At 37.5% G+C, this 131,281-nt stretch overlaps 1 protein-coding gene, 1 long non-coding RNA gene and 1 pseudogene across 3 annotated transcripts; all 3 read right to left on the bottom strand.

The window, feature by feature from the left end:
- Positions 1-34,310: 34,310 nt before the first annotated feature.
- LOC308615461 lies at positions 34,311-36,536 on the bottom strand. Its single transcript, XR_014015510.1, has 3 exons — positions 36,309-36,536; positions 35,187-35,345; positions 34,311-34,453 (listed from the first exon to the last, which is right to left on the bottom strand). It is a non-coding gene; the product is annotated as an uncharacterized lncRNA (long non-coding RNA).
- Positions 36,537-48,940: 12,404 nt separating this feature from the next.
- On the bottom strand, positions 48,941-51,242 carry LOC308616350 (17S U2 SnRNP complex component HTATSF1-like; annotated as a pseudogene). The gene has a single exon. The product of its transcript is annotated as a 17S U2 SnRNP complex component HTATSF1-like (transcript).
- A 744-nt stretch (positions 51,243-51,986) lies between these two features.
- SLC27A6 (solute carrier family 27 member 6) lies at positions 51,987-110,853 on the bottom strand. Its single transcript, XM_081232441.1, has 10 exons — positions 109,543-110,853; positions 98,990-99,193; positions 90,566-90,724; positions 89,144-89,268; positions 69,824-70,018; positions 61,563-61,653; positions 58,609-58,807; positions 57,225-57,322; positions 55,925-56,055; positions 51,987-52,570 (listed from the first exon to the last, which is right to left on the bottom strand). The coding sequence occupies exons 1-10, from the start codon at positions 110,066-110,068 to the stop codon at positions 52,394-52,396; spliced, it is 1,905 nt and encodes a 634-aa protein (XP_081088567.1). The 5' UTR covers positions 110,069-110,853; the 3' UTR covers positions 51,987-52,393.
- Between the last annotated feature and the right edge of the window lie 20,428 nt (positions 110,854-131,281).

Below are 131,281 nucleotides of genomic sequence, written 5' to 3'. Positions count from 1 at the left end.
CTGTAAGGCACTATAATTAGCTGGAATTAGAAAAGTATACATTATGAACAAAGTTTCCTTAAACAGAAGGTCCTGGGAAGATAGGCTTATGACTCTAAACAGACAATTAGATTTTAGATATTAGGGGTTTCGTCTTTTAGAAAGAAAGAAATGTCAGAGTTTTTCAATTGGCATTGCTGACATTTAGAATGGATACTATTTCATTCTAAATGAGGGGGGTGGCTATCTTGTGTATTTGTAGGATGTTTAGCAGCATCCCTGGCCTCTACCCACTAGATGCCAGTATCACCATGCACCTCCCTAATTTTGACAATCAAAAATGTTTCCAGGGCTTCCCTGGTGGCACAGTGGTTGAGAGTCCGCCTGCCGATGCGGGGGACGCAGGTTCGTGCCCCGGTCCGGGAGGATCCCATGTGCCGTGGAGCGGCTGGGCCCGTGAGCCATGGCCGCTGGGCCTGCGCATCCGGAGCCTGTGCTCCACAACGGTTGAGCCCACAACAGTGAGAGGCCCGCGTACAACAACAACAACAACAACAAAAATGTTTCCAGACATTGCCAAATACCCCCAGGGGGCACTTACTGGCAATTTGCCCCCAGTTGAGAACCACTGCTTTAAAATAATGCCAATACCATCCTTTGGCCTCTACTGCTCACTTGTACCCAACCTACTGAAAATAGTCTCTTTTCTGTCTTCTCATCAAACTTTGGGATTCCATTTAAAACTGTTGTCTGAACCCATCAAACCAAAATGATATTTTTGCAGATATCATTCCACTGAAAGTCTTCTGTATGCAGATGTGCAAATCTGTGCTAAGAGAAAGGTACTTTCTCTAGACGAACTTATTACAAAAAGGTACCTATTCTAGGGGGACTAATTATAAAAGTGTTCCTTCTACTCACTAATGCCTTCTGGGACAGAGCAGATTGGAGATTGGAAATTGGTCTGGACCTCAGTCCCCCTCAACAAGCACCTCTGCATCTGCACGGTCTCTTCTGATAGCCCCGAGTCAACATACTTATTCCACTCTCAGATTTTATAAATGGTTTCTTTACTGAAAGTCAGAAACCTAATTTCCATATCCATTGTACTACCTGAGATTGGCCTTTGGCCATTTAATAGTACAGTCTCTGTGGTAAAAACACATCAAATAACATTAATAAAACAGGTATTTGATGGATATATTCACATTTATTGAGTACCAACTGTGTCAAGCAGTGCATTACTATGCTAGAAAAGTGCCATGAGTGCACCTTTCACTGATAATTTACTATTCTCAGGAAACTAATTATTAGAGTATTAAGTTTTATAAATGTTGTTGGAAAGAGTCAATGAATAAGAATCTATAAGCAGATATTCTAATGACAAGAAGAAAATAACTATCCTAATTGACAAATCGTTACAGGTAAAATGCCCAAAATGATCTCATATAGGACTCTGAGGACATTTATTAGTTGAATTTAAGCACTTACTTTCAGAATTTAAATTCAAAGCAATTCAAGAAGTTAGTTTATACAGTATTGATTAATATGCTAATGCACTGCAGAAACAAACTTCAGAATCTCAGTGGTTTAATATAACAAAGGCTTATTTCTTACTCCCCCTAATTAGCAGTAACATTTGACAAGCTGATTACTCCTTCCATTTTAAATCATATTCTTTACTTCATCTCCTGGATACCATTCTCTTTTATTTCTCCTTCTACTTCATTTTTAAGTTCTTTTCCCACATTCTCCTCATTTCCCAGACCTCTAAACATTTGAGTACACCAGGGCTTAGTCCTCACACCCCTTCTTTAAGACCCATGGCTTTAAATAGCACCCACAGACTTTTGACTGCCAAATTTATGTCATGTAAGACCTCACTCCTGAATGCCAGACTCATATACAAGTGCCTATTCGATATCCCCACTTGGATCTGTAACAGATTTCTCACATTTAATTTGGTTTTGCACCCTCTCCAAACATTCTCCTGCCTGTGTTAGCATGTAAGCAAATGTCAACCTCATTTTAGTCACTAAGTACAATAACCATGAGCTTATCCTTTATTCCTCTTTCTCTCTCCCCCCAACCTATCAACAAGACCTGATCATCAAAATCCAAAACTTCCCACCCAAGGCCAAACCACCATCATCCCTCATCTGACTAAAACACTATCCTCTTGAACTGTGCCTATTTGTTGATTTTTGTACCCCGAAAGGCCACTTACCACATGGCAATCAGAGTAGTACTTTAAAATCGTGATTTCACAGTACATCACTCCTCTGTTCAAAATCCTCCAGTACATAGAAACAGAACTCAAGAAAATCCAGATGTTGGAATTAAGAGAAAAGAGCTTTAAGGTAGTTATTGTATAACTATATTTAAGAATGTAAAGGATGTTTATAAGAATGAACAGAGAATATCAGCAGATATTGCTGCATATCAGCTGAGAAATGAAAATGACAAAAAATAAACAAATGTATGTTTTAACACTAAAAAGTACAATATTTGGGAAAAAATTCACTGGATAGTCTAAACATCAGATTATAAGTTACAGAAGAAATGATTAGTGAAATTGCAAAAAAGATTTATAGAGTTTATCCAAGGTGAAGAACACAAGGAGATTTTAAAAATATGAAATAGCCTTAGAGATCTGTAGGACACTATCAAGTGGTCTAATGTATGTGTAATCGGAGTCCAAGAAGGAGAATCAAGACATAGTGGGACAGAAAGAATATCTGATGAAATATTGGCTCAAAATAGCACTTCTTATTAAGTCCTCAGCATCCTAACATTTATCTAAGAGCTTAGTATCAAGGAAACCCACATGTGACATTTGGTGTGAGGAATGATCCAAGAAGGTCACGGTGAATGGGATTTGAAAGCTGTCAAGCTAGTAATGAATACCTTACCATTTCCAGAGAGTGGAACACAGATAGTTCCTGGCAACTGTCCTGGCAACTGTTAAAACTTCACGAAGAGTGAACTTGGATCATATTCCAGTGGAAAGAAGTGCCTTAGCTTTATCAACCATTTGAAAAATATGGAGGAAATAATAATTATAGAGATAAAGGAATAATAATTATAGAGATAAAGAAAACTTGTGACAGTTACAAGTCTTTATTGATGCTCTAGAAAAAGATAGAAAGATAATTGCCAATTAAAAGATAAGTGTGAAATCCAGAATGCCTTTTTTGGTAGCGTTGAAAGAGGCTCTCAGTTCCTACAGTGAGAAGATAGAGAATGCTGAGGACAAGGACTAGGACTTAATATCAAGAATAGCAGAGCTCCAAAGAACATTAAACTCTTAAACAATACATATTTTCTATGCCAAGGTCAGGGCCCTGGTTGAGAAATGGAACCATGACACACGGGATGGGACTGATAACACCAAAAATCATGAGTCCTCAGATTCCTTAATGACTAGCATTCCCCAATATTTTGAAGACAGTGCAGAGGCTTTTCCTCAGCAAGACATGAACTCTCCCAGGATTTTCCCTCCACCTTCCCTCCCGGTACCTAGGCCCATACATAGGCTTAAGCAACAGCAAAACCAGGCCATAGATATACTGGGCCTGATAAGGAAAGAAAGGAATGGTATCTCAAAGGAACTGCAGAATCTAACCAGCAGGAGCTGAGACCATGCATGGCACTGGAGTGTGAGGGTGCATGATCAAGGAGGTGGAGCATAAGTTTATCAATCAAGGAACTTCCAGCATACAGAACTTAACACCCTCGTAAAGCTTTTGGGAGATAGACCAGACACAGTGCTTCTAGGGCAGCTCCTACGTGGACCACACATTTACATTTCTCAGTCCAAAACTATGGTAGCTGTCTTTCCCTCTGAAGAGATACAAAGTGGCTGGACATCCTGCAGAACATCACATTCATCCACTATATTGATAACATCACACTAATTGGAGAAGATAAGGAAAAAGTAATTATTCGTGGCAGGGTTTGGTAAGACCAAAGAGCTCCAGAGGGGAGAGAGAAACTCTCAGAAGTTTCAAGGACCGATCACATTCGTAAAATTTTAGGGTCCAGTATCTAGGGCATTCTAAGACACCCCCGTCAAAGTACAGGACAAATTAATGCTTCTTGCACTTGCTATTCCCACCGTGAAGAAGGAAGCACACCGCCTAGGAGACCTCTTTAGTATATCATAGAGACACCATATTCCACAACTGAGCATAAGCCAAGACTCATGCTGCACAACATGAAATGCTGCCAGCTTTGAGTGGGGCCGAGAGTAGTAGAAATGGCTTTGCAGTAGGTCCCAGCAGTGGTGCAAGCAGCCCTGCCTCTCAGACCATACAACCTGACAAATCCTATGTTACTGGACATATTAATGGTACAAAAGGATGCTGTTAGATTTATGGTAAACCTCAGTGCAAGAATCACAATGCAGACACCATAAGTTCTGGAACAAAGCCATGCCACCTGCAGCAGAAATTTATATTCTGATAGGACATAAAGTAACCATGCAGATGGAACCGCCCATCCTGAGCTGATTTCTGTCAGATCCACCAAAACCTAAGGTTAAGAAAGCCAAGAGGAAACCCATAGAAAGCTGGAAGTGATTTTTATGGGATCAATAATAAGCAAGAATGGACAGAACAACTGAACTACATGAGCAGCTAGTCTAAACACCCACGTCATCCACCAGTGTTTCACCAGTGCCTGTCCCTCAGGTCAGACAGGGAATTCATTATCACTAGCTGATGGGGTATAAAAAGTTTGAGCTTGGTTCACAAATGGATTGGCTTAGTATGTTGGTATAAGCCTTGGAAGTCAGGAATGAGGGGAAATCCTCCCAGTGGGCAAGACTTTGAGCAGCAAGCTGGTCATCTATTTTGCATGGAAAGAGAAGTTGCCTGAGCTGAGCTTAGAAAAAAACAGAGAATCATGAGCAGTGCAAATGGCTTGGCAAGCTAGTCAGGAACCTGGAAGAAGAAAGATTGGAAAATCAGGAACAAAGAGATCTGGGATAGACACATGAATGTGTTCATATGGGAATAAGCACCAAGTGTGACAATTTTCATATTGTATGGTAATGCTCACTAAAAGGAGCCTCTAGAAGAGAGATACTATCCCACCAGGTAGACAACCAGAATATATAAAGGATTCCTATCAATCAATGATAAAAAGACAGCCCAATTAAAATGGGAGAAAAAGACTGGAACAGAACCCTCATAAAAAAAGATAAATATCCAAAAAGTACATGAAAAAGTGCTTAATGTCACAAGTTGTAAGGCAAGTAAACATTAAATCAACAACAACAAAAAATACTACTTCACCCCACTAAAATAGCTAAAATTAAAAAGACAATGATAACAATATAGAGCTAAAATTTTTATACACTGTAGTGGGTATGTAAATGGCACAGCCATTTTGGAAAAATTGATGAGGAAGCTTTTTACACAGGTAAATATGTACCTGGCCTTTAATCACAAAATCTCAATCCTCACTATTTATGCAAGAGACATGACAACATATATCCACAAAAGGGCTTATACATCAACATTCATGGAAGCTCCATTCACAATTTCCCCAAACTGGAAATAACCCAGATATCAATGAGATCTGAGAAACAGATGGTGATATATTTATACAATGGAATACTACACAGAAATAAAAAAGAATGAATATTTGATACCCTAAGAATGTGGTTGAATCTAAAAGCAAAAACAAAAAACAAAACCAGGAAGCCAGACACCAAAAAGTGTGTACTGTGTGATTCCATTCAAATGAGGTTCAAAAAGAGATAAAATTAATCTCTGGTGATAGAAGTCAGAACAACGATTTCCTGTGGGAAGAAGTGGAATGATTGGAAGGGGGGACAGTATTTTCTGGGATAATGGAAATATTCTGTATTTTATCTGTGTAAAGATCTGTGCATTTTACTGTATGGGAATTTTTATCTTAAAATAATTAAAAATTAAAAGTACAATTCAATGTCTTATTTCTCTGATCCTAATTTCTGTCACTCATGCTCTTCTCCAGCCCCATTGACCCCCTGTCGGTCTCAATCTTTGTACTTGCTGCTCTTTCTGCCTGAAAACTATTCTCCCAGACAGCCACACTCGCTGAGCTTTATATGAGTCTATGAGTTTTTGCTCCCTCATTTAATTTAGATCTGTGTTCAAATAAGGACCTCAAATCAAAGCCATCTACCCCTGCTATCTTATATAAAATAGATCACTTACTGTGATCACAATCTATACCCATTTCCTACTTCATTTTTTTCTTCTCCTTCTTAATACTTATCACCATTTGCACAGATTGTGAGAGCAGAGACTTGCTTGTGTTGTTCCATGCTGTATCACAACCCAGCACACAGTAGGCTCTCTACAAATATTTGGTGAAGGGTTGTTACACTGAATTTGTCTTCAAGCTTACCATATTTCAAATCCAAGGTATATTTAGTCAAAGGGGATTTGTTTCTAGGTGACTGCTCTGTCTGCATTGTAAATGAATCCTGAGACAACTATTAGTGGATTATTGGATTTCTCAGCAGGCTCCAAACAAGATTATCTGACTCCATTTGTGTTTTCTGGAAAGTGTGTGGTAAGGAAAGCAAAAAAAGTCAAGTATCAAAACAGCTTTTATACTCTCCTCTCTGGAGAATTCTGACAATTTTCTGCAAAGGAATGGGAAGTGTGTCAAGATGTCATTTTATACATAGATAGATTATGGTGCAGTCAAATGATTTGAAGAGCTACCAGATAAATTTTAGGACCAGAGGAGACCTTAGAGATCACTTAGTAGAGACATCTAGCAGAACCTTATTGCTAGAATTTATTATTATTATTTGATTACAACATCACCAAAGATCTTACAGTTAATTGCTGGTGCATCCAGCTGTGAGTGTCACTCATAATCTTATTCAAACTCACATTAATATAAAATTGAATTGTTTGAATTTTTCATCAATTCATCAATTTATTCAATCAGTGAATAAGATTGAAGGGAGTTCGGGCTTCTTGTAGGATCAAAGACAGTTGTTCTATTGAGAATGAAATTTTGTTAAACATACAGGCAGGTTAATAATTTTGGAATAAGAAAATGAGGGAGTTGCCTAATTATATTTTCTTTTGTATTATTTACAACAAGGTCTTAAATGTCTATTATCCTTATTTCTTCGTATAATTTAGATATATATTACTATATTAAAGATATATATATATAGTAATATATATATATATATATATATTTCTATATTAAAGGCAGTCATAATTTTGGCCTGGTCAGGTATTCCTAACTCTGTCTTTCCTTATTTTCTTTTCAAAGAACATACTTTCAGAGTCACATTTCTATTTTAAAACATTCACCTTACCATGGTCATATTTTGAAGACAGAAAGGTGTTTCAAATTTATTCTATTTTGTATTTTAGAATGTCCACATATCTCATCAGGAAGTTTCTGTGCATTGCTGAGTCTGGCTCATTTTTCAATAAAGGGGTTCCTAGAGTAGAAAGGAAAAAGCAGAATTATAAACACTTTCCTAAATCCAGAACTCCTATTGTGTCCAAAATTTATCTTAAGATCTTGAAATCATCAACCTAAGACAGTTTAGCAACATCTCACTAATCCCAATTAATTTTAATCACAATTTGCATGGTTTTAATTTCCTCAAGTTCGGTTATGGCTGGTTTGGAATCCTTAATCACATTGTTGCTTGTCTTCACTGCTCTGCTGCAGATGGCTGTGTCATGCTTGGCAAATGCAATTTTGTGATTTGCCATTCTTTGACAGAAGTTAGTACAGTTGTTCCTTGGTATCCATGGGGGAATAGTTCCAAGACACCCCCCACCTCAGATACCAAAATCTGTGGATGCTGAAGTCCCTTATGTAAGACGGCATAGTACGCAGAGCTTTTCAGGTCAGCACAGCGTTTACCATCCACATCTTCCCTCCTCACAAGCTGAAGGAAGCACCCTTGCTCCTACCAAGGGCTCCACTTGGGCTCTGGATCTTCCATCTCTCAGAGACTTCTGTTCTTCAATTATCCCCACTGCTGTTCTACATGAAAAATTTCTCCCTCTCTACTGATCTCTCTCATTAGACATGAAGTGAGGTGATAATGAATTAACTCTTTTCCTCTTCTCCTATAAATATGAGCTCATTTCTCTGCTCTCCACAGAAAAACTTCTTGGAAGAGGTAATTCCGATTCTCTTTCCATTTACTCCTTAACTCACCCTGCTATGGCTTCTGCCTTCCTCAGTCCACTGCTCTTGTCAAGGTCACCAGTGATCTTTTTGCCAAATCCCGTGACCATGCCTATGGCTAAGGACTGTATCTGTGCCCTAAACTTACCAGACTTTTCAAGTATATTCAACACATCTCTGATCACTCTCTGCTTTTTGAAACCTTTTTAGGTTGTAGCTGCCATTACTTTATATTCCCCTAATTTTCCTTCTTGCTGACTGCTTTCATCAGCCTTTTTTTTTTTTAATGTTGTTCTTTCATTATCTGACTTTTAAATGTCAGCACACAGCAGGCCTCAGTCCTGGATCCTCTTTTCTTCTCTGCATACTTTCCTCAAATGATTATGATCTATTCCCATCATTTTCACGCCATCCAGATGTTACAAAAACCAAATTTATTTCTCCAGTGCCAACTCCTCCTTGACCTTCAGAGTCATGTGTCAAACTGCCAGCTTGACCTCTCCACCCATGTCTCCAGGACTTCTCAAACATACCATGGTCAAAGCAGAACTTTTAATTTTCATTCTGTAAATAGTTTTTTTCAAAGTCTTCCCCATCTTAGAAAGTAGCACTATCTCAGAAAGTGAGACTGCCTCACAGTGAGCAAGCTAGAAACATGTGAGTCCTTCTTGACTTATCCCCCTCCAGCATGACAACATTCATTTCACGAGCAAAGTCCATTGCTTCTACCAACTATTGACTCTCAGGTTGCAACACTCCTAGTTGAAGCACATCAGCTGTTATTGGATTACTGCCAAGTGGTTTCCCTGATTTGACTCTTGCCCCCTAGCCCATGCTCCAGACAAGGTGAACAGTTGAAAACATAAATGAGAACATCCTACTTCTCTCCTTAAAAACCCTCATTAGCTTCCAATTTAAAGTGAGATAAAATCCACTTCCTCACCTTGGTCTGCTAGGACTCACAAAGTCTGACTTAGGCGCTGCCTCTCTGTGCTCACCTCATGTCTGTGCTTATATCACACTGCCCCAGCCACATTGAATTCTCTAGGAATTTTCCTGCTTCAAAATTTTGTACTTACTCTGCTTGCAAGGTTGTTTCCCAAGATTTTACCATGCTGGGCTCCTTCTCATCCTTCAATTCTATCTAGAGGAGATTCCGGCAGTGGAACCCCCTTGCTCATCATATTATTATCTTTGTTTTTCTTTTAAGCACTTGCCATCCAGTATTCATCTTTTCCATAAGTCTATTTATGAAGTGTACACACTACACAAAGGCAGATACTTTGTTCACCTCTTTCATCAAATTATTCTCAGTAGCACAGTACCAGTCAAATACAACTCAATAAATACTCGAACAAACCAATGAATAACTAAATTTAATTGATTAGTCTTTCTCCTTAACACTCTTTTCTATTCTCCTTAACATTCTTTTCTATTCTCTGGTTGAGCAATTCAAAGTCATTTCCCATTCTCTCCCCAAAGATGTTGTAATATAGTTACATCATAGTATGCGCCAAGGTCTCTGAACCTAAATTATTGACAATCTGAATTTATTTATATGTATTGTATACATTAGAAATACTTTTACTTGCAAGAAATAGAATTCCTGAAAGAGTTTACATTTTGCATGTAACTAGAAGTCCAGAGGAGGCTTGTGGCTGCAGTGATGTCTAGTTTAAGATTGGCTTCTAATTCTCTCACCTTTCCTCTCCTGGTCCCATGGTAGGAGCTGCAGTTCCAAGCATCACACAATTATATTCAGTGCCTGGAAGCAAGCGCAACTCAAGGGAGAGACAGTTTTCTGTCACTCCCTTGCCACTATTAAAGGAAAAAATCTTTTCCAGAAACCCCTGAGCAAACTTCTGCTGGCATGCCATTGGCCAGAAATGGGGCACATACCCACCTGTAGAAATAAAAGTAGGTATTTTCATACTAAGGAGGAAGGAGGGAATAGCTTCTGGTGGACAATAAAGAATAAGGTCTATAAACTATCACAACTTTAGCCAAATTTCAGCCTTCCCTTTTTGGCTTTGCTTAGCAAAGTCGGCAGATGGCAACTGCCCCAGATTCCACTCCATTACTCTACTTGCAAACCTGCAATGTTTTCAACACATGAGCACTGTGATTGAAGCAGACAGGGAGGCCTTGTGCTTTCTTCACTGTGGTAATACATGTGGGCTCTGTGGCCACTTTAAATTGTCGATTCTGACATCTCCTTAAATTTTAAAATCAAGCTATGAAGACTTAAAGTGATTTCTCATAACTGCCTTTCTGGAGCTAAAACTTGGCAAAACTAGAATTTCTATAATTAATATTGCTTTGAAGCCAACATCTACTTTCCTAGGCAGGATTTTCCCCCAATTTTTTAAAAAAATTATATATTTATTTATTTTTTAGCTGCATTGGGTCTTCGTTGCTGCGCGTGGGGTTTCTCTAGTTGCTGCGAACAGGGGCTACTTTTCGTTGTGGTGCGTGGGCTTCTCATTGTGGTGGCTTCCCTTGTTGCAGAGCATGGGTTCTAGGCACACCGGCTCAGTAGCTGTGGTACACGGGCTTAGTTGCTCCGCGGCACGTGGGCTCTTCTTCCCGGACCAGGGCTCCAACCTGTGTCCCCTGGCAGGTGGATTCTTAACCACTGCGCAACCAGGGAAGTACATTTCCCCCAATTTAAGCTTACTAAAAGATTGGACTATCTCCTATAACTTTCCTTTTCAGGAACAACCTCTCCAATCCTATTCTGATACCCCCAGAGATTGTGCTACTGGATTTGTAAGGAGTGAAGAAAACAATATATGGGGCTAGTGTGGAGAACAGGTTCTTGGTGCTCTAGCCAGGCATCATGGCTGTGCCACTGAGGTGGGAGAGCCAGGTTCAGGACACTGGTCCACAAGACACCTACCAGCTCCACGTAATATCAAACGGCAAAAATCTCCCAGAGATCTCCATCTCAATACCAAGACCCAGCTCCACTAAACGACCAGCAAGCTACAGTGCAGGACACCCTATGCCAAACAACTAGCAAGACACGAACACACCCCATCCATTAGCACAGAGACTGCCTAAAATCATAGTAAGGCCACAGACACCCCAAAACACACCACCAGAAATGGACCTGCCCACAAAAAAGACAAGATCCAGCCTCATCCACCAGAACACAGGCACTAGTACCCTCCACCAGGGAGCCTCCACAGCCCACTGAACCAACCTTAGCCACTGGGAGCAGACACCAAAAACAACAGAAACTACAAATCTGCAACCTGCAAAAAGGAAACCCCAAACACAGTAAGTTAAGCAAGATGAGAAGACAGAGGAACACCCACAGATGAAGGAGCAAGGCGAAAACCCACCAGACCTAACAAATGAAGAGTAAATAGGCAGTTTACCTGAAAAAGAATTCAGAATAATGATAGTAAAGATGATCCAAAATCTTGGAAATAGAATGGAGAAAATACAAGAAACATTTAACAAGGACCTAGAAGAACTAAAGAGCAAACAAACAGAGATGAACAACACAATAAATGAAATTAAAAGTTCTCTAGAAGGCATCAATAGCAGAATAACTGAGGCAGAGGAACGGATAAGTGACCTGGAGGATAAAATAGTGGAAATAACTACTGCAGAGCAGAATAAAGAAAAAAGAATGAAAAGAATTGAGGACAGTCTCAGAGACCTCTGGGACAACATTAAACACACCAACATTTGAATTATAGGGGTCGCAGAAGAAGAAGAGAAAAAGAAAGGGACTGAGAAAATATTTGAAGAGATTATAGTTGAAAATTTCCCTAATATGGGAAAGGAAATAGTTATTCAAGTCCAGGAAGCAAAGAGAGTCCCATACAGGATAAATCCAAGGAGAAACATGCCAAGACACATATTAATCAAACTATCAAAAATTAAATACAAAGAAAAAATATTAAAAGCAGCAAGGGAAAAACAACAAGTAAAACATAAGGGAATCCCCATAAGGTTAACAGCTGATCTTTCAGCAGAAACCCTGCAAACCAGAAGGGACTGGCAGGACATATTTAAAGTGATGAAAGAGAAAAACCTACAACCAAGATTACTCTACCCAGTAAGAATCTCATTCAGATTTGACGGAGAAATTAAAAGCTTTACAGACAAGCAAAAGCTAAAAGAATTCAGCACCTCCAAACCAGCTTTACAACAAAAGCTAAAGGAATGTCTCTAGGCAGGAAACACAAGAGAAGGAAAAGACCTATAATAATAAACCCAAAACAATTAAGAAAATGGTCATAGGAACATACATATTGATAATTACCTTAAATGTAAATGGATTAAATGCTCCAACCAAAAGACATAGACTGGCTGAATGGATACAAAAACAAGACCAGTATTTTTGCTGTCTACAAGAGACCCACTTCAGACCTAGGGGCACATACAGACTGAAAGTGAGGGGATAGAAAAAGATATTCCATGCAAATGGAAATCAAAAGAAAACTGGAGTAGCAATATTCATATCAGATAAAATAGACTTTAAAATAAAGAATGTTACAAGAGACAAGGAAGGACACTACACAATGATTAAAGGATCAATCCAACAAGAAGATATAACAATTATAAATATATATGCACCCAACATAGGAGCACTTCAATACATAAGGCAACTGCTAAGAGCTATAAAAGAGGAAATCGACAGTAACACAATAATGGTGGTGGAGTTTAACACCTCACTTTCACCAATGGACAGATCATCCAAAATGAAAATAAATAAGGAAACACAAGCTTTTAATGATACATTAAACAAGATGGACTTAATTGATATTTATAGGACATTCCATCCAAAAACAACAAATACACATTCTTCTCAAGTGCTCATGGAACATTCTCCAGGATAGATCATATCTTGGGTCACAAATCAAGCCTTGGTAAATTTAAGAAAATTGAAATCGTATCAGTTATCTTTTCCAACCACAATGCTATAAGACTAGATATCATTACAGGAAAAAAATCTGTAAGGAATAGAAACACATGGAGGCTAAACAACACACTACTTAATAACCAAGAGATCACTGAAGAAATCAAAGAGGAAATCAAAAATAGCTAGAAACAAATGACAATGAAAACACAATGACCCAAAACCTATGGGATGCAGCAAAAGCAGTTCTAAGAGGGAAATTTATAGCTATACAAGCCTACCTTAAGAAACAAGAAACATCTCAAATAAACAACCTAACCTTACACCTAAAGCAATTAAAAAAGCCCCAAAGTTAGCAGAAGGATAAAAATCATAAAGATCAGATCAGAAATAAATGAAAAGAAACGAAAGAAATGATAGCAAAGATCAATAAAACTAAAAGCTGGTTCTTTGAGAAGATAAACAAAATTGATAAACCATTAGCCAGACTCATCAAGAAAAAAAGGGAGAAGACTCAAATCAATAGAATTAGAAATGAAAAGGAGAAGTAACAACTGACACTGCAGAAATACAAAAGATCATGAGAGATTACTATGAGCAACTCTATGCCAATAAAATGGACAACCTGGAAGAAATGGACAAATTCTTAGAAATGCACAACCTGCCAAGACTGAATCAGGAAGAAATAGAAAATATGAACAGACCAATCACAAGCACTGAAATTGAAACTGTGATTAAAAATCTTCCAACAAACAAAAGCCCAGGACCAGATGGCTTCACAGGCCAATTCTATCAAACATTTAGAGAAGAGCTAACACCTAACCTTCTCAAACTCTTCCAAAATATAGCAGAGGGAGGAACACTCCCAAACTCATTCTCCAAGGCCACCATCACCCTGATACCAAAACCAGACAAGGATGTCACACAGAAAGAACACTATAGGCCAATATCACTGATGAACATAGATGCAAAAATCCTCAACAAAATACTAGCAAACAGAATCCAACAGCACATTAAGAGCATCATACACCATGATCAAGGGGGGTTTATTCCAGGAATGCAAGGCTTCTTCAATATACGCAAATCAATCAATGTGATATACCATATTAAAAAATTGAAGGAGAAAAACCATATGGTCATCTCAATAGATGCAGAGAAAGCCTTCGACAAAATTCAACACCCATTTATGATAAACAGCCTCCAGAAAGTAGGCATAGAGGGAACTTTCCTCAACATAATAAAGGCCATATATGACAAACCCACAGCCAACATCACCCTTAATGGTGAAAAACTGAAACCAGTTCCACTAAGATCAGGAACAAGACAAGGATGTCCACTCTTGCCACTATTATTCAACACAGTTTTGGAAGTCCTAGCCCCGGCAATCAGAGAAGAACAAGAAATAAAAGGAATCCAAATTGGAAAAGAAGTAAAGTTGTCATTGTTTGCAGATGACATGATACTATACATAGAGAATCCTAAAGATGCTACCAGAAAACTACTAGAGCTAATCAATGAATTTCGTAAAGTAGCAGGATACAAAATTAATGCACAGAAATCTCTTGCATTCCTATACACTAATGATGAAAAATCTGAAAGTGAAATTAAGAAAACACTCCGATTTACCACTGCAACAAAAAGAATAAAATATCTAGGAATAAACCTACCTAAGGAGACAAAAGACCTGTATGCAGAAAATCATAAGACACTGATGAAAGAAATTAAAGATGATACAAATAGATGGAGAGATATACCATGTTCTTGGATTGGAAGAATCAACATTGTGAAAATGAGTATACTACCCAAAGCAATCTACAGATTCAGTGCAATCCCTATCAAACTACCACTGGCGTTTTTCACAGAACTAAAACAAAAAATTTCACAATTTGTATGGAAACACAAAAGACCCCAAATAGCCAAAGCAATCTCAAGAAAGAAAAACGGAGGTGGAGGAATCAGGCTCCCTGACTTCAGACTCTACTACAAAGCAACAGTAATCAAGACAGTATGGGACTGGCACAAAAACAGAAAGATAGATCAATGGAACAGGATAGAAAGCCCAGAGATAAACCCACGCACATATGGTCAACTTATCTTTGATAAAGGAGGCAAGAATATACAGTGGAGAAAAGACCGCCTCTTCAATAAGTGGTGCTGGGAAAACTGGACAGCTACATGTAAAAGAATGAAATTAGAACACTCCCTAACACCATACACAAAAATAAACTCAAAATGGATTAAAGACCTAAATGTAAGGTGAGACACCATCAAACTGTTAGAGGAAAACATACGCAGAACACTCTAACATAAATCACAAAAAGATCCTTTTTGACCCACCTCCTAGAGAAATGGAAATAGAAACAAAAATAAACAAATGGGACCTAATGAAACTTCAAAGCTTTTGCACAGCAAAGGAAACCATAAACAAGACGAAAAGACAACCCTCAGAATGGGAGAAAATATTTGCAAATGAAGCAACTGACAAAGGATTAATCTCCAAATCATACAAACAATTCATGCAGCTGAATATCATAAAAACAAACAACCCAATCCAAAAAATGGGCAGAAGACCTAAATAGACGTTTCTCCAAAAAAGATATACAGATTGCCAACAAACACATGAAAGAATGCTCAACATCATTAATCATTAAAGAAATGGAAATCAAAACTACAATGAGGTATCACCTCACACCAGGCCGAATGGCCATCATCAAAAAATCTACAAACAGTAAATGCTGCTGAAGAGGGCCTGGAGAAAAGGGAACCCTCTTGCACTGTTGGTGGGAATGTAAATTGATACAGCCACTATGGAGAACAGTATGGAGGTTCCTTAAAAAACTAAAAAGAGAACTACCATATGACCCAGCAATCTCACTACTGGGCATATACCCTGAGAAAACCATAATTCAAAAAGAGTCAGGTACCAAAATGTTCATAGCAGCTCTATTTACAATAGCCAGGACATGGAAGCAACCTAAGTGTCCATCAACAGATGAATGCGTAAAGAAGATGTGGCACCTATATACAATGGAATATTACTCAGCCATAAAAGGGAACGAAACTGAGTTATTTGTAGTGAGGTGGATGGACCTAGAGACTGTCATACAGAGTGAAGTAAGTCAAAAAGAGAAAAACAAATACCGTATGCTAATACATACATATGGAATCTAAAAAAAAGAAAGAAAAGAAAATGGTCAGAAGAATCTAGGGGAAAGACAGGAATAAAGATGCAGACCTACTAGAGAATGGACTTGAGGATATGGGGAGGTGGAAGGGTAAGCTGGGACAAAGTGAGAGAGTGGCATGGACATATATACACTACCAAAGGTAAAATAGATAGCTAGTGGGAAGCAGCTGCATAGCAAAGGGAGATCAGCTCGGTGCTTTGTGACCGTCTAGAGGGGTGAGATTGGGAGGGTGGAAGGGAGGGTGATGCAACAGGGAAGAGATTTGGGGACATATGCATATGTATAACTGATTCACTTTGTTATAAAGCAGAAACTGCCACACCATGTAAAGCAATTATACTCTGATTAACATGTTAAAAAAAACAATATATGGGGCTAAAACAAATAAAGAAAAACCTATTGGGACTTTTTGTGCACAGATTTTTTACAGTCCCTTAGCCTTATTGAACTTAGTTGTCTACTTAATCCTCCATGTTTCTGAATCAATTACTGCTTTGGCCTCACCTTTTCTGGAGACTATTTACTGAATATTTACTGCTACCAATCCAAGAATAAGCACTTTACATGCATTATTTAATTTGATTCCTATAATAATCCAATGAGGCAATGTTGTCTTCCTCTCCCTTAGTTCCCCACCCCAACCCCAAGTTTACAGAGAAAATGGAGGTTCAGAGAGGAGAGACAGCTGTATGGGGTCATGTCATTTGTAAGTACAGATTAGGGGTTCATTAAGAGGTCAGTTTCACTCTAAAGGCTCTTAATCACTGCAGTAGACCACCTTCTTTTGAATGGGTTTCTCATTGTTATTTGGGAAGCAAATTTTAGCTCAAGATACTATTCAGGGCCACTGTTTTCAAGGCTTTGGAAAATACTTCACATACCTCCCAGGTGATTTTGCTGCCTGGAATACAAATGGGATATCTTCTTAGTTGAGCAGAAGGAGAGGGCATTGCAGTATGGTCACTGTCTCCCTCTAAGGCTCCACAGGTCCCTCCTCCTTGCTGCACCTGATTGAAAGGTCTTCTGGTGGAGGGAGCCACATGTGTTCTATTCACTTCCCACAACAGAATTTGCTTCTTTCTTGAATTCACTTCTGTACCCAAACAGACACAAATAAGTTCCTTGAAAATACACAGTTAATGGTCTTTGAGCTGTCCAGTTCTGTACTTCAGAGTGTGACCTTATGGCCATTTTCTTAGAATACTAATAGCATATACTTTTATAATCCTTAGTATGTTATAAGCATGGGTCTAAGCATTCATATTAGTTTCCTGTGGACTTTATCAAATTACCATAAACTAGGTGACTTAAAACAACAAAAATATATTGTGTCACAGTCCTAGAGGCTAAATATCCAAACTCAGTATCATTGAGCTGAAATTAAAGTGTCACCATGGCCATGCTCTCTCTGGAGACTCTGGAGGAGGATCTACTTCTTTCTTCTTCCAGATTCTGGTGGGTACTGGCATCCCTTGGTGTGTGGTCACATCATTCCAATCTCCACCTCCATCTTCACATCACCTTCTTCTATGTCTGTCTGTGGTCAAATCTTCCTCCCTGTTATATATACCCGTGATATATTTATATACATGTGATCACTTCTAGTGTCCACCTGGATAATCTCGGCATATCAAGATCCTTTACTTAATCACATCTACAGAGTCACTTTTTACCATATAAAGAGACATTTACAGGTTCCAGGGATTAGGACCAGATATCTTTGGGAGCCATGATTCAGACCGCTACAGCACATTACACATATAATTCACGTAATCACACAGCCATTGAGAGAAATATAGTTACTATCTCCATTTACTGGTGAGGAAATTGAGACAGAGAGAGATTATACAACTCATCCAAGCTCAAATAGTCATTAAATGGCAGTATCTGGATTTGAACCCAGGTTCCATCATTCCTATAGAAGAATTCTCCAGACTGATGTGCCAAGATAGAAATCAAATGAAAAGAAGTTTCTCCTTTAAAGGCAGTAATCCTAGGTTATGGAATTTCCCCACTTTTTCATCTTTGGCAGGACTCTTTGTTCCATTGTGTACTTTATCATCTTATATACACAAAACCACTTTAAGTGCAGGGTTTTTTAGAATAATGTGAGAAAAGTATGCTATATAAACTGTATCCAGTTGAAGTATTTGCTGAATGAATGGACTTCCAACCAATCTATCAAAGGAAGACCATTGTTGGCAATAAGCAGTAAATAAGCTAGATACTCCTTATCATTTTTAATTTTTAAGATAGACCCTTCTGGAAAAGCTTTCTAGACCCCTGTACTTCCAATATTTCAGCCCTAAATCTTCTTTGGTAACCCATAGATTCCAGGAAAGGGTTTTCTAGACTAAACATTCCATGGCATCAAATCTGTCACACTTCTAGTAGACAATCCTGTAACCTTTGGGCTATGGAGACCTATAGCCTTTGCCCTTTGAAGTCTTTGACCTACCTATCTCTGTTTTTCTTGCTCAGGTGAGGCTATTTTAATGAATCAGCTTTTCTCTTCCAGGAAGCTCTGTATTTATATCCTTTCCCAAGTCTACATTCTTTATAGCACCATTCAAACCAAATCATTTTCTATTTCTCTCCCCCATACACCCAGTTTCTCCAAAGCAAATTTCATAGTTCTTCACATCACCATGCTCTTAGGGTCAGGTCACTTGGCCCAAAGGCCACATCTTCCTTCCACAGAATCTCATTCTCCTTTGACCAAACTAGCACAAGAGCTCACATGCACTTCAGTGTATAGCCTTAAGCTGTCCCACCAGTTCTGAGACACCACAGGTATTGCTATTCTACAAAATACTGGAAAAATGTATTCAAAGAATAATACCACATCATATAAAAATATTTTTTTAAATATTATATGTTGGTAGGTGGAATAAGACAATCCTTCATATATTTCCGGTCAGCATGTAAATTAATATAATCCTTTTAAAAAACAACTTGACATCATGTATCAAAAACCTTGAACATATTAATGATCTTTGATCTAAGAATTCTATTTTGTAAATTGCTGTAGGTTAAGGTGCTGTAACTGCTTCCAAACATGTAAACTGGTTTAAACACAAAAGAGGTTTATTTCTCACTCATGTGACAGCCCTGGTAGGGTGACTTTCCTAGACATCCTGATTTAAAGATGAGGAGGCTTGTTTCTAAAGCACTGCCATTCCCTGTGTCATCATCTGCACCTGGAAAACAGAAGAGACAAGAGAGCACGGGGAAGCTATATTCAATTAAAGCCTTAATCCAGAAGTGACAGACATCACTTTCCCCCACCTTCCACTGGTAAAAGTGATGCAAAGTCTATACAATACAATATGAAAACATATTTAAAATATAAAAATTTAAAAGCAAGAGACATTTGTAAAGAGTATAAATTTAATTAGGTTAAAATACTCTTATCTATAGAAAAATTTTTAATGCAACAAAATTTTAACTGATATTATCTATGATTTTTCACTTTGTTTTGACTTTTTATATTTTACATTTTTAGTGATTATTTTACTGCTTTTCCCTTGGTTTTTTTGTCTGCTTATCATAAAAGTTCCTTTAAGTAATAAAATATGACAGATGTAGTTGAAATCCCTTTACAATGTCTCCTGAGAACCCTCTCCTCACCCCAGAGAAAATCTTTTCTGGAGTTTGTGCATATTTTTCCTGATCAAGTATTTTACTCTAGGTATGCAAGTATGTTTGAATAAAAATCTACGATTACTGGAATATTTTAAATTACTTGAATGGTATCTATTTTTATTTTCCATGTAACATTATCTATTCAATATATATCCACATTTATTCTACAGCTGTAGTTCATTTATTGCAACACTTCCATAGTGTTTCATTGAGTGAATATAATACAATCCCTTCATTCATTCACTATATTTGGATATTTAGGGGTCTTCAATTTTTTGCTATTCCAAAGAAATATTGCAATGAACATTCTTTTATATGCTCCTTGTGAACTTGTGATAGATTTTCTAGAATATATTCTCAGAAATGAAATTTGTCGGTCACAGGTTAGGATCATATGGAGGTTTATTAAATATGGCCAAATTGGTTTCTCATTGAGTTCATATTCTACTAGGAAAATATGAGGTTCAATTTTCCATACCTTTTGGCCAATTCTTTGACTCTTTCTCTATTTTTGCCAGTCTTACAGCACTTAATGATATTTCTGTGATTTTAATTTTCCTTTCACTGATTAATTATAAGGTTAAACATTCTTATATTTTTGTTAGACATTTAGATTTCATCTAATAACTGCCTATTTTAATTCTTTGCCATTTGTGTTTATTTTTTACTAATTGATTTCCAGCATTCTATATGTGTTTGTATATATATATATATATATATATATATATATATATATATTCTCAAAACTCAACTCATTTTAAAATATAAGCATCCCAAATGTCATTGCTGATTTTGTGGTCTGATATATTGCTTGACAAATTAACCTAAAAGTCAAACTGATATTTGCTAACTCTAGTGGGAAATTATATTTTCAAGTTGTTTTTATTTTCATTAATACATGTAGTTCACTAAAGGGATTTCTTGGGACAAACATAGATTCCACACAGATTAAACAAAGACAAGCACTGAACTTCTTATAGTTCACCTTCCCTGTAGCTAAACACAACAGAATCTAAACATGCTGCCAACTGTCGAGGATTTTCGTACTGCTCATCCAGGCTTAAATATCTGCTAATTGAGATAATGGCTACAGTCCATCAGTTAATAGTATTTACAACAAAAACATATGGCCAGTACTTGGAAGGCCAGACATTAGCTAATGTGTGTCATTTCCAGATGACAAAGAGATCATTTATATTGTCCCTATGAATTCCACTTGAGTACTGTGGCATCTCCCAGGCTTGACCTTAAAAGTAGATATTGGTGGCTCCTTATGTGTTGACTATTGGGAGACTCTGAAAAAGCCTACTCGTTCATCACAGATTATGAGGTACAGACTGAAAGAAACTCTAGAGTTTGAGAGAGGTAGGGGAGAGATGAGAGCAAGAAGAGACAGAAAAGATTAGAACAGAGATTGAGCAAATTAAGTCTACTTTAGTCAAAATAGGTGGTAGTTTATGCTAAAATAACAAACCCTAATATAATGACTTAACCCAATAAATAATTTTTCCTTAAGTACATTACATATTCAGCATGGGTTAGAGAAGGCTCTGACCAATGTAATTATCTGGGAGGTAAAAGCTTCTGTGATCATCAGAGCTTTCTCTCCAAATTGATATATATCGTTTCTGACCACACTTGGTTGTCCCTAGCAAATCTCATGGCCATCTATAACTTCAATGGGAACTGATAGACTTTCCATGATACGCCTGGAAAGAAATTGGAAATATTTGATAAACAGCATAGTGACTATATAAAACCATCATTCTGTTTATCAAATGTGGTTCAACTGCTTCACTCTCTGTCCCCTACTCCAAGAAAGACAGTCCAAAAATCCCACTCATGGGACTTCCCTGGCAGTCCAGTGGTTAACACTGTGAGCTTTCACTGCAGGGGGCATGGGTTTGATACCTGGTCAGGTTCTAAAGATTCCCCATGCCACATGGCACAGCCAAAAAAAAAATTCCCACTCTGTCATGGCATTAAGCTCAATACCTTGGCTCTCTGCATTGCATTCATCAGTCTCTACCTCAAATTTGGATGTGGCTACTCTAGAAATGGAGACCTGCCAACTAAAACAAGTTAAATTCCAACACACACACACACACACACACACACACACACACACACCCATACATTAGGGTATACATAGGCTAATGCTGGAAGCAATAGGAGGCCAATTCAGGAAGTTAAGAACTGCTGAAAAATACTAGTTTAGTGATTTTTCTGTGACTTTTATCAATAAGCAGGATCAGGAAGTAGTCTGGCATTTTATTCATGCTAAACTAGGCCTAGGGTGATACCTGGAAAAGATAGACACAAGGAGCTTCCAATGTTTTGCCAATTAATATGATGAAGTTAAAACCCTGTGTAGCCTGTATAAAGATAGATAGGCAGCAGGATATGACACAATTTACTTTTATCCCAGGGATGTCTGTCAGTTTCTAGGTCTGCAAAATTAAATTCCCTTGTGGGCTAACTAAATTTAAACTCCAGGACTCCTTTAGCAAATGCATTTCTCATCTATTTCCACCTCATTTTCTTCCCATCTGTCCTGCCTGTGCCGTCTACAGCCCCTGAGCTCATTTGGACTGAAGTCTCATATCTGTGCTTCTGGCATCTAGTTTGTTTGGTCCCAACTGAGTTTTCCCCTACAGAAGATAGATCTATAAAAAGAGAGGGAATATTTTTCACAAGGATGGGGAACTTTCACAGAGCAACTGTTTTCATTAACTGATGGCATAGTTGGCTGAAAAATAAATGATAAATGAGAAAGTATGGGGTATCTTTTAATATGTAGATTATACTTCAAGAGGAGTAACACCAGGAAGTAAGGAAATAACCTTGTAACAAGTACAGAATGCCAAACACCAAGGGGAATAAACAATTGAAAAGAAAAAAACCTGGGGAACTTTTAAACAGAAGTCAGTGAAGGAGGCTTGCCCTTGCTGTCAAAGTATGATCTTTGCACTAGCAACATGGGGATAATCTGGGAATTTGTTAGAAATGCAGAATCTTGGGTTCTGAAACTTACAGAATCAGAATCTGCATTTTAAGCTCATCATCTGGTGATTCATGTGTGGGTCAATGTTGGCACTCATCTAGATTATAATTATTAAAAGTTATTAAAATGAAAAAATATAATTGTTCATATGTTCTTGTTTTCAGAAAGCAGCATCGAACACAATGCCTGACAACTAGTCGGTTATCAGTGACTATTTATTATTAAGATCAAACTATCCCTTTTGGACTAGAAGTATTTCTTTTCCTGTGTAGAATATAATTGCTGAGATAAAGTATATGTGGACGGCTAAGCAATAACATAAAAACTGAAAAACAATTTTAACTAGAGGAATTTCTTACCATTTGTATATTTACATATTCCTGTCCAGGTACACATACATAAATCATGTATACAAATATGTTAAATTGTTATATAAATTTAAAAGTATATCCAGGGTGGTGGGGTGGTGGTGTGATGAATCAGACAATTGGGATTGACGTGTATACACTGATGTGTATAAAATGGGTGACTAATAAGAACCTGCTGTATAAAAAAATAAATAAAATAAAATGCAAAAATTAAAAAAATAATAATAAAATAAAAGTATAACTTTTGTCACTAAGTATTTTTATATAATAAAGGATACTTGGGACTTCCCTGGTGGCACAGTGATTAAGAATCTGCCTGCCAATGCAGGGGACACGGGTTTGAGCCCTGGTCCAGGAAGATCTCACATGCTGCAGAGCAACTAAGCCCGTGCACCACAACTACTGAGCCTGTGCTCTAGAGCCTGTGATCCACAACTACTGAAGCCTGCGTGCCTAAAGCCCACACTCCGCAACAAGAGAAGCCACTGCAATGAGAAGCCCGCGCACCACAACGAAGAGTAGCCCCAGCTCACCGTAACTAGAGAAAACCCGTGAGCAGCAACGAAGACCCAACGCGGCCAAATAAATAAATAAATATTAAAAAACAATAAAGGATACTTGGACACAGAGATGGATAAGTGTATACATCACATATAAGTGGCAGAATATGGAATAGGATCTGATCATAATCTGATCATAATCTTACATTATATCTAATAATTTTAGATATAAAATTATATTACATTATATCTAATAATTTTGAGGCTTAAATATTTTAATTAAGGTTAATTACAGTAGTATTCCATGATGAATTTCAAACAAGAATCAAGTTACAGCTTGAATGGTTTGGTTTTATGGTCATGTTCTTCTGGAATTTTAAACTAATAAATAAAAAATTCATCTTCAGTTTAAAATATTTGTCATTATTTATAATCATATATTTCTAATATTTGTTATTTTATGACTATGGGCTACTCTTCTGCTTTCTAAATAAGATGGGTTAAATTTAATTTGAATGTTAAGGCTTTATCTCAGGGAAATTTAAATTTTACTAAATGTTATCACAAAGTTTTAAATCTGAAAGCTTTCTTATACTTGATTTATTTTAATCTATTTAATTTTTATAACGAAAGCCATAAAACATAAAGTGATAAAACTAATTTATTTAATATTTTCCATGTGTTATCCACTTATGCCATACTATTTTTCATGAGTAAAGTTCCTTTGCTTTAAAACGTAAATATACATTAGCATCAGCTTTTATTATGCATAATGCCTTATTATTTACATCTATGAAGGCTTTAAAAATAGGGAATATAGAAAATTAAAACATATTTATTCTAAAGTAATCCAAAATTTTATGCATTCCATGATTACAATATAAGAATATTTGTGCACATAGTGGGTAAAATGCAAAATGCAAAAATAAGTTTATTTTAATATAGGATTATAGATTTTTGCTATTCTAGCCATTTACCTAATGTTATATATTCTTTTCAATAAAAAGTGGGTTTTCTCTGTGTGTGTACATGTTCTCTTATAATCTGTGGCTGGAATTTTCATCTTCTTAATGATAGATTTAGAAAATCATAAAGTCTTAATTTGAATTGAATTAGAGATATTAGCCTTCTTCATAGCTACTGTTTTGGTTCTGTTTAAAATTTTTCACCTCCCGAGTTCATATTCTCTCATCATCTAAAAACTTTATTGTTTTTGCTTTCACATTGAGATTTGCAATCAATTTGTATTGATTTTTGCTTGTGGCATAATGCTGAAACAGGCTTCATTATTATCCCACATGGATATCTAATTTTCACAGCGTAATATTTTGAAATCAATGTAATTTTCCCACCACTCTCTAGTGCTACTTTTTTCATAAGTCAAATGTCTATATGTACACAGGTATGTTAATAGTTTCTGTACTTTCTTTTTTCTTTTAATTTTCTGTTTGTGATGCTATGATAATATATTAAGTATTTTAACTGTATGATAGATCTTTAATTAAAGATTGAATTTACTTAATAGAATATTCAGATTTACTATCTTCTTTTGTATCAGTTTAAGTAAGTTGTATTTTTCTGAATGTCTAACATACATTTAGCTAAAGTTACAGAAAGAAAAAAGAAAGAATGGGACAGAAGGAGTATTTGAAGAGATAACAACTAAGAATTTCCTAAAACTAATGGAAGACTTCAATCGTTAGATTCAAGAAACTCAAATTCTAATCAAGATAAAATTTAAGTTAGTGACAGATAAATAGGAAGATGGTTAAAGAAGTCACAAAAGTAGAGAAAGGAAAAGCAAAGAGATAGACTATGTAGAAAGCAAGTAGCAAGATTGTAAATTTTAACTCAAATACTGTTGATACTGGTTATAATTTCAAGTACTAGTTACATTAAATGTAAATTACTAAGTGCTAGGGTTGGGATTTTTCAGAACGTCTCAGATTCCTTAAAGCTGTTCTATAGTCTCTGCAAGAGCTGATTCATTCCCAGTTTACGCTAACTCCTAGAATGCAATTTTTTGAGTCTTAATCTATGGCATTGGGTGTTTATAAGGGTCCCCACAATTGGTGGGCTCTGGAGGATAACTTTTGCTCCAATATCCCCTAATTTCTTCAATAGCATTGCTCAGCTTCTCTACCACTAATTCAGGGTTGACCAAAGACCTCTGGGCCAAAGCAGCCCCAGAGGGATGCTGCAATTCTCTGCATTTGTGTCAAGATTTAATTCTCTGCATTTCTGTCTTCTCATCCACTAATTTTTTACTGTCTTGTTAGGACAGTGATCACTTCAAGTAAATGTTTTACAACAAATTTTGTGCAAGTTTTCTAGTTGTTCTCAGTGAGAAGAGTGGTTTTAATTACCTAGTTTGCTACTATCAGTAAAGATAATTCCCCTTTTGTTTTTTTACATGTCATTTCATCTCTTTCTAATCTAGTTAAAATGTTTTCTTCATTTATTAAGCTTATTAAAAATAAGAGTTTTAATAGAATAGCATAAGATCCATTGAAAGTCAGAATCTCAGAATTCAATCATTAATATTATATTTAATATTTATAAGCCAAGGGTTTAACAGATTCATGGTATGCAATGCCCCATACCCAATTCTATCAATATTAAAATGGGCATAAGATTCATGCAAGCACATTTAACATCAATTTCCTTTACCTTAGCTAACTCTAAGGAAAAACATAGTGAACATAGATATAATATTAGGGATATGGGGAAAGTAGACTCCAAATATTTATAGCTTAGAAGACACACAAGAGATAGGAATACCATGAAGCTGAAAGAAAGGATAGAAATAAAGGTAGATATGTGCAGAAGACAAATTCCACTTTCTCTCAGTTTTCCTAGGATTTACTATGGCTCTTTGAAGCTGTTCTAGAATAGCTGGCAGTTCTCCTAGTATGCAAATAATGTTGAACTGTGGGTTCATATGAATCCTTCTCCCATCTCAGTTTCACAGCTTTATGATTGGTTATTCTTGATAATGAAAACAAGGCCAGATTGTATGGCCAGTTAACAGGCTGGATGAGACAGCTACCAGAACTTAAATAAATAGAAGTTAGTCTTAAATAACTCAAAGGCTTTCAGTTGCTTTTCTTAGTGTGAATGAGCAATGTGTAGTCAGTTGGCAAGAGACAGACTCAGTTACTTTAATACTTCAAGTTTTGCTTAATGCAGATTTGTTCAGAAACTGCTTATGGAGTAGGGAAGATTTCCTGGTTAAGACAAAGTCTCTGATGACTGTTGAATAATGAGTATGAATTAGAAAGGTTGAAAAGGGCATGGGGGAAGGGCAATCGATGCGGGGAGACATTTAAGAGATATATTTTAAGATCTCATTATGTGAGAACCAAAGGAGCAATTTCTGACTCTAAAAAGACAAAAGTTTCTGACTTGAGTAATTGGGTGGGTGGATAATGGTGCCGTTTACTGTTATCAGAAATGCAGTTAGGTTGAAATCCTGAGATGCATCCATATTTAAGAACTGAGTTGAGAAAGAGGAGCAAAGTGCTTTGAGATAACATAGAAAACCCAGAGAGGGCTTCCCTGGTGGCGCAGTGATTGAGAGTCCGCCTACCGATGCAGGGGACACGGGTTCGTGCCCTGGTCCGGGAAGATCCCACATGCCGTGGAGCGGCTGGGCCCGTGAGCCATGGCTGCTGAGCCTGCGCGTCCAGAGCCTGTGCTCCACAACGGGAGAGGCCACGACAGTGAGAGGCCCATGTACCGCAAAAAAAAAAAAAAAAAAAAAAAAAAAAAACCCAGAGAAAGTAGTGTATTAGAAGCCAAGAGATTCGAGAGTTTCAAGAAATTAAGTACTCAAAGATGTCAAAAAAACCCTACATTTCTAAAGAAAAAATTTAACAAATTTTGTTTACTGTTATCCAATAAATAATAAATAAATATTGGACTTAACAATAAGTTGATGATTAAGTACTTTTATAGAGCAATTTTGGCATCAAAAATAAGATATCATTGAGTTAAGATGCAAAGGAAGTAAGTAACTGGAAATAACAAGGTCAGAGTAGACTTTCAAGACTTTATCTTAGTTATAGTGAGACGGGATGGTAACTGTAAAGAGGTGCAAGATTGATGGAGGGTTTGTTTGTTTTTTTTCCTCCAGAAGGAATAAACTTATAGACTGAGAAAGACCCAAGGGAGTGATAGGATAAATATAAGAGAAAAAGTTCATAACTGATGGAGAAAATACCAAGTGAGAAAGAGGAGTCTTGATAGGAAGTACTAGAAAGTGGTTGGCCATAAAAAGGAGAGGACATTTTTAACAAATGAGGATAGGCGAAACTGCTTAATGAAGATGAAGATGTGAACATGTTTGTAGAAGATTCGTTGTGTAGATGATGCATGATCAGATGCTAAACCAAGCAAGATACATTGATTAAGCTGCACTCTGAAAACTCAGTTGAAGTTGATTTTAATATAAATGTTATAATTATGAGGAATGACAATTTGTAATAGTCATCCACATAATGAAGTCTCTAAATAAGATAAATTATACAGCAAACAAATCCAATAATAGATTTTCATAAAACTCTTGCATGCAAGACTGAAGTTGAATGACCATTATGGGATATAAGGGAGTTGATAATGTTCCACAAAGGTTATATTCTCATCAGTTAGGCTACCCTGAGACTTCGAGGACATCCAGTCCGTCAACTAAAGAAAATGCCAGTTGTCAGGATACAGAGAATATATGAGACGGCAGAAATCAAAGAAGAGGACATACCTAAAGATATGATACAACATAAGAACTCAGAAAAGGGGTTTTGAAGATTTCACTACAACTCACTGCACCTAGTACTCTTTTATTTATATTAGCCTTTGCTATTTAGATAGAGATCACACATCCTTGTTTGCCTGGTCTACAAGTGTTGTCCCAGCCTCCTTTTCTATTCAGCATTTGTTATATGGAAAGCCTAGATTTAGGCACACCTAGCTGAATGTTAAAACTAAGAAAGGTCACGCTGGAGTTGAGTGAATATGCTAAGTTAGGAGAGCCAAGAAATTTAAATCAGATGGCCATGGCTGTTGGAGTTTGTCCTAAGCCACTCCTAGCCAATGCAGTTTGCTTTAATCTAATCTGACCTTGTTATGCTTGGTATTATAAGTTTAGCTGCTCAGACTATAGGAAATTAGCTAAGGCTGAACTACTGACCTGATGATAAAAATCTAATCTCAGGGAAAATGCCTAAGAGGCTCATAAACCCCTGGAACCTTTTTCAGGGTCTCCTAGGCTAAGAGCCAGTGCCCTAGAAAGAAGTAATTATTTGCCACCACAAGTGATCAGGAAAGGATTGTATTAACATTTTTTTTTAAGGAGAGAAAAGGGGGGAAAAAAGAAAAATCAAATTAACTTCTCCTCTTCTCCTGTTAACTTGCATTGCCTTCCTTCTTTTCCTTCCTCATCTCCCTCCCCATCCTGGAAAACTAACATAATTTGAATATGGTTTCTTGAATACAAAAATCAATGCAAAATATTCAATAAGCAGGTAAGGGATTTTATGCTTTAGCTCAATGATTTGCCAACTTTCACACTGTAAACACCTGGAGGGTTGTTAAAACACAATGCTGGGCCTGTCTTCAGAGTTTGATTCAATAGGTTTGGAGAAGAGTCAGATAATTGCATTTCTAAAGTTCCCAGGTGCTGCTGCTGCTGCCCCAGAACCACACCTGAGAACCACTGCCTAGTTCTACGTAGCTGCACAAAATACCCTCTTCCTTGTGTGGTACTTGAGAAATCCCCATTCATTTTCCCCCCACCACATGGCTTCTTAGAGTCAATGAAAATTCAGGTGTGCATTGAAATCCCAGATCACTCCCGATTAGCCATGTGCTTCAGGAGACTCTTTGTGACCCTCAGGATGCTCTTGTAAGAATAAAATTAGAACATGTTAAGATAAATGGCTACCAAGCTGCCTGATCACAAATCCGAAAGTCCATTGTTACCAACACAATGCCTGTAGGAGACAAATAGCATAAACGAGAGCATCCTGTGTTAAGCGTGCACAGCTTGGACATCTCAGCAGGCCAGAAAGAACTTGTGGGCAGTCACTGAAGCGACAGTTAGTTCACATCCTCGTACGACTGCAATTTTAATGATAATTGGCGATTTTAAAGACTACTTAATAAAATTAAACAGTAAACCACCGTTCTAATTTAGTGCTTCTTAAATTTTGGGGGGGTTCTAGACTTACTTTGAGAAACTCAGGAAAGCTATGGCCCCTTTTCCCAGGTTGGTGCATCCAATTCGTTGGGGAAACAGATCTCCTGCGGGATCTATGTTTTCCAAATTCAGAACCTCTGGCTCTCAGTGCTTCAGGTTGATCCCTTCCTGATGAACGAGCAGTCTCGCAATCCTATGGGCTACATCTGAGAAGATTTCAAAATCAGAAGGCAGGCGCCTACTGACCAGACAGTCTCTGTTTTTAACTTAATCCTCTTTTGTCCTAGATCTCAGCATCTAGATTAGTTTCAGCTGTTGGGACAAAATACCATGAACTATGTGGCCTAAAACAACACAGATTTATCTTATACCTCTGGAAGTCCAAAGTCCTAAAATCAGAGTGTGGGCAGGACTTCCTTCCTTCTGGAGGTTCTCGGAGAACCTGTTTTCTTGCCTTTTCCAGATTCTTGGTAGAGACCACTAGCATTCTTTGGTCTATGGCATGGGCTTCCATCCTCAAAGACAACAGTTTAGCATCTTCAAATCTTTTTGCTTTCATCTTCCTGCCTCTGACTTTGATTCTGATTCCTCTGCTTTCCTCTCTTCCTTTATAAGGCCTCCTGTGATTACACTAGGCCCACCTGGATAAGCTAGGCTTCACTTCTCATCTCAATATCTTTAACTCAATTGTATCTGTAAAGTCCCTTTTGTATTTAAGGTAGCATATTCACAGGTTCTGGAAATTAGGACATAGAAATCTTAGGGTGTATGTGGGAGAGACATTATTCTCTCCACCACAGCATTAATTTCATTTACATCTTTCTAACATGCACTAGCTCTTGTTTGATTACCTTTACTTTCAAGACCAGTCAAATAAAATGAATAATAACTGTGGATTTCAGTTAATATCTTAAACTTACTTCTAACATTTGGTAGAAGTTAAAAGTTCTAACAGTACTTAGTAGAAGTTATTACTTCTAACAACAGCCTCTCCAATGAATTGTGAAAAACTTCTAAAATTAGATGCTGGTAGCCACAAGTTAATAATTTTGCTTCCAATTCTCTAATGTAAAACCTGTACACTATGGAAACATGGTCTAATGATCCTATATTTTGAGATCAATTGAGAAACTATAGAAAAAGAACAAAGTAGGGGCTTCCCTGGTGGCACAGTGGTTAAGAATCTGCCTGCCAATGCAGGAGACATGGGTTCAATCCCTGGTCTGGGAAGATACCACATGCTGCAGAGTAACTAACCCTGTGTGCCACAACTACTGAGCCTGTGCTCTAGAGCCCATGAACCACAACTACTGAGCCCATGTGCCATAACTACTGAAGCCCACACACCTAGAGCCCATGCTCCCAACAAGAGAAGCCACCACAATGAGAAGCCTGAACACTGCAACGAAGAGTAGCCCCTGCTCACCGCAACCAGAGAAAAGCCCACGTGCAGCAACGAAGACCCAATGCAGCCAAAAATAAAATAAAAATTTATTTTAATAAATAAATTTATTAAAAAAAGGAAAAAGAACATAGTGGGCAGCTTATCTTAAAAGTACAATGTAATCAATCAAAGCTCTTGCACTTAAAGTGTAAAAAACACCATGGACATGCAATGAGAAAGACATGACTTCACAGAAATATTGTCAAAAATAAACTGTTACAGTTTTTTTTAGCTGACTCCATGATCAATACGAGTTTTTTAAGATAATGCAATTTTAAGCTGCATTAATAGTACTATATTTAGAAAAGGGGATAACATTCATTCATTCATAAAAGATCGTTTTGAAAGCATCTATGTGCCAAGTACTATGCTAGACAATGGAGATACTCTCCACTTTGTACTGCTACTCTGTCCTCATTAAAAAAAAAAAAAAAGAAAAAGTTAGGTTCATATAACCTGGATAAAAAAATGACATTACCGTTACAGGAAAACGCTTAAACTTTAAACTCAATAAAATCTTTGTGCAACAATTTTTTCTAAATTATTACATCTGATCATGCAGATTTATTAGCAAAAATGCACTTTAAAATGTTTATTGTCATCTACATAATGCATCTGTTTTTCAAAATGTTCAAACATCATCAACAGTTTGAAAATTTTTTCTTTTCTGTTTTAATTTTGCTTATATTCCTCCTAAATATCTCTCACCATGAACTGTAATCATTTATAGAATTTTAATTCTATTATTTTTAACTAAACTTTTAATATATTGCAATTTTATGCTGCAATAAGACTAGTAAAAGAGATATTTTAAAATAAAAGATAATTTTTAAGCAAATGATTATGTAGGTGACACTCTAAATTGTCTCAACCTTTTCCACAGACTCAAATCTCTGTTTTATTATTATATTTCAGATATATACATATTCTTAAAATTCCAAATTGATATGTAAGTGAGCAGATGCTATTTGTGTTAAAAGTTTTATGCCAAAGAAGTAATTAATTCCTCTCCTTCAGTAAAGTAAACACAGAAGAAGATGGGAAAACATGAGCAGTGACTGGTGAATGTATCAGGTCACAAACTCAGGTGCACAGGAAGTGAATCTAGTTCTGGTTAACTTTTGATCACTTCACTTCACTTCACCTGCTGAGTTGTCCATCATTCCAATAGCCCATCTGGTCTGCAGATCAGACCAGTAGCACATCAATGGCAGCTGAGTCATCCTTCTCCCCAACTTTATAGCTTTTTATTCCAATTCTTTCATTACTATCATGCCCCTCTTAAAAGCTTGGGAAAATACTTTGCTGTGCTCCCAAGCCATGCTGGCACAAGAAGAAATTCTCCCATGCTATCTCAGACCATTTTTGCCTAAACAAAATTTGTTTAAAAAAAGTTTGTTCTCTAAGTCTATGAGTCTGTTTCTGTTTTGTAAATAAGTTTATTTGTATCATGTTTTTAGATTCTGCATACAAGCGATATCATACAATATTTCTGTTTCTCTGTCTGACTTACCTCACTCAGTATGACAATCTCTAGGCCCATCCATGTTGCTGCAAATGGCATTATTTCATTCTTTTTAATGGCTGAGGAATATTCCATTGTATATCTTCTTCATCATACCATATCTTCTTTATCCATTCTTCTGTTGATGGACATTTAGGATGCTTCCATGTCTTAGCTATTGTAAACAGCCCTGCAATGAACATTGGGGTGCATGTATCCTTTCGGACTATATTTTTCTCCAGGTACATGCCCAGGAGTGGGATTACAGGATCATATGGTAGCTCTATTTTTAGTTTCTTAAGGAACCTCCATACTGTTCTCCATAGTGGCTACACCAATTTACATTCCCACCAACAGTGTAGAAGGGTTCTCAGGATGCCTTTATTTTTTTTTTAATAAATTTATTTTATTTTTTTATTTTTGGTTGCATTGGGTCTTCATTGCTGTGTGTGGGCTTTCTCATTGCAGTGGCTTCTCTTGCCACGGAGCACAGGCTCTAGGCACATGGGCTCAGTAGTTGTGGCTCATGGGCTTAGTTGCTCCGTGGCATGCAGGATCCTCCCAGACCAGGGCTCGAACCCGTGTCCCCTGCATTAGCAGGCGGATTCTTAACCACTGCACCACCAGGGAAGCCCTTCTCAGGATATTTTCAATGACAGCTAACTAAAGGGACTTTATTGCCTCCCATAAATAAAAGTCCAGATGAAGAACAAATTGTAGAGTGGTCCAATTAGGGCCTTTGCTCCATTTCTCTGCAGTTGTCAACTCTGCGCTTCCATATGTATGTGTCAGGTTTTTTTTGTTTTGTTTTTTTGGGTTTTTTTTTTTTAGCTTGATTCCCCTTATCATTGTAACAGAACTGCCATCAACAATTATGGCAACCTGCGCCCTTATTCACATCTGGCTGGAAAGTCTGGCTTTCCATTGCAAGTAAGGAAGGACCTCCTCAGAAAACTTGCCCTGGTGTCTCATTAATTAGAATATGAGGCTCATTTCTATTCTTAACAAGTCACTGGTAAAGGCAATAGCAAGACCAACCACTTCTAGCCCATGAAATCATTACACAAATCTTATAAATAGAAGGAGAAAATCATCATCATCATTATCATTACCATCACTATAATCAACATTCCAAGTAGGTTTAGGAAATTAAACATATTGGTCATTTATGGACTTATTTTTTCTACTAGAGACCCCCACTCCTGCATCTTGACAGTTACACTCCAGGGACCTATTCCCTAAGCATGGAGCTTCAAGCAGGCTTTTTCTAAATTTCTTATATCCAAATCTTTCCTTCTCATGCCCCCTCCTGCAAGCCTTCCCCATCAAGCACATTCTCTCTCCTTGGGGGTCTGCTAAATAAAAGTAAATACATATATTATATACTATTCATTCATTTAATTGCCATTTAATTAAACTCCTTGTTTTTACTGACCTTGATAGCTTTAAAGAATAAGAGACAAGTATTTTGTAGAATGTTCTTAACTGGGATTTGTCTGATTTCTTTTTCATGATAAGACGGGTTGTCTATAGGTTATTGCCTACATATTGTCTTTTTTTAGTCCAGTGTCAATAACTAACATCTAAGGAAAGCATATGAGAAACCTGTATTATTGCTTTGCTCTTCTCATATATAGAACTTTCCCACATGTCCTGTAAAAAATTGATTCATTTTACTACAAAACTCCATTTGATCTAAACGTCTTTCATGTTTTCATACAGCACAAAATTAGATCATAATAGCTTCAAATAACGTTCTCTTTTTGGATTTAAATAGTTTATGAAGGTAATTAAATAGTTAACTCAGGTGTTTTGATGCAGATCAAAGACAATTGACCATTCATAGACTTCCTCTTTAAGCTTAATAGTTTGGCTTGCTTACCAATCACCAAAATATTTGACTGACACAGGATTTACAGGCATAGGTTTGATCATTAGCTTTGATATAAACCAATTAGTTCATATTTCTCCCTTACTGGTTTTCTCGGCACCATCAAAAAATAATTGCCTTTTTGTTTACTTACCTCAGTCTGACAGAAATTTGTTCATTATGTTATTGCCTTTTTGGCATAAGCTTTCATGTATCATCTTCAATATTTTTAGCTTGTCTTCATGAGAATATAATATCTGGTCTGAATACTGCAGCTCTTAATATATGGAGAATTGCTTTAATTTTCCATTAAGTTACTGACAATTTATAAAACATATATCTATAGAAAATGGTATTTTTTGGTCTCAGATGTCCAGTTAGAGATAATAGTACATTCAAGAAATAGCACAAAGAGCCACAATATAAAAAGATAGCAAATGCGTTACCTATTTCCATTCCCACATCTGGCAGCTTGGGGTCAGCACAAGTTTATCTTTGACCCACCCATTACTGATAACGCATTCCTTGTTCTCATTCATCGTGCACAATGAAGCCATAGTAATTGCTTGGCTGCTCTTCCTATTTCAGATGTAATTCACAAACAACTAGAAAGAAGTAACATAGCTGTCAATTGTGAATCATCCTAGAAGACCCCCAAGAAGCACAGTCAATGAACAGTCCTCTGAGTATCTATCGGTAGAGAGGCTTCTTTGTAATTCTATGTCAAGATTAAAAGTTAGGGAATTGAACTTTAAGTTCAAGCCAGAATTAATCTAATTTCCATTTGAAAAGGCAAGATTTCAGCACTTAATTTCAGGCAATTTTGGCTTCTCTTCCATCTATCATTTCTCTTGACATTGGGTCTTAAGTTTTTGAGAGTGTGCTAAGGATACTTGGGGAGGAGGGGGGCATTGGGGCTGCTTAAATAAAGTATGATATAGGCATCAAAAACTACTATAAAAAGTGAGAAAGCTCTTTGTATACTAATTTGGAAAGATCTCCCGTATACATTATTAAATGGAGAACTTGAGGTACAGAATAGTATTTTATATGCTTGAAATGGGCAAAGAAATAAGAATATGTATTTATACTTATTATATCTTCATAAAGACACACTGAAAGTTTTCACAAGAAATGAATAAAAATGGTTCTCTACTAAGGGCAGGAGACAAGTCAGGATGGAACCAAGACTCATCAATGTATCTTTTCATCTTGCTTTATGTATTGTTTTATTTAAAACCAGATGGTCTATTTAAAAGAAAATACAAATAAAATATTTAAATTCTCTCTTGACTCCACATACACTTCAAGCTCTTTCTCTGTCCCCATTTAATGCAAAATTTCATAGAATTATCTCCACTTTCTCACTTACCATTCACTCTTCAACGTATCTGAACCTGTCTTATTGCCTCCCCACCAGTACTCTTGCTGAAGTCATTAATGATACGTATTTTGCCAAACCCATGTAACAGTTTTCTTTCTAGCCCTGTCTTTCTAGATCAATCTGTATCATTCTACACTATTGACTATTACCTTGTTAGGTCTGTGACACAGTAGCACTCACTTACCTCTTATTTCTCTGATCACTCCGGTGTTTCCACTTCCATCTGAGCTCTAACTGTTGGTTCTCCTTATACGTTGGTCCTAGGCTCTCTGGGCTTGGTCTTGGGTCATCTTTCATTCTGCTACTAGAAGGTGTCCTTGAGCTCCTTAACATTTACATTTATGTGGCAACTCCAAAATTTTATCTGTAACTCAGACCACCCACTGAGCTCTAGACTGGTGGGGACATGCACTCTTGGATTGTTCCCAGTACCGTGTTACCACAGACAATGCCCAAGTCAATGACCTTGTAAATATTTCTTTCTGCGTACAGCCAGGTGCATCTGTTTGAATAAATTCCCAGAAATGAGATCACCAGACCAAAGACACATGTTTTAAAATGTTAATAGATTTTGCTAAACTGATTTCTATGGGGTTATATAACTTTACACTTGCATTAGCAATATATGAGGGCCTGTTTCCTTATTCCCTGGCCAACTGTTGTGAAACTTTTGAATTTTGCCAATGTGATAAGTGAAAAATAGAAGCAAAGTGTATTTCCAGTACGTTTCCCTTATTATGAATAAGGTTGAACATTTTTTACACACTTAATTATTTTCTCTGAACTGCTTATGTTCATAACCTTTGTTTTTTTGTTGTTGTTGTTTTTGTTTGTTTTTTTTACTGTGTTACTTATCTTTTCTAAGAGATCTTTATTTAAGAGATTATCTCTTATCTGTGATACAAGTTGCAGATATTCCCCCGGTTTTTCATTTGTCATTTGATTTTGTGGTGTTTTTTTCCCCAAGCAGAAATTTCTCGTTTTCTTTTCTTTTTTTTCTTTCTCCTCCTCCACTTTCTCCTCCTTCTCCTTTCTCCTCCTTCTCTTCTTTTCTCTCTTTCATGTTTCCTCCCCACTCTCTCCTGCCCCTTTCCGTCTCCTCTCTTTCCTGTCCTTCCTTTTATATACTCAAATATCTTTATCTTTCCATTTTGATTTGCAAATTTTGAGTTATAGTTGGAAAGCCTTTTGCCTCTCCAGTGTTATAAAGGAATTGGTCCATATTTTCTTTCAGTGTTTCACATTTAAATATTTCAAGTGCTTAGAGGTTATCCTTATATACAGTGTGTGGTATGAATTTATCTTTTCCAGATGACAATCTTGTTGTTTCAAGAAGATTTATTTAAAATTTCATCTTTGTCCTATTGCTGTCATACTGTGTACTAAATTCTTGTCTTTGTTTCAAACTTTTGATCATTTTCCATTGGCCTACCTGTCTATTCATGAACCAGGGACACACTGCTTTAATTGCTGAGAGTTTATAATATGTTTTATTTATTTATTTTTAAAATTTATTTATTTATTTTTGGCTGCATTGGGTCTTTGTTGCTGCACGTGGGCTTCTCATTGTGGTGGCTTCTCTCATTGTGGAGCACAGGCTCTAGGTGCGTGGGCTTCAGTAGTTGTGGCTCGCTGGCTTCAGTAGTTGTGGCTTGCTGGCCTCAGTAGCTGTGGCTCACGGGCTCTAGAGCACAGGCTCAGTAATTGTGGCACATGGGCTTAGTTGCTCCACAGCATGTGGGATCTTCCTGGACAAGGGACTGAACCCATGTGCCCTGCGTTGGTAGGCGGATTCTTAACCACTGCGCCACCAGGGAAGCCCTTATAATATGTTTTAATATGAGATATGACTCATTAGCCCTCATGGCTCTTCTTTTTTCAAAATTATCTTAGATATTTTTCCACACATACTTTAAAATCACCTTGTCTAGTTCTAAAATAGGGAAGTCTTTTTAAATATGGAAAATAACAGAACATACTTATATACTGAGGAAAATAATCAAATAGAGAGGAGAGGTTAAATTCAGAGAAAGGGAGATAATCAGGAAAAATTCTTAAGTGGGACAGAGAAGATGAGTTTCAGAACACATATAATAAGAATGGCTTTTGATAGTAAAAGGAACATTAATTTCATGGCAAGAAAAATGAAAGTAATTGGCATATAGACTTAAATTTTTTGAATGCTATGAAAATGATGGTGTTCCCATATGGTGACTTATGTATTCTCAATTAAGTGTGAGGGGAGCTATCAGCTGAATGGAGTGGGGTGGATGAGGAATGGAAGATTGGGAAAGCATGAGGAAGTATTATATAGTGAAGAAAACATGAGAAACCAATTGGTTTAATGAAGATTGGGATTGACTGATGACATAAATTAGAGAGAGAAGAAGGCTGTGAGCCCTTTGATGAAGTTTTCAGAGGATGTGGTGGCAGAACCAAGACATGAGGATGTTATAGCAAGATTGCAGGGTCCTCACAGGACCAGGAATCATAATAGTCCAGAAGGGACCATGAGGTACACAGAGCATAACCTCTGGACCACAACATTTGGGGTATATGAGTATTTACCAACTCCACTTTAGTGGACCAAAGGGAAAATGGTACCCTCCAGGGACAGCCACATTTCCAATAAGGCAAATAGTTGGAAGGATGGGTTTGATAAGACATTGAGGGTTTATAGGGGATTTGGTATGCATAGATCTGGGTTCCAAGAGGGCCTAGAGGAAACTCTGGGAAGCAGGGAGAGTTAGAGAATGAGAATAAAGAAATGGGACACAATACATAGCCAGAGCTCAGAATCTTAGGGGAGTTGTTAAAATGCAAGTTCCCAGGACCTATATTCAACAGAGTTTCTGATTCAGGAGAGTTGGGTAGCACCTGAGAATCTGCATATTAAAAGATGCAAAAATGATTGTTACTCACTCTGGCCTTGAGAACCATGTCTCTTGTTGGAGGCTGGGGACTGTGGCAATAAGAGCTTCCTGCAGTAGTTTGATGAAGAGGAGGAAGCATCACTCTTCACAAGATCAGGTTGTGTTGACTGAGAAACGCAATCATACTTTCACTCTCTCACTTCACTGTTGAAATGTGACAGAGTACACAGCTGTATGGTAATCATACAGCTATGCTCCTGTCTCCAGAAGGATGTGAGTCAAATAGTTTACATAGACTAAATGTCAGATTAAATCAAGAGACCCAAATTCTGACTAAGGAAAAGACAATGAAAACACTGCAAGAGTTTAGTAAACTCCATAGACAGTTTTAGTACTGCATTTTAACTTTGACTTTTAATTTGGTGAAGACATTGCCCAGAGCTTTCTGGTCCGAAAACCACAGTCTCAATAATAAATCCTTTCACTAGTAAAAAAGCAGATGTAACAAACAATGAAAGATCATCAAGAATGTGGTTCAAACTTGATTTTTGTTACACATTTTAAAATTTACTTACAAATTTACTGATATGTAGGCAGAATTAACAGCCAGTGTTCTTCCTCAAGAAGATAACACTCATGTATGAAGTTTATAAAAAATATCAGATGCTTTTTCCTCTTCTCTTGAACTGTCTTAATTCATCTTAAATATGTCAACAAGTGGTAGAATCTACAGGGAAGTGAATTTTATTGAGAGAGAAAATGACAACCTAAAAATTACTTCTACTGAGAAAGGCTGAGTATCTTAAATTCCCCCCTGTAATAACACTTAATTCAATTCTCTGCTATCTGTCTTATGCTTTCCTTAAAGATGCCAAGATATTTAACTTTAAAATTGTCTTAAAGGCATACATAAGCAGTGTATGGCAGTTTTTCAATTCAAATGACACAGAGGGTAAAGAGTAAAAAGTAAAAACCCTCCCATTCCCCATCCAATTCTATACTTAATTAATTAGACTATCTGAAACTGTCCTTGTAAATATTTATACATCTCAATGTATTCTTAACAATTTATAAATACCCTTTGTAACCTCCATTCTTACTGATATAACATGGAAATTATTCCATGTCAGCACATGCTGACTTTTCAGTCACTCTTTGTAATCATTGCAGAGCAACACAAAATATGGATTCTACCAATATTTATTTTACTTTTCTATATTTTAAGTTGTCTTCAATTTTTCAATTAATAATGTTGCCCTGAACTGAATATAATCTGACATAAATACTGGCCCACTATCAATAACTTTTTATTCCTAGAAGTAGAATTGTTGGGTCAAATATACATGCATTTTATATTCTGATAGGTACTATCCTCCAGAAAGTTGAACCCATTTATAGGCCCACCAACAATGCCTATGAGTTCTATTTTTAGTATGTTGCCAGCTCTAGACAGATCCAATCTTTTTAATTGTTCAAATCTCATTGGTAAAAAGTATCTCATCCTTATTTTAAGTTACAGTTTCCTAATTTGTAATGAATCTTAAGATTTCTTTCCCCAGTGCTTCATAGACATCTATAATTTTTCCATTGAATTTCACATTCTCTATGCTATAATTATTATTTGCATTATATCTACACAGAGTATAAGCCCCCAAAACAGTATTACAAATTATGCTTTAAACAATGAAATAATATTTTTTAAACAAAGAAATAACATAATCTTTTATATTTACCCACATATCAACCATTTTCAATACTCTTCATTCCTTCCTGAAGATAGGAGTTTCTACTTGCTCTTATTTTTCCTTGGCCTATAGAAGCTACCATCTTATTTCTTCTAATACATGATTCCTGGCTATACATTTTTTTTATCTGAAACTTCTTTTATTTCATTTTCATCCTTATAGAATACATTTCTGGCATATAGAATTCTGGCTTCAGTTATTTATCATTTTAAAAATATTATTCCATTTTCTTCTGTCTTTCATAGTTTCAATGAGGAGTCAGCCATAATTCAAACTGGCGGTTTATTGTATTATTATTTTTTTAAATTTTTATTTCTTTATTTTTGGCTGTGTTGAGTCTTCGCTGTTGCACATGGGCCTTCTCTAGTTGCAGAGAGCGGGGGCTACTCTTCATTGTGGTGCACGAGCTTCTCACTGTGGTGACTGCTCATTGCGATGGCTTCTCTTGTTGTGGAGCACGGGCTTTAGGTGCATGGGCTTTAGTAGTTGTGGCACGTGGGCTCAGTAGTTGTGGCTCACAGGCTCTAGAGTGCAGGCTCAGTAGCTGTGGTGCATGGGTTTCATTGCTCCATGGCATGTGGGATCTTCCCAGACTAGGGATCAAACCCATGTCCCCTGCATTGGCAGGAGAATTCTTAACCACTGTGCCACCAGGGAAGTCCTTTATTATTATTTTTAATGTAACATGCTGTTTTATTCTCTAACTACTGTCAAGAATTTCTCTTTATCTGTAGTTTCCAGCAGTGTGATCATAATGTGCCTAGGTATGGTTTTCTTTGTATTTTTCCAGTTTGAGGTTTGCTGAGCTTCTGGTCTACTGAAAAAATTTTATGTCTATTGCCAAGATTGCTTTCAAAAATAACCCTCAAACCCTCAAACCTGTGCTGTACAGTAGCTCCCTGTTGGTTATCTATTTTAAATATAGCAGTGTGTACATGTCAACCCAAAACGCCCAATCTCCCCTCCCATAACCATAAATTTGTTGTCTAAATTTGTGAGTCTGTTTCTGTTTTGTAAATAAGTTCAATTTGTATCATTTTTTAGGTTCTGCATATAAATGATATCATATGATATTTGTCTTTCTCTGTCTGATATACTTATCTTAGTATGATAATCTCCAGGTTCATCCATGTTGCTGCAAATGGCACTATTTCATTCTTCTTAATGGCTAATATTCCGTTGTATATAAGTACCGCATCTTCTTTATTGATTCATCTGTTGATGGACATTTAGGTTGCTTCCATGTGTTAGCTATTGTAAACAATGCTGCAATGAACATTGGGGTGCGTGTATACTTTTGAACAATGGTTTTCTCTGGATATATACCCAGGAGTAGGATTGCTGGATCATATGGTAGCTCTATTTTGGTTTCTTAAGGAACCCCCATACTGTTCTCCATAGTGGCTGTATCACTTTACATTTCCACCAACAGTGTGGGAGGGGTCCCTTTCTCCACACCCTCTCCAGCATTTATTGTTTGCAGACTTTTTTTTTTTTTTTTTATGGTACACAGGCCTCTCACTGCTGTGGCCTCTCCCGTCGCGGAGCACAGCCTCCGGACGCGCAGGTTCAGCGGCCATGGCTCACGGGCCCAGCCGCTCCACAGCATGCGGGATCCTCCCGAACTGGGGCACGAACCCGTGTCCCCAGCATCGGCAGGCAGACTCCCAACCACTGTGCCACAAGGGAAGCCCTTTTTGAAGACTTTTTAATGATGGCCATTCTGACTGGTGTGAGGTGATATCTCATTGTCTTATTTTTTTTTTAAAACATCTTTATTGTAGTATCTCATTGTCATTTTGGTTTGCATTTCTCTAACAATCAGTGATGTTGAGCATCTTTTCATGTGCCTCTTGGCCATCTGTATGTCATCTTTGGAGAAAAGTCTATTTAGATCTGCAAATTTTTTGATTCGGTTTTTTTTTGTGATATTGAGCCACATGAGTTATTTGTAAATTTTGGAGATTAATCCCTTGTCGGTTGGATTGTATGCAAATATTTCCTCCCATTCTGTGGGTTGTCTTTTTGTTTTGTTTATGGTTTCCTTTGCTGTGCAAAAGCTTTTGAGTTTAATTAGGTTCCATTTGTATATTTTTGTTTTTATTTCCATTACTCTAGGAGGTAGGTCAAAAAAGACCTTGCTGTGATTTATGTCAAAGAGTGTTCTTCCTATGTTTTCCTCTAAGAGTTTTATAGTGTTCAATCTTACATTTAGGTCTTTAATCCATTTTGTGTTTATTTTTTGTGTATGGTGTTAAAGAATGTTCTAATTTTTTAATATGCAGCTGTCCAGTTTTTCCAGCACCATTTATTGAAGAGACTATCTTTTCTCCATTTTAGGGTCTTGCCTCCTTTGTTGTATATTAATTGACCATAGGTGCGTGGGTTTATTTCTGGGCTTTCTATCCTGTTCCATTGATCTATATTTCTGTTTTTGTGCCAGTACCATACTGTTTTGATGATGGTAGCTTTGTAGTATAGTCTGAAGCCAGGGAGCCTGATTCCTCCAGCTCTGTTTTTCTTTCTCAAGATTGCTTTGGCTATTTGGGGTCTTTTGGGTTGCCATACAGGTTTTAAGATTCTATTGTTGTTTTTTCTAGTTCTGTGAAAAATGCCATTGGTAATTTGATAGGGATTGCATTGAATCTGTAGATTGCTTTGGGTAGTATAGTCATTTTGACAATATTGATTCTTCCAATTCAAGAACATGGTATATCTTTCCATCTGTTTGTGTCATCTTCTATTTCTTTCATCAGCATCTTACAGTTTTCAGAGTACAGGTCTTTTGCCTCTTTAGGTAGGTTTATTCCTAGGTATTTTATTTTTTTGATGTGATAATAAATGGTATTGTTTCTTTAATTTCTCTTTCTGATCTTTCATTGTTAGTGTATAGAAATGCAACAGGTTTTTGTGTATTTATTTTGTATCCTGCAACTTTACTGAATTCATTGATGAGCTCTATTACTTTTCTGGTAGCATCTTTAGGATTTTCTATGTATAACGTCAGGTCATCTGCGAACAGTGACAGTTTTACTTCTTCTTTTCTGATTTGGATTCCTTTTATTTCTTTTCCTTCTCTGATTGCCGTGGCTAGGACTTCCAAAACTATGTTGAATAAGAGTGGCGAGAGTGGACATCCTTGTTTTCTTCCTGATCTTAGTGGAAATGCTTTCAAGTTTTCACCATTGAGTATGATGTTTGCTGTGGGTTTGTCATATATGGCCTTTATGTTGAGGTAGGTTCCCTCTATGCCCACTTTCAGGAGAGTTTTTACCATAAGTGGGTGCTGAATTTTGTCAAAAGCTTTTTCTGCATCTATTGAGATGATCATATGGTTTTTATTCTTCAATTTGTTAATATGGTGTATTACATTGATTGATTTGTGTATATTAAAGAATCCTTGCATTCCTGGGATACATCCCACTTGATCATGGTGTATGATCCTTTTAATATGTTGTTGGATTCTGTTTGCTAGTATTTTGTTCAGGGTTTTTGTATCTATGTTCAGTGATATTGGTCTATAATTTTATTTTTTTGTGATATCTTTTTCTGGTTTTAGTATCAGGGTGATGGTGGCCTCATATAACGAGTTTGAGAGTGCTCCTCTGCAATTTTTTGGAATAGTTTCAGAAGTCTATGTGTTAACTCTTCTCTGATTGTTTGATAGAATTTGCCTGTGAAGCCATCTGGTCCTGGACTTTTTTTTGTTGAAAGTTTTTTAATCACAGTTTCAATTTCAGTACTTGTGATTGGCCTGTTCACATTTTCTATTTCTACATGGTTCAATCTTGGAAGATTGTACCTTTCTAAGAATTTGTCCATTTCTTCTAGGTTGTCCATTTTATTGGCATATAGTTGCTTGTAGTAGTCTCTTATGATCCTCTTGATGAGTCTGGCTAGAGGTTTATCAATTTTGTTTATCTTTTCAAAGAACCAGCTTTTAGTTTCATTTTTCTTTTTTATTATTTTCTTCATCTCTATTTCATTTATTTCTGCTCTGATCTTTATGATTTCTTTCCTTTTACTAGCTATGGGTTTTGTTTGTTCTTCTTTCTCTATTTGCTTTAGGTGTAAGGTTAGGATATTTGAGATTTTTCTTGTTTCCTGAGGTAAGACTATATTGCTATAAACTTCCCTCTTAAAACTGATTTGCTGCATCCCATAGGTTTTGGATCATTGTGCCTTCATTTTCATCTGTCTCTAGGTATTTTTTGATGTCCTCTTTGACTTCTTCAGTGATCCATTGGTTGTTTAGTAGTATATTGTTTAGCCTCCACGTGTTTGTGTTTTTTACAGTTTTTTTTTCTTGTAGTTGATTTCTAATCTCATAGCTTTATGGTAGGAAAAGATGCTTGATATGATTTCAATTTTCTTAAATTTACTGAGGCTTGCTTTGTGGACCAGCATTTGATCAATCCTGGAGAATGTTCCATATGCACTTGAGCAGAATATGTATTCTGCTTTTAGAATGGAATGCTCTTTAAATATCAATTAATTCCATTTGGTCTGAAGTTTCATTTAAGGCCTGTGTTTCCTTATTGATTTTCTGTCTGGATGAGATGTCCACTGATTTAACTGGGGTGTTAAAACTCCCCCACTATTATTGTGTTACTGTCACTTTGTCCTTTTATGGCTGTTAGTATCTGCCTTATGTATTGAGGCACTCTTATGTTGGGTGCCTATATATTAACAATTGTTATATCTTCTTCTTGGATTGATCCCTTGATCATTATGTAATTTCCTTCTTTGTCCCTTGTAACAGTCTTTATTTTAAAATCTATTTTGTCTGATATGAGTATTGCTATTCCAGCTTTATTTTGGTTTCCATTTGCACGGAAGAACTTTCTCCATCCCCTCACTTTCAGTTTGTATGTGTCCCTAGATCTAAAGTGGGTCTCTTGTAGACAGTGTACAAAATAAGACAGGTCTTATATTTTGTATCCATTCAGCCAGTCTACGTCTCTTGGTTGAAGCATTTAATCCATGTATATTTAAGGTAATTATCAATATGTATGTTCTTATTGCCATTTTGTTAATTGTTTTGGATGTGTTTTTGTAGGTCTTTTTTCTTACCTTCCTCTTTTGTTCTCTTCTCTTGTGATTTGATGACTAACTTTAGTGTGGTATTTGGATGCCCTTTTATTTTTTTGTGTGTGCATCTATTATAGATTTTCAGTTTGCAGTTACCATGAGGTTTTGATGTGGCCGTCTATATATAAACAAGATTGTTTTCAGTTGCTGGTCTTTTAATTTCAGATGCATTTCCAATATCCTACGTTGTGCTTTCCTCATCTCACAATTGCTTGTTTTGATATCATATTTGTGTGTGAATGATTTCCTTCCTTTATTGTATGGTTGGCTTTATCAGTGAGCTTTTCTATTCATTATTTTCTTGTTTCTAGTTGTGGCCTTTTCTTTTTCACCTAGAGAATTTCCTTTAGTATTTGTTGCAAAACTGGTCTGGTGGTGCTGAATTCAGTTAGCTTTTGCTTGTCTGTAAAGCTTCTGATTTCTCTGTCAAATCTGAATGAGAGCCTTGCTGGGTAGAGTATTCTTGGTTGTAGATTCTACCCCTTCATCACTTTATATTGTGCCATTCCCTTCTGGCCTGCAGAGTTTCTGCTGAGAAATTGGCCAATAACCTTATGGGAGTTCCCTTGTATGTTATTTTTGCTTTTCCCTTGTTGCTTTTAATATTTTTTCGTTGTCTTTATTTTTTGTCAGTTCGATTACTATGTGTCTCAGTGTGTTCCTCCTTGGGTATATCCTGCTTGGGACTCTCTCTGGACTTGGGTGACTGTTTCCTTTCCCATGTTAGGGAAGTTTTCAGCTATTATCTCTTCAAATACTTTCTCAGGTCCTTTCTCCCACTCTTTTCCTTCTGGGACCCCTATCATGCAATTGTTGGTGTGTTTAATTTTGTCCCAGATATCTCTTAGACTGTCTCCATTCCTTTTCATTCTTTTTGCTTTATTCTGTTCTGTAGCAGTGAATTCCACCATTCTGTCTTCCAGCTCACTTCTCCGTTCTTCTGCCTCAGTTACTCTGCTTTTGATTCCTTCTAGTGCATTTTTCATTTCAGTTATTGTATTGTTCATCTGTTTGTTTGTTCTTTAGTTGTTTTAGGTCTTTGTTAAACATTTCTTGTATTTTCTCTATCTGTGCCTCTATCTTTTTCTGAGATCTTGGATCATAGTCAGTATCATTACTTTGTATTCTTTTTCCAGTAGATTGCCTATCTCCACTTCACTTAGTTGTTCTTCTGGAGTTTTATCTTGTTCCTTCATCTAGGATATATTCCTCTGCGGTCTCATTTTGTCTGGCTTTCTGTGATTGTGGTTTCCATTCTTCAGGCTGCAAGGTTGTAGTTTGTCTTACTTCTGCTGTCTTCCCCTGGTGGATGAGGCTGTCTAAGAGGCTTGTGCAGGCTTCCATTCGGGAGGGACTGGTTTCTGCCCACTGGTAGGTGGAGTTGGGTCTTATCCCTCTGGTGGGCAGGGCTGAGTCATGGAGTGTGTCAATCAGGCAGCTGTGTGCTCAGAAACACTTTAAGCAGCCTGTCTGCTGATGGGTGGGGCTGTGTTCTTGCCCTGTTGGTTGTTTAACCTGAGGTGTCCCAACACTGGAGCCTACAGGCTACTGTGTTGGGCTAGGTCTTGTTGAGAAAATGGTGGCCTCCAAGAGGGCTCACACCAATGAGTATTCCCCAGAATTACTGCTGCCAGTGTCCTTGTCCCTGCAGCTAACCACAGCCACCCCCCCCACCTCCACAGGAGACCCTCCAGTACTACCAGGTAGGTCTTGCCCTGTCTCTTATGAGTTCACTGCTTTTTTCCCTGGGTTTTGGTGCATATGAGACCCTGTGTGGACCCTCCAAGAGTGGAGTTTCTGTTTCCCCCAGTCCTGTGGAATTCCTGTGATCTAACCCTGATGGACTTCAAAGCTAGATTCTTTGGGGGCTCCTCCTCCAATTGCCAGACCCCCAGGCTGGGGAGCCTGACATGTGGCTCAGAACTTTTACTCCTGTGGGAGAACTTCTGTGGTATAATTATTTTCCAGTTTGTGGGTCATCCACCTGGCATGTATGGAATTGGATTTTATCGTGATTGCACCCCTCTTACAGTCTCATTGTAGCTTCTTCTTTGTCTTTGGATGTAGGGTATCTTTTTTTGGTAGGTTCCAGTGTTTTTTGTTGATGGTTTTCAGCATTTAATTTTGATTTTGGTGTTTCTTCAAGAAGAGGTGGGCTCATGTCCTTCTGCTCCACAATCTTGTCTCCCAATCTAGTCTCCAAAGATTTTAAAGAGCTATGAATTAGTAAAAAAAGTTCATTCAGATTTATAGCATTTTAATCTAAATTAAAAATATAAAGTCAAAACAGTTTTTTAATGGGAAAGGTAAAGAACAGCCAGATCATCAATATAAAAATTAAATGCCAATTTCTTCATTTACTTAATACTTTTTTAATAAAGACAATTAATCCATTCTCATTTATATAGTGGTAACATGGATATCCTTAGATTTATTTAACTTTTTCTATTTCTATTCATTAAAAAAATTTCTTTCTCTTAAAATTATGGATTTTTGCAAAACTGATATTCTCTTTCATTTTTTTTTCATTTGAAAGTGTGACCTTTTATTTCTATGCCACTTATGGTTAACCTTTACATTTAAAAAATGTTTTAACTTTATAACACATGTTTTCCTAACAATGACAAAAAGGAACTATCTGCAACTTCTTTTCCCACCAAAATAAACTTTTTAGCATGTGGAGGCAACATGAGGCAAAGTCAACTTTACTTCTGGTTGTACAGAGAATTAGGTTTATGGGCAAAGGAGTTTGCTGCTGGGTCCTACTCTACTTCCTTTATTTTTTTCATATTAACAACTTATTTTTTATTTTTGAATATCACAAACTTCAATCAGAATACTTTAAAAAATATTATTCTGTATGCGCTTAACAAATTTGACAAAGGGCAAGGATCCAGTTGACTTGTATTATGCTATGAAGTTTGAACTGAATAGCCAATTCACATATATTTAAAATTGTTAAGTACAGGTAACCATGAATACTTCACTGCATTAATCTGATGGCATCCTACCTCTATGCACACGTTCATGTAACACTACTAGTAATTACCCTGGAGCAGAGGCAAAATGGAGATGGAGGAATTGCCCTACAAAGCAAGTTTAAGGGATTAAACAGCGTCGTCATCATCGTCATCACTACTGAGGACAAAGCTGCTGCCTGTGGACCGGGGCGCCCTTCCTCCTTAGCATTCCCCAAACCACCTGCAGTCCCTCTCTCATCGGAATCTTCAAACAACTTGTCACTGGAATTGTCATCAAACAACTTCTCGGTGGAATCGTCATCTTTGAACATCTTTTCATCTATGTCTTCATCTTCCTTTACATCTACATCTTCCTCATCTTCTTTTCCATCTGAATCTTCAAACACCTTTTCATCTGCATCGTCTTCTTCATCTTTTTCATTTGCATCTCCCAGCCCCTTTTCTTCTGAATCTTCTTCATCCTCCTTTTCATCCGACTCATCGTCAAATACTTTTTCATGTTTCTTCCTTCTCATCTGACTCTTCATCAAATTCCTTCTCAGAGCCTTCTTCATCAAACACTTTCCTGGAGCTGTCATCTTTGAATTCTGATTTTTCAGAGTCATTTTCTTCTAACTCTTCTTCAGAAACATTTTCATTACATTCCTTTTCAGAGCCCTCTTCCTCAAAACCTTTCTCAAGGCCGTTTTCTTTTAACTCTTTTTTCAGAGTCATCTTCAAACTGCTTTTCTGAGCACTCTTCAGACCCTTGTTCTGAGCTGTTGTCTTCAGCTGCCTTTTGGGGGCTGGCCTCCTCCTCAGACTCCTGCTCAAGGCCATTCTCATCAGGATCCGTTTTGGGTCTCTTCTTTTTGGACTCTCATTCAGGGCCATTCTTTTTTGACTATTTTTTAGTACTACCCTCTTCATGCTATATCTCAGGGCTGCCTTCTCTGGACTCTCCATTGGAGAAGTCTTCTTCATGCTCTCTTTTGGGACAGCCTTCCTCAAAGTCTCTTTCGAGGCAGCTCTCTTCAGATTCTTTTTGGGGAAAACCTTCTTCAGCCTCTTTTTCAGGGCCACTTCTTTTAGCGTCTTTTTCAGAAGCAACTTCTTCATCCTCTTCCCTATCTTCTGTTTTCTCAAACTTCTTTTCATCTATAAGTTCTTCAAATGCCATTTCAGTTGCGGCTTCTTGAACATTCATTTGAGATGTGCCAGGATGCTCTGAAAAATGCCTAACTCTAGAAGGCCCCACCCTTCTGGAGCACAGATGGAATCTGAAAGCCGAAGGCCTCTGTTGGCCTCGGGAGTGTTGAGGAAAGCCTCCCATCCTCTCAGCCTTTCCTCCCTTTCTCTTGTGGTCTCCTCCACCTGATAATCTGTAGTCCCATCCCACACTTGGGCAGTGATTTGATGGCCACCAAACCACATTCCATTGAGGGTTTGAATACAATAACCAGCTTCCTCCGGATCCCTAAAGGACACAGAGGCCAGACCATGAGGGTGCCTATCAAAGAGAAGGAGCTTCCTAATTTGTCCAAACTTTGAACACTTTACTTGAAGGTCTTCTCTGATCTCGTTTGGCACCAGTGGATCATCCTCAAAATCCATATGATGAAACATTTTTGATGATGACAACTTGCTCATGGTGTATTCAGGATTGGCCAGCTCTTCTCTAAGGTCTCCAATCCAACTGCTTTTGTTGCATAGACAACTTTTTCTTGAAGTCTTTGTACTTCTTCTTCTGCTTTGAGGTGTCATATTCCCCTTTCAGTTGAAACTTTGCCACATCCATGTGTAATTTGTAGTCTCTAATTTCATCTTCATCCAAAAGTTTTAATGCGAGATCCACAGATTCTCTCTTCATATAACAGCAAAGTCCATCTCCTTTAAGATTTCCTTGATTATCTTTGTAAAGCTTGACCTTAAACTCTTCTGTTTGAAGATCTCTCATAATAATGCAAAACTTGGACATGAGCTGTATAAATTCATCCACTGTAATGTCTGGAGGCAAATCAGACACATATACATTTGTGTTTCTGTCTTCTTCAACATGAAACCATCCTGATTCAGCCTTTCTCTTTTCTCCCCTCTTTTTGGGATAACTGGGTTCGGGAGTTTTTCTTTGTGGAGGTTCTTCTGTAGTCCTAGCACTGACATCTTGGACACTCGCAGTAGAACTAGATGCACCATCATTAGAAAATCCATAATTGGCCTGATATGTAGCAATAAAATCTTCAGTGATCTTGGGGAACCAAGCCTTCTTGTCCAGGTCCCATTCATATGGGGTGTCAGTCAGCTGCTGCCCGCAAGAATCAGTTTCTCCACTGGGATCTTTCTGGGTATCACAGTCCTTGGTGTCTCCATACAATTCTTGCATTCGCAACTGCTCATCAAACTCGTCATTCGCATCCAAGTTGTTGCCACTCATGTTGCCAACTCAGCCTAGGGGCAGGGTCCAGGTGAGCGAAGAGGCCAAGCTGATGCTGGTTCACCCTGCCAGGTCTTGCTGCTGCTGCTCAATCCAGAACACGGCAGGAGCGCAAACACGAGCTGCTGCCACCGATTGGGTCTGAGACGACTGCGGCTCCCGTGGCAACGTCCAGAAACCACTTGAAAATGGAGGCCCACTTAGGCTGATGCAGTCGCCATTGTCCCCTACCCTGCTTCTTAGTCCAGCTCCACCACCCCCTCCCATGGAAGTTAGCTCACTTTGGTAAGAGAGTCTCTTAAATGTTTTTGGCTTGAGGCAAACACTGGAGGCTCGTGCTTCCACACGGAGATAAGTACCATTGTGCTTATTACACTATCCTTATGATACATTTCCCAGTTAACTACTCAAAAACCTGTTCACACTCAAAGCCTTTATGCCTCTGATCTTAGTGTTCACACATGGGTCCTAGTCTAGTCTATTCTTTCCCTGTACTATTAGTGGTTCCTACAGCTCTGTAGCATCAATTTAGCATCAATTTGATCCCATTTATATATCTTCCCAAGATTCCTAAATGCTTTGGGCTTACCAGTTTTCGTGCTTTGTTGTTTCATATTTTTACATTTCTTCTAGCATCTTAATGTGAGTTTAGGATAAGGGAGACAGGAGCGCATACCTTCCTTTGAATGAATATTTACCATTTTTAATTTACAAATTTTTAAATTTATAATTCAAAACACCAAAACAAAACTTCAAAACTCATATTAATAAAGATGGTTTTATTGAGTTATAGGACAGGGCACATAAAAATCAAATATTTGATTAAAATTTAACCCTTTACTCAAAACTAGAAATTTTAAATATTAATAAGTAAATTTTTTAGCAGATGTCTAAATTGTTAACCACTTATTAATTATTTAAAAACTTTAAGGCAGATATTTACTTATGCACTGAATCCCAAATAGGTAAAAAGAATAATCACCCAAAGTTTGTTATCAATTAAAACAAATTAAAGTTAGTACTTAATTAAAGAAAAATTGTTGCAAGTTAAGGAAATATAGCACATGCTTAATGTCAGTTCCCTCTCCCCATTTCATATTAAAGAATCACATACTCTCCTTTCACTTCTCCTAAGCAGCATAGGAAAATCCCATATATAAAAAAGCTTAAAGTTTAATCTTCCCTAATATTATCTGATCATAAATTTCTTTGGTCAATGGAATGTATGATTTTTTCAACTTATCCATGAAGTAAAGTGGATCAGAAATTTTCAATGGACTAAATCCTTCTTCCACCAACCGAAACTTCTGTAGTTTGAATGTTCCTGTTGTTTCCATCTTTTCCTATAAAACAGTGACCAGGATTAGTGGAGTCAGTCAATATTATGTATAATATACAAATAAAATATTCAACAATATAGACTGTAATATTTAATTATAACATTTTTATATCCAGTGACCATCTCTATTTTCACTACTAATAATTTAACATTAGAAATTTTAAAATGCTCTTTGGAACATTTAAATCTTTACCTTGATTTTCCTGTGAGCTTCATTCAACATATAAGAATTATCAATATAGTTAATAACTGATTACAAATATGTCTAAAACGTATAGGTTTATTTCTTCAATCCAATGTCAAGGCAATATTATGTACAAAGAATGCTACTAGACGGCAAGAAGATAAAAGCGATAAAAGACAGCAATCTATTCCATAAGGCAGAATACTGCAAAAACCAGAGGGGGTAAGGAATGATCTAAAACTTGGGTTCCCAAACTATGCACTGAGGTGCTTCATAGTACCTCAGTGAATTGCCAGAGTCCCCATAGGATATTTAAAAATTTCAAGGTAAACCCAGTGACATCTGTTGTCACACTACCAACTACTTGGTCAAGGTAGTTCAGTTTCAATATTAGTTTCTGATACATTCTTTTCAATGACGTCATGTCTTTGAGAAACAGGGTTTTTTGTGGTTGCTATGACAAAAAGCAAGTATAACCAAAAATGAAGGTGGAATATGGAATTAGTCTGGCCCTGTTCAGCACAATCTAATTCCAACATTTGAGGAGCTGTGCAATGCCCAACTTACATCTCCTTAATACATGTGGTTATTTAAATATGAAATAAAAGCATTTTTCTTTCCATTTATATGCATTATTTTTTCAAACAGCAACTAATTTATTAGACCTAAATAGTTATTTTGCATTGCCCTAAGTACTGAATAAATGAATGTTTAGGTATTTGTTTTGGCCCAAGAGTGCCATGAAATAATTACTAAGACACTAAAGATGTTATGAATCGAGAAAGTTTAAGAATCTTTGCTTTAAGGAATTTAAAGGAGACAAGGATATTATCTCTGTGGTAGTTTCAGGCATAGGGAAGCAACCTTGCTTTAAGTCAGATGACAGACAGGGTCCATACAAGGTTCTATGAGTAGTTTGAGCATTTTTATGCATCCTTCTGAATGAATGCAACTAAGTCAACTTTTCTTTGAACCTTCTTCCTTGATCTCATCCTCTACCCAACACTGTCATCACAGAATGAGTTGTAACTGTGGAAAAACACATATTCTTTTCTCTTTTTAAAAAAATTAGTTCCCATTATACAATTTGACAGTCTGCCTTCTTTAAAAAATAATTATTCCCGGTATGTTTCTCCAGGTTAGGTAATTTTCATCAAAATGGCAATTTTTAATGGTCTCATAAGATCTCATCTAATTATAATATGTTAATTAACCTTACTCTTATTCTTGAACCTATATAGAGAATATTTAAAACTTTTACTACATAAATAATAACATTTTATATATAACATTTGTGCATCTTTAATTATGTCCTAAGGGTAAATTTCTGGAAATGAAATTACTAAATCAAAATATATGCAAATTCTAAGAGCGTGATCACATATTTACCAAATTATTTTTGAGAGAGATGATAACAATTTGTGTTCCCAGAAGCAAAATGAAAGGACCAGTTTAATTTCATCTCAGCCATACTGAGTAATATCACATTTAAAAATTTTTTGTAAATTTATTGTCAAAAAGAATCCTTTTTAAATTTGTGCTAAACAGATTTTTAATAAGATAGTTGTCTTATTCATTTTGTCAGAAGTAACTTATGTTTGCATTTTTTATATCAGATCATTATAATTTATTTATTAAATAATTTTAGTGCCAACTAAGTGTCATTCATTGTGCTAACTATAGCAAATACTGTAATAAACGTAACACTCATGGGCCAAGTTTTTTTAGGTGTTTAATGATCCTAAAATATTTTCTAAATTTGTACAAGACTGATTTAATCTTACAGAGGGGTCCTATGACAAAATATTTCTTTTACTTAATGACAGTGAATTTTAAGTTGCCCTTGGAGGAAAATGTTTAAAATATTATTTGATCCATCAACTTTCTACTCTACTAAGAATTAAAATCCATTCTTTCTGGGGCAAGATGGGAGGGGCAGGAGGGAGCTGGGGGTGGTTATAAAAGGGTAACGTGTGGGAGCCTTGTGGTGGTGGAATTGTCCATATCTTGACTATGGTCATTGATACATGAAGCTACACAGGTAATAAAAATGTAAGAGCTTAATACACACATACACACAAATGAGTACAAGTAAAACAGAGGAAATTTTAATAAAATGAGTGGATTGTATCAATGTCAATATCCTGGTTGTAATCATTTACACAGGATCTCTCTGTATTGTTTCTTACAAATGCATGTGAATCTACAATTATTTCAAAAATTTCAATTAAAACCGTGTTACTTCTTTTTCATATTTAGCTACCTTTATTATTTCAGAGGACTGCTATGAAAATAATCTGACACAATATATGTAAAAGCTCTTAAAATATTATGTAAATGGAATATGTATTCATGACAGTTTAGATGATGTGTCTCATTGGCCAAGCAGTGACTTGGCCACAAGGATTACCCAGCAAATGCTTTAAAAAAGAATATTAAGTCAGCTATTGCTCTATCAGGGATGTAACAGTGATATGACAAACATATCCAGAAAAGTTCTATGTGATTGGATGTTAAGAGATGATGAGGACTAGCTTTGGGAAATTATATTTGAGGCACAATATTAAATGAATAAATGGCTGGATAAATGAGCAGGCAAAGTTACCCAGGAGCTGAGAAAATTTGTTTTCTTTTTATTGGACTTTACTCCAGCAGCCTAACAAGAGAAAGCCCACCTCTCAAAACCAATGAATTCAGAATTCCCCCAAAATATAAGGTCCCCGAAAGAGACTGGACAGAATGAAGATAAAAAATTAAAGGCAAAATTGCTTAAAGCCAATTGCCTTGAGGGTCTACACACATCCTGCAGACACTTTGATGTCAGCTTGGTAGAACCTAATTTTAGGTACACAGCACCAAATGTCTTCACAAAGCATTAAGGCATGTGTAAGATTTGGGTTTGGCTTGCCACCATCACTGGGACCCTCATTTATCTGATTGAAGAGGAGGAGAGCAACAAATAGGACAACGACAAAGACTTCCTAGCATTTTATTGTCCTCCCTTCTATAATTAGGCTTCAAATATGGCATAAATTAGCATCCCAATGCTTTTCATTGTTCTTGAAATTTTCTAATAAAAATAAAATGCACCTATTATCTAAGCGGTAAATATTATTTTATAACTAAACCATCTCCAGATTTCTGGTCTTAAGTTTTATGGGTTGGTAAGATTACCTGAATTCTTAAAAATTGTGGGCAGGCATAAGCCGGTAAAAATGTTACAACTTGTTCATAAACTTTTTCCAAGTCTAAAGACGTATTTGGTTTTAAAGTTATAGAAGCCATTCCTGCTTTTCCTTCACAATCTGAAAAAAAAAAAGTTTGTAATAGCATCAGTTTTACAAGTGGTAGGTGAACTTTTAAAAAAATCCAGTTAATTACACACTAATTGTTACAAATATAGACATTACATCTATTGCAGCAATAACAGTGCAACAGTATCATAATAAGTGGGTCTTTCCCTGAGCATATGATTTACTCCCTAGAAATGATTTAGGAGAAAGGAAGTGCAGAGTCTATGTTTAATTGTTTACACTACAAAAGTGAACTAGATGGAATAGAAAACACCATAAGTGACCCATAATATGCATCCTGTCACTATTATTATAAAATATTAAGAGGAAACATTTTTTAAAGGCAACTATATTTGAGAGAAATGTCCATGTTAAGCATCAATGCAAAAAATAAAGGGTATTATTCAATATCTTCAAGTTAAGAAACTAGAGGCAGGTATTTCCACAACTAATTCCACAGATCGCTTACTGCTTATCATGCCACCTTTTTTCCAGGGCTATGGAATCTCTTGTAGCATTTTCCCAGCACCCAGTGCCTGTCTATTAGAGTTAACGTCCTCTTTCTTTGCCCCCCATCCAAACATTCCCACACTCAGTGTCCCCTGCACCTACAAACATTAATTGGAAATTACTGTTATTTGCTTAAAAAAAAAAAAAAGGCAGTAAAGGGGAATAGCTGTCCTGTGATTTCAAGTTGGTCACTTTTCTTTGCCATTGTCTCACCAATGTGAGACAATCCTCATAGGCATACTTATAATGATAAATGAGGCCAACCACATTTTAAAATAATTTCTGAAAAAGATTCAACTTAACTACAAGTCAGTGTTATTAAACATTTAAATTAGAACAAGTTCCTATTTAGTGGTATGTATAAACTCTAGTCATCAAGAGAAAAATAATAGACCATTGAAAAGCTCTAAATATTCTAGCAGTGAGTCACTGATCAGAGTTTTCAAGATCTGCTTAGAAATACACACATACATTAAAATGCAGTTGGTACCTTTCCCCTGGTGTGACCACGAAGTTTGCAAGCTTGGTCTAGGGCATTACTTGCCAAGCCAAAACTAAGATATTTATTTTAATATGTGAAAAATGAAATGCTGAATTAATAAAATTGTTGCAAAGTGAAAGGAAAGTGGCACATTCTGAGAACCATTTCCAAACCTGAAATATATTCATACCTGGTACAGCTACACCATAGACATTTGTGTCCTGTATGAAATCCAACATTCCAATAATATCAGCAACCTCTGTGGTTGCAATATTTTCCCCTTTCCATCTAAACAAAAAACAAGTTCCAGTTAGTTACCTATACTTGAAGAATGAGGTGCCCAGCTTTAAGTTTTAGTGCCTTGCATTTGGCTCTATGCAAGCACCTAATAATAAAAAATAATGGCAGTTTTCAAAATGAAAAACATTTCTAAGGAAGAACATTTTTGAGAAGTCAACAAAGTTAGTATCTGTTTTTTATTTAAAATTACATCAGTATCTGTTTTTTGTTTGTTTGTTTGTTTTTGAAGTACGCGGGCCTCTCACTGTCGTGGCCTCTCCCGTTGTGGAGCACAGGCTCCGGACGCACAGGCTCAGTGGCCATGGCTCATGGGCCTAGCCGCTCCGTGGCATGTGGGATCTTCCCAGACCGGGGCACGAACCCGTGTCCCCTGCATCGGCAGGCGGACTCTCAACCACTGCGCCACCAGGGAAGCCCAGTATCTGTTTTTTAATTTAAAATTACATTATCTGTGTCTCATTGGTATCAACTGCTACTGTAAAAGGGTTTTTTTAATATGTCATAAAAAATAAAATAACAACAAATCCCTCTTTGTTTTGTAATATAATAACAGTGAAGTACAAAGCATTCTCTATCTCTAATGATAGAGAAAACTGAAAGGAAAGCTATAGTTGTCTTTTGGTGTACTGGCCCCCTTGAATTTCTAGGAATTAACCCCTTTGGCTCTTTTAATGCATATGAATGTTTTAATTAAAATGATTTTACATAAGGTGACCTCCTAACATGTCACAAAGAAGGTGAGGAAATAGGAGGTATAATTCATTTATTCATTCAAACGTTTTTGGACTGTCTACTGTCTGTCCTCTACTGTTCTATAGTCATTGATTAGTAAAGCAAAATAAATTCATAAGCCTAAAATAACCCTAAGGAATTAAAAAAGCACATATAAGAAAGGGAAATTTTGCTGTTTCACTATTTTTGCCATTAGGTCAAGAATTAGACCATATTTGACTAAATTGGTTTTCTGTTTTAACCCTACCAATTAGACTTCACATCAGCCTGCCTGTATCATATGCTAAAAAAAAAAAGGAGCTCACTGATTTGGACCCAAATGATTCATTAAGATAATTACAAAAATGACATCAAAATGTAACTTATGTTTCAATCTAGAAACAGATGCGCAGTGAATTTTTAAACTGGGAGACATTATTGAGATAAAAACTCTCCGTTCCCTGAAGGTAGACAGCAGGTGGTGTATAATGTTTCCACAGAGCCTCACTCAGAGCAGGGTTCACAATCACGGAGCAAGCTTTGCAACCGACGCTATTTCATACCTGAAAGTGTCTCCAATACGGTCCCAAAAATAAAGGAAATTCTCCTGGTCTTGGACCATTAAATCTCCGGTGTTAAAGTAAACATCTCCCTTCTTAAAAACGTCACAAAGCAATTTCTTTTCTGTGTGCTTCCTATTTCCAGCATAGCCAAAGAAGGGATTCTTTGCATTCACTGGAGAAATGAGAAGTCCAGGTTCCCCTGGGAGAGACGTATTTTCAGTGATTTGATTAAAACTATTATTACACACACCATGCATGTACCTAAGTTACATATGACCAACACATCCAGTGTAGCTTATCTTACTTTCCTCTGAACTTATTTTTATTATATTTGACATCAATTACTCTGGGTGCCTAAATCTAACACCATTTCACAGACTGCCGAAGCACAAATCACTTTGGAAAAACTAACAAAAAGGAAATTGAATGTAAAGAAAGGAATATTAAATTTATTTTACATCCTGGGTGGATACAGCAATGGCTACTTTTTTTGATTATGTAGATTCTAACACTGATAATAATGACAATTATATAAATAACAACTACAATAATAATTTTAAATAAGATTATGATGGTAGCAATATTTATTTATTGGGCACTTACTATGGAGCAAGCCCCATGAGAAATGCAACTGTCACCTTATTAATTTTTCAAAGAAATCCTTTGAAATTGATCATTATAATACCTATTTCACAGGGAAGGCACTACGGTCCAGAAGAAGGAAGTATGTTAGCAAAGCCCAACAGATAAAAAGGAATGGACCTAGAACTCAAATTCAAGTCCCTATGATTTTTCTGTACAATATTATCTCTGATTTAATAAATATGTTATAAGAAGCTTAAGAATATGTTTTATTCCTCTGGAATGTTAGTCTGGAAATCCTAAATGGACAGGAGATAAGCCACGAAATTCATTAGTTTTACTTACATTTAGACACATTATTTAAAATAATTTTTAATCAGACTTATTCAAGTTAATCAAGATACTGCCCAGCAATCAACAAGGTAACTACTTCTAAGAGTAGAAGACAAAGGGGAGCAGCAATCACTTCCCCAGAAGTGATTTCAAGGCCATTGTTGGCTTGTTTTGGCCACTGTGAAGACAACTAACATCTATGTGATGGGTTAGATGAGGCTGTATTCCAGCAAACTCTAAAGCAATTTATGTCATTTTAACACTCTCTTTTCAATTCTTATTGCTCCCACTCCTCTGGACATTATGGGTTCCAAGGGCACACATGCCACTGGCCAAGACTAGCCTGCCCTGACTCAGCAGGGACCCCTCACTGTCACTGTCCTCACCGACACCATCATTATCATCGTTAGCATAATCACTGCCATTGTTACACTTATTGAGCACTTTCTGGGTACCGGTCACTATTCTGAGCACTTTACATATGTATCCCATCTCATCCTCATCACAAACCTGTAAGACAAGGCCTCATATTGTATTCATTTTACAAGTGAAATTGAGGAAGAAAAAGTAATTTGCCCAATCTTACACAGCTGCCAAATGTTGAAGTTGGAATGTTTTTAACGAGGTCCATCTGAATCCAAAGGCTCTCCTCCCTCACGTATCCCATCCATCTACATCCCCTATATACATTTCAGAATTCTCTAAGTCTCCTATACTTCCCTTAAAATTTATGCTTTATTTTTCTTCTTCAGGACACAGGTGATAGTTTCTTCACTGACAGATTGGTTATTGCGAATGCTTAAAAAGGTCAGAGTGTATACTTATCTTTCCCTCCCAGGCATACTTTATGAAAGACACAATGCTTTAATGTAAAATAAAATTGAGCAATCCATAATGAGAATTACAAAATTGTAAAGCAGATATTTGGGGACAATCTGTTTTTGAAAAACCCTGAGGTTGCATAAGTAGTTCTGGGATTCAAGTTCCAATATCAGATATTACTGTAATTGTAATAAATAAAACACACTAGAAAAGAGTGCTTAAATAAAGTTCTTTGCAATCTCCTTAGAAGTGACTTTTTTCTTAGATGCTGTCTATAGAGTTGAATTAGAGAAAGATATTTGATAAACGCTCTTGAAATTCAGAGGATTGGGAAATTTGTTTTTTAAAAGACAAGGCTTATATTTTTTGTCCAATCTTTCAGCTACCAGGAAAACAACCAAAACCCTAAAACTAAAACAAAGAAACCCGGGTCTGTGACCTTTATCTCCATATTTGAAGTCATCTCTGAAATGTAGTTTAAACATATTCTGAGGCAGTAAAAAGTAACTTTGGCCTGATTCTTTCAGACTGGATCTCAAACCAATTCTAAGGGCACATCTCTACATTTAATTTACTAGATTGATTATATGCAGCCGCATGTTAACTGGGGCACTTGCTTTCATTAAAATTTCTAACCCAAAACTATGAGAAAGACTAGCCTGGTGGAGGAGGAGTGGGAGGAAGAAGAGAAAGGGGGGTAGGTAACTGGCCACATCACAGGCCCTCCAGAGGGCTCTGCATACATCATCTCATTAAACTATCAACAATCACCTCCCGAAAGAAATACTGCCACCTCCACTCTGCATATGAAGAAAATGAGACTCAGACAGGTTGAGTGACCTACCCAAAGCTGGACAGTTTCTAAGTGTGAGAGCCCAGATTTAAATCCAAGTCTGTCTCACTTTCCACTATACATAGAATCATAAATTGCCATTAATTTTTATATTATATCTTGGTGGTACAGGACATCAGACATATGCCACTGTAAGAGTGGTGGATTAAGAAAACTATAAGCCCACAGTAATCACTTTTAAATTTTCGTAATTACCATCTGAGTGACCCACGTGGGGCCTCTAACTTCTAATAATTAAATCATTCTACCTGTATTAAAATTCCATTAAATTAGAAATAACCATTCTTTCTCTTCTAAATTCAGTAATTAAAGAGAAATTCAGGAACTTTGCCTGAGGAGACATCTTCAAATACAAGAATCTTACCTTTTTTCACATGACTACACCAGCCGTGTTCATTTCTAATGGGTTCATCTTTCTGAAAATCATACTTTATCAAGTCAAAAGTGAAAAAAAGCTGCAAAAACAAAATGAAACAAAAACAAGATTTAGTTATTTACTTGTGCAATGACATCTCCTGGTAGTAGATTTAAATCTCAGTCAACTGAAATACAGAATTAGAATGTGGATTTATTAAAACAAGTAAGCTTTCCTGGTAAAAAGTTAAATAAATATTTAAAAATCAAAACTGAAGGTGTTGGTAACCAGCGCTCATGTACTGGCATTTACTTTCACTTCTTTTATGCTGCACCCTACCTTAGAAAAGCCTTACTAATTTTAATCTTTTTTTTAAGTTTTTTTTTTGATGTGGACCATTTTTAAAGTCTTTATTGAACCTGTTACAGTATTGCTTCTGTTTTATGTTTTGGTTTTTTGGCCCCGAGGCATGTGGGATCTTAGCTCCCCGACCAGGGATCGAAATCTTAACCACTGGACAGCCAAGGAACTCCCCTAATTTGAGTACCAGGAAGCAATCCTTGCACAAAATCACATACTCTGCTAACTATAGTTAAGAGGACACTTTCTTGCCTTCTCTTTTTTGCAATCTTTCAAACATCCCTTGAAATGGAAAGTTTTAATAGAACTAAAATGTCAACTATGTGAATGCAAGGATTGTGTTGTGTATTTTAACTTACGATCCCCTGAAAAGGGATTAGATGCCTCAAAAGTACTTGTTTTTGTCACTTACTTAGACCTTTTCCCCAGGCCTTTCAACTTAATGTCCTTAAACTAACCCTCAGTACTTCTGTACACAGTTGTGGTGTAAGATGGAAATTTGTTGGAACATCCTCATCACATCAGGAAACAAGCTCCTTGGACATCTCTCCTTGACCCCCAATATTTCCAGCTCCTCTGCTCTTGTAACATTCATATTACCATGTCATGCAGATTCACAGATCCTCAAAATCTGACCCTGGGAGAGAACTGCACATTGGTTCAATCCAACTCCCTCATTTCATGCATAAGAAAATTGAGGTTTTCCCAATCAATCAAACAAGCAATCTTATTAAGCTGAACCAGCATGTAGTAAACTAAAATGGAGGTGATAAAATGAAGTGAGAAAAGATAATAATTAGGAAGGACAAACAAAAGAGAGCAAGAGAGAAGAAGGAGGAGCATGAGGAGGAGGAGAGAAATGAACAAATAAAGAATGGGAAAATATGAATAAAATTAATGAGATAAATGTAATAGTATTTTTTATTTTTATTTTTATTTTTTTGCAGTACGCGGGCCTCCCACCATTACGGCCTCTCCCACTGCGGACCACAGGCTCCGGACGCGCAGGCCCAGCGGCCATGGCTCACGGGCCCAGTCGCTCTGCGACATGTGGGATCCTCCCAGACCAGGACACGAACCCGCGTCCCCTGCATCGGCAGGCGGACTCTCAACCACTGCGCCACCAGGGAAGCCCTGTAATAGTATTATTTATTATCAAAGACTAAACACAAACATCTCAGGAAAGTCAGCATGTAACTACAACCACGATTCATTGTTTGAATTAAAATACAAATGAGAGCAACTAATATATATATATTTTATAAATTTATTTATTTATTTATTATTTTTGGCTGTGTTGGGTCTTCGTTGCTGCGTGTACGCTTTCTCTACTTGGGGCAATGGGGGCTACTCTTCATTGCAGTGCACAGGCTTCTCATTGAGATGGCTTCTCTTGTTGTGGAGCACAGGCTCTAGGCACTCAGGCTTAAGTAGTTGTGGCTCGTGAGCTCTAGAGCACAGGCTCAGTAGTTGTGGCACGTGGGCTTAGTTGCTCCGCAGCACGTGGGATCTTCCCGGATCAGGGATTGAACCCGTATCCCCTGCATTCACGGGCAGATTCTTAACCACTGAGCAACTAATATTGATTGAGTACTTACTGTGTCTGAGAGCAACTAATATTGATTGAGTACTTACTGTGTCTCAGTCACTGTGCTAAGAGCTTTTAATTTAATCATCAAAAACCCTATAAGGTAGAAATTAATATTACCCTATTTTAAGATGAGGGCCAATGAAAGAGACAGCAAAGCAAAAAAAATTGTTACTCTTGACATAAAGATTCCTATTAAAATGCAAGTTTGCATCTTGTTGGTCTTTGTAATTGGGCTAATAGGATATTGGCAACTTGCCTAATGACTGGTCAAAAGAAAGATTCCAGAGGTTCCAGAACTGCATTTATCATTTTGGCCAAACTAGAACAGAGTCCTTTTTATTACTCTCTCCTGTTTTAACATGCTTTATATTTTGAAAAATTTGCCCAGCAACTGGTAATATCATCTTTAACATTATTTCTTTTAGATTAATTTGGCAACCACACGCATGGGTAAGATTCATTCCACACCAAATCACTGTTCAGTGCACCTGTTATCAGATACAGGGGACTTTATGGTCAGAAATTGAGTAATTTTATAATACAAATGAAATTTAAATATATCACAGCACCTTCTAGAAGTAGCCTGGATCAGAGCATTAAGTCTCAGCTAGAAGGATTTCTATTTTTTTTCCTGCCTTCAAGAGGACCCATGAGGTTACAAAAATGGTTATGTTATAATAACACAAATAAAGAAATAGATGCCACACTTCAGTATCTCTTAAATGTATAGTATACATACATGTACAGGTATAGGTATAGGAAGAGGTATACATGGCCAGAACACAGCTGCAGGGGGTCTCATTTGTAATAGTCTAGACAAATGGGTCCCCAGAACTGTACAGCATACATCTATGTGACTGTGCACACTGGCCCTTGGAGTTCCCACACATACCTGTATGCTTTTGCATATTCAGATTTGTAAATTTAGAAGTTAGAAAGGGAACACAAAAATTATTTCCTCTTTAAATAAATGAGTAGACTTTGAATCCAGAAGAAAGTGACTTGTCAAAGTCAAAAAGTCAGGTAGTGGCAGGGCTGGAACTAGAGCCCTAGGTACAGTGATTCCAATTCAGGATTTTTTGCCTCAGCGTTATACTACATTGCTTTGACCTATACAGTACAGGCTCATTTATCCCACACCATAGGTAAAGGGTGGTTTCTCTGTTTCCTTAAACAGAAGACCCTTAAAAGATACAAACACACACACACACACTCATAAACTTATCATCTATCTCTCTATCATAAATATACATTTATAAACCTATAGTAACATGTAATATTATATAGAGTTGGGACATTATGAATACTCATTTCCAGGATGCACTGTTATGCAACAGCATAGTTTTCTGAATGGTTCGCAGACTTGTATTTAAAAAACAATCATTTGAAAAAAATCAAGTAAAACAGAAAAATAAGAAGAAAAAGTTAAATTTCCCCCAATTTTAACCAAAAGTAAACCATTCTTAACATGGTGTAATATATTCTCAATACAAAGTGATCCGTGGCCATTCTACCTAAAATTTCAAAAACGCCTCCCAATACACATGCACACACACACAATCTCCTTTCCCTGTTTAATTTTCCTCTTTTGCACTTATGAGTATGTGCTATAGACTGTATTTTATTTATTGATCTTGTCTGTTTTCTGTCTTCCTCAATAGAACATGACCTGCACATGGGCAGGAATTTATGTGCATTTTGTTCACTGTGCTCACTTGTGTCAGGCATACTGGAAACTTATTATAAATATATATAAAGAAAGGCATTTGATGAACATCATTACAAATGCATTTAAATCAATAGAGGGAAAGGTATGAAACTGATTAGTAAAATAATTTATGAAAAATGAAATCACACCATTCTAGTAAATGCAATCAATTTAAATTTTCTTGAATTTAACAAAAGAAAATGGAACCAAAGTTAAACTAAAATGTGTCTTTAGCATAAGAGATACCAGTCCCTATGGGATAAAAGAATTTAAGTTTAACCACAAATTTAATTAGAGGCGTGGCCTTTGCTCTCAGCTTCTGGGAGATAATCTCAAAGCCCTCACAATGTCATGAGGGACAGGACTTTTTATTTGCCTAAGGACCTTGGGCAACCAGATAGTAACTCTATGATTGAGAGTGGGTCTCTGAGCCATGCCAATAATGTTATGTAGGGTTGGGCTTTGGGTCACCCAGCTTGACCTCCTGAGGGACTGGAGGTGGAGGTTGACCACAGAGGCAGCCAACTAGATTTAAAAGATTGAGCACCTGCAAAAGACTCTGGACATCAAGGCTGGATGAGCTTCCTGAGTTGGCAATACTCCATCTATTGTCACACATCAATTCCAGGAGAGTAATACCCTCCTGACTTCACAAGAGAGGATAACTGGAAGCCTTGCATTTGTTACCCTCCTGGATTCTACCCTACTGTTCCTTCCCTTGACTGATGTTAATCTATATCCTTTAGGTGTAATAAACTGTAACTATTATATGGTTTTTGGTGAGTTTTGTGTTCCTTCCAGTGAATTATCAAACTTAAAGGTGGTCTTAGGGACTCCCAAACCACAACTGATGTTAGATGTGAAGGTGGTCCCACGTGAACTGCTTTCTAACTTCACAGTTGGCTAAATTTCTTAGTCTCTAAAAGATGCCTACTTTAAGACAATAAAAAAAGTTTATACAAATGTGAGCAAAAGGAGCCTTTTTATTAAGTCTCATACTTTACTTTGTATCTATGGATTTACCACCATAAAAGATGAGATAATCAATACTTATACCTTCTTCTCTCCTCCCACACAATTACCATTTTTGTTAGTTATAAGTATTCTTATATTGTCAGGATTTATACTTCCATTTGATCTATAAACATAATTCAGAGCTTTTCAATCCTCTATATTTAAGTGGATTCAATCAAACCTTTCAAGTGAAGGTGGTTCCTTCCATTTCTAAACTGCTTTATCCTCAGGTTCACTAGAATTTTTCATTCAGTGAATATAAAGTAGTATATTTCTGTAAGTACATGGGAATTATATTCTCTGATTTCTTAAAAGTGTGAGAACACTACTTTGTTGCCTTTGGACTTGTAGGACAAGTTTGCTAGAACTAAAATTCTTAGGTGAAAACATTACTTTCTTTTTTGGGGGGCACTGAGTGTAATGTTTTTGTTTCAAAAGATGCCTGAGACATTTCCCATCTTCACCGTATACTTTGTACATCTTTTGCTTTTTCTGCCTTAGCATCTTCTTATGGTTCTTCAATTTACATTCAGTAATTTCACCAGAATATATATATTTTCTGATGGTCATTCTGTACCATATTTTTCCCCCTGGAACATAATGTGCTCTTTTGCTAAAGATTCAAATCTTTATTTTCAGGAATTTTTCATCTATTAGGTTTCAAATAGTTTTTTTCACTTTGACTTGTTTTCTTCTGCCAGAACATGAACGAAGCACATGTCAGATCATTGTCTATGTTTTCAAATTTTACCTTTTTAATTTATTTTATATTATTATTTGCTTATTCCTTACGTCTGCGTGACTCCTTAATCACATCCATCTTGCTAACAATCTTTTCAGTCTTGTTTATTTTTAAGTCCTTCAGTGTGGTGTTCAGCTCTGTAATATTTTCATTTTTCCCTTTTATTCTTTTTCCTTTGGGTTGAGCATGTCTACTTTCCAACTCCCTTTGTTGATCTATGATTTCCTTGCATTTTCCTTTGAGCTCTTATGTGTTTTTGTTTTGTTTTGTTTTGTTTTTTTGTGGTATGTGGGCCTCGCACCGTTGTGGCCTCTCCCGTTGCGGAGCACAGGCTCCGGACGTGCAGGCTCAATGGCCATGGCTCACGGGCCCAGCCGCTCCGCGGCATGTGGGATCCTCCCGGACCGGGGCACGAACCCGTGTCCCCTGCATCGGCAGGCGGACTCTCAACCACTGCGCCACCAGGGAAGCCCGAGCTCTTATGTTTAAAGAGAATATTATTACAATTTTTTGAACCTATGGGAAATTGTTTTCCTAAACATTTTCTGGCCATTTGGGGGGACTTATTATTTTGATATTCATACATATATTTTTAGTTGCTTTTATTTAGATTCATTTTCTCCCTTTCTTTCAAGTTTTATTTCCTCTATGGATTTCATGTTTGTTCCTTCCCAATTATTACTACTGGGCATAGAAAAGGAGAAGGCGGTCCCCAATTTTTACTTGGATTTATCTCTCAAATGCACTGTCACTAAATTTTTTATATTATTTGCTTTGGGGGCATATATGGGACACACCTCCCTTCAGTTTCATGCATTTAAATAGTAAGCACAGAAATAATAGCACAGAAGAAGGACATTTGGGTCAGAGGAACTCTGTTGCTGCTTCATCTTTTTCTTTCAGTTTTAACATCCTATTTCCATTTAGAGGCTGATTCATCTCTGAGACGTTAAGTGTAAGCCTCCAATAAGTTTAAATTTTTTAGAGACACACTTAAATCTCCTCACATAGTTATGAAAGAGTTATTGGTTCAATTTTTTTCTGATTATCTGCTCCATGAAACAACATGCAAATGAAATGATAAAAGACTAGAATTCATATGACATTGAGTACTTTTTTTTCATTTTCAAACTGAAGAAAAAAAACAGAAAAAAAAATCAGAAGTTGCCCAAATAAATTGGAGACAATAATAACTTCCTGCATTATGGACATTATAACAGTCTGACAGGGACTTTAAGATATTAGAAAATTATAATGAGGTCAAGCCAGTAATACAAAATACAAATCTTCATTGTGTTCCTATTACATGATTACCTAGGAATGACTCAGCTTCACCAAAAGGCTTTAATTATGAATACCAAATTTTTAACGGAACCAGAGCAATCCATTGAGAAAATTAACTGTAAAGAATGTAATAATACTCGGTAATATCAGCACTTACTTTCCCCCAATTATTTTTGTTCGCAATGCACATGTATTTCTGAAATGTCAACAAGACCCTCACAGTCCCACAAAACGCATTATAAAAATAGTATGTACCTTCTTTAAGTTTCAAACATTAGGTCAATTTATACCAGCTTTGAATCTATTTCTTTACTCTTTAAAAATTATACTTTTATCTCGTTTGATAATCCTCACTAAATGTTTTTTTACTTTTTAAAATTATGCTTTTTATTACTTCCTTTTATACTCTTTGAGTTTATTTTAGTTGTTTTTTAAAATTAACTTACAGAAATGGATATTTAGCTCACTAATTTTCAGCTATTCTTATCTGAGTTTTGAAATGTAACATTTTCATTATGATTCAGCTTAAATTATTTTCTATTTCTATTTCTCTATTATGATTTTTTTCTTTGACTCATAGAAATTTAGAGATGTTTCATTTCCAAATATATAGGAGATGATCTAGCTGTTATTTTAAACATTTCTATCTTAATTAAACTGTGGTCAGAGAACATAATCCATATATACTCAAGTCTATGAAATTTGCTGGAATTCCCTATGTGGTCCTGTAATCTTTGTGAATGTGTGATAAACACTTAAAAATAATGGATATTCTGCAGTTTTTAAATGCAGTGCCCTATATATGTTCATTAGTTCAAATAGTTTAGTTATTGTATTATTCTAATACACCATGTCATTGAAAAAACTTTTTGCATGTTCTATCAAATAGTAAAGAGCTAAAATAAAATATTCTACTATGATTCTGGATTTGTTTGTTTCCCCTTGAGGTTATATAAATTTTGACACTTTAAAAAATTTTTCATTTTTATTATTTAAAAATAATATTGTTGAATATAAATTCTATTTTGATAATTATTTCTTCCAAACAAGTTGAAGATATCTGTCCACTATATTTTGTCTTCCATGGTTGCTATTGAGAAATTAGCTGTCTTTTACTCCTAAGAAGGTAATTTTTTGGCTACTTTAAAAATTTTAGTGATATCTTGACATAGTTTTTAAGGAAACCATATATTAGAAGCCTACATATAATTTTTGAGTGATATAAAAATGAATGGAAAGTTGAAATAGTGGATTGAAAACACAGAAAATGGAGTCAAATTAATATATGTCGGGACCTATGCTTGTTTATACATTATATCATTAAATTTGAAAACTGAACAAAAGAACTAACTATCATTATCCCCATATTACAGGGGGAAAAGATGGGAGATAATTGAGGTTTTCACAGTCTATGGCACCACAGTTCATCTAGAGGCCACTATGTTATTTATAGAAGTTCTCAAATTAAAAAAAAAGGCGATAATATTTAGCATAATTTACAAGCACAAAGTCTAGAGGAGAGGTTAGCAGATCTCAATATATTTCTTTTGTAAAGAAAATATTGTACTTACTTTGTGAAGGAAATTTGCTCTCCCAACTGATCCAATTTTCCCAGTGTGATTCATGAAACAAATGTTTCCTTCAGTAGCTCCATAAAGCTCACACATCTTAATATTTCCAAATCTGTCTAAAAATTCTCTCCATACATCACTCCGTATGCCATTTCCAACTGCCAAACGTACCCGATGATCCTTTTCTCCTTCTCTCTGTTAGAAGAAAAGATTTTACTTATAATTTATTATTTCCAGTTCCCAATTTTTTCTTTCGTTGCTATTACTTAAATAGCAACCATCCAGAAGTAAGTTGCATGTGTGCAATAATGCAAAGGAGTAAAAAAAATATCATGTAAGTCCATGGCAGAACTAAGTCCAATAGCTAATGAAACTAACACTGGCCCAGAGTAATATAGCTTTATTTCCCTATATCTGGCAAAATCGCTTCCTAAATTTGAGATGCTGAAGTCTTATTTTTCCTGAAATATGCTTTCTTCCTTACCAGAATGGAGGTTCCTCAAAAAACTAAAAGTAGAACTACCATATGATCCAACAATTCCACTCCTGGGTATTTATGTGAAGAAAACAAAAACTCTAATTCAAAAAGATACTGCACCCCATGTTCATTGCAGCATTATTTACAATAGCCAAGACATGGAAGCAACCTAAATGCCCATCAATATATGAATGAAGAAAATGTGGTATATATACACAATGGAATATTATTCAGTCATAAAGAAGAATGAAATCTTACCATTTGTGACAACATGGATGGACCTTGAGGGCATTATGCTAAGTGAAATAAGTCAGACAAAGAAAGACAAATTCTGTATGATCTCACATATATGTGGCATCTAAAAAAAACAAACAACAGCAAAAGCAAAAACCCAAAACCCTGAGCAGAGAACAGATTGGTGGTTGCCAGGGGAAGGGTGAGGAGCGGGCAAAAATGGGTAAAGGGGGTCAAAAGGTACAAATTTCTAGTTATAAAATAAATAAGTCCTGGGGATGTACTGTACAGCGTGGTGACTATAATTAACAATACTGAATTGCATATCTGAAAGTTGCTAAGAGAGTAGAGTTGACCCTTGAACAACCAGGGATTAGGGACAAGGACCCTCCATGCAGTAGAAAATCCAAATGTAATTTCTAGTCAGTTCTCAGTATCACCAGTTCCACATCCACAGATTCAACCAACTGCAGATCATGTAGTACTGTGATATTTACTACTGAAAAAATCTGCATATAAGTGGACATGTCCAGCTCAAACCCATGCTATTCAAGGGTCAACTGTAAATCTTAAAGTTCTCATCACAAGGAAACGAAAATTTGCAACTATGTATGGTGTTGAATGTTAATTAGACTTATACTGGTGATCAATTTGCAATATATACAGTATATTGAATCATTACATTGTACACCTGAAACTATATGTTTTACGTCAGTTATACCTCAATTAAAAAATTAGAGTAAGAATATAGTATCAGCTTAGTAATGGTAAATCCATGATTCCTTCTGAAGTACCTCCAACCTTACAAAAGTAACACAAAATAACAAGAAATAACAATAAATAGACAACAATAATAGAGAAATCAATGTCCCTGACACAATTAAAAATTATCCAATGAACACATTCTTTACCTTAGTTCCTTCTCCGTCTTAAAGGAGATTTTAATCTATTAACTCTCAAGAACAAAGAGAATGTGAAAGAAAGGTAATTTCAAAAACTGAAAGGTGAATAGATAAAAGGCATGTGACTAAGCAGAGTAGTTAATTCTGAAATCTAAGCCCACAGTTGGGAATGCAAGACATGCAAGGAAACAACAAAAAAATGAGGAAGGCAGAAGACTTGGTTGGAAATTTGTTTAAGAAGCATCTGCACCCTTAGACACCCTGATTCGGATAATACATCTGGGAGTCTGACCTCTGCACACTGGTCAAACACTGGAGACACTCTCTGGAGAAGCCCAACCAGATACCATTTCAGGTGCAGGAATCTACTGAAAACAGTAAGTTCAATGCAAGCTTGAATACTAAATGGTGAGAACTCAGAGCCAAACTAATCTACAGAGGTAGAAATCAGAATATTGTTCACATTTGGTAGGACAATGACTGATTTTTTGATGACAACCAGGGGGAATATCTTCAAGAAGAAAATAAATAAAATTGATTAAAAATACTTGAAGTGTTGTTAAATCATATTCAGAAATTTGGGCTATGATGGAGAGATGAATTAGTAACAGGCATTTAGAAAGCAAAATTTAAAAAGTCAATTATTTTCAGTAATAAAAAGTTAAAAATTGTTATTTTATTTTAAATACATTATGTGTCAGCTATGAATAAAAAATATGTAATTTTTATAATGAAAAAACTTATATCAAAGTATTTTAAAATGATCATAATTAGATTGGTGCCATAAAGGGATAAGAAACATATGTGTGTGAATATGTGAGTAGGAAGCCAGGTAGATGATAGTTAAGACTGAAAAATCAAGAAATAGTAACATACATGTTTTATTAAGAAATATGGAAGTAAATAAAACCCAAAATATCTTAAAATAATTAAATATGTTTACCTCTAGAGGTCAAGTATTGATAGGAGGGGGTATTGTTTTCTTGAGAGTACTATTTGATTTTTCAGAATTGTAAAAGAACTAATTTAATAAAATAAAAATTAAATTAAAAAATAAAATAAGAGCCGAGGTTGTGGATACATCAGAATCTGACTTGCTGATTTCCTTAGGCCCTTAAACCCTTAAGGGTTTAAGGTAAATATTCCACTGATAGAAACAAACAAACAAACAAAACAAACAAGCAAAAAACCTCAATCAAAGTAGCTACTTCCAAGACAGAGGATTCTTTTCTACCACTAAATACTACCAGAAGCAATTCTGTCCTGGTTCCACCTCCCATGGGCATGTCCAGTATTGCCGAGCTGGCATGGAACTAGCTCTTGGATTTTTCACTGCCATTTTCATATATAAAACAGTAGTGTTGCAAATCTTAGGATTTATTCTGCTTTAACAGAGAACAATCTTTTATTTTTATTTATTTATTTTTAATTAATTAATTAATTAAAATTTTTTTTTTTGGCTGCGTTGGGTCTTCAATGCTGCGCGCGGGCTTTCTCTAGTTGTGGCAAGCGGGGGCTACTCTTTGTTGCGGCTTCTCATTTCTCATTGCAGTGGCTTCTCTTGTTGCTGAGCACAGGCTCTAGGTGCGTGGGCTTCAGTAGTTGCGGCGCATGGGCTCAGTAGTTGTGGCTTGCGGGCTCTAGAGCACAGGCTAAGTAGTTGTGGCGCACGGGCTTAGTTGCTCCGCAGCGTGTGGGATCTTCCTGGACCAGGGATCAAACCCATGTCCCCTGCATTGGCAGGCAGATTCTTAACCACTGCACCACAAGGGAAGTCCAGAGAACAATCATGATTCTTGGATGCTTTTCAGGTTAGAGATGAGTTTTAGCAAGTATTATTTATAAAATGAATTGGCACACTCTGGAAAACCAGTAAGAAGGTGGTTTACAAACCAAATTCCAGACTTTAACCTGTGTGGGCTATATAGCTATACAAGCTTACTAAATAATAATATTCATCCAAAGTCATTCAACTGATATAGAAAATAAAATCAACAAAACTAGGATAAGCCTTTTGTCTAGAAATTTCAAAGTCATGTATTTAACTCTCAAGATATGTATTTATTTAAAGTATTTAAATATTTATTCTATTTTCCTTTCATTTAAAAGAAAGCCCAGAAGATCATGCTTTGAGGAGTATGAAGAAAGATCAACAGATTCATTATTTAGAGTTGTGGGAAAAAAGAGAATGAATATTTCTTCTGTTGTTGATATGCATGCACTCCTAAAACAGGAAAATACAAATGACAATTGATATAAGGGATATAAATTAGTTATTTTCAGTTTATTGAGATACAATCTAGTTTCAGTGACATTATTCAGATTTTTGTTTACCTGATTAAAATCATGAGCATGGAAATATATATGTACATATATATATGAAAATAATATGATTGCTTTATCTATAATAATGATATAAAAATTATATGAAGCTCTGTAGCAAGATCAAAATATATAGATATATAGTTATTTTTGGCACACACACAATCACACGTATATACATAATGGAGACAGAGAGAGAGATAAACAGAAGTTTTAAAAAAACTAGGTTGCCCAGGAATGGAAACTTTACCTAAAAGATATATAATACACAATAAGGTGTTATCATAAATGTTATCAAGATGTTATCAAGGGTTAGCAGGGGCTAAATCCAGCCTACTTCCTGTTTTTGTAAATAAAGTTTTATTAGGACACAGTCACACCCATTTATATGGATTGTCTACCCTGTTTTTGCAATACAGAGGTAGAATTAAGTAGTTGTGAGAGACAGCATGATCCACAAAGCCTAAAATATTTACTAATCTGGTGCTTTACAGAAAAAGCTTGCTGACCTCTGCCCTAAATTATAAAAAAAAAAGTAAAAAAAAATCAACTTAATATTTGCACACATTAAGCACCACCAGGTAAACTGGACAACACACTGGTGCTACAAATTGGTGAAGCTTCCTCATCCAGATTCCCATTTAAGTTCATTCTATGTTTTCTTAAGAAACACTTTATCTCATTGGAAATAACTGGGAGTTGGTTTTATTTGTAAAGCAGGTGTAGAGTTTCTTATATACACTGAACATACTGGTAAGTGGGCAAAATACTGTTCACATGAGCCTTTTAAAAAATCCTACCCAGGTAGTGATGTTGTGAAGCTCTCTTGGTAACCCTGGAAGATGACTGGAAGCCAAGGGAAGGTATCAAGCAGAGCCTGAAGTAATAGCAACATTAACCCAGCGTCAACTGGCACGATGGACTGGGAGGTTGGCAGGAGTCAGAGATAGAAGCTAAAGTGGTCCAGATAAAAGATGATTAGAGGAGGAACCCAGATTATGGTCAGGGAAATGGAAAAGGAGGGTCAGCAGAAAGACAAATGTATGGAAGAAAAAATCATCAAGGTTGGCAAAGGGAGCCTTTAAACGTCGCCCTGGAGTATATGGAAATTGAGAGGAGGGTCTGAGGTTGCTAATTATATTTGGTTTTATATGCGTCCATTTTGAAGGTGATTTGTGAAATTAGTGGTAAATCATCTAAAATACAACCAAATCTTCCTAATGCTCATCTATAATTTAAAGAATCTCCTCTCTGTCCATAAGTCTCCTGAAGGCTTCTTTAATTTTATTTTTTATTTTTTAATAAATTTATTTATTTATTTATTTTGGGCTGTGTTGGGTCTTCATTACTGCATGGGGGCTTTCTCTAGTTGCAGCGACCGGGGGCTATCCTTTGTTGCAGTGTGTAGGTTTCTCACTGCGGTGTCTCCTCTTGTTGCGGAGCATGGGCTCTAGGCATACAGGCTTCAGTAGTTGTGGTGCGTGGGCTCAGTAGTTGTGGCGCATGGGCTTAGTTGCTCCGCAGCATGTGGGATCTTCCCGGACCAGGGCTCGAACCCATGTCTCCTGCATTGGCAGGCAGATTCTTAACCACTGCGTCACCAGGAGAGTCCCTGAAGGCTTCTTTAGAACAAATTCCTATTCCTTTCACTTCTTCCTGAGTTATGAAGTTACTACCTGTCACTGGATATCTAAGCTGTGTTGGGAACAGAATGAGAAGAGCATGCATAAATACAAGTACAATTAAATGAACTAATGAACACATAGCACCTTCATATGTACATATACAAGAGAAAGACACAGAGTGGCAGAGACTAAGACACAGAGAGACAGGGATGGAGAGTCTGAGAGTGCATGAGAGACAAAAAGACAGACAGAAAGCAGGAAAGGCAGAGAGTGAAAGTGAAAGAGAGAGAGAGTGAGAGAATATGAACAAAACAGAGAAAGGGACAGAGTGAAATAGGGAATCACAGAAACACAGAAACAGAGTGACATATGCAGAGGCAGAGAGAGACCCACTGCATGTGAGAGAAACACAGAGACACTCAGAGAGCTGGACACACACACACACACATGCAAAGTGAGACACATTCACACAGCACAGAGATCCACAACACACACAGAGTGAAAGACAGTGACAAAGAAGCATGCACACAGAGGGATATTCTCTGTCACTCTCTCACACACACACAAACACACACATACACACACACAACAACAACAACAACAAAAAGATATAAACTAGACACATATACCGGAAGACAGAGAGGCACACACATAGAGACACACAGCTGCTCACAGAGACATCAGTATTGAGACACACGGAAAGAGATACATGCAAATAAAGAGACCTACAAACAGAAATCAAGGCAAACAGAGTCCAAGAAGGGGGGAAAAGTAGAAATCCAGAGAGAGTGGGACAGGAACAGAAGACACGTCTGCAGCCGTATCAGAAGAAGCAAGGGAGTGAAATATGTCTGTGCCTCCATGACCAGGTTATTATATTATCTCATTTTAATCACCATGACAACCCCATGAAATAAGAAGCATTATCCCCATTTTGCACATGGGGATAATGAAGTTCAGGTCCAAAGTCATACACCAAATAAACAGAGACAGAATTTGAGCTCATCAAAGTGTAAGTGCTCTGTGGGCAGAGAGGGAGGGAAGGAACGAGGGGTGAGAGGAAAGAAGGAAAGAAGGTAAAAGAGGCGGAGGGAGAAAACCAGCTCAAAAACCCTTAACAGCCCCTGCTCTGTTTTTCCAAGCCTTCCCCCATGATTTCAGTAATAGGAAGCAATTGAAACCTGGGTTTCTAATTCAGCAGTAAGTGCTTAAATGTTTATACACTGGCACACACATAGAGTAAGCCATTTTACAGTACACAGAAAGGACTTATTTTATTGTCAGCCCTTTAAAATCCCATTTGAAATTTAAGAGAGTATTTGCTGAATGGGTCAGAGCTTTTAATGTAGAGACCCCAGGGTTATGGATTTCAGTAGACAGTCCCTCTGGCTTTCAGTACCACGCGTCACAGTGACGTGCGGATAGCAGTGAAGGAGTCACGTTACTTTGTACCAAGGCTCTTGTTTCTTCAAAACATCCTTTGAGAGCTGTTTTCCAGGAGTGTCTGTTGAGCTGCTATATTTGAGGCAGTGGTTGAACTACAGTTACCTCCTACCCAGTCACAGATTTATTCACTTGCCAAAATACGCAGGTCTCTAACAACGCCTCTTAGAAACAAAAACTCTTTCTTCCAGACCATGTGCTTAATCCTACTCAGTGAATCTATAACACACCCAGGCTGAAGAGCTTCTTTGTATGCTGAAAAGTGAAACTCTGGAGGCTCTGTTTCAATACAAGTAGTTTTGTGTATCAACCCTGATTTCTCAGGAAACAAAGATGGTTGATAGATGGAGAGACAGAAGAGAAACATAAACTCAAATTGGAAACATAGGGACAAATCATTTCTGCCTTCAGCCCTGGATAACTAGTGGCTTAATGCACAAAACAAAAGTATGGTCTAATTCCTAAAGGATCATCTAAAACATATTAACAACATGTGTTAGGGATTATGATTCTTCCATCATGATTCTATTTAACAGAAGACCTCTTTTTCCTAACACCCACTGATAATCACATACGCACATGTATCACACCCACACATCCCTGTAATAAGAAGAATAACTATACATTCCAACAGTTTGCTTCTTTCATGGACACTCTACTACTACTGGAAAAATATAGGCAGCAAGCCCAGTGGGTATCACAGAACAGGGACAAAGAAACCTTAAATGCAAACGGGATATGAGAGAATCCTGTTAACAAGAAAATAGGAACAAAACAGCAGTTTCTTATACTGAAGCAGGATAGGCATGGTGGAGGGGAGAGGGCAGGGGACTCTTTTGAGAAAGGACATAAGAGGATTTAAAAGGAGAGGCCCCCAAGGCTAAGATAGCGTGGGCTCAGCTGCCCGAGCCTTGGTGTAGCTGTCTTTCCAGTCTGGTTACGGGCAGGCCACGGTTTCAGAGATGACAGTCATCAGTTCAATGAACCATTTTAAGTCACAAATAATAGCTAGAAAAGACCTCTGTGATTGCAAATGTTACAGCAGAAAGACGTACCACATAGTGGGCTTATTTCCACTTCATTTTCTACACATAATAAGTAATTGAGATTACCATTTGCAGACCACTCACTCTGCACATGTGCTTTCTATCCTGGCAGCACTGGTGAGAACTGAAAATGGGAGGAAATCAATGCTTCAGACCAGAGGCATTGCACAGTTGCCTTGTAGAGAAAGACCAGCTCCAGGAGTCTGCAGGACTCACCTCTGACCCAAATGACTGTTTTCACTCACCTAAAAAAAGGCTGTGCAGATGTAAAGGGAGGATGATCTTCCCTGGAAACCCAGAAAGAGGTCACCTGAGCCACAACTACCACAAGTCACTAATGAACGGTCTGAAAAGTTCAGGGGCCCATTAAAAGTGCAGGGTAATTTCTGCTGTGAGCTGGAAGCAGCAATGGCCTGACACCCTTCATGCAATGATGCTGACTTTGATTTTTCCAAAGTGTCTCACTGGGCTCTGTCCTCCCCAGGCACTCTGACTTTCTCATTACAATTGAGTTTTCCTTTCAGGTCTGGACTAGGTAAAGATTGTGCTGGTCATGAACACATAGGTGTCCCAGTAACTGGTCTCATTACATTTCCTTCCCTCCTTCCTTCCTTCCTTCCTTCCTTTCTTCCTTCCTTCCTCCCTCCCTCCCTTTCTCTTTCTTTCTTTCTTTTTCTTTCTTTCTTTCCTTCCTTCCTTCCTTCCTTCCTTCCTTCCTTCCTTCCTTCCTTCCTTCCTTCCTTCCTTCCTTCCTTTCTTCCTTTCTTTCTTTCTTATTTTGCAGTACGCGGGCCTCTCACTGTTGTGGCCTCTCCCATTGCGGACACGCAGGCTCTGCGGACATGGCTCACGGGCCCAGACGCTCTGCGGCATGTGGGATCTTCCTGGATCGGGTCACGAACCCGTGTCCCCTGCATCGGCAGGTGGACTCTCAACCACTGCTCCACCAGGGAAGCCCTGTTGCTTTATTTTTTTTAATTATTCAACAAATTTTTATTGAGCACTACTATGGCAGGCACCATTCTGAGTACTGAAGATATAACTAGAGATAAAAATGATAAACTCCCTGCTTTCCTGGAACTTATATATAGGGTGGGGAGATTAAGTGACAACAAATAAAAATTATCTATAAAATATGTAATGGGGTAATAAGTTCTATGAGGAAAATAGAGCAGGGAAAGAGGACTGAGAGACAAACACTGTAAGAAAGAGCTGACTCCATTCTTGATGTTTGACTGCTGCGAGCTTTCAAACCACCCCCAAACCCCTTTCCTCTTCTGCCCTGTATCTGGGCAAGCTCTTGAGAAAGCCCAGGGTTCCTTCCTTTGGCAGCAACAGGAAATTCAAAGCTCGTGAGCAATCCTGCATGCACAAGGCCCCTCACCCTAGTGCTAGCCTCTTATCACAATAAAAGCTGAACCTGTCTCTTTCCCCTGCTTTCTCAAGCCAGTTTTTGACCTGCTTGGGCCCCTGCCCTACTCTCCCCAGAAAGCCCCATTATAGGAGTGATAAACCTGTTCATATTCTCTTACTGCATGTGTGGCATCGTCAGCAGTCTCAACATTTGAACCAGATTTTGGGTACGGGGTCCACGGGAGTTGGGAAGGTGACTATACCAGACGTTTATAGGGGTTGTCGCCAGAGAAACATCTCCAAAACAGGAGGAGGAGGCAAGCAAATATACGGGGGAACACTCAGTGGGAGGAAACTGAGAGTCCTGGTGCATTGAAGAAAAAGCGAGGAGGCCAGTGAGGCTGGGGTGGAGTAAACAAGTAGTCTGGTGGAGTGAGGGAGCGGATAGGGGAGGAGGTTCCAGCAGGGGAAGCAGATCACATAGAGCTATGTGGCCCGTGCCAAGGGGATCTGGATTTTCCTCCAAGTAAACTATCAGAAGGATTTGAGGAGTGAAGTAACATAATCTGACTTACATTTTAACAGAATCATTCCAATTGCTACGTAAGAATTGAAGCTAGGGGGGCAAAATGGAGTTAAGAGGAGGCATTGCTGGAATTTCAGGGGAGAAGTAGTGCTGATGGAGATGACAGCAGCAGGTCAGGTGGTAAGAGGAGGTTTGAGTCTGGATCTATTTAAAGGTTGAAACTGCAGGATGTGCTCATGGACTGGACAGGAGGTGTGAGAAAAAGAGAAGTTGCGAGGGACATTCTAGAGTGTTTGTGACTGAGTACCTGGAAGAATGGAGTTGTCATTAACTGAGACAGTCAAGATGGAAGCAAGGAGTACATGCTGAGGCAGGAGGTGCTGACAAAGTTCGCCACTTTTGAGAAGAGATGTCAATCAGATTTCTAAGTGGAGATGCCAAGTAGGAATCTAGACACACAAAAAGTTGACATCAAGGGAGAAGACAGGGCTACAGATATAAATTTGAGAGTTAAGTTGTAGATGGTATTTGCAGCTGGGAACATGTCCAGAGACAAAAGGGAAAAGCTTGATTGAGAGTCCTGGACACACTAACAATTAGAGGTCAGGAAGATTGAGGAAGATCCAGCAATGGAGACAATTTAAAGCTATAAACTGGCATTCCTGAACCTGGCTTATATGAGTCTAATGTAAAGACAGGTACTGATAAATGCAGTTCTGAACCTGTCAGGCTGGAGGCTAGAACAATTTTGGCACATCTGCTATGATAACAAGACTGTCTTGTGAGGCCTCTTGGGAGAAGGCTGTCTCCTCTTCCAGAGAGCCCCCAGCATTACGGTCAATCTGTTTTCATTTGTATTTCAGTACTTAACTCATTAATCCTTATGTCAGCTCTGGATGTAATTGTTATTACTCTCATTTTATAGATGAGAAAACTGGGGTGGAGGCTGCTCAGAAAAGCAAAAATTTGTCCAAGATCACAGAGCTTGTAAGACAGGGGAGACAGGCTTGAACTTCAAGCTCCCCAACTCCAGGGGGCAAAGAAATTAAATGCGTTGCCTGATGTCACATGATGAATTAATGGAAAAGATGGAATTAAAACCCTTATCTTGGGCTTCCCTGGTGGTGCAGTGGTTGAGAGTCCGCCTGCCAGTGCAGGGGACACGGGTTCGTGCCCTGGTCCGGGAAGATCCCACATGCCGCAGAACGGCTGGGCCCGTGAGCCATGGCCACTGAACCTGCGCGTCCGGAGCCTGTGCTCCGCAACGGGAGAGGCCGCAACAGTGATAGGCCCGCGTACCGCAAAAAAAAAAAAAACCAAAAAAAGCCCCCTCATCTTTAAATTCATTGTTACTTTTTTTCATTGGGAATAAAATCATCTATTGGAAAATTCTAGTTGGTAATAATTTGCTAAAGATTCTTGTATTTGCTGGTAAGCCTTACCAGAAGGGCAAAGATCAACCATTTCTGACCTTGACTTCGTATGTCCGTAGCATGAGTATCAGGAACAGACAATTAAAGGAATAGGCAACGTGAAAAACAGCAAATAAATAGTAAAATAAATAATCTTGAAGGTAAATTTTAAAATGTTAAATCAGTCTGGAATGTAGGCAAACCTTACTAACGTACCACATTTACAGTAACAGCAGGATATATCCCAAGAGGAAACAGGTATAATATTTTCAGGGTTTCTTATTTTATTTTTATTTCTAATGTTTTTGTATGACAAGTGTAATATAAAATTGTTAATATTTGAACATTATTAAAAAGTTTTATTTTAAAATAATCATGATCTAAATTGACTTTTACAATCAATGCAGTATGATTTTTGTTAGTCAAAGGCCAATTATTTTTTAACACCACAAAAATTACTCTAACTTTATAATGACATTCATGGAAAACATTACCATGTTCTGCATAAAAATAAAATCCTTCCATTTGAATTGGCTTCCCAGTTTACATTTTTTCACATATATCTCAAAACCGGATGGTGAGAATCAAAGGCTGAATTAGGAGAGGTAGGTATTTTATATAAAGACGGGAACTATGGCTCAAAGAGAAGAGACCAGCAGAGTCATACAACAAGAACTTGAAACTGAGCCTGTCTTTTGATTCCACAGCCAACACACTATCTGATGGCTTTCCACATAAAGCTAAATTTGTAGAGAAATTTAATAAATAAAGGATATATGTATTCTTAATGGAAATGACAGCAGGAAAGGTATAAGCAGATAGACAGAAAAAGATATGTATACTTTATATGTACCACTACCCATGAACTACGAATCATTAAGTATTAAATTAGCACTTATAAAAAGTATTTAATATATACACAGTTCTAAAACTTTCCAAAACATTAATTCCCTCCTAATTCTACTAACATTTAGGTTGCTAATAGCTATTTTTTTTTATCTTACCCCCTCATATTTCCTTTTGTTTTTTCCTTCTGCCTTTATTTATTTATTTATTTATTTGGCTGCATTGGGTCTTTGTTGCTGCGCTCAGGCTTCCTCTAGCTGCAGCGTGCGGGGGCTGCTCTTTGTTGCGGTGCGCGGGCTTCTCGTTGCAGTGGATTCTCTTGTGGCATAGGAACACGGGCTCTAGGCGCGCAGGCTTCAGTAGTTGCAGCACGCAGGCTCAGTAGTTGTGGCACACGGGCCCTAGAGCGCACGGGCTTCAGGAGCTGTGGTGCACAGGCTCAGTAGTTGTGGCTCACTGGCTCTAGAGCACAGGCTCACTAGTTTGGGCACACAGGCTTAGCTGTTCCATGGCACGTGGGATCTTACTGGACCAGGGAATGAACCTGTGTCCCCTGCATTGTCAGGCTGATCCTTAACCACTGCACCACCAGGGACGTCCCCTTCATCATTTATTAGTTGGAATTCTTCTGGTTCCTGTCCTGGGCATTTGTGTACCTGATCTTCTGAATGAAGTAGAATATAAGCCATGCTGAAGAAATAATCATCAAAATAATAAAGGATATTGACATGAAGACTAGAGAGCCATGGCTGAAGTTCTTTGGCAGCATTCGAGTTCCAACCGCTATTGTCATCTGTACAGAGATGTTTTTCTCCAGGTAACTCAAAATATCCTTACCTCTCAATTCTGTAATCATGACAGCAATAATATGTCAAGTGCCTGGATGAGTCATGGTGACTGGCTCCTCTTTGGATTTATTATTGTAGATAACCACAGCAACTGCATTGTGGAAAGCAGCCTGTGATATTTTCTCTTTAAAGGTGCAATTTCCCCTCTGCAGCAAGGCAATCCACTGTTTGGTGTTAGGAGGGACAAAGAACCATGTTTGAGGATCACAGCTCAGATGATCAGCAAAGTTCTGAAGGCCAGAAGTCTTAAATCAAGGTTGTTGGCAGGGCCATCTTCCCTCTGAACATCCTAGTGGAGAATCCTTGCTTGCCTCTTCCAGCTTCTGGTAGCTCCAGGTGACCCTGACTTGTGGTTGCATCACTCCAACCTCTGCCTCTGTCTTCACATGGCCTTCTCCTTTGTCATCCCTCATATTTCTATATTTGTAGTTTCTAAGCAGAAAAGAAAGTTCTGGTTCCTTGCCGACTTTTCTAAATGCTTTCATATTTAGTGTGAGAATAGTAAACACATCTTTGATTTATTTAAGAAAAACTGGGTTTTAAAAGAGAGTTGATTTTCTCAACCATGTGATAATATGCTTCAAATATTTGGGGAAAAGGAAAAATTTAAAAATATCTTTAAACGACTAGGTCTTGGAGGTAAAATCAATTGTTGTGAGTGTTGTCGAGAAAACAATGGTAATGAAACTAAATCAGAACATCTTAATAACAACTAAAATTCACAATAGTTTTAAAACGGCATTCCTTAGAGGTTACTATGTGTGATGAAAATGTTTCCACAGCTTAATGCTTTGAGAAACGACATCTTTCACAAGACGTGAAATGGGGAAAACATAATGGTAAAACACTTGAAGTTATATAGAAACTAAGAAAATGAAAACACGATAAAAAGAACAAATGCTTTAAAAATATCTATTTTCAATTAGAAAAGAAAAGAATAAGTGGTAATGCCCTGAATCAGGGACAAGGTAATGCCAATGCACTTAGCCTGTAACTGTCTTCAGACCCATTCAAAACATAACTGGTAAAACAAATAAACAAACAAGTTCAAGAGATTTAGGTTAAGTCAGCATCATTTAGTCTCCCCTATTGGAATTTTATTCTCTGGTACTGTTGCATTGTCTTTATCCTTACATCTTATCTAAATATAACAAGGACACCTCTTAAAGTTTGAAAGACATGATAGACTTTCTTTGGAGAAAATAAAGTAGGTGTCCTTTCATGTTGAAGTCTGAAAAAATCTCACATCATTAATTTCAACATTTTCATTTTTTTACCTTCAAAAAACACTTAGGGGTTCACTGCAGGACTGTCTAAACATTACTGGTGACAAATTTAGTACAATCCATATGGAAGTTAATGAACAATATTTAATATATAATTTAAAATATTTAATAAATATTTATCAAACATTCAGGTGTTTAAAAATTTCTCTCTTTTCATGATGGGGGTTGAGCATAATCCATTTTGTCGAAGTTTTAATATACTTTCACTACAGTATCCAGAATCATAAGTATACTTTCTGGCTCCCAATAAATATCTTAGATTTTAAGAAAATAGAATAAAGAAACAGGATTTAATTAATAGAAAACATATATACAAATATATACTAAAGAATATAAGCTATGCCTTGAGAATGTCAAAACGTGGGTGTTCCACATTGAGAGCTATAGACAAACTATATAGTGTAAATGATAAACTATAATGTTAACTTGAAAAATAGGCATCATACTTATGCGTTATAACATAGGTCTTTGCTAACTAGGTCCCATCCCTTGCACTCTTTGGGCTCCATATTCTTGCATCCAACTGCCTATTTTACTTCTTACCCTGGATGTCTAATTAACACACTAAACTTAACGGGTCCAAAAGAAATTTAATTTTCATTCCCCAAATCTCAGTTTTCCTTATCTCAGCAAATGGTTTGCAATTTGCCTAGACATTTGAACCAGAAACCTGGGACTCATCCTTGATTCTATCCATTTCTTCACTCTTCACTCCCTATTCTTGAACTAACAAGTCTTGTTACCTTTCCTTCAAAATAGATCCCAAATTGGTATAGTATTTTCCAGTTTGCCTTCATCTTTTTCCAAATACTCTGATGGGAACAAAATGAAATTTCTCCTCCAGGGTCTACTGAGCCCCATAAGATCTGGTCTATGGATGACCCAGCTCCTTCTCTTTAAACACTCAGGCTATGTCCTCTGTGGGCTGCTTCGTTTTCAGTTTATTCCATCCAGACTGCAGTCCCCCAGCTTTTCCATGGCTGGATCCCACCTGTCATAATGATTCCTCAGCTCACAGGTCAACATGTCAATGAAGTCTTCCCTGACCATTCAATCTATTATAATTAGCAATGCCCCACTCTCGCCACTCATTGGTCTCCATCACCTCAACCGGTTTTGTTTCTTCATAATATTTATCATTATATGTAATCACTCTTCTTCATGTGTGTGCTGGCTTATTTTCTCTCTCCTCAAACCAGAGTGTAAGTTACGTGAGAAAAGGGGTCTTGTTTGTCTTCTGTGCCCCTGTCGAGTCAAACCTACAACATTACTTGCATGAACAAATGAGTGACATGATCCTATTCCTAGGTAACCTAGGTATGGCAGAGTTATTTAAAAAAGATAAACTGTGCAGCAAGAGTCCCCCAGAGGATCACTGATGCCTAGAGTTCCACCACATTCCTCACCTATCAATATTAAATGCAGCATTAATATTAAGAAAATTTAAAGCTAGACCCAATCATAAAATGTATGATGGTCTCCAGTAATGTAGAAAATATGGAAGATTGGAAAGTGGGGAAAGAGCTGCCTTCCTAGTCTCAGGGGAAGAGGCTAATTACCCCAACACTCCATGACTAAGAGAAGCCAGTACCTCAGCTTTTTTTTTTTTTAAGGACAGTGCTGCTGCCAGCAGTTTGAGGCACATCCAGTGTTTATGCGAAAGGAAATATTGTAACTGGAGTTTTTAAAAAGAGAAAAAAGATGGGGTTGGGTGGGGGGTGCTAAGTGCTTCCAGCCAGGGAAAACCAACCCTAGGATGTTTTTATACAACTATATACAAACACTCAACACAGACTGTGGCTTCTGCCTGCAGGTAAATGTCCTTTGGAATATATTACTTACCTGAGATTGACAACAACTCTGGATATACTTAGGGAATATGTGGTTTTGCTTTCTTTTAATGATTTATATTAAATATCTATGGGGCTTCAAACCACGACTCATGAGACATGCAATTTAATGTCTTTGAGGGTGTGGACCATGTCACTTGTTCACTCTGTGGCCCTACTTGAACCCACTGCTATGTTGGCTGCACAGCAGACACTGACACTTCCTTTCAGGGGAAGTTCACTGAAAGGAATGAACACTGGACAGCAAGAAAGCAAGATCTCCTTGAAGGGATAAGATGTCATAACAAAATGATTTTCTCCCTTTCCCAATCTTTAATGCCAAGAACTGTTTGTACTCTTTCTGTGAGAAATCAACAAAGAGGATTAGGTAATACAATGCATCTCTGCTAAAAAAAATCATTCACTTTTCCTTTGGCAAATCTATATTTATTTCCCTCTCTCGTCCTCAACTTGTCTTCAGGTAAGTGGTTAGAGATTATTACACAAACACTAGTCTTTCCTCAAAGAACTTTAATTAATTAATTAATTAAGAATTAGAATACTTAATAACTAAAAGCAACCAGGAGTTCTGCTTTCAATTCTCAGTTCTCTCAAATTCTCTGCAGCTACAGTATTTCCCCCAAATCAGTGCATTACAAATTCAGAGACGTGAAAAGACTATTTCATTTCATTTAAAAAAGTCAAAGGAAAACACCTTGAAAAAAGACTTGTAGCAAATATGACAAACTGTTAATTCCTTTATTATATGAAACGAGAGCTCAAATGAATAAGCTAAAACATTATGTGCCAAAGAGATAAATGAGTAAAAGACTCAGAAGAGGTATTTTAAAAGGGAAATACAGCTAGAAAACTATCCCACCTTGCCAGTAATCTTAACAAAGAAATTAAAAATGTTTGTTTATAGTCTATAAAATTATAAATAAAATTAGAAATCTTTTCCTCATTTTTTTTAAAAAAAATAGGACATTCTTTGTTCAAACAGAATATCACTACGAAGCCCAAGCAAGTTGGGTTTCATCTACCATATTTGACAGGGTGGGCCATGGAAACTGGCCTTTCTCCCTGTTCTCCATCCTACAGGGACTTCTGAGGAAGCTTAAAAAGCATAACGTGTTTTAGGTGTTACCCACATAAGTAAAATGTAAGTGTTATTGACTGACAACAACAACAACAAAAACAACTAGTGTTGGGCTTCCCTGGTGGTGCAGTGGTTGAGAGTCCGCCTGCCAATGCAGGGGACACGGGTTCGTGCCCTGGTCCGGGAAGATGCCACATGCCACGGAGCGGCTGGGCCCGTGAGCCATGGCCGCTGAGCCTGCGCGTCCGGAGCCTGTGCTCCACAGCAGGAGAGGCCACAACAGTGAGAGGCCTGTGTACCGCAAAACAACAACAACAACAACAACAACAACAACTAGTGTCTAGTTTTCCATGAAGGACACTGGAAGACCACTATTTTTAATACCACTCAGTATCAAAAAGAGACTGTGCAGTGGGCATACTCCCACATTGTCGATGAGATTCTAAATCACATCCACCACTCTGAACAGTAGTCTGGAAATATGCCATAAAAAAATCACCAAAATACCCATGCCCTTTGACTACCTTCACTTCTGAGGCCCTACACTGACTATATTCCATGAAGATACTAAGTACAGCATCGTTTAAGGTGGTAAAACTTTAGAAAAAAATTAGTGCATGAATCCAACCATTCAATAGATACTTATAGAGCAAATGATCTTGCAAAAGTTAATGGTACTAATAAAGGATGAGAGGAAATAGAATGACTGGGGGCACGGTCTAGAAAAGCCATGAAGAAGTTCATTAGGTAGTGCTTACTATGTCCTATACTGAAGGAGGGTTTCATTTTACTGGAGGGCATTAATTCCTTAAATTACATAGTCCAGATATCATATCATCAAAGAATACAATGAAAACTATAAGAGAAAATATGAAGCTTGTGGCATTATAATTATTCTACTGGGAATCCTCAGGTAAGACCACAACTCTGATATTGGCAAAATCTCCTGGAGGAAAATAAAGGTCAAAAAGCTAAAACACTTTTCTGGGACTCCTTGTCTTAGCTATGGATGTGGGGAATCTTCAGCTATTTGAAGTACTCCTGACCAAAAAAAGAAGAAGGATGGCTTCTCCCACAAGGAGGCAGGTCAGGAGTTAGATGGAAGGTCTCTCCATGGCAAACTCCAAGCTTAAATTTACAGGCATTTTGTAAATAAGATTATCCAGTTTCAGATTCTTCTCTGTGTTATCTCTCCTGTGTAATTCCATATCTTTAATAAAGTCTTATTTAAATGCCTCCAGTCTCGTCTCAGTTGTGCTGTGGGTAAAGAAAGGCAACCTCTGTCACCATCCTTCAAGGGGGCTGGTTTTGATTTGATTACAGGCTGAGAACCTTCCTTGTAGTCTCAAGAATGCTTGGACAATCAGACAGTGAAAAAATAAGCACCTCAAAATACAAATGAGACCAGGAAAAGGACAACAACTTCTGAGGGCAAAAAAGCAAACGAACTAATAAAGACAAGCTTTAGGCTAATGCAACTGTCTCTGCGGGTCTATTTTCAGAAGGGGGTAATTGATCAAAAGTTCATGGAAATGATTGCTTGAGGTGGTGGGGAGACAAGTGCAAATCAAAGCAAAGTTTCTTTTTAAGCTTACAGCAAAACCAAACAAAAAGATATTCTGATGTAATCACTTATTCAAAAGAAAATAAATAGAAAAACAAGTATAATCATTGTTATTAGTTTTTGTGTGTTATTTAAAGACCAGCATTTTAAAAATGATCTAATTCAACCCTTGGAATAACTGCTTTCTATAACCAGAAAATAATTTCATAATCAGATGCATGCTATGTTTACAGAAATTTTAATCCGTCTAAACATGAAGTGGACTGGATTGCAAGTCTGTCTTCTCCTGCCTCAATATAAAACACATTAGTACATTCCTGATATCCTCCTTCTATTTTCTCTGACTTGTTTTATACTTATTTTATCTTGGGGTTTTGCATACATCTTTGTAAGTCAGTTAAACTATGTTCTGGAAGAAAATGGAGTGTAAGCAAACAAAAATTATTTTCTCTCAATTATTTTTTCTTTCTGAAATTACTTTTTCTCTCTGACAACGATTAGTCTTACCTTAGGTTGTTTGCAAAGGTAGCGACAAAGTTCTCCAATGTACTGAAACACAGTCACATTATACTTTTTGCAGTCATTCCAAAATTGGCTTGCTGAAAATTTCTTCTTTAACACACAAGTAGCACCTACAAGAAAAGGTATAAAAAGGCAAAAGGGAAAAAAATTCAAGGGCAGAATTAACATAAAACACAAATGATTTTGCTCTGTCTAGAACACTTTTGCTCACTTTCAAGGCTTTTATAATCCATCAGTGGCCATTTATATCAAGCTCATTTGAAAACATTAATCTTACAGTCCAGTAAGTCTTCTAAAAATATTCATGTTGTAATTTTATATTTTGACTGTAGATATACTTTTTGCAATATATGGGATGAAAGAAGCAATCAAAATATGTAGGAGAATTACAAGTATTAGAGCATGAATATAGATAAGGTCATCCTTCTTCACAGAAACCAAGAATATTCACTTAGTTTCAACGTTGAATATATACATAGTATTCATTTAAAAAAAATTTTAAGCAGTCTCAATATAGTTTGAGATTGAGAGCTGGTAAGGTAGAGTTAGTATGAAAGCACCAACAAAAAGGTTCATTGATGACTGCTAATTTTAATAACCTAATTTTAATAATAATGTAAGTCATATGAATATGTTCCAAGGAAAATGCTAATGTCTTGACCCTCATCTTTATTTATTGTGGACATTGATCATATTTTAAATATACTATTCTATAAGATTACTTTATAGTATTTTAGACAAACATAAATAATGGTGAATTATCTCTGTATATTATTTCTGGGCTAACTAGTAACAGACACATAATCTCAGCATTGTTATGAATGGAATCTACTGAGTCGCCAGCTCTACCAACTGACTTCTTGGGTATCTGGGGTACACTGTTTGCAAAGATAGCCTCAACAATTTCTCCTACGCCCTTACCTTTGCAGTGTGAATTTGCCACCCTTCCCTTCAAGAAGTGGGATCTCTTTCCCCACTCTTCAAATCTTGAATTTAAACTGGCTTGTGACTTGCTTTGATCAACAAAATGCAGGTGAAATGATCCATGTTACTTCTGAGGAGGCTAAGACTTAAGAGCTACACAGCTTCTGAGTTCACCCTCTGGGAAGGCTCCTACCACCATTTAAGGACAGGGGCAGCAACCACTCAAGGGTAAGCGACCACATGGAGAGGGAAGCCCTGTCAACAGCCAGATCCAACCACAAGGCCAAATTACTGCTCTTTCCACTTCAGGCATACACTGAAGTATGTGATGAAATTGTGTCCTTTTAATAAATATTTTTTTATAATTGTATAACATGCACACGATCACTCTGAATTCTACTGATAGAATTTTGAACTTTAATGAAGGCAAGTTCCAATTATTAGGCATTTTGAGAACTTATGAAACAGAAAATAAAAGCTTACCTAACTCAATACATCCACCAATTCCCAGGAGAGATCCTGCACTATGATACAGAGGAAGGGTTATATAAATGATGTCATTGGAAGTACAACCAAAAGCCCATAATCCAGCAGAACCCTTCAGAGCCTGCAGCTGACAAATTACAGCTGCTTTTGGGAGACCTAGAAAAGAAAGAAAGAAAGAAAGAATAGAATAGATACTATGCTGGTATCAACTACAACAGCAGTTGAGACAAAAATACATCAAAATAGTCTATATCCTTGGTAAAAGGGGCCATACAAATGTCAGCTACAACTGTAATTAATCTCTAGAATCTTAGATCTACCCAGAAGGATTAAAACTATAAAATTACATAGAGTTTGAGATCTTGTAAGGTTCAAAGAGCCATATCTGTTATAAAGATGCCAAAAATATGTCATTCTTTCTCTGGTTCAACATATTTACCGAATAAAGCCCAAGTTGTCATGGGTTTTTGGTGACAGCAGCACATGTAGCTATGAACCCCAGTCCACAGTGACTTCCAGACACTCACCAGGGTGAGCCTCAAGTCCACCTTGCTGCTGCACCTGCTTTGATATTTTCTGACAGGCTTTGTGCTCCATTTCCATTAACTGGAAGATCTCATACACAAAATTGGCATGATCTTGCCTACCATCCTAACCAAAATTCATTTACTACATTTTTTCAAAAGAAGTTTCTGTGGCTTTTCCTGATAGGTTGGCATCTCACACCCTAAAAGAGTTTATGGTCATCCACATGCACAGGGAATCCCTCCAAAATTTCTTCTCAAAGCCATGTATAAAGATTTTGAGTGAGACTAGCATCCTTGATTCTTGATAATGCAATGCCTTTCTCTTCTTCGTTGAGAGAATCAAATATTTATGCATTTTCTGCTTCCGAGAAGTTCCCACCTACTGTTCTTCAGTCAGCATATTTCCTACTTTCCATATTGTTCCTGACCTCATGGCAACCCAGCCTTAAAAATAACTTTTCAGTTGGAGGTATGTCGAAAAAAGAAGGATGCTTTATCTAGTTATTTTCCACCTGTGTGCTTATGTCACTCCTGTAAAGCACTTTAGTGAGCGAATTAGTCATGTTTTCGTTCCTAATTTGGTTAGCTTTAAGTGAATAATGATCTCATTAATTTATTATTAAATTATTCAAGGTACTCAGACTTTTTGATAAAGGAGACAACAGATAGGAGCTTATGCAACAAATGAAAGTGATCAAAGGTTCATAGAGTTTAAAGTTTTAAAGAAGGAAAGAAGAACCAACAGAATAAATGAAGCTTGTTAAAACTGCAATTTAGAGTCCCTTCTTGGAAGAGCTAGAAAGCACATTAACATATTAACGCTTTCGACAAGCCCAACAGTACAGAAATGTTACTATGTTTTCAATGATGTTTCTCAAGCTCATGTGGTCATAAAGCCCCTTTACAACTTTTATTTCCCTTCTTTGTAGACATGAAGGGACATGCTGTGCCACATGCTTGGAGAAATGCTACCTTAGATGGTTTCTGAAGTCCTTTGTTCTTCCAACCTTCTATGAATCCCTAGCATTGAAACTCTCCACATGTCCGCAGATGTGAGGAGACCACTGGGATAAGGTCCAGGCGTAAAGGTGGGAGTGAGGCTGTGTCCAGTAAATTGGGGATTAGCAGGAAGAAGGAGGAACAGATGGTATCAAGAGGAAAACCAATTTAGGGGCAGGGATGAAAAAATCTGGGGGATTCGGGGATAATTATGGAAAAAGGAAAGAATCCATAAGATTAAGGAGAAGGAGAGACAAAAGTAAATAGAGACGTAGATGGTGATAGCAACTGGCCCCAGGCGCAGCGTGGAAGGCAGTTCTGTCTTTTTCCCCCTCCCACTACTTACCGGAGTGGTTGAAGGCAAGGCTGCTCTGTCCAGGCTTAAGTAGCCTTTCCTAGAGATCTTCAGGCACCTAACCAATTTCAGTGAGCAACAACAGAACTAGAAGTTGGCAGACTGAACACATACATAGGCCAAAAGAATGGGACTGGAGATGACAGCAACACAATTTTAGAAAGGCAGATGGGGACTTCCCTGGTGGTCCAGTGGGTAAGACTCTGCACTCCCAACGCAGGGGGCCCAGGTTCATCGGGGAACTAGATCCCACATGCATACCGCAACTAAGAATTCACATGCCACAACTAAGACCCGGCGCAGGGAGGGAGGGAGGGAGGGAGGGAGGGAAGGAAGGAAGGAAGGAAGGAAGGAAGGAAGGAAGGAAGGAAGGAAAAAACAGAAAGGCAGATGGACAACTGGTGACTGACACAGCAGACCCAAGAAGATGAAACCGAAGCTGAAGCCTTGAAGAAAGTTGCTTTGCTCCCACAGAACCCCAGCGAGGCTCAGAAACTTGATGACCAGGTACCCCCCAGAGTGGAGTATCAATATGGAACTATAAAGAGGGAGCTAATTGGGAGTTCTGTTTAAGAAGCAATTCCATCACAGTCATAGATAAGGGAATCATCCCTTGTTCATCAAGATCTCACAGAATCTCCCAGGTCAAAGACACGTGAATGGTATAAAAACTGACCTCAATCCTTTCCTTACTCAGAGACATTCTAAGTCTGTTCCTGGGTCCATGGATATAGTATTTTGGTGAGCTTGGGCAAACAGGACTTCATAGTAGTAAAATGATTAGGAAAGATTCAATATAATCCAAAATGCTCCTTTATAACCTGCCTGAAAGGGCCTATGAGCAAACTCTACTGCCATCATTTAACTTTTCCAAGTCTCATTTCTTTACATCACTTCGTAACTTGCACCAACACCTTCATCGTTATCAACATTATAAGACTTTTATGTGAGAATCAAGTGATTTTTATGATAATAGGTGACATACTAATATTAATTCTCATGTTCATTACAATTATCATCACTTAATTCAGCTCTGGGTTTTGAGTTGCAAAACATCAGCTTATATTAGAGAGAGAGAACAAGAGAGATGCTTTTAATAAAAAATGTCAATTAAGTCTCTAACAAGGCTCAACGTGAGACAGGCTGGGAGCTGGCGCCTGGGATCCTTTATTGTAGTTGCTTCACCTTGAGCAACAGAATACAAAGAAACTATAAGGGACTAAAAATAACTGCATGCATGCACAGTTGAGGCAATTATGAACAATAAAATACAAAAAGGCTACAAATCAACTGCCATTTCTGAGGTGCCTGGAGCAAAAGCAGGGTACTGCACGTGATCCCTGCACAAAGTACCACCAAGGGTGTGGGCAGAACCTAAGCCACCCTCCAGCCCAACCCACCAATCCACCCCTACCCTCACCCCATTTAAGGAACCAGTCCCTCCTCAGGGAGTATGGGCACCTGTTACTTGTTTTCACTTCCTCATGCTGCAGCATGAGTCCCAATAAAGCCTAGCATTAATCCCTCATCTGACGTCTTATCAATATCTATTGAGTAGAACTTAATCACTTTCTATTGATTAAAGAGTCCAAGGGCCCTAGTCAGTAAAAAATGTGATTTTGTTACATTCTTTGATAGCTTTGCATTTATAAAGCATGACATCTACTATATGCCTAATTCTGTATGTTGCTGTGCTCTGATCTCTACAAGACCCCATGTTGCTCAGAACTTTAAGCTAACAGGAGATTCTATCTGTAAAACTTTCCCTGTATAAGATCATTCACAATCCAAATTTGGAAGAATGTCAATAAATGCTTTTGATATTTTAAAATGCAAAAAATAAAATAAAATTACAGCCCCAGATTGCTTCCTCCACACTGGTATAAGATCTGATGTGTATTCTCTGGAAAAAGATGAGCCTCTGGAAACACCAGGAAGAAGAGAGGCTGAACAAGTAGGGAGAATAAGAGAAAGTCTGCATTCTTCTCCAGCTCCCTTTTTACACTTGACTAGTTTTCCCTTCAAGATTCTTATCTGAGGAATCTGAAGCACCCAGGAGTAAAAACTGACAGTCAAGAATCTCCCAACAAAATGTTGTGAACAATGAAACTAACCAGCCCACAATCCCACTCAATCACACAGAGCTTCTAGTTAGGATTTGGTTTGTTTTTGTGTATGTGTGTTTTGGTGGCTGCATTTTAAATATGCACAGCCAAAGGTCACCAGATATTTGAGGAAATCCTCTAGGGTAAAGAACAGAGACCAACATAAAACAAAAGATAAAAGGATGTCAGAGAAAATAGAGACAAGGTAGAGAGGAGAAATTTTCAAAAAATATTAACATTCTGAGAGGTATGAGACAATGAAGTATCAATAATACAAAAATAACATGCTACAAAATTAGAAATATTAAGAGAACACAAGGGCTAAAAGATAAATCTCTCAAAAAGTAAATCAAGGGGTCCCATCAGTGAAAAACAGGCTTTTTTTTTTTTTTGGCTGACTGTTAAAAGCTAAATTTTAGAAAGTCATCTCTTGTCAAAAGGTTTACACCTTCCCATCTTGATTTTAAAAGCATGTCAAACAATCCACATCAGATGCCATAAACGTGAACTGCAAGAGGAAATGGTACAATCTTAGTGAATGGGAATTGGAATCAAAAGGGTTTGCTGAAACAATCTAACCGGTGCCAGCAGAAAGGATCCAGGGACATCAAGTCCCCGTGTGTTTAAAGGTTCTATGAACTCGTGGTGACCTTGTTCCAGTTGCTTGGCACACTGCCTTAAAAGACATGAGACCCATTTTACGCCAGGCACTTTGCCCGGATGAGAGGTCTAAAAGAGCCCAGTCCTACAGGAATAAAGACACAGATGTAGAGAATGGACTTGAGGACACAGGGAGGGGGAAGGGTAAGCTGGGACGAAGTGAGAGAGTGGCATGGACATATATACACTACCAAATGTAAAATAGATAGCTAGTGGGAAGCAGCTGCATATAGCACAGGGAGATCAGCTGGGTGCTTTGTGACCACATAGAGGGGTGGGGTAGGGAGGGTGGGAGGGAGACGCAAGAGGGAGGGGATATGGGGATATATGTGTATGTATAGCTGATTCACTTTGTTATAAAGCAGAAACTAACACATCATTGTAAAGCAATTATACTCCAATAAAGATGTTAAATAAATAAATAAATAAATATTTTTTAAAAAGGGTTTGCTGTCCTTCCTAGAATGCTCTAAAATGTCAAAGCAGTTGCTTGTGTTTAACTGTGAACAAATAAAAATTTATTATTTTGCACTTAAAAAAAAGTAAATCAAAAGGTAAGAGAAGGAAAATAGGATATAAAAGATTAGAAAATTAATAACTCAGTGCAAGGAGGCCAATCTTTAAAAAGTTACAGTTCCAAAGATAAAAGATCAAAAAAGCAAACAAATATAATAGAAGGAGGGAATGGGCAGAAAGAATAGAAATAAAGAAGGAAAAAGAAGAATATGTAGACACCTTTAAAAAAAATTTTCAAGTACCTAGACTTGCAATACATGGGTTTCTAGATTTAAAAGGCTTACAAATTTACCAGCAAAATTAATAAGTAAGACTGGTTCCAGTACAAATAATCATGATATCATAGACTACTGAAGGCTAATAAAAGATTCTAAAAATCCCAAAAAAGAAAGAAAGAAAAACAATACCAGTTTGCAAGTAAAGGATTAGAAATCAGAAAGAAAATTTCTCAATATGTGTACTGGAAGACAGAAGATAAAAAAGCAATGCCTTCAAACCCCTGCATCAATATCATTTTCTAATCTATACAAACAAGTGTAAGGGTAGAAAAAGACACTCTCAGGCATATAAGGACTTAAAACGTACCTGCTAAATACTCTTTATCAAGCAGCTAATTAAAGCAGTGCAGTGATAAAATGAAAAGCAAACTAAGGAAATGAATTTAGAATCTAAGAATCAGGGGATCAGAAAAAAAGAAAAGAGTTGAAGGGAATTCTCAGGGTGATGGTGAGGAATGAACCCAGGACAGTAAGAGAGCAACAGGTCAAGACTGGAATCATAGGGAGGAAAGCTCTGGGAAAGATGCAGCCAAGAACATGGGCTTGACAAAATTCAGACTAGCTTTTCAATATCTAAAGGTGAGTTACTTTTTGATAAAGGGATGGGTACAAACCATTTATAGGTGTATAGAAAACTAAGCAAGCAAACAAACAAAAACAGATGATTAATCCAAGGTTGGGGAGAGTTTTACATGAAAGGAAATAAATATAATTTTGTTATACTATAGAGCTCAGCAAGAAATAGTATTTACTAAGTTATGATACTGATACCAATCAAACAAAAATTTATGATGAAACAATATTAGGGTGATATTAGAGAGAGAAAGTATCTGCACCAGAGAGAAAGAAATGAGTGGAGGGAGAGAGTGGTAAAGAAAGAAGATAAAATCCTCATCTTCCATTGTGGAAAAGCAGTACATACTTTTTAGTAGGTACCTATTAAGTATCCAGTAAAATACTATTAATAAATCTATTTAGATAAATGGAGGTGATTACAGAAGGAAAGATCTAAAAATACTGAATGTAATTGGTTTCGGGATGGAGAAATAGAGGGGTAAGCAGGGTACTTTTCTCTAAAATTTTTAAAACTATTAGAATTTTTCATCTCTGTGCTGTGTAACTTTAATACAAATAAATATCAAATAGAAAAAATAGCGCTTTTGCTTTCAGCCTGTTGTGCAAATGTATCAAACACTCTGGTTTTAATCTTCAAGGACAAAAGATGTTAACAGTCTGCTCCACACTGTTCTCTTTTGGGGTGGGGAGGGGGGTTGGAGGGAGCGGAGAGTGGTAAAGATTGTTTTGAAGACCAAAGTCACTTTCTAGTTTTACAAGAAAACACCATAAAGACAAATTGGTCAAGTAACTTCCGTTGGAAGTTTTCAAAGCATATAATTTCCAAAATTTTATTGTCTCTTTCAAAGTCCAAAGTCAGTCTGAATTTATGCTGGCGACTTGATACATATTAGCATTTCCTAGTTCATTTATCAAAGCTGTTGCAAACAAAGTCAAAAAGAAAACCATAGTCTACTCTCCAGTATAGAGGAGATCATTGTTAGCCTCCAAATAGGAAAAAGAAAAAGAAAAAAATAAGAAAATTTTACCAATGCAATAGTAGTTTTGCTTACAATACTACCTGTGCATAAGAAATTAGTACCAATATTTTTAATATGCCTCTAATTCAAACTCCCAGTCATCTTCAAATTAATTACAAAAGCTTACTTAGACTACCAAAGATATCATTCAATTTTTCTTAAGAACCAATTAAGTTTAACATTTCTTTTGAATTCTCAGGTAGTTTCATATTCTTTGTGTGTGTTGTTGTTTACCTAAAAAAAGGAAAGTTTAGTTACTTGATTCTATTTTGTATCCTTCCTCAAACCCGCAATGCCTTCAAGATTTCCTGTTTCTCACATGTTCCAGTCAACTTACGCAAAAGGAGGAGAGCCGGCTACAGGTGGTTAAATTGCAGCTACACTTGGATTGTGCTTAGGATTTAACATTTTATACAAGAATAAAGAAAATTATTTTAAAGTAGACTAATGTATTTTTTTAACCCAGCAGGATAATTAGAAACTATTTAAACTAATCTTTTTATTTTATACATTATGCATCTAAGGAAAGCTAGCAAAGATCCTGCCAAAGAAGCTGGCCAAATTCCACACTCTGAGCAACCGGGTTGGGTCAAGTCTTCACACATTCCTGTGCCATTTGTGCTACCAAACTTGAGGAAAATCTTTCCACATGAGACAATGGCCAAGTGAACATGGTGACTTGTCAAGTTAAAGTTAAAGCAATTACCTTTTTCATCCAAGTTTGGGAGTTCCAAGATCTAAGAACCCCAGGTCTTCTTGGATGCATGCTTTCTGAGATGTCCGGTGACTATGAAACCGAGTGCCCCTAAAACCAAGTCCTCTTACCAACTTTATGATTAATCTCTCTATATCCAAAGGTTTGTTCCCTTTTTTGTTCCCTCTGACCTCAATTCTGGGCTAACTGAACAATAATCAACCAGAGTCAGATGACTAAAATTGCTCTTGCGGATAACATTGTTAATGTACTAAAGTAGCTATTACAGATATCATTAATGTGTAAACCCAGTTTGTTCCTCTGGGGTGAGATGAGCTCACAGACCCTCAAGCTGTGGACCACCTGGTCAGAGAGTTGTAAACCAGAGACAGCCTGACTCCCCGAAACTATCACAGAAATGTCACAAGCTGATGATTAACCCTAGCTTCTTTCTTCTTCCCCTTTAAGAAACCCTTAACTCAAAGATCAAGTTGGAGTGGATCTGAGGCTGGGCACCCTGCAATAAATCCTTACTGGGCTGCAGACTCCCACTGTCAGAGCTTGGCTTTCTGTGTCAAGGGCACATGAGTTCTTTGCTCAGTTACAACTACACATGGCAGAGATTTGCCTGAAACTGCTGCTTTGCAAATACGCTGCATTCTTCTTAAGTTTCAAGAACAAATGGATCTTACCTGTTGTTCCAGAAGTGAAAATATAAAGATAAGGAGTCTTGAGGTTTGAGGCAACATGGTGGCTGTGTGGCACCTGACTGTCAGATGCTGTGCTCAGTTTTTCTTTGAGTGAAATTATGCCTTGTGGAACAGACTCTTTCATTGCCCAAACACTGATATCTCCTGGGAGGCTTGGAAGGATCTCTTCTATAGTTCCAAGCAAATCTGAAAGCCAAAGAGTTAGGAATAAGTAAATAAGACATAAATCTCAAAGCACTCACCTTGTGTGTTCTTTTGCATGTTGGAACAGGGATGATATGTAAATACAACGCTTACTTCCTTTTCATGTTGGATAAGGAACATCCCAGCCATTTTATGAGTATGTTTCAACATGACCAACAGAAAGGAAAATCTAGTTATTACCTGATTTAATCAATGTAAATAGCCTAATTCAAATTGAACTTCGGAGATTCCATTATCCAGATTGTGTTTTTTTTCCCAAGTTTTAAATAAAACTCTATTTTCGTACTTTGCTTTAAATTTAAATTCAGTACACTGCACTAAACATTCTCCTTGAAATACAACTCAGTAGCTCATTATTCCAAAAAGCCATCTGTCTGTCACTGTTTAGTTCTACTATAATGTAATGATCCAGGAGAAACACCTGACTGGATTCACAAGATTCACAAGATTATGGCTTAGAGACCTTTTCAGAGTGAAAAGTTAAATGAGGAGATTCAGAGATACTCTTTTCTCTGGATTAGAATAATTAAAGGTAAAAGGTCTTTGAAAGCAAAAGGAGAAAAAGAACGCCTTCCAGAAAAGGCAGTAGGATCCACGGTGCACAGGAGGCTATGACAATGGCAGGTGAGAGCAGGCTGGTGAAAGCAGAGCCTGTGTCAGCAGCAGTGGGATCCAAGGCCTGGCTAGAACCAACGTCAAGCAAAAAAGAAGGCAGAGGACTAGAAAAACCAGAAACACGGGTGTCTTCAGGCCTGAAGAGCTTAGGGGTCCTCACAAGGTCAAGGGTCTGGGTTGAAATTCAGACTGGAGAAAGGAAAAGGGATACTTCTCTCAGGAAGCATCTACTGTACACATTAACAAACGAGCAACTGTGGAAGGGAGACTGTGCTGAGTCACTCTGGGAGACTGAATTAGACCTTCTTAATTTGATCTTTAATGTAGGAGAAACTGTCATCTGTCCAGGAGGAGGGTAGTAGTAGAGAAGGAGGGAAATGGAAAGTGGGTGCAGGTCCTGGAGAAGGAAATATTCAGCGTGAAGGTATCTAGCACTCTATGGGGTACAAAAGAAGCAGAACATTGGCATTCCTTGGATGAGGTGGAAGCGAGCGAGGCATCATTTTTTTTTCCAGAGTAGAGAGACAAACAGTTATTTATATTCTTTAAATTCTTTTAAAATGTAACACTCCTTTCCTTTGACATGGATCTTTAACAGTGAAGATCCACTTTCATGTTCTACATGAGTGCTCCAGTTTTATTTTCGTATTATAATACATCATACTTTTCTAAGATAAAAGCGATTTCTGGGTGCTATATTATTTATCTTAAAATCTACATTAACATCCACGGGGATATTAAGCAGTGGCCTTTTAGAGTTAATGTAAGGAATGCCAAAGATTACCAGCAACCACCAGAAGCTAGGAAGAGGCAAGGAAAGATTCTTTCTTAGACCCTTCAGAGGGAGCATGGCCCTGCAGATACTTTGATTTTGTACTTTTAGCCCCCAAATCAGTGAGGGGATGAATTTCTGTCATTTTAAGCTACCCAGTTTGTGTTATTTTATTACACCAGCCCTAGGAAACTAATTCAACCAAGGTCACAAGTTGGTGGACAGAACTGTTAGTCTAACCTAACTCTAAAATCTATATATTACCTCATTAAAGAAATCAATGATTAAAAATATTATTAAATGTAAAATATACCCTGGTCAGAATGATAAGGTCCATGTAAATATAAACCTGCCCATCTAAATAATTACATTTTAAAATAATTTTTAAACAAAAAATAAAAAATAATCACCAGATATATTCTATTTTGAAGCTGAATTCAGGGTGCTGCATTAAACATCTTCCCGGAAATGTAAATCACTGTCTCGTTATTTCAAAAAGCCATCTGTCAGCCCTGACTTAGTTCTACTATCATACAAAACATTTGAAAAAAACCTCATGATTTACCGCCTCAAAATCTATAACCCAAATTGTTCACAAAGAAGCAACAAGAGAAATACATCAAATAGGACTAGGAAATTCACAATAAAACCTGCAAGAAAACAGAAAAATGATAAGGAGTTGAAATATCAGGGTTGGGGAGGCAAACTGGGGTTTGAAATTTTTTGAGTTAATTTTTATTTCTTTAACAAATCCAAATAAAATAACCTGTAAGATTCCAGAGGAAAATCTATTTGTACTGAACATACACAGCATGCTGCTGTATACAGATTGCTTTGGTGAGAAGGAGAAGTGAAAAGTTACAAGGAATGCCAGGGGAAGAACAAGTCATAAATAAATGAAAAAGCAGGACAAGCAAATGATCTGCACTTTGTATCTTCTTTTAATTTTTAGCACTAGATTTTGTTTAAATGATTCTCCTGGGCATTCTGAACGTATAAGGATAAGTCTCTGACGTGACCCATTTCATTACCTTAATTTCAAATTTCTCACCTGGAATTGTAAATTCACAGCACAAACTTTATGTATTCTTAATAATACGTGTGTCTAAATTGGCAAAATAAGTACAAAGAAAGTTACAATATGATTAACTGTGGCCCCAAATCTTTGTTAGAACTGTAGAGTCTAAAAAATCAGAGTACTTACAGAGTGATGACTTTTACAAGAAAAAGGAAGTGAGTGGATTTCCTAGGAATCAGAGGAGATACAATTTAATCTACTTCATACATTACAATTAAATTGACTTAGCTGAGACATTTAGAATTATCAAACAGAATTTTATCTAACCAAATTATTTCTTCAATAGTGGTAGGAAGTGTGGATGAGGATAGTGAAAATTGAAATAAAAATTTGAAAAGTCTTGTAGGGGATAAAGAATCATTATTTACTTATCACTGTCAATCTTTCTTAATCAAATGGAAAGTTTTAGTGTCATTTTGCAAGTAAATTTTAAATATTAAGTCCCACCAAAAAATAGCATGTGTTTAAATACTTCATGGAAACTTGTTTGTGTTTCATGAAGATTTACTCCTTAGTGAAGTGTCCTACCATTGAAACCCATAGAATTGTAAGCACCTCAAAATGATGCCTGTCCCTACTCCATCCTTTCACTGACTGTGCCTGGCACACATACCATAGGTGCTGGATATGGAATGGAGCTCTGTCCATGGGATCCACTGTAGGTGCAGGTCTTATCAGTAAATTACCATAAGAAAATGAGACAGACACAATTCTAAGAGATTTAACAAAGTCTGCACTACGGGAGAAGACTGAATCTCTCTTTTCAAAGCAATAGATCTTTCCAGGAAATACACACTGTTCCTCGCATTTGCAAGGCACTGTGTTAGGAGGGGTTGCAAGCATAAAAAGAGGTAAATTATGATCTCTGCTTACAATCCTTTAGTGCTGTTTGTACAAATTAATTTCTTGTTTCTACATCATTATAATGCCTCTTATTCACATTTCTAAGACTATGAAATCAATGAGTAAAAATGTAATATATTCCTCTAATATGCCATTAGTGTGAATTATGTTATTCATTCTGCATTAAGAACTCTTTTTTTAAAAAATTGAGGTATAGTTGATTTACAATGTTGTGTTAGTTTTCTGGTGTACAGAGAAGCGATTCAGTTATGCATACCTATATATTCTTTTTCATTATAGGTTATTATAAGACACTGAATGTAGTTTCCTGTGCTATACAGTAGGACCTTGTTGTTTAGCTATTTTATATATAGTAGTGTGTATCTGCTAATCTAAAATTCCTAATATATCCCTCCCCCCTTTCCCCTTTGGTAACCATAAGTTTGTTTTCTATGTCTGTGAGTCTGTTTCTGTTTTGTAAATAAGTCCATTTGTATCATTTTTTTTAGATTCCACATATAAGTAATATCATATGATGTTTGTGTTTCTCTGACTTACAAAAATTATTTTTAAATTATCTTATTCTATATAAAACAAACTAATAGGTATCTCAAAGGTATTGCTTGTAGCTCTTAAAACACTGGCAAACATTTAACTTTAAACTTTTATGTGTTAATACAAACTAATATGAAATTCATCTGCACAGGGTTAACTTGAGCTTTCCATAATGCAAAGCAATATTCACACAGAAACCAAAGTGAAGTTGTAGGTCTCATCACATGCTCATAACTACCATCCTACTGCTTAACAGCAGCTCAACAGGTTTCTCAAAGAACACATGGGTAGGCTATGGTGTCTAAGAAAACTGATGCTTAAGTAAGTAATGTCCTAAAGCAACGTATATCATGATGTAGATAACAATACTTCTTATCAGGCCAGAAACTAATTTCATCACCAATAATGTGCCAGCTATTTTTACAAATATTAGTTTATTGATAATCATAACCCTAGGAAGTACACTGGAGCATAAGCCTTTCAACTGTGCTAACATATTCTTCCCCGAATCACCTTTATTAACTGCCCTGAATACGAGCACACAAGTTTGTAAATGGGTTTATGGGTTTTCACTTTCAGCTGTCCCCACATCTTTTGGGGAGTAGACAGTGTATTTATTATTGGCAAAATTGTGCAAGAAAATAAAAAGTAGAATACTTCATTTGACATTATTTCCAACACATCTCCTATTGCCAGTAAATAATTATTACTCAGATGTGTGTTTCTCCCATTCAGCCATGCCACTTCTCTGAGGAGGCACAATCCCTCTTTAAATTGTTTTTGCTCCTGTCAGTATTCAAGCACCATTCCCTTACAGTAAACACATGTTCAACATATACTGTACATAAGAATCCCAGGGTCGGTATCCTCATGATCAGTGAAGAAAATAACACATGCTTAGAACACTACCTTTTCCAACTAGTAAACCAGGAAGCCACTTAAACTTCCAATCAAAATCAGTTATTTTCTTTTGGAATGGAGGTAATCCTTGACAGAGCTGAGTCTAAAATGGGAAAAAAAACTGCAAAACAGCCATTCATTCTACTACACATAAAAATTAAAATAGATATGTGAGGCTATCATAGTACATGGATAAAATACTACAGGTTCACATGAGCCATGTCTTATCTATCTGAATATGTATTACTTTCTATAGAACTTTCTACAGAATTTAAAGGGTCTTATTTTTCCTCTACCTCTTCCTTTTGGTCTTTGAACAGAAGATGCCTTTATGGTTGAAAGTCATTTGGAGAATTACAATGGCTTGATTGTTAACTGGAATATTTGCCCTGCACAGTCTGAATGCAACAGATCATAAAAATGAACAGGGCAATGCTGCATGCATTACTGTAAGTTTAGAGAGCTGACAGAGGATTGTACTTCTAGTGAATAGAAACACAAAACTCTTCCGAGAATGTGGAGACACAAAACACTACTGAATATAAAGTAAAAAGGTTCTGGATAATATCAATATATATTTTTTAGTTATCCACTTATAATTATAATGATTTAATATGTGATATATTGAGAAAGGAGAGAGTGCAAAATACACACATGCAAGTAAATCTGAAATTCTGTGGATGTTTAGTCTAAACACTAAAGACTACAAAGTCTAAAATGCTTTGACTTTTGGGGAGTCATGATTCTAACATTTAGCAACATTGATATAAAATAACACAACCAGAAATTCCATTGATATATCTACTGCCAAAATCAGCTACCAAAAGAACAGCAGAGGGACAATTCATGGGCAAAAATAGGCAAGTAAGTAAACAGTTAGTGAATGCCCATATGTACCTTACAGTTTTTCATTAGTCACTCAATCACCTATTCATTCATCCAGGCAATAAATATTTATTGAGCATCTCCTTTACACTAAGTTCTGAGAACTTAGCAGCAAACAAAACAAACTTCCTTCTCTAAGAGCTTACATCTGAGTTCTTGGCCTATTCCTCAGAGGCACACAAATATCTATACGTGAATTGGCAAACAGATCTTTACCATTCCATTGAGTCACTGGGATAGCCACAGCATACAGTGACTGAGGCAAGAGGATTGGTGGGAAAAGTGCTGAAACAAAGTGGACGAATGGATGGAAGATGACAGAGAGAGAAGGAAAAGGAGCAGGGCAGAGGGAGGGGTGGAAAGTGAAGGGAAGAAGAAAGGAAAAGATGGAGATGAGGGAATGGGCAGGAGCAGAAATGAGGAGAAAGACAAAGGTATACCCAACAGGTTTTGAGATTTAGCATCAGAAAATCCAGGCTCCAGTTCCCATACTGCCTCTCCTAGAAGTAGGAGCTTAACAAGATTACTTGCCCACTCCCAACCATGCTTCCCTCATCTTTAAAACCAGGCTATGGCTGTGGTGAGGATGACATAAGATAATGTGTCTAAAAACAGCTTGTTATTTACACAGTACTTTAAAAATGGAAGAGATTATTATTTATTATTACCATTATTCTTATTATTGCTAAATATGTCAAAGGATATAATTACAAAAACTTTTAAAAGCTATACACAAGGGGCTTCCCTTCGGGTGGCTCAGTGGTTGAGAATCTGCCTGCCAATGCAGGGGACACGGGTTCGAGCCCTGGTCTGGGAAGACCCCACATGCCGCGGAGCAAGTAGGCCCGTGAGCCACAATTACTGAGCCTGCGTGTCTGGAGCCTGTGCTCCGCAACAAGAGAGGCCGCGATAGTGAGAGGCCCCGCGCACCGCGATGAAGAGTGGCCCTCACTTGCTGCAACTGGAGAAAGCCCTCGCACAGAAACGAAGACCCAACACAGCTATAAATAAATTAATAAATAAATATTAAAAAAAAAAAAAAAAAGCTATACACAAACATCTCAACATTTTTCTCTTTGTTCCAAGTAAAGAGAAGAGCATATCTAGGTGGATGATAATCTTGGCAGCAGGCACTATTTGCAATATCAGAGTTGAAATATTGGGGGGAAAGAACTAGGTTTAATACAAGACTATTTAATTTTCAGTAAGTGCTGAAATTTTCCAGGGAAAGTTGGGATGCCACCTGACACATCTTCTAAACGAAACTATACAGATATAAAGCTTTTTTGCAACTATTTTTGAATCTTCAGAATGAGAAATAGGAATAATAGTTTTATAAACATTAAATTTTTTCTAGTTATCTGTGCATGAAAAACCTGATGTCTTAATATGGGCAACTTTAATTTTACTATTTTTATATAACTGGAATGCAATTTTTTTCATGGTTATATCAAAAGGGGATTAACAGAGCCAGAAACCATTGGGCTATAGTGTATAATACAGCAGAGTCTTACATCAGATACCAGGTTTTGAGTCTTCTCTGTACCTACTAAGCTGTGTCACCCTAGACACCCTAGATGAATTTCTTTCCCTTTCAGTTTCCAAAATATAGCTCTGTACCTGCCTCTCAGAATCACTGGGAGTGCCTTTTACACAGTCAGTCTTGAGTAAATGGCAACATTCGTATTTCTGTTAATGACAATTAGAGCAAGAATAACATTTATTTCCCTGGTGGCTTAGTTGATACAGACAGAACTATCAGACACCTGCCATGATTAAAATGTCACCTATCACCATGGACCACCATGGACAATATCTGGCCTGCCTATAAAACCTGTTTGACACTGTTTTTATATAATTTATGAAAAATAACATTTTGCTAAGACACAGCAAAGTGAAATGTTAAAGGTCCTATCCCAAACAGATAGTCCGACTCACTAGTCTTTCTTACAGCTAACACCAAATTAGAATGTAGCAGCAAAATCCAAATGAGATCCCTTAGTAAAAGCCCCCGATGACTCTATAATGATAACAGCAATTGTGTTAATTCACCAAGGATTTACTTTGTACATACTAGGCACTCAGCTAGGCACTTTACAAAAGCTGTCATTTAATCCTCAGAATTACACTGTGAAGGAGATGGTATTATCACCATTTTACAGCTGAGCAAAGCAAGACTCAGGGCAGCTGATAATCTTATCTTCAATCACACAGCTAAGAAGTGGCAGATCATAAGTGAAACCTGGGACTGTCTGGCTTACCTTGACCTAAACCACTTGACTGGTCTTTCCACCTGATACACTCTCCCTGGGGATATAATGATTTCATAATACATCTCCATTAGAAACATCCAATGAGAATTTAAGACCTCTGAAATGGAAAGTTCTAAAAGCTATATGTATAAATTGTTCATGGATTAGACTCAAGATGCCAAGAATACGGTTTTCAGGGTAAGAGCTTCAAATACAAAAAAGTGACCGTGATCTAAGCCATGCTGTTTTACAAAACAAAACAAAACTAGTAATTAATAAAAATAGAACTGTCCTACCTTTGAAAAACATAAGCAATATATGTATTTTGGAGGTATGCTAAAAAGAACTGTTACTAGGATTTAAGGTTGATTTCTCCAGGTACCTACTTACTGAGCAAAGCAATTAAATGTTTTTGGCTTAAAATTCCAACAAAACCTGACTGGTAGTGGTAAAAACAAAAACAAGGAAACTATGCAATTAGTTATTGGCAAGCAAAGCAAAAACTGGCACAAGTAAAACTGCAAAATTAATTGGTTCTAATTAGGCAAGAACTTGGTCAAGAGCAAAGTTTGAAAACTCTGTTTTGAGAGGTAACCAGCCCTATACCCTTCAAGAGGAGTCCCTCAGGAGACAGGATATGGGATGTTTCTCAGCTTGGCCTCAACATCATGGCCACAGAAATCTTTTCAGAGATATCGTGGCCCTTCTAGTTTGCCCTTCTAAAGGGACTTTATGGCTTTACTAATTTTTTGCACAATTTAAGGTTTAGATTTGCTCCAGAAACTGCAATCTAAATTAGAACAAGCAACTAAAATGTCAGAATATATCCAGAGATGCACTGTGATAGATTTCCCTGCTGCATTCATATTATCACTGCCCCTGCACTAAAGGTAAATATTGCTTCACCATGTTATCAAAATTCTGTGTGACTCCTTTATCCTACTTATTTCTACAGTTCAGAGAGACTTTATCATACTCGTTAACTTCCTTCCAAGGTGAAGAGGAGCTGAATTTCAATCTTGGAGGTATTACTGTTGAATGGAAAAAAAAAAATGAACAAAAATACACAATAGAGGCCTTCTGGCTTCTCCACTCCTATAACATAAGATAAAATCAGTACTTAAGAGTAATAAGGGATAGATTGGGAATTTGGGATTGACATGTACACACTGCTATATTTAAGATAAAATGCCTTTCTATGAAAAAAATATCATCATAAAATAAAAAGAGTAAACATTTTTGCTATTTCATCAGGTCACAAACTGAGCTGGAAGGACAACTGGAACAAGCAAAAGCGAAAGCCTTGAATAACTAACCTTTCTACTATATACTGCCTAATTCATTTTCGTGTGACGTGAAATTACTATATAATAAAGGTTACATGGAAAGTACTGTACTTTAGACACCACTGGTGTATAAATGTAGATTTCCCCCCCCATACCTCTCTGTGAATCTAAAACTTCTATATGAGGTGTCAGTATATATCTATTAACCTAAAATACTTAAATATTTTCACTAAGGTCCTTGCCATGATCCTCCTCATGCTCCACCTTCCTACCCCCATGCAAGAAGCATAAGCATAAACCACTTAGATTATACCAAAGCATCAGTTTTCATACCGCACTTCCACTTTGTTATGCAACCCATCTTACTAGGTCCTTCATTAGTTAGGCACTCACCCAAAGACTTTTCTTTGTAGTTCACTGTCAGTATATGTATGCAAAGCCTAAATCAAAGGGGAGCGGGAAGAAGGTTAGCACTTACTGAAATAAAGAAAATGATGCACAGGTTGGGGTGGGAGAAGGGAGAGAAAGAGGCTGAGAGTCTGCCAAGAGCCCGCCACTGGCTGGGAGGTGGGAGCCCAACCTTGCCAGGCAAATCCTAGCTTGCAGGCAGTGCAGAATAAGAGCAGACATGAAGACTGGCATTCATGCACTTGCGATTAAACATGTTTCTTCTGCAAAGGCAGTCAACCCTGATGATGTTACTATTCGAGGCAGTAGGTATTCCACAATGAAATCAGGATCCCTTTCCTCCTCGTCAAATAATCTTGTCAGATCTGACAAAATTTAGAACTTACCGAGCTCTATATCTCTGCGTTCTTGCACTCACTGAGGGTATCAAGAAAGGTAAAATGCGCACCCCTCCCCCCCACCCGCCTTCGCTAAAATAATAAGCAGCAGAGATTTCAGAAGTCTTAAAAAGCTGTCCTAATAATTAGTAATTTACAACAGAGTAAGTGATTGAAGTGGGAGAGGGGGAATTAAACCACTAGCCATAGAATTATGAAACTACTTTGTACCCTTAACATGAACACTTCATCACACACCCAGAATATTAGTTGTGAATTGATTCTAACAAAAAACTGAGGGGGCAGGGGTAGGAGGCACAGTTGCCATTCTGCACAAGCCGACCACACCCCATACTCTACCTGCACCCACCACGAGGGCCCTGGGCTCACAGCTGCGGATGCAATGCAGGAGGGAGAGGGAGTGAATGTTGGAGTTGAGGAAGGCCACCACGCAGCCCAGCTTGGCCAGGCCGAACCACACGTGAATGAAATCAGGCTCATTGCTCATTAGCAGAGCCACGGTATCGCCCCTTTTCAGCGTGGAATGGTTCAGGAAGACATGGGCCACTCTACTACTCCTCTTGTCCACATCCTGATAGGTGTAGATGTCTCCCTCATAGATGATGAAAGGTTTCTGAGGCTGCTTCTTGGCATGCATCAGGAATTTATCCAGGACAGTGACCAGCTCCCCTTTCAGTCTGTACATCTCCATCTGAAATCCACAGCGTACCACCTTCAGCAGGTACCAGAAGTCGTCCCAGAAGTAAGGGTACAGGAGTTTCTGCATGAAGCTCAGGAAAACCATTCCAGCCCCTAGTCCTGTTAGCCATGACAGGAGCATGGGGGCCACAGGGCCAGAAGACAGCTCTGATCCCGGCCCTGCCATTGTCCTCTTCTAGGTGCACCTCTCCTCGGAGACAGCTGGTCTGCAATGTGCAAGGCTAGCACCTGCAGCTCGTCCCAACCTTGGGAAGAAGGGAATCTTGCGAAACAGAATCAGAAGTTTGCACAGAAGTCGCCCCAAGGAGTGCCGGGGATCAGGCGTGGGACAACTGGTGGATGAGCAGACAGCCCATGAGATAAGCTCAGGGCCTCGGGATCTACGAATCGAGCACAGCCCCCTCGCCTCCGAACCAAGACGGCGGCCCCCGCCCTGCGGCTTTCTCAGGTGCCTGCCAGTCCTCCCCAGGCTGGTTGGGTCAGTCCCCGGTGCCTTGTAAGCCCCTGAGCAAACCCCACTGCAGTCACGGGCAGATGCCGTCCTCGTCGAGGTAGTCTTTCCGGTGCCTGCAACTTGGAGGCTGAATTCGAGCTGAGAGAAGCTGGAGTGGCGACTGCTTAGAAACGCACCGGCTTCCCGCTTTGATCCACCAGAAACCGCGCAGGGTGACGCGGCCACGCCTCCGTCCCGGGTGTCACAGGTCTCGTGGGATCCGGGCCGCGCAGCGCCGCCCCGCGCCGCAGCCGCAGCCCAGCGCCCGGGAGCTCCCCTCGGGCACGTCGGGTCCCCGCGGGGCTCCCAGGTGACCGCCGCGCCCGCTGGAAGAGTTGCCTTCTACGCCGGCCGCGGCTCCCCTCCGAGGGTTCTTGAGCCGGTGTAGCTCTGCTCCGAGCCACGGAGGAGCTGTTGCCCGCCTCCGGCCCGCCTCCAGGCTTCCAGCCAACTCCTGCTCAGACCGCGGCCGCTGGAGCGGCTCTGGCCCCCTCGCCGGCTCCTCCCTTGGCGCACGTCAAGTCCAGCCCCCCGGCGAGTGTGCTGCGACTGGAGTCCCAGGAGGGAAAGCCGCATGGCATGGGGTCGAGGGGAACCAGGATGCTGGAACAGGGTCGGGGAGTTCATTCATTCAATAAATAGTCAATACAGGAAAGTAAACTAGAGGCTAGAGAGGCGAGGGGAAGAATTAAAGAAAAAAACCCCAAACTGCCGTAGGGGGCAGGGGGGAGGCAGGGAACAGGGAGACAGGCAACAACAAAAAAGATATTTATGAATTGGATAGATCAAGGAATATTTGAACTCTTTGTTCATGAAACATCACAAAGTTCGTTTGCCGTTCTACAAAAAGTATTTGTGAAAACTTGTATCAGTAGGTTGGTATTGACATTTATACTAGAATTCTATCCTTAGAGTGCCTTGATAGTGCTTTTTTTTTTTTTTTTTTTTTTTGCGATACGCGGGCCTCTCACTGCTGTGGGCTCTCCCGCTGCGGAGCACAGGCTCCGGACGCGCAGGCTCAGCGGCCATGGCTCATGGGCCCAGCCGCTCCACGGCATGTGGGATCTTCCCGGACCGGGGCACGAACCCGTGTCCCCTGCATCGGCAGGCGGACTCTCAACCACTGCGCCACCAGGGAAGCCCTGATAGTGCTTTTTATAAAATTTTCCAGTACTGATTGATGTGGGAGCTTAAGTCCATACCCATATCCATATTTTTTTAAAAAGCATAAAATAATTTTTTTCCATTGAAATAATTTAAAGAATGAACAGAACTTCAAACTAAGGAATCCAAAAGGGGGGAGGGCAAAGAAGAGCCGAAACAGGTAATTGCAAATAACAATAAATTTTATACAATGGTGAAATTTTACTGAAGATAAACTGAGGGGTGTTTAATTACACATTTTTTTCTTTCACATACCACCATCCCAGCTCTCTGCTTTTAAAAAGAGTGTATAAATGGTTAATTGCACATATTGAAATGATTAAGCATTGCCTCACTTTGTCAGCTTTTCCTCCTTCAGTCTTATGTTCTGCAACTGGGTTCTAGCTAACCTCAGATTTCCTCATAAAGAAAAAACTGATAATTCCAAGGCAGACTGGTTTAATAATCTGAAAATGATTACTTTGAAGTCACAGTGAAGAGCCCAAAAGAAAGACAAGCCCTTAAAACCCTTTGGTGTAGATCAAGAAAATGCTTTCTAAATTTATTCGGAAACTCTGGGCTTTTCAATTCAGAAACACCTTTCCATTTAAAGAAAAGTATTAGTATCCAGTAGTTTACAACTGAGAAGTTAGTTTACAGCTTGAAAAGCATCTTTGACATTCTATGCTTTTCTCTCCTAGATATAGTCTGAATCAGTCGCCTCCAAGAAAACAATATTTGAAGCAGAGAATAGAATATGGAGCAGTTGGTCTCAGACTTTTGAATTCCAATACAAGTAAAATCTGTCCACCTCTACTGGAAAACGAGCAAAGAAACATAGGTTTGCCATCTTTTTAATGTATAAAATTAAAAATATTAAGCACACATTAAAACAATTACCATCTACTGTCACCACTGTTTCATAAAGGGAAGAATTTATTTCAGCATTAAAGAAGGAAGGGAATACCATTATAATAAAAGACAGTCTTTGAGAATAAATAAAATTAACTTCATGAAAAACTCATGTGTTACACTGATTTTTCATATCACGGACCTCCTAACATCATCCCAGGTCATGGAACAAAATTTTTAGCAACTATTGATATAAGTAAGCTGAGAAAATATTTGGCACCATAAATGTGAGACAGTTTGATTTATTAGGAGAACTAAAAACATATGTTGCCAAAATTTATATTGGCTAAGGCCAATTCCATGCCTGAAATCTCACCACAAAGAAGGAATCAATGATCATCTTGCGACAGCTAGAAGTATTGTGTGTATTCCTGCATTAGCCCCATGTAAAAGAAAAATCTTGCTTTATTTTCAGTCCAAATATGCTCTACTCTAACCCTTTCCCATTTCCGATTTGACTTTCCTCTCTAACTCACTCCCACCCCACTCTTCACCCTCAGTTACATTGAGGATGAATTGTTTAGTGAGTAGATCAAAGTAAAACTGAACAAAGCATCATATGATGAGCCATGACTTATGCCCATAGGATTTTAGCACTGTAAGTTGAAAATTTTGACTTTGTGAAGATCAGTTACTTGTGTCCATATGTTTTCTGATGAAATCCTACAGCAGTCACATTTTGGATTATGGGAGATCTGGGGAAGAAGATAGAGGTTTAGAAAGGCCCCAGATGATGCTATATTGGCATCAAAATACCATAACAGATGTTTGCACTGGGCCAAGAAGCACTGAGTTCCTACACTGCAGCTGGCTGGCACTTGGGGAAGGGGTTGGGGTGGAGTGGAATATATGAGGAAGAGAGATGGTGAAATGAGGGTGAGAAATGCTGAGTGTAAGTACGACTCATCCACTTTAAAATTCTGTCCAAGAACAGGGTTTTGTTAAGGTTTTAATTACTGTTTTACTCTCTGATCGGAGTTCAGTTTTTAATGGGAAGCTTACTCATCCTACAATCTGTTTGTTTGTATTAATGAACAATTATTGCCCACGATATTATTCCTCACAAGGACTCATGAAGCGAACTCAACATTAAAGATGAGGCTTCCTGTTAGAGAGTTGGGTGGTATTAACATTACCACATGTCTTAGATACACCAAACACTTCCTGAAATATAAAATTTTTATAGCACCAAATAAGTGATTCAGTAATAATGGTCTAGGGAACAATTCCCAAATTAAATATTTAATTATCATTTTTGCCACAGAATACAAACTATGCCTAGAAAGTCATGCCAGTCAGAATTCTGCCAAGATATTTTACACTCATGTTTTATTCATGGTTTTTAAAAACGGTTTGCATACATCTGGATACTTCTGTTTATGATAACTTCCCCTTCCTCAGTGCTGGTGACATGTACTATTTGGAAAAGATGTTTATATAAAGTTTTATCACTGACTCTGAGACCTCAGCGTAAGCCTCATTTCTATTTTATAAGCCACCTATGTGGAGGCAGGTCATCTGATCATTAATGAGATCAAAGAAACTCTTTGGCAGCTTTTATTAGGAATTAACAATGTTCTGAATATTGCAGTGAGTTTTTCCATGGGCCCCTATTTTTGCATACCTGATAAGGTCTAAGATTTAGTCTAGAAAGTATGGGCAGGGAGAGTGGGACTTCTAAGATTCAGAGTGTATATCTTATTTCTTGACACATCCTGCAAGTTTATAACACTTAAAATTAAAAATTTCCGCCAATGGCTTAATTATAATAATCATTTCTCCCTGGGCAGGTAGGTGGTCCAGAGCTGGCATGACTCTGCAGACTTCAACCTGTGCCTTCCACTTAGAAAAGCAAGGCAGCTGCTACAGCTCTTGCCTGCTCCCAGTCATCGACTGAGAGAGGAGGGGACCAGGCAACACCTCAGTTGGTGTTTCTTTGTTTACGTTTCAGTTTTTAGCTTTTTATTAAGTGAAAAGTTTCAAACATACATAAAGATAGAAATAATACAAATATTGCTTCCAAACCAAACTCGGGTCCACTTGCCCAAATGCAGCAAAGCCAATCTACTGACACCTGGTTGAGGTGAAAGAAATTTCAGTATTTATTGCAGGACGCCAAGCAAGGAGAATGTGCTCAAAAGACCCAAACTCCCTGATGACTTTCAGGGAAGGGTTTTTAATGTCGACCTTAGGGGTGAGGGTTGTAGGGTACCTGATCAGCTCATGGACTTTCTTTTGATGGGCTGGTGGTGAGGTAACAGGGTGATGTTTTGCAAATCTTAATTATCAGCCTTCTGATTCCGATCAGTCTGGCGTCTACTGCCCGTGGTGAGTGTGTAGTCACCATCCTCTACCTGGGTGAGGGTCTTAGGTTCTACAGAACAATTCAAAGATATGTATCAGATTATTATACATATCCCTTCAGGAGGAACTAGGACTCTTTCATTGCTGAACTAGTTTTTAAACTATCATACTTTTCTTGCTTAACTGCTTTTCCTTTGTTTCTGCATTCCCTCACTTCTCTAATTAGTAACTGCTTGAGTCTGCTCTTTGGAACTTGGGGAAGGCCTAGGAGACCAAAGCCTTTTTCTACAAATATGGAGGGGACATGGAGGGGCTTTTTTACCCAGGAACGCCCTGCAGGGTTCTACTTGGTTTCAATCCTCCCTTTTCTTTGCTACTCCTCAATCCTGAGAGGAACAAGGGCAGGGCAAGAAAGAAAATAAAGTTTTTTTTTTTGTTTTGTTTGCGGTACACGGGCCTCTCACTGTTGTGGCCTCTCCCACTGCGGAGCACAGGCTCCGGACATGCAGGCTCAGCAGCCATGGCTCACGGGGCCAGCTGCTCCGCAGCATGTGGGATCTTCCCGGACCGGGGCACGAACCCGTGTCTTCTGCATCGGCAGGCGGACTCTCAACAACTGTGCCACCAGGGGAGCCCAAAAATAAAGTTTTTGATTGAGAGGTTCATCACAGACTTGGCAAAGGAACTCGGTTTTAGGGGACTTGGTTTTACAATGTCCTCCCAATATACTCATCATCTAGGTTTCATGATTGTTAACATTCTGCCCAATTTTTTCAACTATTTTTTTCCTGAAGTATTTAAATTACAGACAACATAGAGTATTTCTACCCTAAATACCTCTGGGTGCTTCTGAAAAAAGGATGTTATCCTACCTACTCACCATACAATAATTACATCAGATAAAATTAACAATAATTCTTTAGTACTATCTAATACTTAGTCCATATTTAATTCCTTCCAAAATGTCTTTTAGAGTTGGTTGGTCTAAACCAGAATCAACTCAAGCTCTTTCTCTTTTAATCTGAATAGACCTTATCACAACCACTGTATCTTTTCCCAAGACATTTCCTAGTTAAAGACAACAGGCCAGTGGTCTTGCAGAGTGTCCCAACTTCTGCACTGGTCTGATGCTTCCCCATGTCTCCTTTAACATGTTCCTTTGTCCCCTGTATTCCAAATAAACTGGGAATTATACTTAAGGACTTGATGAGGCTCAGGTTAAACATTCTGGGGGAGACTATAGGTGATTCTATGTACTTTAGGTTGTAGTACATCAAGATAAACATACTATCTAGTTGTCCTGAAATAGCACATCACTATTGATGATGAAATGTAGCTTACTGTGTACACTGATCTGCACCTTGCTTCCTTCACCTAATGTGTCCCTGTGATTACAGTCTGTCATTATGTAGAAATCCTCATTTTTTGTGTGTGTGGTTGCATATACTCCATTGTGTGCTATTATCACAACCTACTCAACTCCCTCCCTGCTGATGGGCTTGTTTTCAATCTTTTGCCATTACAAATATTGTTACAGTTAATGAGCATGTGCACATAGTATATACTTTTGCCAGTGTAACTTTGGGATAGCTTCCTAGAAATGAGATTGCTAAGTGAAAGAGTAAACATATCTGTGATTTTTCCAGATATTGCCAATTTACCCTCCATATCAGCTGTATCATTGGCATGTTCACCATCAGTGTATGAAATTATCTGGGAAGTGCAAAAGCAGTTACTAATGACTTTCATTAAATTGGAAATATCAGGGACTATGTATAATATTTACACAAACATGTACAAGTTAGTTTATGTTATATATTGTAAAGGTTTTTGATCTGTTTTGTAATGCTATTATTGAAGTGTTTCATGCCTATCAAATGTAAATTTTTCTTTTACTTTACATGAAACTATTTAATTCAAAATTCATATCTGTTTTATGATTTTGATGATACTGAATTTCCAGCCTATATCATATAGTAAATTATAAAAACATATTTAAAACAAAAGCTAAATTAAATTAACAGACCTTTTCAGAGTTGAGAAATATGGCAGCAACGTGGCCTCTAAATCCAGGCCACACTTCAAAGAGATACTGTTCTCCAAATTATTATAAGAATGTGTGTTCTGATTTGCTACAGGAGGTACATACAAATTTAGTCTCATTTAAGAGTTGATATCCATGAACTGCATAATATAATACCAAATGAAAACCTAAAGATTACAGACAAGGAATTTCTGATGCATGCCAACAGGAAAAACCTGTCAACTTTTTAAAATCAGCTTTTGAACCCTTAGAAAGATTACAAAAGGCCTAATATGGACCTTTCTCAATGTGGAAATTTCATGAATAGAATACAGATTTGACTATGTATTTTACTGTTAATGAAAGACACCCAATAACAGATGTAGAAAGCCTGCTACTCCATCACAGCTGTGAGTTTCCAACAGACAGTCAATGCCAGTTTCTGTGGCTCTGTTTCAACAAAATGAGAACCAGAATAAACACAGTGACTGACACCCTTGTTTAAAGATCAGAATACAAGAGACACGACTTCTAACAATGACACACTGACAGAACCTCTGGCTAGAGGATTTACCCAGGGGAGGGCAGAAGCACGGTTAGCTCTCGCTGCTGCCATCTGACCACATAATTTGTCAAAGCTTAGGCACAGGAGCGCCTCATGCAACTCAGGACCGTCTTTGACAAGGCTCTAGAGGGAATGTTAAGTCATTTCTCACCAGGGAAGCTTATGAATGGCGCTCTCCCTGCGCCCTGGCATAATACTGGTAGATCACCAGTGAAATGAAGCGTACAATCTGGGTTTCAGGGTCACCTGGCGAAACCCACCTGATCTTGTCATCTAGACCAGATGAACTAAGTAGTTTTCTTACCTGCTCTTCAACCCCAATACACTGGAATCTGGTCTCAGCAGTCTTACATATAAATCTTCACACTCATATTAGCAAAGGTTGCCCAATTCAACCCCCTGATATGAATAATCCTCAGATTGTCACACTCAGGTCTTTACGTCCTCTGGCTTCCAAGATCACATGATAAGACTAAAGAATTCTAGTTCATATCCTTCTCTTGGTGGGCCCTTTTCAAAACTTCCATGTACTTATACAGTTCTAAATAGTACCCCCTCCTATGTCAATAACAAACGCAGAGAAAATTGTGAACTGAGGGGTACCTCAGTGCTGTATCACCTAGTGTATTATTTACTTCATTGGGACAAAGTTAGCATATTCTAATTCTCTCCAGGCATTTACTAAGTACATATTCTTCATTGTAACATTTTTTAATCCTTTTCACTGTCATTGAGGCTATTCTAATAGCAGGCCAAGATTTAGAGAAGCTGCATGGCAAATAAAAGGGCTCAAAGTAGGTAAATCAGAAATAGATAACCATAGCCAATAAGGCATACATTCTCCAGGTCCATACACATCAGGGAGTCTTGGTAGGCATAAGCAATAGCTCTCACATCTCCATAATCATCCTACCTGGACCTTCCATTAAATAAAGAAGAGTTTCCTTGGGTGATGCTTAGAGACCAAGCTAATACCCCAGGAAAACTTCTCCCTTCTTTTCTTTTCTCCCAAGACTTGAACCCTGGCCTCCACCATTCCCTCCCATCACTACCCCACAGAGTCCTAACTGGTTGCACCTCTCCTTCACCAGCCTGAATACTAAGACTAAAGGATTAGGATATATGATGTGATAATCCTGTATTCACATAACCACAAAGGTCAATTGTAGTATCAGGTAGAATGGGAGGGATGTAGGCCCACCTCAAGCATATAAGAAGCTTGAGTAGTTCCTTGGCTTCGTTTAATCAGCAGGACACCAAGGGGACCAGCCTGCCCTCCTTTAGCAGAGAGCACCTACTGGAAGACTGATGAGTGATTCTGCCTGATATCTGAGGGACCCTCAGCCCACAAGTGAAAGAAATGTCACTGCTGGGACCCATTCCTGGGCCTCTCCCCTCGAAGTCCTCAGGCTCTAACATCAGCAGGTTGGTAGGTGGGTCTTTCAACTCCTGCAACTGGCCATCCCTGACTGACTCTTACATTTGATGGATCCTTAAACTACCAATGTGCTAAAGGTCAATTTGATGAGTGACACATTCACCAATATTTAATTTACTAAAAGATGATTTGCTGAGTTATTGAGAAGTTCTTTAATGTTTCAGGTTTTTGTTTTTGTTTTGTTTTGTCTTTTGCATCTCCCTGTATTGCTACCAATACCTCAAGTTTGCCCTTGTACCTTCCAGAGGCTGTCAGACAAATATTAGAATGTGTGTAAGACAATTAATCCAGCAGTATTGCTGCCAGAGGCAGGGAAGGGGCAGACCCAATTGCGGGAGCAGGGCGACATTAAGCTGCAAACAGAATTTAAAGGTCAATCTATCCTTTTAATATAAAACAGGAGCATTAGCACAGGGTCAAGTGGAGCAGGGGAAGGTGTAGGAGGAGGCAGGGACCTCATTTAGCAAAATGGAAACTTTTCAAATAGTCCAACACTTTTCTTCCCAGGCTTAATGCTTGGTATATTTCCTCACACTAGATTAGGAGAAGGGGGTGGAGTAAATATAGGGATTACTGGAGCTTCGTTATGCAGCCAGAATGAGGAAAGGGTTAGTAAATACAAATGAGGATTTTTTTCTTAAAGCAACTTAATTATTTAAAAATGCATTTGAGGGGCTTCCCTGTTGGCACAGTGGTTGGGAGTCCGCCTGCCGATGCAGGGGATGCGGGTTTGTGCCCCGGTCCGGGAGGATCCCACATGCCACAGAGCGGCTGGGCCTGTGAGCCATGGCCACTGAGCCTGCACGTCCGGAGCCTGTGCTCCGCAACGGGAGAGGCCACAGCGGTGAGAGGCCCGTGTACTGCAAAAAAAAAAAAAAAAAAGTGTCCTCCTTTGAATCCCTCCTTCCTGCCACTCCCCACCACACCTGCCCCACCCCTGTCCCCAAGCAAATCCTGACAGTTCTTTCTATCATTATATATTAATTTTCATTTTCTAGAATTCCATGTAAATGAATCATATAATGTGCACTTTTTTTTGGTTTGGTCTGTTTTCTTTCACTCAGCATAATTATTTTTAGATTAACTTATTTTGCTACAAGTAGAAATGTCTTGGGATTGAGATATATACACTAATATGTATAAAATAGATAACTAATGAGAACCTGCTGTATAGCACAGGGAACTCCACTTCACTGTACAGTAGAAACTAACACAACATGGTAAAAGAACTATACCCCAATTAAAAACAAAAAGAAATGGCTTATTTCTTTATACTGATAAGTAGTATTACATTGAATGGATATACTACAACTTGTTTATCCATCCACCTTTTAATGAAATTTTAGTGTTTTCTCAGTGTTTGGTCAATATAAGTAAAACTGCTATGAACATTATTGTACAAATATTTGCCTGGACATATTCTTTCAATTTTCTTGAATAAATAGCTGGGGGTAGAATAGCTGAGTCATAGGGTAAGGATCTATCTAACTTTCAAAGAAACTCCCAAAATGTTTTCCAAAGTGCTAGGACAACTTTTTATTCTCATTAACAGTGAATGAGAGTTTCAGTTGCTCTACAGCCTGATTAACACTTAGTAAGCTAAAACATTTTCATTTGAGACATTCTAATATCTGTGTAGAAATATCTCACTGTGGTTTTGACTTTATATCCCTAATGAGTAATAATGAGCTACTTTTCAAGTGCTAATTTGCCTTCATACACCTTAAGTGTCTATCCAAATCATTTGCCTATTTTGCATGGATTTTTTTGTTTTCTTATAGAGTTTTGAGAGTTCTTTTTATATATATTCTGGATAAAAGGTCCTTATCAATATGTGCTTTGCAAATATTTTCTCCTGGGCTTCAGTTTGTCTGCTTTTCCCCCTCAGATTTCTTAAGAATGTCTTTCAAAGAACAGAAGTTCTTTATTCTGTTTAAGTCTTATTTATCATTTTTTTTCTTTTATGGTTCATGCCTTTTACACCCCATTTAAAAGTCTTTTGCCTAAGGTTTCACAAAAGAAATTTCCTCCTATACTTTCTACTTGACAAATATGAGTTTCAGGTTTTATATTTATATTTATGATCCATTTGAGTTAATAATTTATACAGTGCAGGGTATGGATTTAACTTCATTTTTGGGTATACTGATATCTATTCCAGCACCATTTGTTAAAAAGACTTCTTTCTACACTGAATTTCTTTTGTAACTTTGTTGAAAATCAGTTGTCTATATATGAATGGTTCTATTTTTGTAATCTCTATTATGTTCCATTGATCTGTTTGTGCACCTGTACAGAATTTTCTCAGTATCTTCATTATTCTAGCTATAATTTTAAATACATCATTAATCCTCAAACATTAATTTTCTTTTTCAAAGTTGCTTTGGCTTTTCTATATAATTTGCATTTCCTTTTGAAGTTTAGAATAAGTCTGTCAGTTTCTACAAATAAAGTCTGTGAGATTTTTATTCAAATGCACTGGATCTAAAGAATAATTTGGGGAGAACAGACATCTTAACAATACTGATCTTTGAATCCAGTAACACAATATATCTCTCCATTTATTCAGTCTTCTTTAACATCTGTCAACATTATGTTGGTAGTTTTTGTTGCACAGTTACAGCCCAGCTTTTGTCAGAGTTATATAAGTATTTGATAATCTTGATATTACTATATACAGTATTTATAAACTTTTTCAATATCTGACATTTCTTTGCTGGTATAAAGAAATACCATCAATTTCTATATGTTAATCTAATACCCTGGAACTGTTGCTAAACTCATTTATTAGTTACAATAACTTTTTTGCACATTCCACTGGGTTTTCCATACAGATAATCATGTCATCAATGAATAAACATAGATTTACTTCTTCTTTTCCAATTTGGATGCCTTTATTATTTCCTTGGTTTTACTTTGCTGTGCTACCAAGAATTTGCAGTACAATATTCAATAGAAGTGGTGAGAGGACATCTCTGTCTCATTCCTGATATTAGGAAGATAACATTAAATCTTTCACTATTAAGTGTGATGTTAACTGTAGACTTTTGATTGCTACCTTTCATCAAGTTGAGGAAATTCTCATGTATAAATAGCTCAGCACAAGCTTTTATCCAGAGGGATGTTAGACTTTGTCAAGTGCGAGGAGAACCAAGATGGCGGAGTAGAAGGACGTGCTCCCACTCCCTCTTGCGAGAACACCAGAATCACAACTAACTGCTGAACAATCATCAACAGGAAGACACTGGAACTCACCAAAAAAGATACCCAACATCCAAAGACAAAGGAGAAGCCACAATGAGATGGTAGGAGGGGCACAATCACAATAAAATCAAATCTCATACAGCGGGGTGGGTGACTCACAAACTGGAGAACACTTATATTACAGAAGTCCACCCACTGGAGTAAAGATTCTGAGCACCACGTCAGGCTTCCCAACTTGGGGGTCTGGCAATGGGAGGAGGAATTCCTAGAGAATCAGACTTTGAAGCCTAGTGGGATTTGACTGCAGGACTCTGACAGGACTGGGGGAAACAGAGACTACACTCTTAGAGGGCACACACAAACTAGTGTGCGCATTGGGACCCAGGGGAAGGAGCAGTGACCCCAGGGGAAACTGAAACAGACCTACCTGTTAGTGTTGGAGGGTCTCCTGCAGAGGTGGGGGTGGCTGTGGCTCACCATGGGGACAAGGACACCGGCAGCAGAAGTTCTGGGAAGTACTCCTTGGCATGAGCCCTCCCAGAGTCTGTCATTAGCTGCACCAAAGAGCCCAGGTAGGCTCCAGTGTTCGGGTGCCTCAGGCCAAACAACCAACAGGGAGGGAACCCAGCCCCACCCATTAGCAGACAAGCAGATTAAAGTTTTACTGAGCTCTGCCCACCACCAGTCCCTCCTATCTGAAAACTTGCTCAAGCCTCATAGATAGCCTCATACACCTGAGGGCAGACAGCAGAAGCAAGAACTACAATCCTGTAGCCTGTGGAACAAAAACCACATTCACAGAAAGATAGACAAGATGAAAAGGCAGAGGGCTATGTACCAGCTGAAGGAACAGGATAAAACCCCAGGAAAACAACTAAATGAAGTGGAGATAGGCAACCTTGCAGAAAAACAATTCAGAATAATGATAGTAAAGATGATTCAGGACCTCAGAAAAAGAATGGAGGCAAAGATCGAGAAGATACAAGAAATGTTTAACAAAGACCTAAAGAATTAAAGAACAAACAGAGATGAACAATACAATAACTGAAATGAAAACTACACTAGAAGGAATCAATAGAAGAATAACAGAGGCAGAAGAACGGATAAGTGACCTGGAAGACAGAATGGTGGAATTCATTGCTGTGGAACAGAATAAAGAAAAAAGAATGAAAAGAAATGAAGGCAGCCTAAGAGACCTCTGGGACAACATTAAACACAACAACATTCGCATTATAGGGGTCTCAGAAGGAGAAGAGAGAGAGAAAGGACCAGAGAAAATATTTGAAGAGATTATAGTTGAAAACTTCCCTAACATGGGAAAAGAAATAGCCACCCAAGTCCAGGAAGTGCAGAGAGTCCCATACAGGATAAACCCAAGGAGAAACACGCTGAGACACATAGCAGTTAAATGGCAAAGAAGCAAGGGAACTCCCATAAGGATAACAGCTGATTTCTCAGCAGAAACTCTACAAGCCAGAAGGGAGTGGCATGATATACTTAAAGTGATGAAAGGGAAGAAGCTACAACCAAGATTACTCTACCCAGCAAGGATCTCATTCAGATTCCATGGAGAAATCAAAAGCTTTACAGACAAGGAAAAGCTAAGAGAATTCAGCACCACCAAACCAGCTCTACAACAAATGCTAAAGGAACTTCTCTAAGTGGGAAACACAAGAGAAGAAAAGGATCTACAAATACAAACCCAAAACAATTAAGAAAATAGTCATAGGAACACACATATCAATAATTACCTTAAACATGAATGAATTGAGTGCTCCAACCAAAACACACAACCTTGCTGAATGGATACAAAAACAAGACCCATAAATATGCTGTCTAAAACAGACCCATTTCAGACCTAGGGACACACACAGACTGAAAGTGAGGGGATGGAAAAAGATATTCCATGCAAATGGAAATCAAAAGAAAGCTGGAGTAGCAATACTCATAACAGATAAAATAAACTTTAAAATAAAGAATGTTACAAGAGACAAGGAAGGACACTACATAATGATCAAGGGATCAATCCAACAAGAAGATATAACAATTATAAATTTATATTCACACAACATAGGAGCACCTCAATACATAAGGCAACTGCTAACAGCTATAAAAGAGGAAATCGACGGTAACACAATAATAGTGGGGGAGTTTAACACCTCACTTACACCAATGGACAGATCATCCAAACAGAAAATTAATAAGGAAACACAAGCTTTAAATGATGCAATAGACCAGATAGATTTAATTGATATTTACAGGACATTCCATCCAAAACCAGCAGGTAACACTTTCTTCTCAAGTGTGCATGGAACATTCTCAAGGATAGATCACATTTTGGTCACAAATCAAGCCTCAGTAAATTTAAGAAAACTGAAATCATATCAAGCATGTTTTCTGACCACAACACTATGAAATTAGAAATGAATTACAGGGAAAAAAACGTAAAAAACACAAACAATGGAGGCTAAACAATACGTAACTAAATAACCAAGAGATCACTGAAGAAATCAAAGAGGAAATCAAAAAATACCTAGAGACAAATGACAATGAAAACACGATGATCCAAAACCTACAGGTGCAGCAAAAGCAGTTCAAAGAGGGAAGTTTACAGCTATACAAGCCTCCCTCAAGAAACAAGGAAAATATCAAATAAACAATCTAAACTTACACCTAAAGGAACGAGAGAAAGAAGAACAAACAAAACCTAAAGTTAGCAGAAGGAAAGAAATCATAAAGATCAGAGCAGAAATAAATGAAATAGAAACAAAGAAAACAATAGCAAATATCAATAAAACTAACAGCTGGTTCTTTGAGAAGATAAACAAAATTGATAAACCATTAGCCAGACTCATCAAGAAAAAGAGGGAGAGGATTCAAATCAATAAAATTAGAAATGAAAAAGGAGAAGTAACAGACACCGCACAAATACAAAGCATCCTAAGAGACTACTACAAGCAACTCTATGTCAACAAAATGGACAACCTGGAAGAAATGGACAAATTCTTAGAAAGGTATAACCTTCCAAGACTGAACCAGGAAGAAATAAAAAATATGAACAGACAAATCACCAGTAATGAAATTGAAACTGTGATTAAAAATGTTCCAACAAACAAAAGTCCAGGACCAAATGGCTTCACAGGTGAATTCTATCAAACATTTAGAGAAGAGCTAAGACCCATCTTTCTCAAACTCTTCCAAAAAATTGCAGAGGAAGGAACACTCCCAAACTCATTCTACGAGGCCACCATCACCCTGACACCAAAACCAGACAAAGATACTACAAAAAAAGAAAATTACAGACCAATATCACCGATGAAGATAGATGCAAAACTCCTCAACAAAATACTAGCAAACAGAATCCAACAACACATTAAAAGGATCATACACCATGATCAAGTGAGATTTATCCCAGGGATGCAAGGATTCATCAATATAAGCAAATCAATCAATGTGATACACCATATTAACAAATTAAAGAATAAAAACCATATGATCATCTCACTAGGTGCAGAAAAAGCTTTTGACAAAATTCAACATGCATTTATGATAAAAACTCTCCAGAAAGTGGGCATAGAGGGAACCTACCTCAACATAATAAAGGCCATATATGACAAACCCACAGCAAACATCATTCTCAATGGTGAAAAAGTGAAAGCAATTCCTCTAAGGTCAGGAACAAGACAAGGATGCCCACTCTCACCACTATTATTCAACATAATTTTGGAAGTCCTAGCCACAGCAATCAGAGAAGAAAAAGAAATAAAAGGAATACAAATTGGAAAAGAAGAAGTAAAACTGTCACTGTTTGCAGATCACATGATACTATACCTAGCGAATCCTAAAAATGCCACCAGAAAACTACTAGAGCTAATCAATGACTTTGGTAAATTTGCAGGATACAAAATTAATGCATAGAACTCTCTTGCATTCCTATACACTAATGATGAAAAATGTGAAAGAGAAATTAAGGAAACACTCCCATTTACCACTGCAACAAAAAGAATAAAATACCTAGGAATAACCTACCTAGGGAGACAAAAGACCTGTATGCAGAAAACTATAAGACACTGATGAAAGAAATTAAAGATGATACCAACAGATGGAGAGATATACCATGTTCTTGGATTGGTAGAATCAATATTGTGAAAATGACTATACTACCCAAAGCAATCTACAGATTCATTACAACCCCTATCAAATTACCAATGGCATTTTTTACAGAACTAGAACAAAAAATCTTAAAATTTATGGAGACACAAAGACCCCGCATAGCCAAAGCGGTCTTGAGGGGAAAAACGGAGCTGGAGGAATCCCTGAGTTCAGACTATACTACAAAGCTACAGTAATGAAGACAGTATGGTACTGGCACAAAAACAGACACATAGATCAATGGAACACGATAGAAAGCCTGGAGGTAAACCCACGTGCCTATGGTCAACTAATCTATGACAAAGGAGGTAAGGATATACAACGGAGAAGACAGTGTCTTCAGTAAGTGGTGCTGGGAAAACTGGACAGCTACATATAAAAGAATGAAAGTAGGACACTCCTTAACACCATACACAATAATAAACTCAAAATGGATTACAGACCTAAATGTAAGACTGGACACTATAAAACTCTTAGAGGAAAACATAGGAAGAACACTCTTTGACATAAATCACAGCAAGATCTTTTTTGATCCACCTCCTTGAGTAATGGAAATAAAAACAAAAATAAACAAATGGGACCTAATGAAACTTCAAAGCTTTTGCACAGCAAAGGAAACCATAAACAAAATGAAAAGACAACCCTCAAAATGGGAGAAAATATTTGCAAACGAATCAACGGAGAAAGGATTAATCTCCAAAATATATAAACAGCTCATGCAGCTCAATATCAAAAAAACAAACAACCCAATCCAAAAATGGGCAGAAGACCTAAATAGACATTTCTCCAAAGAAGACATACAGATGGCCAAGAAGCACATGAAAAGCTGCTCAACATCACTAATTATTAGAGAAATGCAAATCAAAACTACAATGAGGTATCACCTCACACCAGTTAGAATGGGCATCATCAGAAAATCTACAAACAACAAATACTGGAGAGGGTGTGGAGAAAAGGGAACCCTCTTGCACTGTTGGTGGGATTGTAAATTGGTGCAGCCACTATGGAGAACAGTATGGAGGTTCCTTAAAAAACTAAAAATAGAATTACCATATGTTCCAGCAATCCGACTACTGGGCATTTACCCAGAGAACACCATAATTCAAAAAGACACTTGCACCCCAGTGTTCATTGCACCACTATTTACAATAGTCAGGTCATGGAAGCAATCTAAATGCCCATCGACAGACGAATGTATAAAGAAGTTGTGGTACATATATACAATGGAATATTACTCAGCTATAAAAAGGAATGAAATTGGGTCATTTGTTGAGACGTGGATGGATCTAGAGACTGTCATACAGAGTGAAGTCAGTCAGAAAGAGAAAAACAAATATCGTATATTAATGCATATATGTGGAACCTAGAATAATGGTATAGATGAACCGGTTTGCAGGGCAGAAATTGAGACACAGATATAGAGAACAAATGTATGGACACCAAGGGGGGGAAAGCGGTGGGGAGCTGGGGGTGGTGGTGTGCTGAATTGGGCTATTGGGATTGACGTGCATACACTGATGTGTATAAAACTGATGACTAATAAGAACCTGCTTTATAAAAAAAATTTTGTTTTGCCAATATGACAGGGATAAAATGGCAATTCAGTAAAAAAAAAAAAATTTTGTCAAGTGCTTTTTTGCACGTATTGATATGATCTTATGGCATTTGTTTCTAAATCTACTTTCATTGATATTCTTATGTAAAAACCAACACTGCATTCCTAGGATAAGCTTCACTTAGTCATGATATGTTTTCCTTTTTATGTATTGCTGAATTTTATTTTCTAATGTTTTGTATGGAACTTCTTCACCTTTGTCCACGAGCAATAGTGGTCTCTACCTTTCTTTCTTTCCTTATAGTTTCTTTATCGGTTTTGGTATCAGGGTAATACCTTCCTCATGGGATGAGTTAGGAAGTTTTTTTTTTAATTTTCTGGTTATTGTTCTTACATGTTTGATAGAATTCTTCAGTAAAGTGACGTTGCCCTGGAAGTTTCTTTATGAGAAGTTTCATAACTACAACTACTCAATGTCTTTAGTAGATATAGGTTTACTTAGATTATCTATTTTTATTCATTATGCCTTAGTAGATTGTTTTTTAAATGAATGTGTCCATTTCATCTAAATTGCCTAATTTGTTGGTATAAAGTTGTTCATAGTATTACCTACTGTGGTAGGCACAATTATGGCCCACCAAAGATGTCCAAGTCCCAATACCCTGGACCTGTGACTATGCTACCTTACATGGTAAAGGGATTTTGCAGATGTCATTAAGTTAAGGATCTTGATATGGGGGAGATTATCCTGGATTATCCAGATGAGCCTATATATGAATTCTTATCTGATGTTTATTATTTTCTTTATCTGTTTCTTTGAAGTTTGATTTGGTCTTCTTTATTAGTTTCTTAAGGTGGAACCCAGGGCCTTGATTTTCTACTAAGTACTGCTTTAGTGTATCTCACAAATTTTGAAATACTGTGTTTTTAGTTTCCTTCTATTTAAAATACTTTCTGATCCCTTTTTATTCTTTGACTCATGCGTATTTTATAAAGTTGTTGTTTAGTTTCTAAATATTTGGAGCTTTTCCAGATACCTTTCTCTTACTGATTTCAAACTTAATTCCATTGTGGTCAGAGAACACACTTAGTATGATTTTAAATTTACTAAGACTTGATTTATGGCCCAGAATATGATCTATGAATGTTCCAAGGACACTTGAAAATAATGTATCCTCTGCTATTGGTAGATGGAGAGTTCTATAAATGTCAATTAGGTCAAGTTGATTGACAGTGTTATTCACATCTTCTACAGCATAACAGATCTTCTGGCTAATTGTCCTACAATTTATTGAAGAGGGGTGTTGAAATCTTTATATTTGTGCATTTATCTATATCTCCTTATGATTCTATCAATTTTCACTTCATGTGTTTTAAAACTCTGTTAGTAGATGAATAAACATTGAGCATTGTTATGTCCTCTCGATGCATCAATACTTTTGTCATATTAAATGACCTTGACAATATCCTTTCCTCTTAAATCTACTTTGATATTAATATAAACATTAATAGTGTTTATATATTCTATGTTTTTACTTAACATACTCAGCCTGTCTTTTAGTTTCTTGAATATATGGAATGCAATTATACTTATTGTTTAACTCATCCTTATTAATTCCATCACTTATGTAATTTCTGTATCAATTTCAACAGATTGATTTATCTCTTCAAAATCAGTCATATTTTCCTTTTTCTTTGCATACGTGGTAATTTTTGATTGGATGCTAGACATTGTGAGTTTAACTTATTTAGTGCTGAATATTTTTGTATTTCTTTAAGTATTGACCTGTTTTCTGGGATGCAGTTAGGAAACACAAAGTTTGATTTTTTGGAAACCTGTTTTTAAGCTTTGTTAGGCAGAACTAGAGCAAAGATTATTGTAGTGCTACGTTTGCCCCACTACCGAGATAAAACACTTTCTCTACCTGATGCCCTGTGAATAATGAGATTTTCCACTCTGGATAGTCGAAATAGGAAGTATTCCTGGCCCTGAGTAAGCTTTGAATATTGCTCCCTCATATCCTTTTGATTGGCTCATTCCCCAACCACAATACTTTATTCACATGCATTCACTGATCTGAACTCAGCTGAAATTTTAAGTACTACCCTCTACAGATTCAGAGTTACTCTGGGCATCTCTCTCCTCCCTGATACTATGCCTTGCAACCTCTAACCATGTTGGTCTCCCAGGATTCTGATCTCCATCTCTTCAACTCAGAGAGACTGCCAGATTCCACCCTGCTTCCTCTTCTCGTTCTGTGCCCTGGAACTCTTTCCAGTCAATAAGCTGGCACAACTATTGGGCTCATCTCATTTACTCCTTATAACTCCAGGATTACTGTTCTTCATTGCTGAATGTCCAGTGTCTTGAAAACCCTTTTTTAATGTACTTTGTCCAGTTTTTAAGTTGTTTCAGATGTGAGATTTAATCCAATCATATTAGTCTATCTTAACCAGAAGCAGAAGTCTTCTTCACAAGATTTCCTTATCACTAAAAATTAGATATACTCTTACTTTTCCCTCTCAAAACCATTTTTATTGCTTTCAAGAAGTACCCATGACTCTGTGCACTAGCTAGCTGTTAAATTTTTGATGTACAGAGAGATTAGTACTTATATTGTAATTCCAAAAGATTGTCAGTATTCCTTTCTTCCAGAATAAAGAGAATATTGTGTCTAGGAATTAGCTTTGAATGAATAGGAAATCTATTTAAAAACTATTCCAATGAAAATGTTATTATTGAGCGTTATATAACAAAATTACTTTCATAACTACCTACACTTAGTCCTGCTCCTTTTTGCTATATAATTATTTAGCATCTATGGTAAAATTTATTTTTCTTTTCACTTTCTTTGAAATACTATTTTATGAAAATCCTGCTCTTTACTTTTTTAAAGATTTTAAGAATATTAACATAATGCTGTATCATATATGCTGACTCCATTATTCAATGGATTTTTCTTTCTTTTTTATCCCTATAACTAAGAATAAAACTTCCATGGGAGGCAGTTGTAAAGTTTTAAGGAGTTAATGTATCAGAACCTACTTTGTAAAATGTAAACTATTCAGTGAAGGATCAGAAATGTTATTAATGAAAATAAAGTCCATTATCTTTTTCATATTGTTGAAATATGACAATATGAAACAATGAAAGCCTTGAGTCAATGAAAGCTGTAGGTTTGCCGTTATATTATCTTTTTTTCTTTCCTGTATATTCCAAATATATTAATAAGTAAGATAAATTACCAAGCTATTAAGCAATTTGTTTCTTATGTATTGTTTAACTTCTCATCTAAATATGATTATTCTTAATATGTATAATTAGAAATATATTATCATTATAAAGTAATTTAATTAAACATTATTATTTTATCCACCCTAATGGTAATTCTGTGAATACAAGCAACTTTAGCTGGAGCAGCAAAATTGCATGCTTCACTCAAATGCATTTCATCTACTGAGGGAAGATTGGCTCTTCTTGAAGAAGATGCATTTACAAGAAAGTATAAATTCTAAGAGAATTAATAAGGGACACTTGACATTGGTGGACCATTTTTCTCAGCAAGTGAAGACATTTCCAAACAAATCTT

The sequence above is a fragment of the Mesoplodon bidens genome (assembly GCF_964165515.1).
Source record: "Mesoplodon bidens genome assembly, chromosome: 4".
Classification (NCBI taxonomy): Eukaryota; Metazoa; Chordata; class Mammalia; order Artiodactyla; family Ziphiidae; genus Mesoplodon; species Mesoplodon bidens.
Note: the sequence above shows the minus strand (reverse complement) of the source record. Positions and strands in the feature narration are given on the sequence as shown.

What these genes read in the sequence shown, in the direction of transcription:
- SLC27A6 (XM_081232441.1), bottom strand. Translation starts at nt 110,068, where the DNA reads ATGGCAGGGCCGGGATCAGAGCTGTCTTCTGGCCCTGTGGCCCCCATG. An exon ending in GGCCCTCGTGGTGGGTGCAG is followed by an intron (nt 99,194 to 109,542) that starts GTAGAGTATGGG and finishes TTTGGCTTTCAG; the next exon opens with ATTTGCTTGGAACTATAGAA. An exon ending in TTTCACTTCTGGAACAACAG is followed by an intron (nt 90,725 to 98,989) that starts GTAAGATCCATT and finishes TTTCTTTTCTAG; the next exon opens with GTCTCCCAAAAGCAGCTGTA.